General features: G+C 42.2%; 1 protein-coding gene across 1 annotated transcript; it reads left to right on the top strand.

Annotated features, from left to right (window-relative positions):
- Window positions 1–46475: 46475 nt before the first annotated feature.
- On the top strand, window positions 46476–112079 carry LOC126230343 (dehydrogenase/reductase SDR family member 11-like). The gene is made up of 7 exons (XM_049942401.1): window positions 46476–46607; window positions 51190–51213; window positions 62450–62597; window positions 69530–69537; window positions 77780–77901; window positions 83637–83766; window positions 112062–112079. The coding sequence occupies exons 1-7, from the start codon at window positions 46476–46478 to the stop codon at window positions 112077–112079; spliced, it is 582 nt and encodes a 193-aa protein (XP_049798358.1).
- The last annotated feature ends 32100 nt before the right edge of the window (window positions 112080–144179 follow it).

Below are 144179 nucleotides of genomic sequence, written 5' to 3'. Positions count from 1 at the left end.
CACTGAATGTTACACCAAAGAATGCGGATAACCTAACACACAAAATAACGGTGAACGTTTTATCATGTGATATGACAATAATAATGAACAACGACGAGTTTAAAGGAGAATGGTATGATGAAGTGTGTTGAATGTCAGGAGATTAATAAAGCTACTGCATGTGAAGGTACAAGGACCACTACTATGTTACATAAGTTCAGTCGCCACTGCCACCAGAATATACCATGACAGAATATTTTTCGTGTAAGGATCCGTCTGTTTAGCCTCATCCACTATTTTGCTGTGAATAGCATCAGTACAGCTATAGCCCTTAGTAGGTACGGAACAGCCAACTATTAGAATATCAACCCGAGGCACAACCGTTGCTCTTGTTGTCTCCTGTCCGAAGAATGGCATTATGCAGCTCGCCACAGTAGTCCATCGAGTGAGAGCCTCTTGATTTCTTCATAACTATGGCAAGCGTGATTCATGAGTCCACTTTACATGTTCAATTCTTCATCTATCAGCATAATTTTACAAACATCCCACGTTCCACGACCACACACACTCCCTCAGTCCTTTTTCACCAACCTGACAACCCCTTCAGGCTTTATGATGCATCCTAACAACAGATTCCATCTTTTATTCACTTTCTGTCATAAAAATATATTTCTCCCCAGCTCGATTGATTTGCCACATGTAAGGCACGCCCTAGGTCCACTTCGTCTTCAGAACTCTCATGGAACACTCCCCTTAAAAACCATCTGCTCTTTTCTGCCCTGCACTGCTTACAGTTCACGTATCATTCATGTACAAGGCTAGAATACAGACAAATACCTTCAGAAAAGACCATGTGACATGGGAATTTGTCTTCGATGTTAAAAAATTTTGCTATAAGCGTTCTCAGTTTTACATCTTCTGCACTTCAGCATCCATCTGAAATTTTTCCACCCAAGTAGCGAAACTCATTTGATACTTTCAATGTCATTTCCTAATCCATTTCCCTCCGTAGCTCACAATTTCGATTTTATTCTACTGCATTTTACTACCTTACTTTCACTTTTTTAACGTTCGACTAACAACATATTTTCAATAGGTTAGGTTACCCATTTCGTTCAGCTGATAATTCAAGTAAAGTACCGTCTCTGATATAATTCCACTGCCATCGACTAAATTAAAGTTTTATTTCTTTTCTTCCAGAACTAAAATATTCATTCCAAGTTTCGGTTTCATTTCCGTATTGATTGCTGAATGTCCACACTGAATAACATGTGGAATAGGCTAAAAGCCTGTCTAATTCGTGACTCGCATTTCTTCCTTGTTACCTTCAGAAGTGCAGCAGGTATGAACGTCTGTTTGCTTTGCTTCAGTGTATCTCCCAAGTCGTAGAATTGAGTCAGTAATGGTTCGTGCATCTCTACATCCCTCTTGAACCTAAATTCATATTTTGCCAGTCTAATCATAATTTCGTGTTAGTTCTTTTCCAATCAATCCATTAACATTCACACTCCTTTGGAATTTTCCCACTTTCGAAGTGGGATCATTACATGTGTTTGAAGACTGAGAGTATGTATCCAACCTTGCACGTATTACATGCCTGGTGAACTCTTCTTTTCTTGCTTCTCACTATGATCCCAATAACAGCAAAGAAATTTGGCTACTCGAGGTGTCCTTCTTCGACATATGTCTTTCAGTGGTCTGTGAAATTCGTTTCACAGTATAATGTGTTTCTTCTTGGCCTCGTCTAATTCCTCTTTCCTTTCGATAATAATTACTTCAAGCTGGTGCTCTTTGTTGAACCAGTCCGTGCACTGTATCCCAGTTGCAGTTTTTCCTTTCTTGCTTCATACTGTCTTGCAATTTTGGAGGACTCGTAACAGCTGAAATCAAACGATGCTTATAACTGACACACAGATCTTCATTGAAGAAAAGTAAACCACCGAGTTCGGTTATTTATTTAGCGTATGGCATTTAGACACAATTGTTATTACAATCAATATGCAAAATTGTAATAATTTGGCATTAGATATTCTTACAGTTATTACAATAGTTATACAGAATTATACAAAATTATACAAAATTACACATAATACACATGTTACAGTAGTTATACAAAGTTATAGTAGTTTGGAAGTAATTACAAACAAACATCTAATGAGTTAATATATGCAATTGATTCTGGAGTCGCCATCAGGAAATCTTCTGGAGTCCCATCATAGGCTGTCCTGGGGCAGTCTTCTATTATGTGCTAGATAGTTTGATTTTCTCCACATTGACATAGCGGCGATTCTGTCATGCCCCACTGGTAGAGGGAATAGGCGCATCTGCCATGTTTAGTTCTAATTCTGTTTAAAGTTGCCCAGGTTTTGCGTGATAAGTCAAAACCTGGAGGCTTCTGGGAGATACATGGAAGTTTGCTGATGTTCTTTAAGGACCATTCTTGGTGCCAGGCGCTGGTTATGTTGAATTCTTCCTCTGTTGCAGATGTGGCTATTGCGGTTCTGATGGGTGACCTTCTGGAGCGGAGGCGGCTTTGGGTGGCATCTTCAATATTCTCATGGATGGGTAGATTCCGATTGCTCATTATCTTTTTGTTCTCTCTTATAAGAGCGTTTGTGCGGCGTAGGTTAGGGGGTGGTATGTGGCTTAGTACTGGGAGCCATTCCACGGGTGTAGTCTTTATTACACCAGCGATCATTCTCATTGTGTTATTGAGCTGTGCATCGATCCTATGGGTGTGGGGGCTGTTTAGCCATACCGGCGCACAATATTCGGCAGCTGAGAAGACGAGACTTAAGGCTGATGTCCGTAACGTAGTAGCTGCCGCTCCCCATGTCGTTCCACAGAGCTTCTGTATAATGTTATTCCTTCTTTTTAGTTTCTCTGCTGTTTTCATTAGGTGACCTTTGAAAGAGAGTGTTCTATCGAGGGTCACACCTAGGTACTTTGGGGTTTTATTGTGGGTAAGCCATGTGGTCTCGAATTTTATTCTGAGCTCCCTCTTAGCCGCTTTATTGTTTAGGTGAAAACATGATACTTCTGTTTTGTTGGCGTTAGGTTGCAGGTGCCATTTTCGGAAATATTCTCCCATCTTCTCCAAGTCGGCTGTTAGGGTCTCCTCTGCCCCTTCAAATGACTGACTTCTCGTTGCAAGGACCCAGTCATCGGCGTAGCCAAACTTCTTTGATCTTGTTTCCGGTATGTCTGCAATGTAGAGATTGAAGAGGAGTGGTGCAAGCACCGATCCTTGAGGTAGGCCATTTTTTAATTTCCTCGGTGAACTAGTATCTGAACCCATGGTGACTTGGATCGTTCTGTCATTCAGCATGTTGTTTAGTAGGCGAGCTGTTAGTTTACATGGGATTATGCGGAGGAACTTATAGATCATGCCTTCTCTCCAGACTGTGTCGTAGGCAGCTGACAGGTCTATGAATGCTGCAGAGGTTTTAAGCTTTCTTTGGAACCCAGCTTCAATGTACGTCGTGAGTGAGAGAACTTGATCGACACAGCTGCGGTTTGGTCTGAAACCTGCTTCTTCGATTGGTATAGCATTGAGTATTTTCTGGCAGATTCTATTGTAGATGAGCCTTTCTAACAATTTATATATTACTGACAGTAGTGCTATGGGCCTGTAGCTCTTCGGTGAGTTTGTTGGTTTCCCTGGTTTTAAGATAGCTATTATTTTCGATCTTTTGAGGTCACTAGGCACATTACCGGTTTGGATGATGTCGGTGAAGAATCTCGCCAGCCAGAGTTTTGTGTATTTACCGCAGTGTATCAGGAGTTCTGGGTTAATGCTGTCGAGTCCTGGTGCTTTCCCTGGCTTGACCTCTTTGAGTGCTGTTTCTATTTCTTCGAGTGAGAAAGGGACAGCGTATTCAGTTTCTATCGCCTTATTCCTCAGATTCCTGAGTTCTTGTTTTATCTTGATCGTGTGTGCTCTGTCAGTAGGGGCTCTGGACGTGGCCACTATATGAGATGCCATGGTGTTTGGGGAGACGTTTGCTGTCTGTCTTTGAATAGGTGCTCCACTTCCTAATTTCCTTAACAGGGTCCATGCTTGTCGGCTTGAAGTCTGGAAATTCAGGCTCTCCATTGCTTCTGTCCATTTACGTTGTCTTGCAGTATCAAGACTGTGGAGAAGGTCATCGGCCAGTTCTTTGTCGCCCGTCTTGAGGAAGCGCTGGTAGAGCTCGTCACTGTTTTTGGACCACCCTGGGACATACTCTCGTCGGTATCCCCTAGGGATGTGCTTCTTGGCAGTGCTTATTACTGCTCCGATGAATCTTCTATAGTTTTTATGGGTAGGTGGTATCCAACCTAGACATTTATCAAGGTCTCGAGAGTACTTTTCCCAATTCCGAGTTCGGTAATTCCCAGTTACAAGACTGCTCGCAAGCAGTTGAACTATCCGTTTTATATTAACATCAACAAATTCAGAACAGATAATTCGATAACAGTAACAACACCCACATCAGACTGACTTACAAGCAAGGAATTACATTGAAAGGACAACGTAATTAATAACCTGTCAGAAATCGTATCAGTGTGTATCTAGTTAAAGTCCCGTTGCTAATAGAGAGATCTTCAGCGGTATCCCATTGAACATTGTGCGATAGACGAAGACTCTTGTTTGTAAACAATTTACTTCTCTTTTATATTTTTTAACGGTTAGCAGCTGTACGGTATTCTCTGAAGGCTGGACTTCTTAGTGTGATTTTAGTGCTTCTCTGACGTTAACAGGACGTTGTGCTCCTTTCCTGGATTTGATTATACTCTGCTGCTACAACTCGAAAGCTTCTATCATTGCTCGTGGAACTCGTACATGAGGCCATCTTTGGCGATTGAATGTGCTCGTATATTATAAATGTTGTGAGGTTGGTCTAAGATTTTCAATTTTCTCAAGCAGTTTAATGCTGTTTTGTTCAACCAACTAGCCTATCATGAATGACTTCATTAAGTTCATTATGTAAGTCTCTGGCTCTAGACCATCGGAGTTCTTTGAAAATGAGTCTCAAGCATCTCTTTCATATGATTTTTAAAAAAATTTATATTTGTCTGGTGTACTGTCCCTCAAAACGAACTTCTATATGTCATGCCCTTAATCGTAAGTGCCTTATAACGTCTAATTTTCATATTGACGATCACGTTTTCGCTGTCTAGTAAGTCATGTAGGGCATCAATTAGTCTGATCGTCTTCCCTTTCTTAACTTGTAGGTGTAAGTTGAATATAAATTTATTGTCTAATAATACACCTGGGTATTTGACGTGGTTGGTCCCCTGTATCTTTCTGTTATTGATTTTCAGTCGGACCCTCAGGTCTGGTCTTCTTGTGGAGAACAGGACTAAGCGTTTCTTATCGGCACTTAGACGCTCCATGTTATATTTTGTCCGCTGCTCTGTGACAGTCAGATGCCTCTAAAGGCGGCCTATGGCTGCATTCACTCTGCCTCAACATCGTTTGCTAAATACCCCAATTACAAGTTTATAAATTGTAACAGACCGGAGACGACATGTAAAAGTGTCTTATTTATTAGCTATCAGCTGTTATGAATATCGTTAAAGCTTCTTTTTATTTCTTCTCTTCTTTGCAATACACGCGTAATAACAAGAATGGTATTCCATATTAACTGTTTGTTCGTCACAGTGTCTGGTTATACTTTGCAACTATTATTTTATTACGTAAGTCCTAGGTGAAGACTGATTTTGTCATAACTATAGCTATGCTGTTTACCTAGGTGGACGCTGCTGATAATGAAAAACCTCGTAAGGAAGTGGAGGAAGGGGCAGCCGAGGATCTCAGCAGCCATGCTTCGGTTGCTGCTTCCAACAAATGAAGAAAAGATTTATTTGTTCCAATAGTTCTTGTTTGTTTCGAGTTTTTTGTTCTCTTCGAGTTATTTGTTCAGTTTTGTTCTTTGTTCTTGTGTTCGAGTTTTATTTTTGTTGAATTTTGAATTTTCATTACCAATCTTTTTCTCATTTATATACAAAAAATAAATCTTTTGTTTTTCGTCAACTGTTGTCTAGTTCTTTAAGTGTATTGCTGTAAAATGAGAGTTCACGAACATAGTTTCTAAGAAGTTCATTTTCCTGTACTTAATAGCAAGCAATAGTAGACGCTTTACATCCTGGAAACTAATCAAAGATAGCTATTTAAAATAAAACAACACAGCCTGCAGGCAACCGAATGCCAAACACATGAGCCCCTCGTCCACAGCACCAAATACATTGTCACCTAACGGCTGGGCCATTTTATGTAGTCTTATAGACGTGGGTATAGTGCACTTCTCATTTCGTAGACAGCCAAACGCCATTCAGAGAAATAATATATATATAGATAAATATATCCTTGTTGCCACAGGATACATTACTTGTAATTGATCACCATATGCAGCTGTATTACCACCAACCACTACGATGTGCGTTCAAGACAGTCTAAGACACTTGAAAACCTGAGTACAGTGCCATAAATAGGGTAAACATGTACCTCCGAGAGTGGCGCATATTTTAGCTTAGTTTACTATACCACATTCACTTCACAATGACACACTTCATAAGATGCTGAGAAGCTCAATTTAATTTTATAATTTTTAGAATTGGTTCGATAAGTGTGTGTAATGAGATGTAGTACCATATCTCCAATGACTGTGGGTAAAATCATGGCCTGGAAATTTGTCCACACTTGTGAACAACTTATATGGGGGTATATACCAGCCATAAGATGTTTAGGACTCCCTTGGATAAAACATTGATTTAACTTTGCGAAGAACTCTCATAATCTACTTTCTCCTACGAAGCTTACTTCCATGTAGCAGATGCGTACATATCTGAAGATTGCGCGTTCGTACCGATATAAATCGGCGCCCTCAATCTGATGTTTAAGAGATTTGTAATATATTTTCTGTAATTCTCCTTACGCCTTCCAAGTGTACCGTACCTTTCTACTCGTAGTTTGTTTAGGAATATTGTATACATATTCTATACGAATTTCTCACTTCCATCTTCCGTTGATACACGGGGTAGCTACTTCAGGAAAGACATTTAGAACAAAAACTGTTAATAAATGGCAAGCTCTCAGGGAAGAGGTTTGTCTCCCATTATTTTCAGGTGTGGATAGCTGTATGGTTCAGTGTGCATAATACATACGCGTTAGTGTAAGAGTACAATTTTTATTCCCTATAGACATGGAAAGTGTTGGCTCTTTAAGGTCAGTTAATTAATTGTACTGCATCTTGCCAAGATCATACAAAAATTGCGATTTTATCCTGTTTATGCAGCCATGAATATCCCCTAGTGCAGAACTGGGTGATAGGTCGGCACAAAATGATTTTAGCTCTGTTAGTCCTGGCTCTGCTTGATCTTTGTTATTCGTTGTGTACGCCAGCTGCACTGATCTCACCTTATTCATAACTTTGAGCGAGGTCATTTTCGTAAACCTGTTCTGCTATCCTCGCCCTACAGATACAGCATCAATTGAATGCGATCAGAACCTTCGGAGGAGAGGTAATGTCGCTCGGCATATATGACATCCGAAAACTGGCAACCTAATAGAGAGATGAAAAGGCCAACGCCTCTTGAGCCGATATGTTTCGTCCGCACTGCGGTGGAACGTATGAATGGACCATAGCAGAGCGCAAAGTTCACAAAAGTATCTCTGTCGCTGAAATAAAAATAGAAAATAAAATTTGGAGGAAGACTACGATGAACGTTCTTTGAACTATTGGTTTGTTGATAGACACGTCTCACTTTTGCTGCTCGAAATACACGGAATGCATACAGTGAATGTAAAAAGTATTTCGGTAACAACATATTCCTGATGCGAAACTAATCCAGCAGATAAACTACTAAGCTATCAAAACACAGACTACATAGCTATGTGCTGTAAGAATAATTTTCCTGGTGGAATAGAAGACAGAAATAAATACGCTACATAAGATAAATTTGTAAGAAGTCGTCCGTTTCGTCGGTCCGCAAGTGTTTGAAAGCACAAGAAAAAGTACGGTAGTTAAATGCTTTCTTAAATTATTCGTCGATTGAATTTGAATGCCATTCTCGAGTAACTCAACGAATAACAAGCGCTTCTGACACTTCGCAATGTATAAATAACCGCAGTAAATAAATAAAAGAACAAATATCACAAGAAATCAGTCTCTATCTCACAGTAAATATTAATGCCCTACTTCAGAGAAAAAACCAACAGCTCCAATTATGTCATGAGGCTGACTATTTGTCTTACAGTGAAATGTGCTTCAGTAACCAACTAAAGAAAAAGTGCCTGCAATTAGCCAATATATTGGAACCGAAATAAAGCCTTCTGTTACGAATCATATAAAACACCCTATGTTCAGACAACCACGCAAAGAGAATGACAAACATTACAAGCAAATCATGGTTGTCGTATGCGCGAAATTTTAATGAAACGCAATGCATCAAAAAATCAATAGATTCCAATACTTGGTGATGCGTATGATGTTTACAGGAACAAACTGAAACAGACATTTGAAACTCTGGCAGTGAATGTGAGTATAGTGAGGTAGCAAACAGTTATCGTGTCAGACATCCCTTACAGAAATCATCAAATAGATTCTTCTTGTGTAAAAGACATTCAAGAAGCAAGGCAGTGCGTAAAGAAATATTTGCCAGTCAGTTGGGTATGTATGTATTTTCTGTTTGCTTTATATCTCCTCTGTTAACTACAAATTCCCGCTGATTGCTTCTTTCCTTATTCCATGGTGATACTGTAATGGACATTTTCTCCGCCAAATAACGAAGTGCATTTTCAGTGATTCATTAAATATGTAACGATAATGTGATATAAGTTATACCACTAGTTTTTTTGTTATTTTGTATTTAAGTGTAAATTAAATTGAAGTATTTTAGATATTCTAATGTTACAAGCACTTTGGACTGTATGCAGTTTACAAGTATAGACATCGCTTTCGTCTAGCAGGAAAACTTTTATCTGTGCAAAATTTTGATAAGGAGGAATCGAAAAATGGTAGGGGTCAGTCGCTGATGGGGCTCGGTGACCTAATGACGAACAGACAGGACAAGAAATTCAACCAGTGAGAAAGAGTGATAGTTTCGAGGAAAGTCAGGGAGTTTCTTTGTGACGAAAGTCACTAGATTTTATTTAGAGCTTAGAATTATCGTAACGAGTAGAAGAATGCTGTTTGACCATGCAGAGACGAACAGAGTTTTAAGAATAGACACCGATGTTAACGGTATAAACGAAGAAGAGGATATGCAACACAAGAATATTTCAAGCAAAAAGATAGAAAGAAAAAATATCAAAAAAGGCGATTCAAGACTGTAAACTTTGACAGTGAATAAATGCATGAGAAAAGAAAAATCAAGCCATCAGAAGTATGAGAAGAACTAGCAGTCATCACAGAACGCTAGCGTACAGTGAATTTGCCGAGGCTGAGTACACTGAATAGTTATCAGCTTTATTTTCATTGAGGGAAAACTATGAACGTCAATACTAATGTGGATGGTGTTGTGAAAAGTGACTGTTTAGCGGCCTACCATGTTTATAGAATTTGGTCTGAGAATTTACTGTCTATTAAAAAATTACCTGTAATGATGACCAAAGCAAACATTATTTGAAGAGTGTTCCTCAACACATATTTTGTGCAGACGTTAATTATAGTTAGAGACATTTAATAGACTTTGAAGGTTAGGGAATGTTATCCAAAAGAACAATTGTTGAGCTGATATATTTTTATATTCACTGAAACAAAGATGTGTCATGCAATTAAATGTTGTTCTCATGTTATTAGAGACTGTATGATTTCTGTATAGTCAATATTTTTCTTGTACTTTAAATTGCAACAGTTGGTGTTGGTTAAGTCCTGCATAAAGTTTGCCCTCCTGCGAAAATGAATAATTCTCAATTATTATAATGAGGTCGGGCTACTCTCAGTGACGATTCTCAGACCCCGACACTAAAAACGAGCAGTGTACTTTATATTTGATGTTTAAAATAGTCAGTTTGTCAGAAATGCTTCAGGACAGGGTTTTTAAAGAATAGAAAACTGCGCTTGGCAAGTCATGATCCTAGCTCCGAACTAAGTAGTCCCCTTGGCTACCTACTAACGGTTACTAACGTTGCTGGAGGTCTTGGAAGCAAGCAGGGAAATTTTCAGTTGTGGTGCTTCTAAGTTCATTTCTCAAAGCTTATAGGATGTCTGCGATATCTTGATGCAACTTTCCATTCAGTCACCTCTTCATTCGCGGAAACAAGGAAAAAATTTGAAGGCGAGAGATCGGGAGAATATGGTGGATGTGGGATGTCAATAATAGAATGACTGAACAGATACTCGATAACAGATGAAGCAGTGAGGTGTCTTGCGTTGTCATGCCGTAAGAAGCAGTCTTGTGAATGCCGCAAATTAGGGCAGCGATGTCGAATTGCTTGTCGCAAACCTTTCAAGACTTCGATGTAAGCAGTTTTGTTCACTGATTGACCTGGAGGAACATACTACAGGCGAACTTATGCTTTAGTATCAAAGAATGTGTTCAACATTGTCTTTGTTCTCGAAGATTGTCGTTTGCTACCGGTAGCACCAAACTTAATCACTAACAATAATTTTTGACCGAAATGTGGAATGACTCTATCCAGTACTTTAGCAGAATCTCTTCGTCTTCCCTCTTTCTGTTCGTCTGTTAGTGTTTGAGGGACGAGTTTGCAGTATTTTTCCGTTTGCCTAAATCTTCGCATAAAATCTCAAGACACATCAAGATTCAAATAGAGTTCTCCTGATGTCCCACGCAAGGCTGGAAGTCGCTTGGAATAAAATCCTTACACGCTCCTCGTTTGCATTGCTATGTGCTGTAGACCGCCGACCAGATCTTGATTCGAATCTCTGTCTTCACGAAACCCTTTGCGTTCTTGAAAGTGCCTCGCCTTCATTTATTGCCCAGTTTCACTAGAGGTTTTCCATAGCTTGATGCAGAACTTTACACTCACTCTTTGCTCATGATCAGTATCCATTTTGTTAGCGTAAATAATGTGCCAAAAACCCAAACAGTGTGTTGCTAAGCACACCACTGTCACATCGTTAGTTTGTACGGTAACATGGCAGAGGTCATTTAAGGAATGGACACATAAAAACAACATTTGTCCTTTTTAGTATTGCAAACTCAGAAACAAAAAACCTTGTCCTAGAATTTTTCTGACAAAGAGAGAGATTTAAAATATTTACTGCTGGTTAACTTTTCCTTTTACTGAAACAGATTTACCAACTATTGCCGATTCACACACACACACACACACACACACACACACAGTCACACACACACACACACACACACACACACACACACACACACATATATATATATATATATATATATATATATATATATATATATATATGTGTGTGTGTGTGTGTGTGTGTGTGTGTGTGTGTGTGTGCGCGCGCGCGCGCGCGCGCGTGTTTGTGTGTGTGTGTGTGAATGAGCAATATACACTCTTGGAAATGGAAAAAAGAACACATTGACACCGGTGTGTCAGACTCACCATACTTGCTCCGGACACTCCGAGAGGGCTGTACAAGCAATGATCACACGCACGGCACAGCGGACACACCAGGAACCGCGGTGTTGGCCATCGAATGGCGCTAGCTGCGCAGCATTTCTGCACACTGACAGAACCACAGGCACATAGACACAGGCAACAGAGCATGCACAATGTCGGCACTAGTACAGTGTATATCCACCTTTCGCAGCAATGCAGGCTGCTATTCTCCCATGGAGACGATCGTAGAGATGCTGGATGTAGTCCTGTGGAACGGCTAGCCATGCCATTTCCGCCTGGCGCCTCAGTTGGACCAGCGTTCGTGCTGGACGTGCAGACCGCGTGAGACGACGCTTCATCCAGTTCCAAAGATGCTCAATGGGGGACAGATCCGGAGATCTGGCTGGCCAGGGTAGTTGACTTACACCTTCTAGAGCACGTTGGGTGGCACGGGATACATGCGGACGTGCATTGTCCTGTTGGAACAGCAAGTTCCCTTGACGGTCTAGGAATGGTAGAACGATGGGTTCGATGACGGTTTGGATGTACCGTGCACTATTCAGTGTCCCCTCGACGATCACCAGTGGTGTACGGCCAGTGTAGGAGATCGCTCCCCACACCATGATGCCGGGTGTTGGCCCTGTGTGCCTCGGTCGTATGCAGTCCTGACTGTGGCGCTCACCTGCACGGCGCCAAACACGCATACGACCATCATTGGCACCAAGGCAGAAGCGACTCTCATCGCTGAAGACGACACGTCTCCATTCGTCCCTCCATTCACGCCTGTCGCGACACCACTGGAGGCGGGCCGCACGATGTTGGGGCGTGAGCGGAAGACGGACTAACGGTGTGCGGGACCGTAGCCCAGCTTCATGGAGACGGTTGCGAATGGTCCTCGCCGATACCCCAGGAGCAACAGTGTCCCTAATTTGCTGGGAAGTGGCGGTGCGGTCCCCTACGGCACTGCGTAGGATCCTACGGTCTTGGCGTGCATCCGTGCGTCGCTGCGGTCCGGTCCCAGGTCGACGGGCACGTGCACCTTCCGCCGACCACTGGCGACAACATCGATGTACTGTGGAGACGTCACGCCCCACGTGTTGAGCAATTTGGCGGTACGTCCACCCGGCCTCCCGCATGCCCACTATACGCCCTCGCTCAAAGTCCGTCAACTGCACATACGGTTCACGTCCACGCTGTCGCGGCATGCTACCAGTGTTAAAGACTGCGATGGAGCTCCGTATGCCACGGCAAACTGGCTGACACTGACGGCGGCGGTGCACAAATGCTGCGCAGCTAGCGCCATTCGACGGCCAACACCGCGGTTCCTGGTGTGTCCGCTGTGCCGTGCGTGTGATCATTGCTTGTACAGCCCTCTCGCAGTGTCCGGAGCAAGTATGGTGGGTCTGACACACCGGTGTCAATGTGTCCTTTTTTCCATTTCCAGGAGTGTATATATATATATATATATATATATATATATATATATATATATATATATATATGTGTGTGTGTGTGTGTGTGTGTGTGTGTGTGTGTTTGTGTGTGTGTGTGTGTGTTTTTATGTGTGTGTGTGTGTGTGTGTGTGTGTAAAGACACAAACCTTTTCCTGTGTGTATGTGAAAGCAGCAATAATTTCCATGTGTCGTATATATTCCTCAGCATATGTAAATGCAGGCACTTGCAACAACACATTATTTCACGCTGTATGATAGAACATCATATCCATACCATAGTCATGGGCAGATGAGTAAGAAGCCTTCATTATTGTTCTGCTTTTATATGGCCAATGACTTTGAAGTTGATTACCTGGTTGGCGGGGGCACTCCTGCGCTTGTTAACCTTATCATGTACACTATCACAGCAGATCACATAAGAAAAGTCAATCTGTGGGTTGAAAGGCGAAAGAAAAAATCCCTTGCAGATAACTGAGATGAAACAAACCGAATCTATAGGATTTGGCAAATATCAAAATATAATGAACAACTTTCATCAGACGCTCTTAAAACTGGAGAGCATGTTCAAACTTTTTTATCAAGGTAAAAGGAAGAACATATTCCAACCTGATCGCTTTCCACAACCTCTACCGCTAGGAAATCGTACTTATTTGCAAGTACAATCAGAATTAAAATATTTCATTATCCACTATATAGTAGTTAATTTGTTTGATAAATAGTCTTGACAAATTTCTACGTGTTCATCCTGTAATTCTCATCAATGTCTGTGAGAGCAGTTGTATTCTATGCTCTTGAGTAACAACATTAGTAATAATTTTATACATGTAACACTGATTTAGTACAATATAAGAAGTTTCTAGGAATGATACTTGAAGGAGGATACCCATATCGAAGGCATGACTGCAATATGAGTTACATTACTTACAATTAATAATAAAAGCTGTGCAAAACACTTAGATTGAAAAAGCTCTGGCATAAGAGGCAAATGTAAATCCCCACAAAAATGAAAATGTACACGACTTAGTCAAAGCTATGGCCTCATTGTTGTCGTGATGTAAGCTAACATCAACAGCTCATATGTGAAAGTAATACAAACTACAATTTATCTCTACGAATCGGACTTCTATCAATACCAGCACATACACATGGTTTCAAAACACCCGATCACTGATAGTCAAACAGTACCTTTTGGTGTAGAAACTCCTAATGCTAGTGTCATGAGGTCTCTCACTGCAGAGTGTCGCTTCATAATGCAGCCTAATTTTAAAATACTCAGTGAGTACAACTTTGTTTAACTGGCGAAGGGAGTACAGTTTGAGATATGTTAATTCAACTAAGGAAAACATCATTGCTTAAGTTCTGTAAAGCTGCTGTGAACAATTTTTTCAAGGGGTTTTTAACATTTAAAATGGATGTTTGCTTTAATACTCTCTCACCCATTTTGCAGATATAAACAACGTTATTCGATGGAATAATGTTCAAGACCGCTGCCAGTGGGATACTGGACATAGTACCAATTGGAAAATACTGCACTTAACTTTTTGACGAATTTCCTGGCCACAAATCCAGCAATGTATCCGACAACATTATTCAGATATCAAGTGAGATAGCTAGATGGTCACTATTTATTAATGCTATCCCTGGAACAGATGGCAACTGATTGCATTCAACTTCTTCATTTACAGATTAGTTTATGTTACGCTGAGAACGGCATCGTTCCTAGAACAATTTGCAGTTGTAGGTTTTCCAGTTTGGAAGTGGACCAGAAGTCTCTTTAAAGTAGCTTCAAATTGCTGAGCTGTGGGTGTATAATTCTGACCCCCCCACCTCCCCCACCACTAAATACCGGGTGATCAAAAAGTCAGTATAAATTTGAAAACTTAATAAACCACGAAATAATGTAGATAGAGAGGTAAAAACTGACACACATGCTTGGAATGACATAGGTTTTATTAGCACCACCCCATATTTCTAGACGCGTGAAAGACCTGTTGCGCGCGGCGTTTGTTGATGACCGTGTGCTCAGCCGCCACTCTCGTCATGCTTGGCCTCCCAGGTCCCCAGACCTCAGTCCGTGCGATTATTGGCTTTGGGGTTACCTGAAGTCGCAAGTGTATCATGATCGACCGTCGTCTCTAGGGTTGCTGACAGACAACATCCGACGCCAATTCCTTACCATAACTCTGAGCATGCTTTACAGTGCTGTTCACAACGTTATTCCTTGACTACAGCTGTTGTTGAGGAAGGATGGTGGACATATTGAACATTTCCTGTAAAGAACATCATCTTTGCTTTGTCTTACATTGTTATGCTAATTATTGCTATTCTGATCAGATGAAGCGCCATCTGTCGGACATTTTTTGAACTTTTGTATTTTTTGATTCTAAGAAAACCCCATGTCATTCCAAGAATGTGTGTCAATTTGTACCTCTCTATCTACATTATTCCGTGATTTATTCAGTTTTCAAATTTATACTGGCTTTTTGATCACCCGGTACTTCCAAGTGATCTTGACTAAGTTTCTGTGCCAATAAAAATGTAATTCCTTGTGCAAATCTACTTGCAATATTGTCATACACAACTAGCGATGAACACAAATGATCATGCATATAAACCCAATTCATCTTGTGGAATGCACCAGTAATGTTCCCCCAACAAATTCTTTTAATGTAAACAGCCAATATTTCGCATCCTTTACTTATGTGCGTACATCACTGTATGTAGTTGGGGCTAGAGATCTTTTGTATCCCCTGCAATATAGGTTCCTACTGCTTAATATGTGGAACAAATTGAGTGCTGTTGCCTCACAGCCCTGAAACTGGGACATTCACAATTTTTTGTCACAGTATTCATTAGCATTGGCTGCACTTCCACTAAATGTCTTTTCAGCAAGTTTAACCTTCATGGGTTCTTTGTGCCAATTAATACGGCTTCTTTTTAGTTCTGTCCCCAAATGCAATCCCTCTTGCCTCTGTAAGTTCCATAATTCCACAAAATAACTGCATTATATTCAGTCAATTTTATGAAAATTATCCCCTTTGTGGCAAGACAGTCTCTCAACAGTTGTGTGATGTGGCAAGCATCCAACGAAATACGTTCTTTTATATCTGTTGATAGATTTATGAATCTTGGTTTCACATCGTCTGCACTAAGTTCATCCCCCAAATAATGAGCCATCACCAAGTTAACAGCGGTACATCAAATCTTAGGAAGAGCACGTTAATATCTATGTGTTTCAGGAAATCAAGACAAGCCAGAACTAAATTGTTACTTTCACTACCCCTCAAACCACATGAAAGGAAATACTCCACTGGAATTTGGCAGTAGTCTTTCAGTGCAACAGCCACAAAGACCAAGCCATCTTTTACCTCGGATAAGTCATCACACCTAGCTTCAGCATCACAATCTGCATTTCCAACAAGCCACTGACCATCAAATTCTGTGTGCTTCCTGATGGGCATTTATTTCATCATGAGAGACACCACAACTTTGTTTGCCCTTAGTTTTAATATGGCGTGATTTCAAGGTAAGTGCAGTTTTTTCTTCTGCACAGAACTATAATTTACCTTTTACTCCTTGGTGCCATTTTCGTTAGGATATGGTAACGTATTTTCAAAAATTTCTCTAAAGTTGTCATAGGCTAGGCTTGAAAAAAGTTAAAAGTGAGTGCAAATTTACATAGCTCTTTAGCGTAGTCCTTTCCATATTCTCCATTAAAGCTACTCAATAGATGGACAACAACTGGTGGGAGAATATTCTTCAAACTGAAAAGGAACAACTTGTGATAACAACTGAACAACAAATATGCCTAAAATTAGACAAGTGGACAACTTATTAGTAGTAAAATGTGCATTTAGAGTAATTTTAGTAAGAGTATGGCAGGTGTATACTACTGCCCTTAAGCTCCAACACTTGTGTTTGAAAGATTAAATGTACAACATACAAAACAGTAAACATATCTTTGTAGCGATATACAGGTAATAAGACAAAGCTTGCAAGTATTGGTTTACCTCCGCCATGTCAGCTGTTTTAATTATGAGGGTAGTTACTGGAGCATTATCGAATTTGTTTGTTAAATGACGGCGTTTCTGTCTCTCTAAACGTTATTTTTTCTTCGTCACTTCAAGTCTACATGTCGCAAATTCCACAAAATTAGTCGGTTTATTTGGAGATAAAGTTACTGGTTCCTTTGTGTAATCCCCTATATACGATTTTATGAAAGTTGTTGGCCATTTTAGTTGATGTAGATCTGTGACAGGACTAAAAAGAAGCAATATGATGACAAAATTTCCTGCACTGATTTTGAACACAAATTTAACATTTTACTGCTAGCAACTACAGTTATACAACGTATTAGACAATCAGCTAATTATGTTAACATGAAACAGTTTGCACATTATGCTAACCGACTATTTCTGTGTACAGTATATCTTGCTCCTTTTGAACCACACTTACAGTAGAGAATTTCTGCGTGGGAAACTCCAGCTGCAATAATACAAAAATAATTTATTCATTGCAGAAAAAGGAAACTAAGACCATCTTCAATAAAAAACTGAGTCATGCAGAACTGCCTACCATAATCTAAAAGTTTTAACGTTACCATCCATTTACATGTACAGAACAATTTCGTAAATCGTTGCCAGTGTATTGCCAGGAAAAAAACCATGTGTTCATTCACATGACAACAAATAAAGGCCGACGTAGAAGTATGCCACACAAACTGTGAACTACTGAGAAAGCTCCTTGGTACTCAGTTGTAAAACTTAACTTCCTAAGAGTATACAGGGCAGGATGGTTAAAAAGGTATTCCGGAAAGAGCTAAAGGATTATTTAATGGAAACAAATTTTATCCATCACATAGTGTAGGATGTATGATCTGTCGTTAAGGAATATACGAATAGCTTTAAGACCTAAATATTAATCGAGAGAAAAATCTATGCAGCCTACTATCATTATAACCAAATTTATGTTCTATATTTTAATACACTCCTGGAAATTGAAATAAGAACACCGTGAATTCATTGTCCCAGGAAGGGGAAACTTTATTGACACATTCCTGGGGTCAGATACATCACATGATCACACTGACAGAACCACAGGCACATAGACACAGGCAACAGAGCATGCACAATGTCGGCACTAGTACAGTGTATATCCATCTTTCGCAGCAATGCAGGCTGCTATTCTCCCATGGAGACGATCGTAGAGATGCTGGATGTAGTCCTGTGGAACGGCTTGCCATGCCATTTCCACCTGGCGCCTCAGTTGGACCAGCGTTCGTGCTGGACGTGCAGACCGCGTGAGACGACGCTTCATCCAGTCCCAAACATGCTCAATGGGGGACAGATCCTGAGATCTTGCTGGCCAGGGTAGTTGACTTACACCTTCTAGAGCACGTTCGGTGGCACGGGATACATGCGGACGTGCATTGTCCTGTTGGAACAGCAAGTTCCCTTGCCGGTCTAGGAATGGTAGAACGATGGGTTCGATGACGGTTTGGATGTACCGTGCACTATTCAGTGTCCCCTCGACGATCACCGGTGGTGTACGGCCAGTGTAGGAGATCGCTCCCCATACCATGATGCCGGGTGTTGGCCCTGTGTGCCTCGGTCGTATGCAGTCCTGATTGTGGCGCTCACCTGCACGGCGCCAAACACGCGTACGACCATCATTGGCACCAAGGCAGAAGCGACTCTCATCGCTGAAGACGACACGTCTCCATTCGTCCCTCCATTCACGCCTGTCGCGACACCACTGGAGGCGGGCCGCACGATGTTGGGGCGTGAGCGGAAGACGGACTAACGGTGTGCGGGACCGTAGCCCAGCTTCATGGAGACGGTTGCGAATGGTCCTCGCCGATACCCCAGGAGCAACAGTGTCCCTAATTTGCTGGGAAGTGGCGGTGCGGTCCCCTACGGCACTGCGTAGGATCCTACGGTCTTGGCGTGCATCCGTGCGTCGCTGCGGTCCGGTCCCAGGTCGACGGGCACGTGCACCTTCCGCCGACCACTGGCGACAACATCGATGTACTGTGGAGACCTCACGCCCCACGTGTTGAGCAATTCGGCGGTACGTCCACCAGGCCTCCCGCATGCCCACTATACGCCCTCGCTCAAAGTCCGTCAACTGCACATACGGTTCACGTCCACGCTGTCGCGGCATGCTACCAGTGTTAAAGACTGCGATGGAGCTCCGTATGCCACGGCAAACTGGCTGACACTGACGGCGGCGGTGCACAAATGCTGCGCAGCTAGCGCCATTCGACGGCCAACACCGCGGTTCCTGGTGTGTCCGCTGTGCCGTGCGTGTGATCATTGCTTGTACAGCCCTCTCGCAGTGTCCGGAGCAAGTATGGTGGGTCTGACACACCGGTGTCAATGTGTTCTTGTTTCCATTTCCAGGAGTGTATGTAGACTATGTATTTTAAGTATTAGATTAACCTGACTTGTCCTATATTGCAAGTACACACACTGTAGATAATGTAATGATATGGAAACAAAGGTAAATAAATAAATGAATCATTTTGATCTGAGTAACCTTCCAATTGTCTGTTAACAAAAAATTTTCCTCAACGATACTATTCAGTTTTTTATTCAAACTAAACCAATCTTGAGGTAAATGTAGTTTCAGATGGAATCAAATTACACTTGTAAGTCAGTCAGACTTGTGCACAACAAGTTTCGTTGCAATCGTTTCGATGAAAGTACAAACAAAATGCAACTTATATAACATTTTCCGAATTAGACGACGCTTCTTGTACATTTCTCCGAGTTGGTGATTTCCTCTTTTTTCGCTGAGGTGCTAAGTGCCTAGGAAGATAAAAAATTATATATATGAACATAGTAACTGTTCTCGAAAGAACAGCTACCATTAATGACCGTGTATTTTCTCTGGAATAAATGATAATTAATTGAAACCCCCAGCTGCCGACAGGTGTTGTTGATATACCTCGATGGTGACAGCTGAAAATGTGTGCCACGACCAGGATTCGAACCCGGCATCTCCTGCTTACATGGCAGACGCTCTATCTATCTGAGCCACCGAGGACAAAGACGAACAGCGCGACTGCAGGACTTCGTCCTTGCACGCTCTCTGTGTGAAATTTAAGAGGATGCTTTCTTCTTCAAATGCGCCGCTATTTCGGCCTGCTCCTAACTATCATATGAACAGTGGTCACAATCTCATAAACAATTTTTCAACAAAATCCCCAAACAGAGTAATTAATATCTCTCATATATCTGTACCCGGTTTGTCTCCCCGTACATAATTTTAATGACGTAATCGGTAGACTGACTACATACCGACGCTTCAAACTCGTTAATTTATCTGAAATTCAACTGAGACGCTATAAATAGTTTAGAGGACGTCTTCTGTTCCCTTCTCGGACATAAACGAAAACTTCATCGATTTACTAACAAAGCTATTCAACTCTACAACAAATATACTCCCCTAAAGATAGGAAATGTAAGCAGGAAGTCTGTACCCTGGCTAACTGAGGAACTAGAGACGCTGCATATCGGGCATACAAACAGTGCCCCACAGGTGAAAATCAGTCCGCTTACAAGCCGAAGCAGAAAAGAGTCGGCCAAGAGGCGACAGATGTAAAACGCAGGCATGGCCAGAAATTAACGTACAACAGAAATAGACCAGCTACCTTGGTGTAGGCAAAGTAAAAGCTGCAGTTGTTCTAACTGCCCCACCCGAAAAAATGAATCGATATTTCACATTACCTCGGAACACAATTGAACTACAAACAAAACAGAGACTCACTGATTATCTCAAGGGAGTAAACGACTCTAGCCACGAAAAGTTGTATCTATAGCATGTTACTTGCAGTGTGGTAAAAAATGCAATCAAGAGTATCGGATCAGTGTCTACCGGACACGATGGCATCGCAGTCCAATGGTGAAGCTTATTATTGAGCCACTACTGCCCACTATAACAGACGTATTGGACCACTCTTTAACTACAAATACTTTCCCTGTGCCCCCAGCTGCCGACAGGTGTTGTTACTAAAATAATTTATTACTTGGGCTATTATTGTGCCTCATATACACAAAATTCCCCATTATGACATCGCCTAAAGTAACATGAATCACAAGTTGTCCTTAGCACACCCTTACAAAAATCAGTTTTTCAACGGATATTAGAAGATCATGTCAGGTACAGCTTACTCGGTGAATGAACTACCGACAGCAAGATAAAGAGATTTCACAAACATAACGCAAGCTATTTCAAAGAATCGTATTCTTTGAGAGTCAGTCTGCCCTGAGGTAGACAGATTTGCACTAGCCAACGTGGCTCGCCCACTGCCAGCATTTCGTAGTGCATAACGGTTAGATTTGCCCAGGGGTTTTTTTGTTGTTAATAAAGTGTCTGACACCTAAAAACTATGGCTGATTCACACACACACACACATATATATATACATATATATATTCATTTCATTCATTTCATTGTTGCCCTTATGGACAGTGTTTGAACTCGAAAATCACATGATGACACAATTTTCACTTCTTTCCTTTCTTCCTCTTCTCTTCCCAATATCTCTTCATCCTTTGGCTGTGCTCCTGTTTCCTTTGCTCTGTCCATAATGTTCCTGTCTTCTTTCTCTCCTTTACAATAAATTTTGCACTCCTAACTTTGTTTCTGAAGTATTTCCTGTCTCCTATCATTTGCCTGTTGATCCCTATCTGCCTTAAGTCTTCGTCTATTTCATGATACCAATTTGTTTTCTTGTTTGAGCTGTTTACTACATCAAAAATTTTCTTTGTAAGTCGGTTGTTGTCCATTCTCTGTATGTGCCCATAGAAAGTTAATCTGCGTTTTCTGATCGCGTCTGTTAGTCTGTCAGTGTGCTGGTACAGCTCTTTGGTAGGTCGCTTCATCCATATGCCATCTCTGTGAATTGGTCCAAATATTTTTCTGAGAATTTTGCGTTCTATTTTTTCTGTGTCTATGATGCCTGATGCTCCAATTGTGGTTGTTTCTGACGCGTACAATGCTTCTGGTAATACAACTGTTTTGTAGTGCCTAAGTTTGGCCTGCCTCGATATGCTTTTCTTATTATAATGTGACCATGTGAGTTTGTATGCCTTCTGGAGTTTCTTCGTTCGTTCCATGTTAGCCGCCTTGTTTGATCCTCCCATTTTTATGTACTCCCCTAAATACTTAAATTTTTTGACTCTTTCTACGGATCCATATACAGTATGCATGGTGTGTACATTGTTGGTCTGTCGTTCCATATATTGTGTCTTCTCGTAAGATACCTGCAGACCTGTTTTGGCAGCTATTTCATGCAAGCATTCCAGTGCTTCCTTTGCCTCCTGTGTATTATTGCTGAGTATGGCTATATCATCTGCAAATGCCAGACATTATATGATTGTTTTGGTTTCACGTGTTCTTCCCAGCTGTATTCCTTTAACTTGTTCCTCCCACTGCTTGATAATTTTGTCTAACACCATGTTGAACAGGATTGGTGAGAACCCGTCTCCTTGTCGGACACCTGTGTGTATGTGGAAGGGTTCCGAAATTTCTCCCATTAACTTAATCTTGGAGGTAGTGTCTGTAAGCGTCTGTTGTATAAGTGCCCTGGTTTTTCTGTCGATACCATATTCTTCCAGTACGTCAAAGAGTGTCTGTCTGTCTATGGAATCATATGCTTTTTTAAAGTCCACAAAGGTAACTACAGTGTTTCTTGCCTGTCTGACTTTCAAAAGTGTTCTCAAGTTCCAGATCTGTTCGATGCATGATCTCCCTTTTCTGAAGCCTGCCTGGTATTCCCCAATTTGCAGATCTGCTTGTGGTTCTAGTCTGTTTAATAGCACCTTAGAGAAAATTTTGTATGTAACTGGTACTAGCGAAATGCCTCTGTAATTGTTTGGATCTGACTTATCACCCTTTTTATGTAACGGAAGGATCAATGCACATTTCCATTCCTCTGGCACTTTCTCTGTGATCCAAATTTCGGAGATAATCTTATGGATTTTTTTGGTGATGTTTTCATCTTGGAGTTTCCAGATCTCGGCGATAATACCATCTTCTCCGGCAGCTCTGTTATTTTCCATTTGTTTTATGATTTCCTCTATCTCTTCTATTGTGGGTGGATCAGAATCGGCATTAGATGTGGTCTTTTGGAATGTTAATTTTCTTGTAGGTTTTTTGCAATTAAGAAGTTTATCAAAGTAATGTTTGAGAATTTTACAGTTTTCTTTTGTGTTTGTTTCCAGGGATCCATCTGTTCTTCGGAAGCAGAGGCTAGGGGGTTGATAGCCCTTAATATTTTCTTTGAAAGTTCTGTAAAAATTTCTTGTGTTATTTCTTTTGAAATCTTCCTAAATTTCTTTTAGTCTGTTATTGTCATATGCTCGTTTTTCCCTTCTGATTTCCTTCGATGCTAGTTTCTGAACTTCGTGAAATTCTTTCCATGTTTCTGAATTTCTGTAGCTACTGAACTTGTCCTATGCTTGCTTTCTTCTCTCAATGGCTTCATCACAATTTGCGTTCCACCACCTATGTTTGCGTTTTCTAGGTGGTTGTCCCCAGCACATAGTCTTCTGAACTGCCTTCGCCAGATCTGTCCATGTGTCTATTGAATGCCTATTAATTTCTTCAACGATTTTATCCCTGTTTATCTTCAAGTATTCCGGATCAGGTTTGACTATTTTGTTTTGCGCTGTCTGTTTCAGTCTTGGGATTGGCCTAATCTTAACTTGTAGCAAATAATGATCAGACTCGAAGACTCCTTTACGTGTTCTGACATTTAGAATTTCCCGCGAATTTTTCTTGGATATGGCCACATGATCAAACTGAAATTCTCCCCACACTGTGTTGGGTGCTTTCCATGTTGTAAGTTTTCGTCTTGGTTTTTGAAATTGTGTTGACATGATTTTGAGGTTAAAGTTTTGACAATATTTTATGAGGTGTTCCCCATTTCTGTTCGTGCGAATATGTGCTGAGTATGGGCCTGTTATTTCTCTGAATTTTCTCTCCTTACCAAGCTGCGCATTGAAATCACCCATTAAAATTTTCACATGTCTTTCTGGTACGTTGTTAGTTACTTCCTCCATGTCTTCCCAGAAGTCTTCAATTTCTTGTGGCTTCTTTCTGTTATGGTCATTTGTAGGTGCATGTGCGTTGATAATTGTGTATGCTTTATTACCTGATTTGAAGGACAGTGTCGAGATACGTTCTGATATTGAATTGAAGTCTATGATGTTATCCATGACTGATTTGTGTACTGCAAACCCTGTACCAAACAATAATGGTGTTCCTCTTCTGACAGCAGGTTTACCTTTGTAAATCCTGTAATGTTGTGTGTCGAAATGGTTTTCATCTACGAAGCGCGTCTCTTGAATGGCAAGAATTTTGATGTGAAATTTATCTAGCATGTCTGTCAGTTGTTTTAGTTTTCCAAGTTTGAACAGAGTGTTTGCATTGAGAGTGCCAAGGTAGTGCTTGCGAAGAGGTTTTGAGAAGCTCCGACTCTTCTCCTCATGATGTTCCTGGTCCCCCAGAATCCGATGACCAGGAAAGTCCAGTCCGTTGACTGGGGCCTGGGGTAGCGGATTTCTTTCCATTTGTTCCATCATGATTACTTCAAGTTGAGGTTAGTTGTGGTGACCTTTAACAAGATCACGGTAATTGCAGACTTGATTGTTGAGATCAAGCCATATTTCACTGCCGCACCAACTAGGTAAACAGACGCAGACCACTAGTCGCTGGATACCAGAACAGACACTAATGGATTTCTTGATGTTGTGTGTTTGGTCCGCGAGAGCTATTTTATTTCGCTCAAGTCCGCCGGCAAGCCGGTGAGGACCCCCCTATCCGCCACCTGGGACGCGCCACGTCGGAGTATCACCTCTCCGCCTGCTACGACACCGTAGTAGGTTCGTGGACACACACACACACACACACACACACACACACACAGATATATATATATATATATATATATATATATATACACACAGGGTGCTACAAAAAGTTACGGCCAAACTTTCAGGAAACATTCCTCAAACACAAATAAAGAAAATATGTTCTGTGGACATGTGTCCGGAAACGCTTAATTTCCATGTTAGAGCTCATTTTAGTTTCGTCAGTATGTACTGTACTTCCTCGATTCACCGCCATGATTTCATACGGGATACTCTACCTGTGCTGCTAGAACATGGGCCTTTACAAGTACAACACAACATGTGGTTCATGCAAGATGGATCTCCTGCACATTTCAGTCGAAGTGTTCGTATGCTTCTCAACAACATATTCGGTGACCGATGCATTGGTAGAGGCGGACCAATTTCATGGCCTCCACGCTCTCCTGACCTCAACCCTCTTGACTTTCATTTATGGGGGCATTTGAAAGCTCTTGTCTACGCAACCCCGGTACCAAATGTAGAGACTCTTCGTGCTCGTATTGTGGACGGCTGTGATACAATACGCCATTTTCCAGGGCTGCATCAGCGCATCAGGGATTCCATGCGACGGAGGGTGGATGCATGTATCCTCGCTAACGGAGGACATTTTGAACATTTCCTGTAACAAAGTGTTTGAAGTCACGCTGGTGCGTTCTGTTGCTGTGTGTTTCTATTCCATGATTAATGTGATTTGAAGAGAAGTAATAAAATGAGCTCTAACATGGAAAGTAAGCGTTTCCGGACACATGTCCACATAATATATTTTCTCTCTTTGTGTGTGAGGAATGTTTCCTGAAAGTTTGGCCGTACATTTTTCTAACGCCCTATATATATATATATATATATATATATATATATATATATATATATATATATATATATATATTACTGATCATTAAAATGATGATGTGCTACAGACGCGAAATTTAATCGACAAGAAGAAGATGCTGTGATATGCAAGTGAATAGCTTTTCAGAGCATTCACACAAGGTTGGCGCCGGTGGCGACACCTACAACGTGCTGAAACGAGGAAAGTTTCCAACCGATTTCTCATACACAAACAGCAGTTGACAGTCGTTGCTTGGTGAAACGTTGTTGTGATGCCTCGTGTAGGGAGGAGAAATGCGTACCATCATGTTTCCGACTTTGATAAAGGTCGGATTGTAGCCTATCGGGATTGCGGTTTATCGTATCGCGACATTGCTGCTCGCGTTGGTCGAGATCCAATGACTGTTAGCAGAATATGGAATCGGTAGGTTCAGGAGGGTAATACGGAACGCCGTGCTGGTTCCCAATGGCCTCGTATCACTAGCAGTCGAGATGACAAGCATCTTATCCACATGGCTGAAACGGATCGGGCAGCCACGTCTCGATCCCTGAGTAAACAGATGTGGACGTTTGCAAGACAACAACCATCTGCACGAAATATTCGACGACGTTTATAGCAGCATGGACTATCTGCTCGGAGACCATGGCTGCCGTTACCCTTGACGCTACATCACAGACAGGAGCGCCTGCGATGGTGTACTTAACGACGAACATGGGTGCACGAATGGCAAAACGTCATTTTCTTGGATGAATCCAGATTCTGTTTACAGCATCATGATGGTCGCATCCGTGTTTGGGGACATCGCGGTGAACGTACATTGGAAGCGTGTATTCGTCATCGCCATACTGGCGGATCACCCGGCGTGGTTCTATGGGGTACCATTGGTTACACGTCTCGGTCACCTCTTGTTCGCATTGACGGCACTTTGAACAGTGGACGTTACATTTCAGATGCGTTACGATCCGTGGCTCTACCCTTCATTCGATCCCTGCGAAACCCTACATTTCAACAGGATAATACACGACCGCATGTTGCAGGTCCTGTACGGGCCTTTCTGGATACAGAGAATGTTCGACTGCTGTCCTGGCCAGCACATTTTCCCGATCTCTCACCAACTGAAAACGTCTGATCAATGGTGGCCGAGCAACTGGCTCGTCACAATACGCCAGTCACTACTCTTGATGACCTGTGGTATCGAGTTGAACCTGCATGGTCAGCTGTACCTGTACACGCCATCCAAGCTCTGTTTGACTCAATGCCCAGGCGTATCAAGGCCGTTATTACTGCCAGAGGTGGCTGTTCTGGGTACTGATTTCTCAGGATCTATGCATCCAAATTGCGTGAAAATATGTCAGTTCTCGTGTAATATATTTGTCCAGTGAATATCCGTTTATCATCAGCATTTCTTCTTGGTGTAGCAATATTAACGGCCAATAGTACATTTATATATATGTACTATCCCGTAATATATATATATATATATATATATATATATATATATATATATATGTGTGTGTGTGTGTGTGTGTGTGTGTGTGTGTGTGTGTGTGTGTGTGTGTGTGTGTATAGAGACACACACCTGTTTGTGTGTATGTGAAAGCAGCAATAGTTTCAATGTGTTATGTATATTCTCAGCATGTGTAAATGCAGGCACTTTCAACACCACATTATTTCACGCTATAAGACAGAACCATAGTCATGGGCAGATGAATAAGAAGCCTTCATTATTGTTCTGCTTTTATATGGCCAATGACTTTGGCCCTGATTACCTCGTTGGCTGGGGCCCTCTTGCTCTTATTAACCTTATTATGTACACTATCACAGCAGATCACATAACGAAAGGCAATCAGTAGGTTCAAAGGTGAGAGAATAAATCAATTGCAGATAACTGAGTAGAAACATACCGAATCTATAGAATTTTGCAAATATCCAAATATAATGGACAACTTTCATCAGAGTCTCTTAAAACGGGAGAACAGGCTATATATATATATATATATATATATATATATATATATATATATATATATATATATATAGGGCGTTAGAAAAATGTACGGCCAAACTTTCAGGAAACATTCCTCACACACAAAGAGAGAAAATATATTATGTGGACATGTGTCCGGAAACGCTTACTTTCCATGTTAGAGCTCATTTTATTACTTCTCTTCAAATCACATTAATCATGGAATAGCAAAGTATATATATATAGCCTGTTCTCCCGTTTTAAGAGACTCTGATGAAAGTTGTCCATTATATTTGGATATTTGCAAAATTCTATAGATTCGGTATGTTTCTACTCAGTTATCTGCAATTGATTTATTCTCTCACCTTTGAACCTACTGATTGCCTTTCGTTATGTGATCTGCTGTGATAGTGTACATAATAAGGTTAATAAGAGCAAGAGGGCCCCAGCCAACGAGGTAATCAGGGCCAAAGTCATTGGCCATATAAAAAGAAGAACACATTCCAAGCTGACCGCTTTTCATAACTTCTACTGCTAGGAAGTCGTAATTATTTGCAAGTACAATCAGAAATAAAATATTTCAATAAGGACTAAATAGCAGAAAATTTATTTGATGAATAGTCTTGATAAATTTCAACATGTTCCTCCCACAATTATCATCAATGTCTGTGAGGGTAATTTTATTATATGATATTGATTAACAACATTAGTAATAATTTTATACGTGCAACACTGATTTAGTAAAATGTGAGAAGTTCCCAGGAATGATACCTGAAAGATGTTTCCCATATCGAAGACATGTTTGTAATATGATTTAAATTATGTTCAATTAACAGTAGAAGTTGTGCAAAATACTTAGATTGAAAAAGCTCTTGCATAAGAGACAAATGTAAATCGTCACAAAAATGAAATGACTTAGTCAAAGCTATGGGCTCACTGTTGTCGTGATGTAAGTGAACATCAACAGCTAATATGTGAAAGTAATACAAAATACAAAAATATGATATTAAATAGTGTAAAATGTTAACTCAAGACCTCGCTGTGGATGTGATGGAAATGAAACATACGTAGCTAGCATATCAATAGAATTACTGTAAGAAGCTTAAGCTTAAGGTTGCTCTCAATAGCTAACTTACAGGTATGTAATTTACGTGTACTATCTTAACTATTTTATAAATCTGAGCACCCATCTCATTCATGCTCTTCTTTGGGGTAGAATTGTATATACCAAAAAACGGAAGATTATTGATTTGGCAACTTCATCATGGTCACATGAAGGACACATTAAATGTGTAAAATCACTAAGTCGATGGAGATAATCTATACAGAAAAGATCAAACAACTCTTAATGCTCGAGACCCGATTATTTATCACACCAACGATATTACTGCAAAGCATTATGAAGTGGCTTCCAGTATAGCTTAGCGATACACAAAATTTGCCTCAGTTGGCATGTGCAGTTACTTAGCTAATGTTGTAATTACCAAGGCTCAGTACGTGAGAGCATTAATGAATGAAGATGGTCCACAGTGCTAGAGAATTGGTCCTTGTCCTGTTAAATTAATGTAGATGAAGTTACAAGTGTCATGCAACACATAACAGTTCGCCATCTGTGAAACATAGAAGGATAAGTGTTGTGTACATAGTTCCGCGTAGTCAGTGTGTACACAACTTTCCCAATAAAGCGCGCCCCACTAAGCACAACAGCGAAGGCGCAGCGTTCGTCCGTCTCCGCACTACGAGATGGCGCTGTCTTAGAGACGGACCAAATTCTGCTTCCGCCGACTCGTATATTATTATGTCTCGCAGCCAATGAGATTGCTGCTAACGTAGAACCTTTTCTCCTCGTGGATCACACTCGTGCAGTGATATCTGAATGCTCGAGGTATTATAACGAGTGTACAGACCTCCGATTAGTCAGTCTGCATTTGTCTGCAGTAGTCTGCATTTGTCTGTACCAGTCTATAGTCAAGTTTCAGTCTGCGCCTAATAAGATTACCATATCCCTGTACGTAGCCATGAAGATAAATGAGTAGACACTTTGTCAAGTATCAGAGATATGTGAGAATAAGATTAACGTCCCAAGACCAAAGGAACTTCAGATTGTCAGTTGTAAACTGCATCAAGAATGAAGTTACGTTATGTCTATGCTTTTTATTATTTTAATAAATGTGTGTGAATATTAATCCAGTTCTGTTTAAAGTTGGTCACCGTCAATCTGCTACTCTAAGTGTGCAAGTGGCATTTCTATCGTCTGACCTAACGGCAGAAGATAAACACGCCACGATAAGACCACGAGACATATTGCTGACACTCGCCTACTTCCTTAGAGCGACAAATCAAATAATCTGATGGTGTGCGTACCAAAGGTCTTACAGTATGCACACCACAATAAGAAATGAGCTTGTATTTATAAACTTGAAGTAGCAGACATACACATTATTCGTTGGTGTAACAACGAATGGCTGATCTTTTAGTGGCTCCAGAATTACCTTCCATGCCGTTTGGTGGCTTTAAGAGTATGCTGTAGATGTATGGCGCGTGCTCAAAGACATAACGCTAATCGTTGTCTTTGGCGCATCAAGTATGCGGAAAGTATTTAAGTATATACTACAATGACAATATTTCGTTTCATTACTATCAGGGTTGTGTACTTCTGCTTAACTACATAATTTGTACTGAATTTAATTGATGAAAGGTGCGAATCAGAAATAAAGATTTTAGATTTCCGTTACCTTTATAATATTATGGATGTATCTCGGGCAGACAAATGTTTTACGTTGGAAGGGCGCAGTAACTTTGTTATGTTCTGCAGACTGTCTCTTATCTGCTTGCGTTTTTTTAGATTTTTTATCATACCAGGGGAAAAGTTCACACTCCGAACGGATTTGACGCCGGCCGTGGTGACCGAGCGGTTCTAGACGCTACAGTCTGGAACCGCGCGACCGCTACGGTCGCAGGTTCGAATCCTGCCTCGGACATGGATGTCTGTGATGTCCTTAGTTATCTAGGTTTAAGTAGGGAACTGATGCCTGCAGAAGTTAAGTCCCATAGTGTTCAGAGTCATTTGAACCATTTTTTGAATGGATTTGACTTATTCGCATTTTATTACGCTCGATATTCATCATATTACGTACCTTTACCCACCTTTCCTAAACGTGGATGATTGCTTGGTTGTGTGAATGTCTGTGTAAATACGAAGGCACGCACATCGATAAATTTATATGGTCCTCTTCGGTCCCGTCTTTGGGCCTTGGAATGGCCGTAAGATCTTTTCCCAGAGGCTACGTTGTGTCGGCAGTCTAGCGGATGCGAGCAGATGGGGGAAGCTCGGTCCGCTTGTTCATTCTTAACGAGTGGCTTCACGATTGATTCCTTGAAGATCGCTGCGCAAGAAAAACGATTGCTTCAATTTTTTATGCTTAGGAAATACTGAAATGAGAAACCAGCTGCTGTGTCTGCTGTCTCCTGACTGGAGGAGCCTCTCGGAAAACTGAAAAATCACTTTGTCGACTGGTCAGTTCGCCACTTCCAAGTTTTTATCTGTCTCTTTCCTCGGAGTTGCTACAGACTGAAAGTTGTTCAGATGCAGCAAACGTTGTTCTGGATCTGTTTAGTGTGACTGCCACTGCTGTGCTCATTGGAAATGTGATTTTAGTTGTCAGATAGTAAGTATTACCATGTTAGGAAGTATCTACGTTTTTTATTAATTTGTCAGAAGCACTTTTTGGACACTTCGTGAGTGATAAATATCTGGTCGTTTAACTAGATTCAGTTAGGGAAGGTCTTGTTCCTCATCCAGTCATGATTTACTTCTTGCATCGCTATTCTTATTAAGTTTCTTGATGTCTTTCCATTGTCGGCTTCAAGCCAGTTTTCACAGCTCGTCTGCCCTAGAGATGGTGACCTAGTCGTTTGCTCTCTTTAAGTGTCTCGATTTTTGTTTCACTTATGTGTCCACTTCGAATTTTTCACTTAACCTAATCATTACGGAATACTGTTGACTAAAATTGTTAAAGTAGACACCCCTCAAGGATCGATAATGAAAGCACTTTTTAAATTATAAGTGTTTACAGGAGTTGAGTATTTCATTCTGTTTCGTGAATATATGTAGCTTGGAATGAACTACTGACCCAAACTTCTCCCTAACGTGCATTCCAGCACACCATCCAATATTCCTGTGCTCATTAACCCCAACTGCCCTGTAATTAAAATCTATGGGAAGACATATATTTAAATTTTATTCCTCATCGCCCGTTCTCAAGTTTGAGTTCCAATTCCCATTGCAAACTTTAGTAAAAACAAAAAAAGCAATTACGACCAAATTCAATTAAGATATCGTATGACTTCAACCACTTCAGCGCAGTGGGTTTCCGAGAATGATAGACATTTGTGGGGTCCTGCCCATTCGTCTTGTATAGAATGCCTAAAGGATGCTGCGTTCTCGGAATGCTGTACAACAATTCAAGCAAAATCACATTAATAGTTTTTATTACAAATAAGAAGAATGACAAAACTTAACTTCTATGTACAACAAGTGGTCGCAAGCGATGGGCGACATGCAAATAAGTATCCCTTGCTATATACAGTGTTATTATAAGCAATTGATATGGATGACACGTCACTGCTACCGTAGCACTCTCTGCTGGGCCGTGTTGATGCTGTCCGAATACTGAACGGCCGAGGCAGGCAGCAGCGGCGCTTATGTTCTCCTCTTGTAGAGGCCGCTGCTGTCGTGGTGCGGTCCCAATCAGCGCACCACTGGCCGACGTCGTCTCACCGCCTTCTCTTCTCTTGGGCTCTTCAGCTTCGTTCTGGCACTTTTGGTTTCGCCAGAACAACATTGTGCAAAAGGAAACATGAAACTTCGACAACGTCCACGTTACATGCCGAAAGCCCGTCCCACAATTTAGACGACATCAGTATTTTTTAAACCAATAGGCATGTCTTAACCTAGACGAATCTAATTAAGGTTAGTTGAAACAGTTCCTGGTCTCAGCGGAGCATATAAAGCCCAGTACTTTCATAAAGGTTTCGAAAGAATACATCAAAACGTATGTGGCGAATGAAATACCGAATTGCTTAACCACAGGGAGAATTAAACGCAGTTTATAAACGGAAACTGCAAAACTGAACTGTAATCGCAGGAAGGCACTCTCCCATGGCATTCTGTGTCTGACACAGATATACTTCGACAACCCAACATTTCTCACCAAATACTTAGTAAAGAAAAAAATGGTTATCTCTGATGCAGAATAGTCGTACAAGAGGATTATTAATTTCACACAAGTACTTCACACATACAAACGTACTAATGCTTTCATATATTGCTGACTCTGTGGCATACTGTATTGTGGTTTGATTGTGTGTTGTACAATTTCAGCAAGATTACAATAAAACTAGTTACTTGTTATTAATGTAGGAAGTGGTATTATTTAGTCACTGCTTTTCCGGCTAATGATCATTATTTTGTTAAAGAAATCTCCACATGGAAAGGGTTAGCAATGTTGTCTGTCAAGCAGTGTAAATGGAACTAAGTTAACTAAAAACAGGAATCATATATATGCCAGCAAACAAGCTAAATGTATGATACGTAATATGAACTAAACAAGAGTAATGATTTTATTAATTTTCAGTGCTATTGCATAGGTCTCTTTACTAGTTGCAGATCATTTATCGAATTTAACGCTACGGTTATTCGAGGTGGCAACACTTTTCTTTCAGCAAAATGAACAGTTTTGTCACACAATACCACACTCACACAACACTAATGTATTTTTTCGCGTCAAAATATTTCATAAAAGTCTTTACAAAATAACCAGGCTTCATACATCAGCATATAAGAATTTGTATCACATAAGATTCTGTTTCCATCTATAGAAGGTCACAATATTTAGGGATTACTCACCGTCTAACTGGAATTTATTACCTAAGATTGGGTTCTCGGCCACCGATACACAATTATTATCACTATTATGAGCAACAACATTTATGTCTGTATAGAAAGTTAATTTTAAACTACCGCTGCAGTATATCACTAAGATGGCGGCTTACGTAAGACAGTGACTTATCGATTCTGCTCCTACCCCTGTTTTACTATTAACAAATAATATATATTAAATCTTTTTGTATCTTTACTATATGTATTAACATTTGAAAATATTTCTTAGTGTTAATCGCTTATTATTCAGCATTTCCCAATAAACCGCACTGTAGATCAATAGTTCCAATTGCTGCGCTTCTTTGTAGCTGCTCAGAAAACTTAACATTTACATATGACGAGGGTCAAAATGAAATAAAACTCCAATCAAAGAAGATTTATTTCAGTGACACATAAACTATATATATCACCTATTAAATTAACAACATAATACACTTTCTTACGGACATCTGTGTTACCAGACATAAATCACATCCTATCAGTACAACAGTTCGAAAAATAAGAAGGATTATTCTAGAAGAATCATAAGAAAACAAAAAATTGAGATTGCCATTACCTTTCTCCATAGGTATTGTGTGAGATATAGTTTCTTACAAAATATTAAATTATGTCATTTACAATAAATATTTGTTTTTTACTAACGAAGAAGTCGTTTTTATTAATATCGCAAGAACGTTCATTCACTTTCCACACACAATGCTGTCGTGAATATTATTGTGAATAAAATGTAGCCGTGGGTATTACAACTCTCACAGACTTCTCATCATGTACGAGGGGCGGTCAATACGTAATGAAAGGCATTTATTTTCTCCACCATTTTGGTTAAAAAAATAAATATTTTGTTTTGAGACATCGTGGCATATTCCTGCTTCACACCCTCCAGTTTCATGGAATTCCGATAGGTGGTGGCGCTATACGTGGCCTTCAAAATGGCGCCTGTAGCGGAGGTGCGTTACAAGCAGAGAGCCGTCACTGAGTTTCTTTTGGCGGACAACTGGAGTGTCGCAGATATTCAAGCTGCTTGCAGAATATCTACGGATATATGGCGATGAACAAAATCACGGTGAGTAACTGGGCGATGTGTCTGTCATCATCACAACGAGGTCGCGTAAGTCTGCGTGACAGCCAGCCTGCCGACCGGCCGTACACAGTTGTCACTCCTGCAGTGTTGAAATGTGTGGAGTCTGTCTTTCGAAGTGATCGATGAGTCACAATCAAACGCAGTGCTGCACAGCTGTGTGTCTCCGTTGGTAGTGCTGACTCACTCAAAGTCATCTGCTAACATTTTGCACCTTCAGACTTCCATCTGCTTGTCCAACGAATGATGCACTCTGCGGAAAGCAGTACGTGGGTGATGGTGAGCTTACTGATATAGCAAGACGATGGCTGAGACGTTGGCCAGTAGAATGGTACCATGCGAGACTACAGGCCCTCCCAGTAGGCTGGCATAAGGCTGTCACACTGAACGGAGGTGATGCTGAAAAGTAGGATTTTGTAGGCAAAGCCTGTGGGGAATAGTATGGAGTATTTGAATCCATAATACGCTCTCAGGGTCAAAAATGGTTGAGTTACTTACTGAACGCCCCTCACGTATATACAGTCGGTCTAAAATGTTCAAATGTGTGTGAAATCTTATGGGACTTAACTGCTAAGGTCATCAGTTCTTAAGCTCACACACTACTTAACGTAAATTATCCTAAGGACAAACACACACACTCATGCCCGAGGGAGGACTCGAACCTCGGCCGGGACCAACCGCATAGTTGTCGGTCTCAACGGTACACCATTTTACACCGTAAGAAAGGACACCTTTCTCTGTCACAGCCTCGAACTGAAAAGAAAGAAGACGCAGGCTCTGTTTTCCTTCGGAATTTGTAAAAGCGTGCCTAACATCTCAGCTCTCTTTCCATTAGTTGGCTTAGGTTATTCACGTCCTAAAGAACTCAAGCAGAGAAACTACCTTAACAGACGTTGCAGTGAAAGTTTATCAGTGGGTTCTGTGATAACAACAGAAGTTCGTCGCGAATAAGCGACACGTAAGTAACTGAAGGTTAGCAATGTGCAAATATAACAAGCAAATTTCATTTTGATAAGACACGCGAAAAGGAATCGAGGAATGCCAGTTTCGAAATGGAGGAAGAGTGGAGAGTTAAAAGTACAGTAGAAGACCAGGGCTAGAGTACAGTAATCAGGTTCAAATTGATGTAAATTGTGGTTAAAAGTTATGTAAATTTCGGTAGTTACTCAGAGCTGAAGAGCTTTACACAGAACAGACTAGTGCAGAGGACTGCACGAAGCAGTCTTCGACTGGTCTCCACAACGACACACAAATGTGTAACGCTAAATTATTTACAGATGGTATTCAGCTAGGAAAGCCGATAATTGAGAAAAGCATTCTTCGCAAAATCTAGCAAAATAAAGGCTGAATTCTTTGTTTTCTCTGTTGTCCTCAGTGCTTGAAACAAATTTTTGGATAACCGTCACACCCAATTTGATATTTTGGCTTACTTCCTGTTGCACTGAATTTCAATGCAAGACCATCCACGGATGTGGATCTGAACCTCATCTGATCGGTACGACCTAAAATTTCTTGGCATATCTTTCGATATGTTCTCTCATTGAAAGACGTTCTATTATTTTCGTCGCCGATACATGAAATGTGATAGTTTTCATCTTTCTCCCGAGATTGTGTTATGTTGTGAGGATGTAACTTCGCAGGTCTTTCTTGAGACAGGATGACAATGACTGTTTTCTATTTTGGACAAATACAAATACTCTCGATGATTTTTAATGAGTTTCTGTCTTTTTGATCAGTTTGTGGATGTGGCTTCCATAGCCGAAAGTATCACACATTTTAAAATATTCTGGGTTATTACTAGGGTTGTTAGCTGAATTTTTGTGAAGAAACCCAACTTTAAAGTGGAGAAACACGCATACATCAGATGTTCCGAAATATGTTCTGCGATCAGGGGAGCACCATATTCTGTTTGGTAAAACTCTTGGCCTGGAAGTCACGCGCCTGCATTATCATACGATATGCAGGGACACGATAGAGATTATTAAACATACCTATAGTTTAATGGGATGAAGCTGATTGTGAGACTGAAGGGTATCTATTCCGCTGCTATAGAAGATGAGTACTGTTCTTCTATCATGGAGCGATATCATAGCGAATGTAGTAATCGATAATGGCCAATTTCGCTTGAACTTTGAAAACATGTTGCAGCACATCTCTGCAGGAGAGCACGCAGAAACGAACTTTTATTGCAGTCAGTAATGAGCCAGCAGCTTGCATATTGGAACGCAAGTCGATTTCTTCGAACTGTACATAGAAGAGATAATTAATATAGAAGTATCTTGAAGGACATCTGGAGCGACTGGATACAATGTTGTGGATTTAATCGGTCCGCGTAACTGCTACAATCACCAGTGAGTATACGACGAGTATAACCAAAAGAAATGTGAACAACTGACACACACAGTCTGTTAGATACACTATTATGCGCGACCGCCGCAGAATATACTTCACTCGGACATAATGCTCACACGACCACACAGAACAGTGTTTTGACCACGACTGGCATTTTCAACGTACTGTGAACGTTGCACAGATGGCGTTCGTGGCCAAAGAGAATGGCGCAACTTGCCGCCTTGGCTAGGAGCTGAATTTATGTCCAACCAAGCGTTTTTCGCGGTGTTTCCTTATTGTTACTCAACTTCCGTACAACAACACACACGCACACTAATATGCCTTCCGTACTGAGAATAGTGTCAAAGGCTTGCAGTTAAGGCAAATGCAATTTGCAGCTGAAGATGACAGTCTGCATTTTATTGAAGTGTGTAAAACATAAAAAAAAGGTAAAACAAAAGGGAAAAAGGAAGATTGGGTTTAACAACCAGTAGATATCGAGGTCATTAGAGATGGAGCACAAGCTCGCATTATGTTAAGGGTGGGGTAGGAAATCGGCTGTGCCCTTTCAAAGGAACCATCCCGACATTTCTCTGGAGCGATTTCGGGAAATCACAGAAACCTACATCTTGATTTCTTACCTCTCACTCCATTAAGTTCTAACTTCTCTGATTCATCGAATCAGTAAATTAGTTATCGCCAAAGGTATCTTTCACGATAATATATGTTTATGCTTATTACCTTGTTCTTTCATTTTATTATCGTAAAGCCTAACTCTGAATGACACTGTTTTCATACTCTTTATATTCATGACTGTAGACGGTCCAGTCCCATTTATGTGACCACCTGTCAAAACGCTCAGCAACCACCTTTTGTAACGCACACTTGCAGGTAGAGAGTCAGTGAGGCTGTGGAAGGTACCGACAAGGACGTGGCGTGGCCAGCTGCTCCATGGATTTTGAACCTCAAGATCAATGGCGTGAACAGCCGGATCGAGGTGGTCCCATATAATGAGCCAGATCTCATATAGGGGCAGTTTGGTGATTAGGGGAGTCCAGGAAACTCATCCAGGTACTCTTCGAACCTCACGTCTACACTGCGAGCTGTGGGATGCTTTGCATTGTCCTGCTGGTAGATGCACGAGAATAATGTCACCCAGGGAATGTACTCCAGACCATGGTGCAGTCCGCAGCTCGTGGTCGTGCGGTAGCGTTCTCGCAACTCGCGCCCGGATTCCAGGGTTCGATTCCCGGCGGGGTCACGGATTTTCTCTGCCTCGTGATGACTGGGTGTTGTGTGATGTCCTTAGGTTAGTTAGGTTTACGTAGTTCTAAGTTCTAGGGGTCTGATGACCACAGATGTTAAGTCCCATAGTGCTCAGAGCCATTTGAACCATTTTGAACCATGGTGCAAGCGTGGAAGCTTGCGACGAATGTCGCAGGGCCGTACGCGCCAACGGAAATCTGTACGATGCAGCATAAAACATTATCCACCTATCGCCGCTCAGAGCACGTTCAGTTGCGGTTCTGGCATGCGAATTGAAGCCTCCGTCGGCGATGAACAGCAGTCAGCAAGGGTGCAGGAAGCATCGCCTACTGCGGAGGCGCATACGCAGCAACATTCGCTGAACGGGCATTGAGGAGACACTCATTTATTAAGGAAAAAAAAAAAAAGGTTTGAAAATGCCTTCCTGACATAATGTTTCTAGTGTAAGAATTATAATATTTACTATTTAAAACAACTGTCACGAGCATGCGACAGGAATGACGAACAAAAAGCAACGTTGCCTAAACCTGCAATATACAGAAATAGGAAACGACAAGGACGAAGAAGATGTAGAAGACGAAGCTGAAAATGAAGGAAACTATGCTGAGATTAGTTTTAAAGGAACCAGATTTTAGTGACCCATAAGGAATCGTAAAGATTCAGGCATATTGGGAATTTTCTTTGTTCATGGCGTCAGGTGAAGTGTACAAACGGAGGGTGAATACGAGAAATGAGATGCTTGTTCGCCTGACTGAAGGTGCTGCTCTCATTATGGAACGTACAGAAGCACTCGGACAACCAACAGTACATGTCCTCCCAAGAGTGCGCATATGCAATGAAGCTGACGGTGGGATATTCTAGAATTTATTGTCAACTATAAAACACTTGTAATGTGATATGTACAATAAGCCTTAAGGGGATTCCTTCATAAAATATATTTTGGAATTTTCACTCCGTAAAAAATGTTGTAACGTTTACAAACTGTTGTATGTGCATGCACGAGTAAACGTGATATTTTATTGATCAGTACTGCAGCTGAATATCACTGTACATTAAACCCTACTATCTCGGAAACTATTCCGAATATGGCGTATGTCCATATGATGATTTTGCCCTCAAATGATCGTTCTTTTTATATGCCTGAAAAATGACCACACCTGCCGAGAAACCCTGTACATTAAGGGTTTGCAGTTTAATTGTTTTCGTGTTTACACATTTAATACTTCGTTGTGTGAACCAGTGCCTGAAGCTATTTGAAGTGAAATAATAGTGTAAGGGACGCTCAGTGTGTAATGCAACAAATATTTCTGAAGGCAGGTTGGTTTGATTTACCATTCCAGTGCAGGATATTGTTTCTGAAGTGTTGGCAGAAGAGCCAACACCGTGTTGCTAGAGGAGGCCGAAATGCACGCTTTCAAGCTCACGCAGATTGGCGTGAGGTCTGGAACAGTTAAGGGAATTAATAGTAGCAAATAAAGTACGTAGTTGATGTAATACTTAACTTTAATCCATAATTGGTGAACATTGGTCTGACGGTACAGGCATCACAATATATATATAACAATCTCAATATAAACTGTTAATGGCGCCTTGCTAGGTCGTAGCAAATGACGTAGCTGATGGCTATTCTAACTATCGTCTCGGCTAATGAAAGCGTATTTGTCAGTGATCCGTCTCTGGCAAAGTAGGCTGAACAACTGGGGCGAGTGCCAGGACGCCTCTCTAGACCTGCTGTGTGGTGGCGCTCGGTCTGCTATCACTGACAGTGGTGACAAGCGGGTCCGACGTATACTACCGGACCACGACCGATTTAAATGCTACCACCTAGCAAGTGTGGTGTCTGGCGGTGACACCACATTCCTCCCCCGCAAATCGGCGAACGGTTGTGTGATAAGGCTTCCGCCCACCGTGGGGAGGACCCCATGTTGACGTATGCGACGAGGTGGGGAGCCTAACAACAGGCGAGGCTGAGCCACCCGCACCCTGCCATTCGGTCCGAGGGGAGCTAGGAAACGCCTGAAAGCCTAGTCCTGGGTGCACGCCAACATGCGGTGTATGCGCCCGTAGAGAGACAGGAGGGGCCAAAGGGTCGACCTCCATCGCGTCGGGGTACCCGACAGGCGAAGACGACAACTGGTCCGGAGCGGGCAAGAGTTCCATGCCGGAGGACAGCTGGTCACGGGAAGCGATCGGCGGCGCGTGACCTAGGGAGGCGCTTGGCGTCTGCAACGAAGCGTCCACTGCGGGCGTCGCCGGCGGGAGAACAGGCGGCGGCGGCTGCGCGACGCCATGGGGCAAAATGGAAGGCATCGTCGGTAACACCTGGGGATGAGGCGAGCCTGTAGATGGGTCCCCAGGGCCCTGACCGGACGGCACCGTCGCTGAAAGCAGACGGGGAGCGGCAGAACCCGTGCAACGACAGAGGCACAGCTGATTGAGATGCCGACGCACCTCACCAGAGGCCCCCAAAACCAGATACATAGCGCGGCCGAGGCAGCGAAGAATGCGCCCTGCGAGCCAACGCCTTGAACCTCGATAGTTGCGATAGTGTACAACGTCGCCTGGAGCAAAAGCAGGTGGCTGCCGCTGCACAGGAACCTGATGCGGCGGATGTAGCAAAGACATCAAGGTTCGATGAGGACAACCGTGGAGCAACTCAGCCGGCGAGCGACCATCTCGGGGCTGAGAGCTATACGAGGACAAAAAGAGCAACAACGCGTCCTCCCGCGAATGCGACTCTTTTAACTTCAACATCTGTGACTTGAAAGTCAGGACCAATCGTTCAGCGGCACCGTTTGACTGAGGCGAAAACGACGCGGATGTCAGATGTTGAATACCATTGGCCTTGCAGAATGACTGAAATTCTGCGGACATGAATTGTGGGCCATTGTCGGAAACAATAGTCTGTGGAAGACCTTCAATACAAAAGATTGCGGATAACGCTTGGATGGTGGCAGATGACGTCGTGGAAGACATCCGGATAACAAAAGGAAAATTACTGAAGGAATCAACCAGAACCAACCATCGAGCATTCCAGAATGGACCAGTAAAATCGATGTGTAAGCGTTGCCAAGGGGAAGTGGCTCTTGGCCATGCAAAGAATTTCTGCAGTGGTGCGGATTGTTGTTCGGCACACGCCATGCAAGAAGAGCACACATTCGTAATCGCAGCATCGATTCCGAACCAAGTACAGTGCTGACGAGCAAGTTGTTTCGTTCGCACTATACCCCAATGTCCTTGGTGGAGAAGCCGTAAGACAGAGGACTGTAACGAACGTGGGACCACGACCCTGGAATGATCATTATCGGAACGCAACAGCAAAACATCACGTCGTACAAAAAGTCTCTCCTTGTGAGCAAAAACTCGGCGATCCAACGGATCTTCGATTCGTGACTTTGACAAGGGCCATTGCGGAGCAACAAAACGCAAAACGGTAGCAAGGACAGGGTCAGCAGCTGTGGCTGTAGCTACACGACGAAAATCAATCGGAAACGATTCGACCACGTCATCGGTTTCCGCATCAATGAACATGCAAGCAAGTTCGGAGGAATCGAATGCTCTATCCCCAGCAACAGGCAAATGGGACAACGCATCGGCGTTTCCGTGCTTAGCAGTGGACCGATACAAGATATCGTAGCGGTACTGCGAGAGGAAAATTGACCAGCGAATGAATTTCTGCGCTGTACGTGGAGGTACAGGCTTGTTCGGATGAAAAAGCGATGTCAAAGGTTTGTGGTCTGTGATGATGGTAAAGTGACGACCATACAAGAAATCATGAAACTTTGTAACACCAAATACGAGAGCCAAAGCTTCTTTCTCAATCTGTGAATAATTTCTTTGCGCAGACGAGAGCAATTTGGACGCAAAGGCAATAGGGCGATCATGCGATCCATCTTTGTGTGCAAGCACAGCACCGATCCCGAAATCCGATGCATCTACCATCAACAAAAGGGGTTTCTGGGGATCGAATGGCGTAAGGCAAGTATTGTAAAGCAACGCCGATTTCAACTGGCGAAAGGCGCGTTCGCATTCCGTCGTCCAGACGAACGGAACTCCTTTACGGCGTAAGCGATGAAGCGGAGCTGAAATGGAAGAAGCGTGCGGCACAAATTTGTGGTAATAATTAATTTTTCCCAATGCACTCTGTATCTGCTTCAAATTCTGCGGCGATGGCAAGTCTTGTATGGCACGGAGGTGCTCGGGACTGGGATGTATGCCTTGGGCATCGATTACATGTCCCAGATAGGGTAAGCCACGAGCAAAAACCACACATTTGTCCTTCCGCAAGCGAAGACCATTTTGTCGCAAGACCTGAAATAATGTTCTGAGATTGGCTAAATGTTCTTCTTCCGTCTTTCCGAAGATCACAATATCGTCCAGATAGTTTGCTGCAGTAGGGACCGAGGCACAAACGGTTTGCAGATATCGCTGAAACAATGCAGGGGCGGATGCTCACCCGAATGGCAGTCTTTTGAATCGATACAAACCAAGATGCGTGTTAACCACCAAAACCCGCTGGGATTCATCGTCCACCGGTATTTGCAAGTACGCATCTGCTAGGTCCAACTTCGAAAAATTTACCCGGGCACAGTTTGTCAAAAAGATCTTCCGGGCGAGGTAAAGGAAAAGTTGGAATCACTAGTTGTGGATCACTGTAGCTTTGAAGTGCACACAAAGTCTCAATTTTCCTGCAGGTTTTGGCAAAATTACTAAAGGTGATGCCCAGAGAGAAGCCTGCACACGTTCAATTACACCTTGTGATTCCAAATCGTGTAATGTTCGTGCGACCTCATCACGCAATGCGTGGGGAACATTGCGCACTCTGAAAAATTTCGGTTGCGTGTTTACCTTCAGTTCCAAATGTGCTTTATAGTTCTTAGCACAACCAAGGCCCGGTGCAAAAATGTCAGCAAATTCTTCACATAGATGAGAAACACTGGCTGAAGGCACAGTCTGGTTCACTGATAGGACCTGATTGACTATAGACAAGTTAAACAACTGAAATAAATCTAAACCAAACTAGTTCACTGTAGAAGAAGAACGAAGGATATAAAATGACACAAGTTTTATTTGTCCCTTGTATGTTGCAAGAAGGCTGCACTGTCCTAACACAGGGATATTCTGTCCTGAATAACTATGTAACTTAATATTTGCGGCACGCAACGAAGGTGTGCCCAGTTGTTTGTACGTGTCTTTATTGATCAATGAAACTGCAGCTCCAGTATCGAGCTGGAATGGTATCACGTTGCCATTTATGACCAAATCTACAAAAAGTTTATTGTCCTGCTGACGACAAGAGTGACCATCTCGTGCAACGTGAACTGACATTGGTACAGAATCACTTGCGACTTGACGTGATTTCCGTCTATGTCGACGCACACTAGTTGTGGGACGAACACAGTCACTGTTAGAGAAAGTGGCACTGGGCGGAGTGGAGTTAACTACATGAATGTCCATGGGTGAAGGTTCACAAGCCTGATTATTCGTGGTTCGATTCCGATTCCGGCGCGAAGCAAAGGGCCTGGAATGGTTGTTAGTGTCCGATCTGAGCTTTTTCTGGCAAACACTCTGAACATGTCCTTTTTTATTACAGAAAAAGCAAATAGCTTGGCGGGACAGGCAATTCTCACGCGAATGTCTAGTAGCACACCGCGGGCATGATTTTAGCACTGCGTTTGCGTGCTTGCGCGGCACACTTAGAGGAGAGCTTGGCGATAGCTGCGTGGACGGGCGCGAGGGCTGTTTACTGTTCCATGCAGCTCGCCCGGCGGGCCGGTTAATGTGACACACAGCTGGCGAAGTTTCAAATGATTCCTGAGCAAAGTCAAGTGTGTCCTGCCTATCCAATATGTCTATCACTTGTTGAAGGGAGGGATTGACTAGTTTCAAAATCTGTTCCCGTATACGAACATCAGAAATATTCTGTGCAATGGCATCATGCACCATAATATCTGAATGAGGGAGTCCACATTCACACTCAAACGCACAATCCCTAGTAAGGCCTTGCAAAGTTGCAACCCACTCCCTATTAGTCTGACCGGCCGTACGTTTTGTACGAAAGAAAGTATACCTTTTTGCAACTACATTGACTGGTTCTTTGAAATATGCATCTAATGCAGACAAAATTTCTTCGTAGGACAGAGTTGCTACGTCGCGTCGGGGAAATAATTTCACTATCACACGGTATGTGTGCACCCCGACGGATGCTAACAGAAAAGGCTGCCGCTCCTTACCTTGAATTCTGTAGGCGGCGAGATGGAATCCAAATTGGTGTGACCACTCCGTCCAGCTTTCCAGTGCCGCATCAAAAGGACGAAAAGGTGGTGCAACTGCGTGTTGTGGCTGCGCGAGCGGTGGAGCGGCGGCTGCCGCATCGTTTTGCATTGCACGTAGACCCTGGACGAGCTGTCCAAGGGCATCCAATAAGGCCTGCGTCTGCTGATTCTGCAAGCGATAAAATTCGGACAGTACATCTGGAGATGGTGGCGAAGCCATGACACAATGAAATCAATCTAACAATACGAACAGTGTGGCAGAAGAGCCAACACCGTGTTGCTAGAGGAGGCCGAAATGCACGCTTTTAAGCTCACACAGATTGGCGTGAGGTCTGGAACAGTTAAGGGAATTAATAGTAGCAAATAAAGTACGTAGTTGATGTAATACTTAACTTTAATCCATAACTGGTGAACATTGGTCTGACGGTACAGGCATCACAATATATATAACAATCTCAATATGCACTGTTAATGGCGCCTTGCTAGGTCGTAGCAAATGACGTAGCTGAAGGCTATGCTAATTATCGTCTCGGCTAATGAGAGTGTATTTGTCAGTGATCCGTCTCTGGCAAAGTAGGCTGTACAACTGCGGCGAGTGCCAGGACGTCTCTGTAGACCTGCCGTGTGGTGGCGCTCGGTATGCTATCACTGACAGTAGCGACACGTGGGTCCGACGTATACTACCGGACCGCGACCGATTTAAATGCTACCACCTAGCAAGTGTGGTGTCTGGCGGTGACACCACTGTTTCCCTCTCATTTGGATGCGAAACTCTACTTTTTAGCATAATCCTCGTACAATGAGAGGGCCTTACCCCTCCCTACCACGCTGGCCTCTATGCCTGCATGGTACCACCTACTGGTCGACGTCGGAGCTAACGTCAATAACCTTCCCATCATCCACGCACTGGTTCTTGCGGAGTGCATTATTCATTGGACTGGAGAGATGGACCTCGGAAAGTGCGAGATCCAGCCTAAAGGGTGAATGAGGAGTGGAGTTTTGTAAGCTCCTCTTGGATACGCAGACATGTGTGAGGTGTTGTGTTGTTATGGAGAGGGAGGCAGTCATTTACATTTTTGTGGCAACGAACATACTGAAGTCGTTCCTTCAGTTTCATGAGTGCACCAGAGTAAACTTCAGAGTTGGTCATTACATTATGAGGGGTACATCAAAGTGTCCACACTACGAACAGAGATGTCCAGCACTGCAGCGACGTGTCTGTCTGTGATCCGTCACTCACCTCGAATGAAAACGTACACACGTCCCAAAAGTGCAAGAGTCACAAACGTGTGCAGCGAACCGGCACGTGGGACATCGGTCAGGTTTCCACCAAAAGGAACATAATGACAGCACTCCGCTCTTTGAACGCACCTGCATTACTGATGCCATTTTTAAGGCTATGTATAGAGCCGCCACATATCGAAGCTTCATAAAACTACAGAAGCTGACGCATCGTATTCCACGATGCCCGCCAACAAATCTTCATGTTTCCAACAGAAAGGGACAGAGAAAAAATGTGTTACATTACTTATTGAACTCTCGTAGAACAATACCTTCATTTCAAATGTGGAGTTTACTCCGTCGACGTTATGTAGCTTAACAAAAGGGTCGTCTGCAAACAAATTGTTTGGAACAAATGCTGCTACGTTTTTATTTATTTACATACAGCTGCGGTCAAACCGAATGTCGTTTTGAATAAGGCAAAAACTGCTCTTGTACCTGTTCCAGGTTCTAGAAGCTACTCGTTAAGGCGTTCCACTGAAGTCGTCCATCGGACAGACAGATCTGTTTGCCCGCCGGCGGAGAGGAGTATGGACTGCGGTCGGGCGATAACGAGCTGCCCTTGCCGGAGCTACGCGGGCCGCCTGTCCTCTGGAGGCGAACAGCCGCTGAGGCGCGCCACTTGCTGTCAGGATGGAGCGGTACGCAGGTCGCGTCGCCCTGGTGACGGGCGCCAACTCCGGCATCGGCGCCGCCACCGCACGGGCGCTGCTCAGGAGGGGGCTCGAGGTCGTCGGCCTCGACAAGAGGATCGACAGGGTCCAGGTAGTTAACTAACCACCAGCCTCGGTACAGCATCTGAAAACTGGACAGGTTCAAAAAATTGTGCCAGTACTTCAGTTCGAAGTGTTATCTAGCTAACTGCAACAGAAACAGCATGGGTTTCAGAGCAATAGAGAAATGAATGTGATGTATTAAGAGTAAGATATTACTTTTTTCTATTTTTAGCTCAGTCAGTTTTTATTACACAATCGTAACTGGTTTTTAAAGCCCATCCTCAGATGCTACTTTTTTGAGTCATCAGTCTTCTGACTGGTTTGATGCGCCCGCCACGAATTCCTCTCCTGTGCCAAACTCTTCATCTCAGAGTAGCACTTGCAACTGACGTCTTCAATCATTTGCTGAACGTGTTTCCAAATCTGTCCTCCTCTACAGTTTGTCCCCTTTACATCTGCCTGTAATACCATGGACGTCATTCCCTGATGTCTTAAACAGATGTCCTATCTTGCTGTCCCTTCTCCATGTGAATATTTCCCTTTCCTCTCCGATTCTTTCCAGAAACCCCTCTTTATTACCTTACCATTCAATCTAATTTTCAACATTCTTCTGTAGCACCAGATCTCAAATACTTCGATTCTCTTCGGTTCCAGGTTTCTCACAGCCCATTCTTTACTACCACACAATGTTGTGCTCCAAATGTACTTTCTCAGAAATTCCTTCCTCAAATTAAGGCCCTTTTTACCGGTGCTAGTCTGCTTTTGATGTCCACCTTGCCCCGTCCGACACAAGTTATGTTCTTGCCTAGGAAGCAGAATCCACCTACTTCATCTACTTCGTAATCGGTCCTGACGTTAACTTTCTCACTGTTCTCATTTCTGCTACATCTCATTACTTTCGTCTTTCTTAGATTTGTACTCATTAGACTGTTCATTCAGTTCAGCGGATCATGTAGTTATTCTTCGCTTTCACTCAGGATAGCAATGTCATCAGTGAATGGTATCATTGATATCCTACCACCATGAATTTTAATCCCTCTCCTGAACATTTCTTTTTTTTTCCCTCATTGCTTCTTCGATGGTACAGTAGGGTCGAAAGACTGCATTCCTGTCTTACACCCTTCTTAATCTGAGCACTTCGTTCCTGGTCGTCCACTCTTTTTATTCCCTCCTGGCTCTTGTACATACAGTATATGACCCGTCTCTCCCTACAGCTTACACCTATTTTTCTCAGAATTTCGAACTTGCGTATCCCACTTTTTTGCGTATTGATTCTTCCTGACTAATCTCTTACACTTCAGCCTGCTCTTCATCACTACTGCATTCTGATCTGCTCCTGGGTACGCCTTACAATCGAGTATCTGATTTCGGAATCTCTGCATGTGTATGACGTAATCTAAGTGAAACATTGCCGTATCACCCAGACTTTCCTCGTCCTCTTGCGATTCTTGTACAGAATATTCACTGTTACTAGCTGAAATTTATTACAGAACTGAATCAGTGATTCTCCTCTCTCATTCCTTGTCTCACGCCAATATTCTCCTTCCCTTACAACTGTACTCCAGTCCCCGATTACTATTAGATGTTTATCTCCCTATTCGTGCTGTATTACCCGCTCATTATCCTCATATACTTTCTTTGTCTCTTAATATTCAATTTGCGGTGTCGGCATTTACACATGAAATATCGTTGGTGTTGGTTTGCTGTCGATTCTGATAGAAACAACACTATCAGAGAACTGTTCACAGTAACACACTCTCTGCCCTTCCTCCTATTTTTAAAGAATCCTACTCCCGCTACACCATTTATTGCTGCTGTCGATATTACCCTACACTCATCTGACCATAAATCCCTGTCTTCTTTCCATTCCACTTCACTGACCTCTACTATGCCTATAATGAGCCTTTGAATTTCTCTTTTCAGATTTTCTAGCTTCCCGACCACGTTCAAGCTCCTGAAAAATCCACGTCCCGACTCGTAGAACGCTATCCTTTCGATGGTTATTTAACCTTTTGTCATGGTCACCTCCCCTTTCGCAGTCCCTTCCCAGAGATCCGAATGGGGGACTATTCCGGAATCTTTTACCAATGGAGAGATCATCATGAAACTTTTTCAGTTACAGGCTACATATCTTGGGGGTACAGGTTATGTTTCTTTTATGCAGTGATTTCCATTGCCTTCTGTATTCTTGATCGCGTTTACTTAAACTTATGGGCTGACTTTTTTCTGGTTCATAAATATTTTATCTTTATCTGTTATTACTTTTATGTTGTAATTTCATGTACTGACACGTTCCATGACCTTGGACATTTGATATTGTTGATTCTTCCGCCCTTAGGGGCAGTTTCCTAAACCGAGGACAAGAGAGTGGCCTTAACCTCCGTCCGCTGCATCGCCCTCTTTGACAAGGCCGTTGGCAGGAAGAGGGTGATTCTTATGTCGGAAGTCTTCGCCCGCCAATGCTGGTTATTAATCAGTATTTAAGTAGTTTCGTGTTTCGAACTTGGGACCGAAGACGTCAATCAAATGAATAATCAAAGACGATACCCCTCGACCACTTGTGCATCACCAATGCTGCTGTGGACAATACGAAAGGTTACAGTAAGACCTGAAACAAGTGCTATTTTTTTCACTTGGTTTACTTGTGAGCTTATTAATGTGCTATAACAATGTATGTGGTTTCATACATATGAGCGGCATTTGATGGACAAGTGCTCATCACCGTCTCCACAAACGGGATGTTGTTTCTTCCAAAATGTATTAACAGTTCTTGCTGCTAACAAGTGAGTCCGACTGTAGGACTGTAACACTATAAACACTATTCCCTGAATTTGTCATATTCACAGAGATTCAAAACTCGCTATCTAATGTCGGTAAACAAGCAAACCAAGACTTACCATACTGTTGCGCTTGGCCTCTTTATTCACATTAGTGAAATCCATCAATAGAGTCCAGATTTTCTCAATACTGTAAACCGTAATGAAAGCGTAGTCCCTCCGTGGATTCCCATTTATTTTCACGAAGCATCTTGGTGATACCCGCCTGTTGCTCGAGCGTGTAGTAACAAATCAGGCAGACCGTCTCTGAATTTCTTCGACATCTTCCTTTAATCCGTACTTATGGAGATCAAAAATACTGCAGCTCAGCTAAATTTTAATCAGAATTCTTCCAACAAATTTAAATAGATAAATTCGCCTTCCCTGCTGCCGACACTGCTTGCCCGTTTCATTTCACATAGCTTTGCAATGTTACACGTAGACATACAGAGCGTAACGGGTGCAATTTATTTTAATTTTATACACACGTCAAGTTCCGCAGGACCAAACTGAGGAGCAAATGTCCGAGGTCATGGAATGGGTCAGTACATCAAATTATAACATAAAGGTAATAGCAGATGAAAATCAAATGTTTGTTAACCAGAAAAATGCCAGTCCGTAAACAATCGCGATCAAATAAGCTAATATTGTTAAGACGAAATGACAGTAAGGAATATATATATCTATATATATATATTAAGAGGCCAATGTCAAAATACCCTGACTCGCGAACAGTCGTCGACAAGAGGTTCGTGAACTTTCATCACTTATTGCCCGAACCGCCCGTTTCTCAGCCAAAATTATCCTTTTGGAATGGGAAAAGTTACCCTAAAATGTAATGCCATACGGCATAAGCGAATGAACATAAGAAAAGTAGACAAATTTTCGTGTCGAACGATCACTCACTTCAGTTGAACTGCTCAGTTTCACTAATCATATGCCCATTTTTTGAAATTAAAACGTCGGGTTTTGTTGAATTGCATGTTACAAACATTAAAAATTGAATCTTACTGTGATTTAGCGTTAGTTCTTTTACTACAAGCCATGAAATTATGTCATTAACTTCCCTAATTCACTTTGGCAAACACGGATGGCATAGAAACAGGTCTAAAATAGTCTACATTATCCCTTTCCCCTTTTTATAAAGCGGCTTTACTACTGAGTACTTAATCGTTCAGGAAACTGACCATTCCTAAAGGGAAAGTTACAAATATGGCTAAATACAGGGCTAACATGTGCAACACAATACTTGAATTTTCTGCCAGGCACTCCATCATATCCATAGAGTCCATAGTCTTCAGTGATTTAATTATTAACTCAATCTCTCCCTTTTCTGTATCACAGACGAGTATTTCAGACATCATTCTCGGAAAGGCATTTGTCAAGAAAGTTATATGATTCCCTGTAGCAATTTCATTTTTATTTAATTCACCAACAATGCTCAGAAAATGATTGTTAAATACTGTACATGCATCTGATTTATCAGTAACAGAAATATTTTTTCCAGGAACTGACTTTATATCGTCGACCTCATGCTGCTGACGAGACACTTACCTCACAACTGACCATATGGCTTTAATTTTATCCTGTGAGTTAGCTATTCTGTTTGCATAACACATACTTTTTGCCTTCCCAATAACATTTTTAAGCAACTTACAGTACTGTTTGTAATTGGCTACTGCAGCTTGATTGTGACTACTTCTAGCATTTTGATATAATTCCAACTTTGTTCTACATGATATCCTTATTCCACTTGTCAGCCACGCGGGCTGCCTTTTACTGCTAGTACCCAGTTTAAAAAGTTCTAATGGAAAGCAAATCTCAAAGAGCATGAGAAATGTGTTAAGGAAAGCATCATATTTGTCATCTATGTTATCAGGACTGTAAATATCCTGCAACTCTTGTTCCTTAACGACGTTTAAGAAACTGACTATTGCTGTTCGATTAACGTTCCTACATAGTTTGTAATTATATGTGACGTTTGTTTGAGTACAAAAGCCTTTTAGTGTTAAAATCTGTGCATCATGGTCTAAAAAGCCATTCACCCTTTTACTAACAGAATGCCCATCTAGTAATGAAGAATGAATAAAAATATTGCCTATGGCTGTGCTACTGTTTCCCTACACCCTAGTTGTAAAGAACACCGCCTGTATCAGATCATATGAATTTAGAAGATCTACCAACATCCTTTTTCTGGTACCATCATTTAGAAAATTTATATCGAAGTCACCACATACAATTAATTTCTACTACTTCCTACAAAGTGAATCAGGAACCCTCTCTAGCTTGAGCAGAAATGATCTGAAGTCAGAGTTGGGGGACCTCAAACAACATTAATTAGCAGTTTAGTGTCACTAAGTTCAACTGCCCCTCCTCAACATTCAAATATGTGTTCAGTGCAGTGCTGCGATACGTGTATACACTCACACGGAATTCTGTTTTTTACGTACATAGCCGCTCCCCCATCCCGCAAAGGATGAAAAACAGCCAGCTAATCTGTATCCTGGTAAAGGAAGCCTCTGAAGTGTGAAATTATTTGAGTGGTGCTCCGATATACCAATAATCTATAAGCAGTTCACTAACTTTGCCTCTAATACCTCTTATATTTTGATAAAATATGCTAATTCCCTCTCTACTTGGAAACATGACGTCCTCTGAAGGTGAGCCCATAGTTAGAGGGACTTGCTTTAAGTACGTGCTGATATTTCTACTGGTGGCTGAGGACAGCGTACTGAACAATATTATATCTTTATTCATGTAACTGCAGACTAAAAGTCATAGTCAGTACAAGTCATCTATTTTCAGGTGTAAAGTGTGGACGTGTAGACGCGAAACGCTTAGTGTATACTGACAAGCATAACACTCTTAATGGTGCAGTATGATCATGCAGTAAGCCTCAGGTCGTAAAGTTTCTGATGTGATTGTGGGAAGTCTGTTCCAAGCACAGAAACAACAACCAGCACGCTGATGTGTGTACACATCAAGGTCCTTTGTATGAGAATATCCGCAACTACACCTGTTACAGCCTGTATAATCGCCGTGTCTGTGTCCTTCAGCACAACATTAATAGTGTACCGACCAATACAGGAGTGTTATCCCTACTCATCTGCATTAACTGACACTTTTCTACACTCCTGGAAATGGAAAAAAGAACACATTGACACCGGTGTGTCAGACCCATCATACTTGCTCCGGACACTGCGAGAGGGCTGTACAAGCAATGATCACACGCACGGCACAGCGGACACACCAGAAACCGCGGTGTTGGCCGTCGAATGGCGCTAGCTGCGCAGCATTTGTGCACCGCCGCCGTCAGTGTCAGCCAGTTTGCCCTGGCATACGGAGCTCCATCGCAGTCTTTAACACTGGTAGCATGCCGTGACAGCGTGGACGTGAACCGTATGTGCAGTTGACGGACTTTGAGCGAGGGCGTATAGTGGGCATGCGGGAGGCCGGGTGGACGTACCGCCGAATTGCTCAACACGTGGGGCGTGAGGTCTCCACAGTACATCGATGTTGTCGCCAGTGGTCGGCGGAAGGTGCACGTGCCCGTCGACCTGGGACCGGACCGCAGCGACGCACGGATGCACGCCAAGACCGTAGGATCCTACGTAGTGCCGTAGGGGACCGCACCGCCACTTCCCAGCAAATTAGGGACACTGTTGCTCCTGGGGTATCGGCGAGGACCATTCGCAACCGTCTCCATGAAGCTGGGCTACGGTCCCGCACACCGTTAGGCCGTCTTCCGCTCACGCCCCAACATCGTGCAGCCCGCCTCCAGTGGTGTCGCGACAGGCGTGAATGGAGGGACGAATGGAGACGTGTCGTCTTCAGCGATGAGAGTCGCTTCTGCCTTGGTGCCACTGATGGTCGTAAGCGTGTTTGACGCCGTGCAGGTGAGCGCCACAATCAGGACTGCATACGACCGAGGCACACAGGGCCAACACCCGGCATCATGGTGTGGGGAGCGATCTCCTACACTGGCCGTACACCACTGGTGATCGTCGAGGGGACACTGAATAGTGCACGGTACATCCAAACCGTCATCGAACCCATCGTTGTACCATTCCTAGACCGGCAAGGGAACTTGCTGTTCCAACAGGACAATGCACGTCCGCATGTATCCCGTGCCACCCAACGTGCTCTAGAAGGTGTAAGTCAACTACCCTGGCCAGCAAGATCTCCGGATCTGTCCCCCATTGAGCATGTTTGGGGCTGGATGAAGCGTCGTCTCACGCGGTCTGCACGTCCAGCACGAACGCTGGTCCAACTGAGGCGCCAGGTGGAAATGGCATGGCAAGCCGTTCCACAGGACTACATCCAGCATCTCTACGATCGTCTCCATGGGAGAATAGCAGCCTGCATTGCTGCGAAAGGTGGATATACACTGTACTAGTGCCGACATTGTGCATGCTCTGTTGCCTGTGTCTATGTGCCTGTGGTTCTGTCAGTGTGATCATGTGATGTATCTGACCCCAGGAATGTGTCTATAAAGTTTCCCCTTCCTGGGACAATGGATTCACGGTGTTCTTATTTCAATTTCCAGGAGTGTACATTTCTAGCAAGCTGTCATTCATCATACCTAATTGATATTATCTCCGACTCATCCTGTAGCATCTAACACACACTACGAAAACACTGTCCCTTACACTGCAGTGTAGTCAGCAAACAGTTGCCTTATCCATCACATCGTTTATCCATATATAGAGAATAAGACAGGTTCCATCACTCGTCCCTGACATACTCATTTGCCCTCTGGAGCAACGTACAAGGTAGTGTTGTATATTGTCGGACCTTCATTAAAACACAATAGAGCACTGTGTGGAATGCATTCTGGAAATTTAAAATAGTTGAATTTGCCTGTTGCCTTTCATGAATGGTTTGCAGGTTTTCATACAAGAAAAGGACAAGTTGAATTTTTCACGAGCGGTGCATTCTCAATCTGTGCTGATTTCCGGACAGAAACTTTTCTGTCCAAAGGAGATTTATTATTTTGCTCGATAGCGTTACGGATCCATTCATTTACTCTTCTTACAAGCACGACTCACCTGCGCTTTTTTTACATTCAGTTGAGACTTCGCTGTGGGTGGGAGATTATGCGAGCTAGGTAACAGACCAGTGTCAAAGAGTACTCCCCGTAACACCGAATACCGCATTCCGTACGGACCCGGCGACTGATTTGTTTTCAGCTTTTTCAGAAGCTTATCTATACCAGAGATGACTATGACTATGTTTCCTGAACTGGGGTTTGTGTGACGGTCAACCGATGATGTCTGTACTATATTCCGCCGTGAATGATTTTTTAAACGCAAAATTAAAATTACTGTTTCCAGTACTGTCTTCTGTTGTCACACCAGACTGGACTGTTCGATGAGTGACTGGATAGAAGCCTTCGACTCAGTTGCTGATTTTATGCACGGCCAGGAATTTCTCCAGGCCTCGTCAAGATCTGCTAAGGTATGGAAGTGGAATTTGTGTGCTTCTTGCTTCTTCTTACAGATGCAACAATTTCTACTAACTTTTGCCTGTCGTCAGTTCCGTTTCTGTTTTGAATGTAGTGCAACATTCCGAATTTTCTTATTAAACCACGGTGGGTGTTGGCAGTCCTTAACCCACTTAATACGTGGCTAGTTGGGTTGTGGTGACAGACGGATCTGTAGCGCGCCCCAAGGTCTTGGTTAAGGTTGTAAGGTGAGAGATGTGCTGTCTAGTGAACAGCGGGCGCCAACAATAAATAACTTTTAAGTGTGATGCAGCGTGTTGCATAATTGATGTTTCAGATGATTTTGTTTCTAAGTCTCAGTTGTAGATGTCGTTCATGTATTTTGTTGACAAAGTGTCTTTTCGTTCTTGTCGATGTGGCTTAGATCGTGTTGTTACAACGACGATCTTATTAAAATGGCGAAATTTTCAGTAGCAAGAAATAACGAACGAACGTCGACATTAACACGAACACGAAAAATATTTTAAAATACTAAAACTGAAAATTGTAAGCTTGACGTTAATCGGTGGCCTCTTTTGTTAACTGTTTCTTGTCGTTTCCTAGTAGTGCAATGTAATGCATGAAAAACACAATGTTGTGTATGTTCTACAGGATTAATTTATTTAGTTGGCCGGTGTAGAAGGCCATCATTAGACTTTAAAACACTATCATCATCTAACGAGTTACAATATTTGTAAATAATATTCGAAAAGATGTTACTCATCTAGACTGAGGCAAAAACACATAATAAATATCATCTTTGACAGTGCGGTAGCAACGCAATTAAAAAGGTAAAAATTTTAACAGTGAACAGATACAAAATGAGCAAACAAGGAAAAGCATTAACAATAAACTCACGAACACTGCCTATGTAACAATTTATATCAATCAAATGAAACTTCATCGTTCCAAAACAATTTTTTCAAGTCTGAAACATCTATTGTGTGTGTATGGAGACAGACATAACGGACGAAAATTTGTACCAAGGCCGGGATTCAAACGCGAGTGTCCTGCTAGTTAGGCAGACGTGCTAACCACTACACCGCCCGGGCGGAGTGGCTTTGCACAACTGCAGGGCCTACCCCAGCAAGCCTCCATCCTCAACCAACCTCCCATTCACTTCTCAGCCCACTTGGCACAGCCTCTAAACTCGAACAGTGGAGAGACGCACGTACAAACTTCCATTCGTCGCTTCAGACTGCGTATATACAATTTACATCAAATTAACAACCCCAATAAAATTGGTATTTGTCAAGACTAACAAAAAGTAGCTTGAGGAGGTATTACATACGAAAAGTGAGACAGAAACAGAGTAAAAGATAAATTAGACAAATATACTAACAGAATTTATGAAGTACTAACATGATTACAATAAAATAAAAGTAAATACAGGAAACTGGAAGAATGTTAATGAACTAGGCAGCGTTAGATGGAATGGAAAGCTGAAAGGATTAAGAGAAGTTTAGAGGAGGAGAAGTATCGAGCGGTCTTTTATCATTTGATATTAAATTATAATTGTGGGCCAGATGTATGTTGATTTCCAGGGCTTCCAATACACTGAGTTTCTGGTCTTAGTCTGCTAAGTGAAATGGGACAATAATTGGTAGCTGGGGTCTTCTCAGTACATGTTCAGCGAATGTGGGGTAATCATTCTGCGACCACCTGTTGATTTCATGTTCTGCCAGCAAAATTGCTATCCCTCTGCCTGATTGGCCAATATAAAACTGATCATAATAAGGACAAGTAATTTTTTATATCCCACTTTACCTGTCCTAGCTATGGTATTGTACACTGTTCCTGCAATCAATGCAAAGAGCAGCAGAGCAAGCATAGAAGAGGAGTTGAATTTTCGGTTCTTGATTCCGATGAAAGTTTCGATCTGTCAGCACAGGATTGTAGCTACTGACTGTGACAAGAAATTTGTGCCTCAGCCTAGATGAGTAACTTCCTTTCCAGTTTTACGACATTGCTCTGCGTGTGTTGTTAAGAAGAACGGATGCAATGTGCTTTCGCACATGCATGCATGCCAGGCATTGTGGCGACTACAGCCGTTATGAAATACATAAAATTTATTCACATTTGCGAATACGAAGAACCATCAGCTTAAGTGAATGACGACAGTGAGAATTTGTGCCCACCCGAGATTCAAACCTGGACTTCCAGCTTTATATGAGCATTCACGTTTACTGCTTTCGCTATCCGTGAACAACTCATGGCCTCGCCTAAACTTCCATATGTCGTCTTTCCTGCAACACAACCTGTACTCGTACACACATTATGTAATTCCCGTACAGGGAAGGAAAGTTTAATTGAAAGTCACTGTCCAGCGTTGGCAGATAAATTCGATAGTGCAGTCCCTGTCGTGATAAGAAGGACGATACACTGTCCTTTCAGACACGCATGCATGCACTTCTGAACCTCATGGATAGGAAATAGCAGCCGTCCATATCCCCTCCCTCCCCCCACCCCCAAGCAGTTTCAGCGTTCAATTTCAGGGCAGCTAACGACTTTTGCAGTGTCTTCCTGACGTCCAGAAAGAATTTTAGTCTGCAACAGAATGCGTGATGATCTGAAACGCCCTTTGTACCAGACTCGGACTCGAACCTAGAACCTTTCCCCTAACTGGTAAATACTCTACTCACTGAAATATCCAGTCGCAGGTCGCGACTCACGACCCACCTACAAATTTATGGTTCTATCACAGTTTCTACACTTCATAGATCGGCATACCTTATAGGTTCAGAACTCCTGGAAAAAAGGATATTATACACAATTGATTTTCCCACAGCCTGATTCATTGATCTTGGAATCAATTTAACACTTCAGGAGAGTATTTGCTTGAACATTCCGTCATATAATAACCGTGTGCTGCACACTGGAGTGGACTTGTAACTAGGGAGGGAACAAATGTGTCAACATTCAACGTAAAATTTGGAGTGTTCATAGAAAAGACCCACGTGAAACACCAGAAGGAAGTATACTGCGCGTGAACAGGTGATGTTACTGGTTACAGCAGTAATACGGCAGCCTTGGTTCTGGTTCACTTTCGATACCAAATTGATATGCAACTTAATTAAATTGTGGCAGTTGATTGATTTATGACATTAACATATTATACTGCTAAGAGATTTTTCATGTAACGCCACCCCCTCCACCTCGCCTTAACATATTGTTCTTTAAATTGATTTATGACATCCTTGGGGTTCATTTATGATCCCCTGAGGATACTCTGCCCTCCTGAGAAAAACCCCTCAACATCATCCTCATCTGCCTCTTCCTCCACCCGTCTACGAATTCTCTTCGCCCATAGAAACTCACATTTCATGTCAAATTAATTGACTAATTAAATTTATTAACTGGTTAAATCCATGCCATCTGGGGAATGTTCTAGCCACACCTCCCTCACTCTCCCTCCCTTCCCCATACTAGAAATTAGTAGGAAAGAACTCAGTTGATTAGCTAATTGGCGAGATATCGATTGCTCCATATCAAATATTCTTTAAAAAATTTCTACTGGACAAGGCAATGTGTGGAATATTGTTTATTCAATATTTGTGGTTGACGATGCAGTATGGAAATTTTAAATTATTGTGGTGCTTCTTTATTCCAATCATGCAAGGAATGCTGTCATCGAACACTCACCACACGTAATTACTCTGTCACAGATCGCCCTAAACATATCTGGCGAAACTAAACTGTTGATCATGTCGCTGACTGCCAGACTGACCACACTGCACAGCGCCCGCCACTGGCCAGGGACTGCCCCAGCTACGAGATCGCGATAATGCTCCACAGACAAAGGGTCAGGTAGTGGCATCCGTCCCAGATTGATACCAGGCTCACTTCCTGTCCTTCTCTCTCTCTCAAGAGAATACTTCCTGTTTGTGTGTACCAACGTATGCAAATACACACACCAAGATATCCTCCCCACACTTCCTCCCTTCCAAACGCACCTGTCCCCCTCAACACTCACGCAGATGAAACTCTGTTAGTGGCTATGTACCTTTGTTCTCACACTTCCGCTGCTATGGAAGCCTGTAGCAGATGGAACAAAGACATTAATACATTCAGGAAGAAGTAGGCAGAGTGTGTTGTGTACCCCACTGTTCCCTTGTTTGATATGAACGAAGTACTGGATACCTGATAAACCCGCAACTGTGGATGTCTTGGAAATACTCCCTCACTCCATAGTATCGATTGAATAATTATTTAAATCGATACTCTTCGTGGCTCTTCCCTTCATTCGATCCCTGCGAAACCCTACATTTGAGCGGGATAATGCACGACCGCATGTTGCAGGTTCTGTACGGGCCTCTCTGGATACTGAAAATGTTCGACTGCTGCCCAGGCCAGCACATTCTCCAGATCTCTCACCAATTGAAAACGTCTGGTCAAAGGTGGTCGAGCAACTGGCTCGTCACAATACGCCAGTCACTACTCTTGATGAACTGTGATATAGTGTTGTAGCTGCAGAGGCAGCTGTACCTGTACACGCCATCCAAGTTCTGTTTGACTCAATGTCCAGGCGTATCACGGCCGTTATTACGGCCAGAGGTGGTTGTTCTGGGTACTGATTTCTCAGGATCTACGCATCCAAATTGCGTGAAAATGTAATGACATGCCAGTTCTAGTATAATATATTTGTCCAATGAATACCCGTTTATCATCTGCATTTCTTCTTGGTGTAGCAATTTTAATGGCCAGTAGTATATTCAGCAATTACGTCGAGAGCCCGTGCATGATGTGAAAACAAGAGTGACCTGTGCAATTACTACAACTTGAATTACTGAGTCGATCATTTCCTCCAAACCGAAACATCTTAATCGGTAAAGTTTACGTGATCAGTATACTGTAACCTTTGTCGAGAACTCTCTACTATTGAGAAGACCTACGGCTGTATCATGCAAAACAGTGCGAGAGCATGGAGAGCAATTGAGTCAGAGACAGTAGTAAGAGATACGGTATTTGTTCCTTAGCAAGAGTGTAACAAAATTTAATTTGCACCGATTTCAAAATGTAGTCTTACTATTTAACCAAAACAGGGCATCGTTGTCTTTTTATTACCTACACAGAGATCTATAGTAAGTCTGAACATCAGCCACAACTCGTCTATGATTTTGGAATTTGGAGTAAGGGCTCTATTGCGTCTTTTAGGTAGAACTGTCTATCAGTTCCAATATTTGCGAATGATCCCCTTGATTTGTTTATAAATGTTTTCTCTTGGTGACCAACATCGCTAACCATGTTCGCCAATCACTGTCTCTTTGTCGGCGGATTCAAGATCTTCTACTTTTCTTGTTGTCAGCAGGGCTAAAGTGTTTCTCTCACGTGATTGTTTTGAAACTCGTTTTTCGGAGCAGTTATCTGATGACGGATTTAATATTACTTTACAAGATTGTTTGTTCTTACTGTCGATAATGTAAGTGAAAATTTCATGGTTTGTACTAGCTACATGAAAGTAGCCCCTTTCTGCTAATGTATAGTTGAGCTACATCCGTGTAATTCAATTTATGCTATGTTGAATGGCTTTACGACATGCGCTTCTAATTCTGACATCATGTACAAGCATGCAGTTATCAGGCTAACTGGACCACCGTTAATTACTTTCGTCTGTGTGTACTAGCAGTTACGTTTTATTTGAATTTCGCCTAACCTAATAATTTTGCTCGCCCAACCACGAGAAGAGTTTCTGCCCCAACTTTGCGATGCATATTCCCTTTACTGGTGAACGGCGTGTCTAGTGTTATGTGATAGTTATTTGAAGCTCTCGCTCCGGCAGATGACAACTAACACTTCAAGAACCTCACGTCCCCTATTTGATATTACATCGGCTTCAGTTACTGGGTTTTCAGATTACGAATTTTTATCTGGAGATCTTGGGGAATTTCGAGTCACACTCAACAAAATGTGTTCAAATGGCTCTGAGCACTATGGGACTTAACATCTATGGTCATCAGTCCCCCAGAACTTAGAACCACTTAAACCTAACCAACCTAAGGACATCACACAACACCCAGTCATCACGAGGCAGAGAAAATCCCTGACCCCGCCGGGAATCGAACCCGGGAACGCGGGCGTGGGAAGCGAGAATGCTACCGCACGACCACGAGCTGCGGACAAAAATGTGTTTCACATGCCCTCTCTTCCCGCTTGGCCGCTTCTGGTCTTTGGTGGACACTGGGGTAACTGTACGAGTCTCCGTAGCTCGTGGATTCTTCAGGTAAGCCCTGCACCGAACTGACGAAGTTTCTGCTTTGGACAGTCCACTTGGCTCCAGTTCATAGCAACATGCTCGGGCTGTACATAGTCTTGTACTGTACGTTCGTGGTATACATATAGCCAATATGAACATACCTGAACTGGGGTAATTTGATGTCAAGCAATAGATATTCCAGTTCGCGTTCGTTATTCAGTACAAGATAATGAAGTCAGCAAAGCGGCGATATATACAAGCGACTTGAGACTCAACCATGTCCAAATGATACTGCTTTTGGAAAGACTGGCAAATAGTTGTTCACAGGTGGCTCGATGACATGAGGCACCCTTGCAGAAGCTGTGTACTTCGCAAAGATAAATATGAGCCGCTTCTGTCTGGGACCCACAGAAAAATCCGGGCTAACACCTATGTTACCTCCTTTCTGACAGATCATACAATATGAAACAAGTCGGCGGACTCTTGATATGTACCGATTCCATGAATACTTTCTTGCCCGTTGCGAGGGCTGCTTGGAGAAAAAACTGCTAATTATATAGTGCAGGTCGTCCTACGATGACTTGCCACATCGCAAGAACTCCATAAATCCAAGTTTCGTTGAATAACGCGCTGCTCAGATTGCCCGACAGGAGCAACAATTGTTACACACTTTAATATTCCTTCTTCACCATGACAATTATCAACTACATTTAGCTGAGGCAACGGCAGAATGGTCAACATTATGTTACGACGTCAGCTTCAAAGAAACTGGGTACCGAACTATCTAACAGCGCAAATCACATCAGCCCTACTTCCCGACAATTCTAGTCTAATGCGGAAGATTTTCACAACAGGTTAATAGCAGGCCATGGGGCTTCCAATAGAACGGCACACCTGACGTCGACGGTATCCTATCTGAATTGTGGTTACTGACAGTTGAAGAGGTGGTTTTTTAGATTTTGGTGCACTAAGTAAATTACAACAACGAGCCGAACACCAACTAAAGTCCTAAAAATTGTTTATTTCTCATACTGATTTGCTATAAGTTCTTAGAGGAATTCTGAAAATGTAAGTTTTTGGTTGTTACCTGCTTGGTGCTTCAAGTCGATTAGTTAGTGGCAAAAGCTTAACACTGAATGACTATGTTAAGTTTCTTTACATACATGATCAAGTTAAGTGAGGCTACCTGTGTTCACGAATTCCGAGGTTCTGGGGAAACAAGAATATTATCATCCTTAGTGGCAACAGCTTCTTTTTTCATGTAATTACGGCACTCACTTGTGTAGAATTCAAGTTTGTTAAATGGCAAACTTGATCTATCTCCTAATGATTTTTTTTCTTCTGTCCCGTGCAGATTCGACAAATCTGTCGTTTATTTCTTGCAGGCTCGAGAACTGAAGGACGCTCCCGGTACGTTCTATCCATTGCAATGTGACGTCAGCTGCGAGGAGAATGTTCTACGCGCCTTCAAATGGATCAAAGAGAATTTAGGAGGGGTCGATGTTCTTATCAACAGCGCAGGCATTTGCAGAGAAAACCTTCCAACAAGTAAGTGAGCCACAGTTCGTCTCCATTCAAGTAAGAACCTTGAGTCGTCATGATGCTGCAAAGGATCTGGAAAGAGATTTATAGTTTATACGAACAGGTGGTAAATTACGCACAGAGCCGGTGCTGAAAAGGCTTCTTGTACGCTTACTGTTTCTCTCTGACCACGGCTGGATGTCTTGTTTATCTCGTGTCATATGTTTGAGACCCAGAGCAAGGATCAGGTGGGCCAACTTCGTGAGTCATTTATCATTCCCTTCAAAAAACATTTTTATTTAATAGTCATTCTATCATAAGCCAACTAACAGTTACCAAGAATCTTGCTAAATTAATACAGATAACTGAGGTTTTTAAAGTAATATCGCAATGCATAATGACATTTGCACTATACTTAAAATTACAAGTGGTAGTATAAGAACATGTCAACGGTGCAACACAGAGATGGCCCGATTACAAAGGCTCGTGGAGTGGCCGCGCGGTTTGAGGCGTCATGTCACGGATTGCGCGGCCCCTCCCGCCGGAGATCGAGTCCTCCCTTGGGCATGGGTGAGTGTGTTGTTCTTAGCGTAAGTTAGTTTAAGTAGAGTTTAAGTCTAGAGGCCGATGACCTAAGCAGTTTGGTTCCTTAGAGATTCACACACACCGATTACAAATAATTGATGAAATAAACGGGCGGCAGGGCTGAGTCCGCGCATCTATTAGCACAACTGTGGGCTAACCCCACAACAGGACTTGAATTTAAGTTGAACAAACGACAAGTAAAGGACGATAAAATGCGTATATTTCCAGTGCATCAGTAAGCTCCAAACCTGCTCCGAGGCAAACAATGGACACAAGTACATATAATGTTAGTGTCTAAAGTCTATTAGCCACCTCACGCTAGGTGGTACACAATCATATTAAATTTTCCTTTTACTAACAATAATGGGGAGCGTAAGGCAAACGACAACACTTTGGTGTCATAAGACATTGTTATTCTCGTCCCATATAGACAAGAAAAGGACAAGCTGGCCAAACGCAATCGTCGTGTAAAAACCGTGCAAACTGTAATACTTGACTGATTGGCTACAACGCTGTTACACAGAAATCAAGTACTTAATAAGCTACTGGGCCCCTAAAACAAAATAAACTACCGGGCCCCTACTAAAATGGTAATGACAATTAAACCCATAATATCTTTAAAGAAATCAAAAACCTCTGCTCAGTTTGCCCAAAGGCTTTCATCACATTCCCACAAGAATCTTGCAATAACAGAAACACTGACAAAATTACTTTCTCAAAATGACCAAAGCCATGATACCAAAAGAATGACAATAAACTGCTCAGCTTGAGGTTGAAATGGGAGATCCGCAGAAGCGTGTGTGACCTGCCAACACCTAGACCTCGTGCGATGACGGGAAAGCCGCCGAAGCAGAAGGAAGACGCGTCCCTGCATCGGACCAGAAGAACAGCAACGCGTCAACCGCTGCCGATACATAGCTGTCAACATATACCAAAGGACAAACAGCAGACAAGTTTGACAGAAATTAACATACACAGTAGTATTTAAGCTGAGATTTAAAATTATTTCCAAGGAAACCAACTATTAAAACTTCAGTATAGGAGCACCCCGTTCATAAACATTGGAAGTTAACCTTCCTACAAATAACAAGGAACAATGTAAAAAGTCATTTAAAAGAATAATTACATAATAATTGAAACAAGACAAAAAAGTCAAACTTATACCTTTACTGGGGCGTCTTGGTGACTGAATGACACAGTAATTCGCTACGCAATAAATGGCAGATGGTCGGCCATAAGGTCTACAACAAACAAAAATCACACTCAGTGGTATCAAATAATCAATGATAACAGTGACTTCAGGTAGCAGATTACCATTGCACAATACAAGCTTGGCGCTTAAAGAAACCTCCAGGCTGGCACACACAGGCCAAATGGGTGTCACTGAAAGGCATAAAAGAACTGGATTCGTGGCCAGCTAGCATCGTAGGACAATTAACAGTCTTTAAGTACAGTAGTTACTGAATAGTCTTCGTACATGATTTCACGTTAATGCGAAGGAGGCCAATAGCTTCAGGACTCCAAGTAGGGACTGGATAATACTGCCCTCCTGCTCGTAGCTGCTAACAAGAGGTTCAGTACATCTCGGCGTATTTAGCCCACCACAATTAACTGATGCATTTCGTAACGAGAGCCGCTCTTTGCCCCCTCAGCTCACCGGCACCAACGGTAAACGCTACATGAAAAGGCGGGACCTACGAACCAATGGTGAACGGTTTCAACTCTCTGCATTCGTCAGTACGCCAGCTACTCAGACACACCTGTCCAGATGCGACTTCCATACACCACTCCTTACTTCACAGCTCCAGAGGTAACACTCAACCAAGCAAAGATGATACGACGAGGGCCAGAATCGATGGAACGCGCGCAGAAATGGCGCCAGTACGATCGCACTAGCGCACCTTCACAGAAGCAACCACTACTCATTTTTGTTGTACAAATTGCGTGTAGCATAAGAAGTAAAACTGTCACACAATATTGACACAATTTTCGATAAAGCATTGTTCAGTTCACTAAGTTTGATACGCCCAGTCAATGAAAGAGGAAAAGAGGCAGCAGGTACAACAAAGAAAAGAATCATACGCTACTCTGGGAAAATGCTGAAAGCAAACCAGCCGTCTACGACGTTCCAAGATGGCAGATGAGGCAGTTCCATGATGAAATAGCAAAGAGAGTGTGTGGCGGTAAGCCCTATCATGAGCCCAGCTATAGACTACGTAGCCAAAGAAAACTAATAGTATTAGGCGTTCACAGGCGGGTAGATAAGGCAATGCCATGTTGAAACGGCAAACACACTGCGAGATAAACCAGTTGTTGAGACTAGCGATAGGACACGTAGCTGTTGTTCACAGCTCACGGAATTTGAACGAAAAATAAACAGGAGGAATCTCTTAGCACGCACACACACACACACACACACACACACACACACACACACACACACACACACGAGGGAGGCCTAATTTCGTCCTATATACGTATACGCAGGAACTACCTCGAACTGGGACACAGGCTGACAATTACAGTAACTGTGGTGCTGCGGTATGAGGGAGATATCAGCGTATTACAGTATTCGAATCTGTGGAATTAGCTTCAGATAACGCCCATCTGCTACTCTGTATCGTTCTGATCTGTAGTAATATCCGTACAACGACAGTTACAATCTTTCCATTATACAGCTGATGGTTGCCCATAATCGCAACTGCGAATACATTTCATGTCACTGAAGGCTGTCGTCCGTTGATGAACAGCGGCAGTAGCGGCGCAACATTGGGCTGACCTGTCTGGGGTTTGAATGAGTCTCCAAGGCGTGTGCTGTACAGGCCTAGACAGTTATCCTGGTAGACGACACAGATTAATATAGCGTTACTATAGCTATAATAAACTGCCATTCGGTTTTATTATCTCTGATCTCAGATAGCTATTGCTTTCCTCGAAGCCTTCCCAACAATTGGTAAAATCTTATTATTTTATACACACTGATGAGCCAAAACATAATGATCAATTACTTAAAAGTCTGTTGGTCCACATTTGGAAAGCAAATGAGCGGCGACTCTGCATGCAATGGATTCTAGAAGCTCGTGATAAGTTTTCAGATGTTTTCCCCGGTCAAATATTATTTTTAAGCGTACGTGAGGAAAACTGTTATGGTTACTTTGTGATTGGAAATCTTCGTAAGTGAAGAAAAATCCTTTTTATTAATAATTTGTGGAAAAATTCGTTTCATGCTCTAGGGGTAGCGTCTTTGATTCATAATCAAAACGTCTTCGGTCCCGGGTTCGATCCCCGAAACTGCCTACATTTTGATAAATAATCAGCATTGGCGGCCGAAGACTTCCGGCATAAGAAGTCAGCCTCATTCTGCCAACGGCCTTGTCAAAGAGTGCGAAGGAGCGGATAGAGGTTCAGGGCACTTTCTTGTCCTAGGGGTGGGAAATTGCCCCTAAAGGCGGAAGAATCAGCAATGATCAACGACATGAGGATCCAGAAGGCAATGGAAACCACTGCATTAAAGACACGTAACGTGTATCCACAGGACATGTGGCCTGTAATTCAAGAAGTGTCATGATGATCTCTCCATTGGCAAAAGATTCCGGAATAGTCCCCCATTCGGATCTCCGGGAGGGGACTGTCAAGGGGGAGGTTACCATGAGGAAAAGATTGAATAATCAACGAAAGGATAACGTTCTACGAGTCGGGGCGTGGAATGTCAGAAGCTTGAACGTGGTAGGGAAACTAGAAAATCTGAAAAGGGAAATGTAAATGCTCAATCTAGATATAGCAGGGGTCAGTGAAGTGAAGTGGAAGGAAGACAAGGATTTCTGGTCAGATGAGCATCGGGTAATACCAACAGCAGCAGAAAATGGTATAACAGGTGTAGGATTCGTTATGAATAGGAAGGTAGGGCAGAGGGTGTGTTACTGTGAACAGTTCAGTGACCGGGTTGTTCTAATCAGAATCGACAGCAGACCAACACCGACAACGATAGTTCAGGTATACATGCCGAAGTCGCAAGCTGAAGATGAACAGATAGAGAAAGTGTATGAGGATATTGAAAGGGTAATGCAGTATGTAAAAGGGGACGAAAATCTAACAGTCATGGGCGACTGGAATGTAGTTGTAGGAGAAGGAGTAGAAGAAAAGGTTACAGGAGAATATGGACTTGGGACAAGGAATGAAAGAGGAGAAAGACTAATTGAGTTCTGTAACAAGTTTCAGCTAGTAATAGCGAATACCCTGTTCAAGAATCACAAGAGGAGGAGGTATACTTGAAAAGGCCGGGAGATACGAGAAGATTTCAATTAGATTACATCATGGTCAGACAGAGATTCCGAAATCACATACTGGATTGTAAGGCGTACCCAGGAGCAGATATAGACTCAGATCACAATATAGTAGTGATGAAGAGTAGGCTGAAGTTCAAGACATTAGTCAGGAAGAATCAATACGCAAAGAAGTGGGATACGGAAGTACTAAGGAATGACGAGATACGTTTGAAGTTGTCTAACGCTATAGATACAGCAATAAGGAATAGCGCAGTAGGCAGTACAGTTGAAGAGGAATGGACATCTCTAAAAAGGGCCATCACAGAAGTTGGGAAAGAAAACATAGGTACAAAGAAGGTAGCTGCGAAGAAACCATGGGTAACAGAAGAAATACTTCAGTTGATTGATGAAAGGAGGAAGTACAAACATGTTCCGGGAAAATCAGGAATACAGAAATACAAATCGCTGAGGAATGAAATAAATAGGAAGTGCAGGGAAGCTAAGAAGAAATGGCTGCAGGAAAAATGTGAAGACATCGAAAGAGATATGATTGTCGGAAGGGCAGACTCAGCATACAGGAAAGTCAAAACAACCTTTGGTGACATTAAAAGCAACGGTGGTAGCATTAAGGGTGCAACGGGAATTCCACTGTTAAATGCAGAGGAGAGAGCAGATAGGTGGAAAGAATACATTGAAAGCCTCTATGAAAGTGAAGATTTGTCTGATGTGATAGAAGAAGAAACAGGAGTCGATTTAGAAGAGATAGGGGATGCAGTATTAGAATCGGAATTTAAAAGAGCTTTGGAGGACTTACGGTCATATGAGGCAGAAAGGATAGATAACATTCCATCAGAATTTCTAAAATCATTGGGGGAAGTGGCTACAAAACGACTATTCACGTTGGTGTGTAGAATATATGAGTCTGGCGACATACCATCTGACTTTCGGAAAAGCATCATCCACACAATTCCGAAGACGGCAAGTGCTGACAAGTGCGAGAATTATCGCACAATCAGCGTAACAGCTCATGCATCGAAGCTGCTTACAAGAATAATATACAGAAGAATGGAAAAGAAAATTGAGAATGCGCTAGGTGACGATCAGTTTGGCTTTAGGAAAAGTAAAGGGACGAGAGATCAATTCTGACGTTACGTCTAATAATGGAAGCAAGGCTAAAGAAAAATCAAGACACTTTCATAGAATTTGTCGACCTGGAAAAAGCGTTCGACAATATAAAATGGTGCAAGCTGTTCGAGATTCTGAAAAAAGTAGGGGTAAGCTATAGGGAGAGACGGATCATGTACAATATGTACAACAACCAAGAGGGAATAATAAGAGTGGACGATCAAGAACGAAGTGCTCGTATTAAGAAAGGTGTAAGACAAGGCTATAGCCTTTCGCCCCTACTCTTCAATCTGTACATCGAGGAAGCAATGATGGAAATAAAAGAAAGGTTCAGGAGAGGAATTAAAATACAAGGTGAAAGGATATCAATGATACGATTCGCTGACGACATTGCTATCCTGAGTGAAAGTGAAGAAGAATTAAATGATCTGCTGAACGGAATGAACAGTCTAATGAGTACACAGTATGGTTTGAGAGTAAATCGGAGAAAGACGAAGGTAATGAGAAGTAGTAGAAATGAGAACAGCGAGAAACTTAACATCAGGATTGATGGTCACGAAGTCAATGAAGTTAAGGAATTCTGCTACCTAGGCAGTAAAATAACCAATGACGGACGGAGCAAGGAGGACTTTAAAAGCAGACTCGCTATGGCAAAAAAGGCATTTCTGGCCAAGAGAAGTCTACTAATATCAAATACCGGCCTTAATTTGAGGAAGAAATTTCTGAGTATGTACGTCTGGAGTACACCATTGTATGGTAGTGAAACATGGACTGTGGGAAAACCGGAACAGAAGAGAATCGAAGCATTTGAGATGTGGTGCTATAGATGAATGTTGAAAATTAGGTGGACTGATAAGGTAAGGAATGAGGAGGTTCTACGCAGAATCGGAGAGGAAAGGAATATGTGGAAAATACTGATAAGGAGAAGGGACAGGATGATAGGACATCTGCTAAGACATGAGGGAATGACTTCCATGGTACTAGAGGGAGCTGTAGAGGGCAAAAACTGTAGAGGAAGACAGAGATTGGAAGACGTCAAGCAAATAATTGAGGACGTAGGTTGCAAGTGCTACTCTGAGATGAAGAGGTTAGCACAGGAAAGGAATTCGTGGCGGGCCGGATCAAACCAGTCAGTAGACTGATAACCCAAAAAAAAAAAAAAAAAAACAAAGAAAAGAAAGCTGAGCCGTCGTTCAGCTTAGAATTTTGAAGCATGGATTACTCGGAAGACCAATGATTGATCAGAAAGTCCCATTCCCCCTATGGCATGTCCGTATATTCTTATGTGGCGTGTTTATATGGAAATATGACAGAGGACAACTCTGAGGTTGTGTGACTGTTCTTAATTATTTATTCCAGGGTGTCTGTGTACGCCATGGTTTTCACAACAGAATATGATGTCTTACATGTAAGATGTGAAATTCTCCAAATTGCTGGCGTGATGGCGGTAAACGTACGTCGAACAGAATTCATCTGTCTCGCAACGTGTGACAGAAACCTTCGGGTTAATGAACCCCATAAAACGCATTGCACACAGGATGACAGATCAGGACTTCGAAGCGGCCACTTCAAAGGTACACGCGAATGGACAGAACGACATCCAGTCCGTTTGTAATGAAATGTCTCATTGAAGCTTTCTCTAATGGCGATAACAGAATTGACTGGTGCCCTATCCTGCTGAAACCACATACGACCGAGCAGTTCCCGATCTTGCAGATACGGAATAAACAAATCGCGTAACATGGTGAGATACGCAGTGTGATTCACAGAACCGTTGAAGAAATATGGAGCTACCAAGTAGATTACAGACATTCCAGCCAATGTCATGACATATGGTGGGTTGTGTTCAAGTTCTTCATAAAAATATTGGTCTTCTTTACTCCAGAAACGTTTCTGGCTCTTGCACTGCGATATATTACACACTTGTCCGAGAAAAACAATTTGTGACTTGAAGGAATAGTTGCTAAGTCATCAAGCATTCAACCCCACACAAGCCTAATGACTTTTAGGGTGTCGTTACCATTCATTTCCTTGGCAAACGAAGGTTTGAATGCCTTTAGCTTGTCATCATTCCTCATATGATTTTGTAATGTAGAGTATCGAACTCCCAATTCCGATGACCGCTTACGAATGGACTTCTTTTAGCGAACGTTCGACAGACACTGCATCCTCCAGATAATTTTGCATTAGTATTTATAGTCTTCCTGATCGCATGTCATGTTTTATACATTGAGATGAAATTGGTTTTTGTCACACCGTAAAATTGTTAGGTTTGGTAGGAAATATTTATGAAACATTGCATTGAAATCTAGACGAATATTTCTTATTGATTTTGCTGTATGAGGTCGTTCGTGAACACACATGCTCATCACGATCCGTTCCTAGATGGTGCAAGTGCGCTCATCACCCATGATTTAGATATATGTGACTGCCTACAGGAAAAAGAGAACAACGTAGCTTCCCTGCAATACATAGGGGTTAATGGGACTTTGTGATAAACCTGTAGAAGTAGTGATGAAGAAACAAGCAGGAAAGCGCCCCATCTTCTATTTACAGGCGGTCATTAGTCCTTGACGTCTTATTTTCACATACCACACATAATTATAGCTCTTTTTGATGTAAATACGTATTTGAGACAGAGCCAGATATGGGAAACAAGTGAGTACAACAGAAGTGAAAGATTTACAGTCTAAATTATTTTGAACTATAACTCCAAAATTAAATTCGTCAACCAGAATTAAGTGATGTCACTTGCAGAGTGTACAACTAAAATGTGTTCCCTCTTTCTCGTTCCGTGAGCAGAGGCGAGCGTGCAGTGCGGAGGGAGGAGCACAAAGACCGCCGCGGGGGCGGGAGGGGGGGAGGGTGTGACAGGCAGGGAGCAGAGGCGAATAGAGATCTCGCATTACGTCTAATGTGCACGCTTTGCGCTTCGTACCGATTGCTTGCTGTAATTCACATGATAGGCGGGAGAGAAAAGTTTTGTGTCAGTGCGTATGTACGTAGACTGTTATCTTCACATGTGGTATATATTGACAGCACACCACAAAGATAAAGAAATACCCGCTCACCTGTTAGTCGCGCACTGACCGACTGTTCGCTGCAACGCTGAACAGTGGTAGATCGCCGACTATGGCAGAAGTTGCAAAAGGCACGAAACGTATAGAATTAAGTCAAAAAATTCCTAACAGAACTGTGGCTCTCAAGAAACAAGATGAAGTGGACAGACGATAGCATGTGAAATAGGACCCGCAATAATACTGGTTTGCATTTGGCTAGCTATTTCGCCGTGAGACAGAACAAATATTGGCCTTCTTACAACAAAGGAAAGCACTGCTAAAGTCAGCCAAATTGCCATCCTCACGTGCACCCATTATGTTCGTATTTTCGTCTTCGCTTACTTCAACCAGTGCATCGCTAGTCTCTTATATTTTGTACTAAAGATGGACGACTCCATCAAATCTACTTTCCCACCTTGCTGCACTCAGTGGCTTCAACTTTAGGATACATGAAAGGGGCGTTCAACAAGTAATGCAACACTTCGTTATCTCATCCAATTCCGGCTAGCAAATTGCGGAATTTGCTGTGGGACATGGTGGAATATTTCCGCTTCACCCCTCTAGTTTTATGAAGTTTCAACATCTCACGGCGCCATACGTAGAATTCAAAATTGTGTCTGTAACAAGTGGTGCGTTGCAAGCAGAGAGTTGTTGTTGAGTTTCCTTCGGCGGAAAACCAGAGACTCACAGGTATTCGTAATAGGTTGCAAAATGTCTTCGGAGACCTGGCGCTGAACGAAAGTAGGATTAGTCGTAGGGTGAGGTGTTTGTCATCATCGCCAATAAGGTCGCGAAACCTTCCGATCTCCCGCGGTCTGGGCGGCCGCACACAGCTGTCACGCATCATCTGTTGCAACGAGTGGCCACTCTCATTCGAGCTGATCGACGGATCGCAATCAAATACGCAGTCGTTCTCCAATTGGAGTACTGAAAGATGTGGGTTCCTTGCCGACTTACAGAAGACCAAAAAATAACAACGAAGAACCATCTGCGTGGAATTGCTTGCCCGTTAAGAGGTTGATTGAGGCAATTATTTGTAAGAACAACCACACAGGCGATGAAACATGGGTTCATTACTTCGAACCGGAAATAAAGCAGCAGTCCATGGAGTCACGCCACACCACATCTCCTGTGAAGAAGAAGTTCAAAGCCGCATCCTCAGACGATAAAGTCATGGCGACGGCCATTTGGGATTCTCAAGGGGTTATTCTGTTTGCTGCCCTACTTCACGGGGCAACGATCAACTTTGAACTGTGTTCTGTTACCTTCAGAAAACTGAACGAATTCAGTGTGCCCGTCGCCACAAAAATGCAAACAAACTGCTCCTTCTCCAAGACAATCTAAGCCCTCACACAAGTATGCGCACCCGAGAGTACAGAACTTCGTTGGGCTGTTACTCCTCACCCACCCTACGGCCAGTATCTCGCGCCTCCCGACATTTGTTGGGTCCAATGCCTCCGATGTCGTCCAGTAGATTCGTACCATGGTAGCATACTGCCTCTCCCAGCGTGCCCAGCGAGGTGGTGCGAGGCCGTCACATTGAACGGAAATAATCTTGAAAAATAGGGATTTGTGCCAAAAGAGTGGGGAATAATAAGGTTTGATAGAATCCTGAATAGAACCAACCTGCTTTCAGAAAAGAAACGCTGCGTTACCTATTGAACGCCCCTCGTCTATGACCATCAAATCTGCCCAACGTCGCACGGATACAGAAAAGAAACCAAAAATTGTTTTCACCAAACAAAAGAAGGAAACTGCGTAGCACGATGCCTTTGCAGCTAGAATTTGCGACTAGAATTAGGGAATAACTACTGCAGGGAACTAGAAATGCTTGAGGATTTATCTAAAATTCGCTTTTGCATTCCTATGTTCTTGCCTTTCATATTAGTACAGTCATTGCTAAACAATTGAATATCACATAGTAAAGAATAAGGCAGATGAAATAATTAAAATGTGACGTAAGATTTTAGTTATTGTTGTCAATTGCTTACGTACGTGAATGGTGCTTATTGATACTGCCGGCCTTTAACGTTAACATGTTAAGACGCACCTTCTTAAGGAGTGGTTGGTATGAATCTCGGTCCCAGGTATCGGGCATAACTATCAGCCCATATCAAACGTCAGTCACCCTATTTGCGCTAGTAACCCCCCCCCCCCCAGAATGATTCTCCATCGGTCCCCGCTCCGCCTTTACACCCCCCCCCCCCCCCCGCCCCCACCACCACCACCCACAATGACACATGCCTGTAACTCTACCAAGGTGAGTTCAACCTTGCGACGGGAAAGGATCAAAGTCAGTTGGCTCAACAGTGGACACTATGAGGAATGCTGGGATAGATGAAGAATAAACTGGAATTCAAATAGCTGAGATAGATATCTTACAAATGCAGATGACACCATACTGGTTGCAGAAGGCTTGGCTCTGAGCACTATGGGACTGAACTGCTGTGGTCATAAGTCCCCTTGAACTTAGAACTACTTAAACCTAACTAACCTAAGCACATCACACACATCCATGCCCGAGGCAGGATTCGAACCTGCGATCGTAGCGGCTCCAGACTGTAGCGCATAGAACCGCACGGCCACTTCAGCCGGCCGGTTGCAGAAGGTGGAAGAGAGTTAAACATCCTCTTACTTAAAGTGAAAGGAGGAAGTGCAGAGGCTGATCTGAGTTAGAACGTCAAGAAAACAAAAATTATGCAACTGCACGTATCACTTCATGGCATACGGGAGGAGCAAAAATGGAGGTAATTTCTGTGATGTTGAATGCAGCTACGAAATCAAGAGGGGTTGGGTTGTTTTGGGGAAGGATACCAGACAGCGAGGTCATCGGTCTCATCGGATTAGAGAAGGACGGGGAAGGCTGTCGGACGTGCCCTTTGAAAGGAACCATCCCGGCATTTGCCTGGAGCGATTTAGGGAAATCACGGAAAACCTAAATCAGGATGGCCGGACGCGGGATTGAACCGTCGTCCTCCCGAGTGCGAGGCCAGTGTTTAACCACTGCGCCACCTCGCTCGGTACGAAATCAAGAGACCGTTACCGCTTTGAGGAGAGGGGAATTACAACTCTGGCAGTGTTTTAAGGAGTAGAGACGTAACTTTACAACAAAAATCTGTATAGTCACTTGTGATATACGGATGTAAGTCCTAAATCGCAAGAAAGGCTGAACGGCGTGGAATTGTGGTATTGGAAGAAAATTCTTAAGAGTTCCATGGAGTGAAAAGAGTATGAATACAGTAAATAAAAACCAGACTGCTGCTTAAACGGTATAATAATGAAGCAAAAAAACAGACCTGCTTTGGGGACATTACGAGAAGACACCATTCGATGGAAAAGACGGTAATGCTGGGCAAGATCGGAGGCAGAAGAAGAGGGCGGGCAAGGATGAGATGAATCGATGGCGTCACATCAGTAATGGATTTGGAGCTGGAAAGTCTGCAGGAGAAAATGCTGGACTGAAGAAATCGACATGCTCTAGTTCATGGGTTCATGGAGAGTGGGAATCGACTAAACAAATAGAGAGATAGAGAGAGACACTACATACCAAATTAATGCAGTTTTACTTGTTGGATTGATCCGAGAGGGCGAGCTAATGCTTGTTCATCTACCCTCTTACTTTTATCCATTTTTAACCAGTGTTATACGATGGAATAATTCCCTGCCGCATTCATTAGTCTAAGTTTGGCACAACCACTTTCATTCTCAAATATCAGAAAGGCTGAACGGCGTGGAATTGTGGTATTGGAAGAAAATTCTTAAGAGTTCCATGGAGTGAAAAGAGTATGAATATAGTAAATAAAAACCAGACTGCTGCTTAAACGGTATAATAATGAAGCAAAAAAACAGACCTACTTTGGGGACATTGCGAGAAGACACCATTCGATGGAAAAGACGGTAATGCTGGGAGATAGGAGGCAGAAGAAGAGGGCGGGCAAGGATGAGATGAATCGATGGCGTCACATCAGTAATGGATTTGGAGCTGGAAAGTCTGCAGGAGAAAATGCTGGACTGAAGAAATCGACATGCTCTAGTTCATGGGTTCATGGAGAGTGGGAATCGACTAAACAAATAGAGAGATAGAGAGAGACACTACATACCAAATTAATGCAGTTTTACTTGTTGGATTGATCCGAGAGGGCGAGCTAATGCTTGTTCATCTACCCTCTTACTTTTATCCATTTTTAACCAGTGTTATACGATGGAATAATTCCCTGCCGCATTCATTAGTCTAAGTTTGGCACAACCACTTTCATTCTCAAACGCAGTTTGTAAATAGCGAGACAAACGAACGTTCATCCACTAGACAGTGGACTAAGGCAGGTAAAAGACCTGGATGTGTCACGTTGTGTACTAACAGAGCACCTCTGTGATGCGACTTGCATTAACTTCCTTCATCAATAGTTTGTATTTGCCATTTTGTAACGAAGCAATTATGTATACCTTTGGTATTATTGGTATTTTTAACCTACAGAACTTGCTTCAATAATTTTTGTTTAAGTTGAATCTTTTTCAATTAGGCAGCAGGTTCCATTCGCACAGTACGATTGAATTATTTTACGATATTCTCACTAGAGGCGACTTGTTTTTAGAAGTGTTCTTTGTAGTTTAAATTCATAAATTTATTGGATGTTAGATTTTAGGCACATTTCTGATAAAATATCAGCTACAAATGATTTATGATGATTCCTTCAAAACATTAACGCAATACTGAAATTGAAAAATAAAATATGAGATTAATGAAATTAATGAAATAAAATTTTTTGATAGTAAAGGAATTACAGTGTTACGTACTGTTTCATAGTGTCAAAAGTGGGACGCTTTAAACTAAAATCATTGACACAAATCCTCACCAAGGCGACGAGTCTATTTACGCAGACAATGGTTTAAGAACATGAGAGCTTTCTAAAAACATGGTCTGCGTTCCAAAAGCATTAAGTAGAGTGGAAAAAAATGTAGTATCGGAAAGTGTGAACATATTGGATTGAGACTGATAAAGAGAAGGTTTCAAGTTTGCATCCCATCTACTGGCCAGTGACGAAACGTGAATATACAGGGTTGTGCTAAACAGTCTGAATAGCACGTAATGCTGTTGCAGGGTAAGATGTACTGATAAATAATTCGATACGTTGCGCCGTGTCCGAGTAAAAGACAATGGAAATCAGGCCGTTGCAACTTGAGCACGCAAATTCAAGAGGCCCGCCAGAGACAGTGTCGCCAAACATGATCGTTTGTTTCCCGAATACCGAGCAAGAGAGCGACACAATAATTGGACACGGGACGGCAGTAAGGATCGGACCAGAGCCGAGGGCTGAGTAGTCTCGAATGTTGGCTTCCATGCTATAACAACTGATACTAGCTGCATCTGGCGGGCCGCTTGAATTTGTGCGCTCAAGGACCTTCAGTGCTTGCTATTTCTGAAACGGCGCAACGTATCGAGTTCTTTTCTTAACAACTATTTCTCAACTCAGCCTACACTGCAACACCCTCAAAAGATTTTCAGACTGCATCCGACCACCCTGTATATAATCCAGAATGAGAAAGGTCCAGGTACATGCGACGCATCACCTTCCGAATACTAAACAAATGTAAGAGGTAGCCATCGGCAAAAAAATTCATAATTACTATTTTGGAATGATAAGGACGCAGTTCTTGATTTTCTGTAATGCCGCTGTTCGTAAATAGCGACTCACACGTTCACCTTTTACAAGCATAAAGTCGTCACTACCACGAAGAGATTACACAAGAACACGGAAGCGGTTCAAATTCACAATGGTAATGCCAAACCGCACGAATCTCTGGCAGCTAATCTGGCACCTTCGCACAGTGCAGATGTGACACCCTCCGACTTCTACAGGTTGGACCCGTGGAAGACAGTCTTCAGCGTCTCAAATTGATAATACTGGTGACATAAAGTGGCTGTGAAGACGTAGATACAACAGTTTGCACTCGACTTCTTGTGACGAGGTTTACAGAATCGGCTTAAACGGCGATGCTCTGTCACTACATTTAAAATAGTGGCTGTTCTGAGTAGCTTCATTGTATACAGGATCACCAACTTTAACAGCATAAGCATTTCGAATGATGTGTCGGTACACAGGGTTTCACTGCAGTCCTCGTCCTTCGCTTTATTGCTGACTGATGATGGCGGCATGCTGTGTTCCCACCTGGACAGACAGCCGAGTGGCGGCACACACTGGACGTCAACGTCCTGGGGCTGTCCGTCTGCACGAGGGAAGCCGTCCAGAGCATGCTGGACAGGGGGGTCGACGACGGCTTCGTCATCCACATATGCAGGTAGACCTCAAAGCGTGGTGTAACTGGGCTTTGAACTGCTTCCTCATTCGCTTTGCACACGAAGCTCAGCTCCAAGTAACTTTTTTCGGTACCCTAACTGGAAAGTTTGGTTTGCTGGGACGTCAACGTCCTGGGGCTGACCGTCTGCACGAGGGAGGCCGTCCAGAGCATGCTGGACAGGGGGGTCGACGACGGCTTCGTCATCCACATATGCAGGTAGACCTCAAAGCGTGGTGTAACTGGGCTGTCTGCACGAGGCAGGCCGTCCAGAGCATGCTGGACAGGGGGGTCGACGACGGCTTCGTCATCCACATATGCAACAATTTATTTTAAGCTGTGTGGTAATACGAAGTTGGTTTACTAAGTGTAGTGAAAAATCATGGAAAAAAGTTGCTCGATAAACAACTCACCTTACTTCTGGACGTTGTCTCCTATGAGGGAAACACACTTGGTCCAGCGATCTGCCAGCTGTTTGCTGGTTTTTCTTTTTTTTTTTAGACCTATCATAATTATTTCTGTTTTTTACGTTCACCAAATTATCAGAGCAGAAAAATGTACATCTTCAAATATACTTTCTTCAGGATTTGTAGATTATCTACCCAGCTATATAACTAGAAACGATTTTTCGTGGTATAAAAATTGAATATTGCTTTGAAAAACCACAAGCAATGTCATCTCGTAAGTACACTCTTGCAAATTTTCGTGCAGGGTTATAAACGTGCGTGATACTTTTCCTGTTAGGCTTAGCTTTACACTTCATTTACTTTTGATTATTAGAAGACTAGCTACTTTCTTTACAATTCGGACAGATGATATCACTGTGTACTGTCGTTGAATAATAATAAAATGATTTCCGTTTTCCGAATACTCTTTTCTCGAAGTATTGGTACATATTTATAGCTGCTAAAAGAACAAACACTACCTCACTTGTTACAAACAGTGTAGTGTTTACCCAGCTTAAGATAACACTTGAACATTTGCAGTTGGTTTTTTATTTTTAGAGTTTATGGTCTTCGTTTTCACTTAACTGTTGACACCACTGTGAATCATTACTGTTAATCTGCTGCTGTTGCTGTTGGTGGTAGTGGTGATGTGACTATAGTGATGGTGGTGGTGGTGGTGATGGTGATGGTGGCGGCTCGGGCGGTGGCAGTATATATATATATATATATATATATATATATATATATATATATATATATATATATATATATATGTATATATATATATGTGTGTGTGTGTGTGTGTGTGTGTGTGTGTGTGTGAGTGAGTGACAGTCGGTAATGTCCTGTCTATGACAGCCGACCTCGTCTGAACTTTAGTTTTATCTGCACTCGATGCAAAATTTAACAATTGCGCAATGTACAAAATATCCATTAAGATTATGTTTTGTTGTTGTTGGGCGTTTTCGTTGCCGAATTTCCAATCAACGTCTCACGTTTCGAGAGTGGCTAGAAGTTATTGTATTTCTGCGTGTTTATTAACGAACATGAAAGCTGACTCTTATCTCCACAGTCTACACTGGTGTCCAAAATTAAAGCAACAAACCACTATTTTCCCGTCCTGTGCCTAATTCACGGTATAATGATACAAAATGTCGACAGATGTCCGTACAATCATGATCTGCATAAAAGATAGCATTCCGGTCAACGGACAAGCACGCCAACGATGACGTCGGAGCACCCACCAAACGAGGTAGTATTTGTCGAGTTGTCCAACATCCACGGTCGTGGTGTACACTGTCACAGACGGTGCAATGTTGCACAGAGAAGTCGCCAATCAGACTCTATGCAGTGGAGAGGCGTACAAAGAATGGAAGCAGGACAGTCGCAAACTAATGTACCCCGATGGCTTAATGTGAATTGTTTTGTTGTTTACAGAGATCGAAACTGTATCCCGATGATCAGGGCGGGGCCGACCACGTGTAATATCAGAAAGAGAGAACCATTATTTGGCTGTAAGAGCACGACGGACCGCCTTAGTAGCGCATGGCAGCTGGCGTCTGACATCGCTGCACCCGCTGGACGTGTCGTAGCGAGGCAAACGCTGTGTAGAAGGCTACAGCACAGAAGCCTTTACTGTCTGACATCTGCTTTATGTGTACCTCTGACGCGTCTTCTCAGAAGTGCCATCAACATGCCACAGTGGGCCAATGTTCTATTCACAGATGAGTCCCGTTTTGGTCTGGAGAGTGATTATCGACGCAGACGCATCTGGTGGGAGCGCAGAACGCATTTTCGGAATCCAAACATTGAGTAAAGAGAGTGTTATCGGGGAGGATTCCTAATGATGTGGGCAGGGATTACGTTGACTACTCGAAAATCTCTTCATTAAATTGTACGAGTGAACAGGCAATGTTCATCTGATGTCAGTTATCGCGACGAGAACTTGGGACCTCATGTGCAGTTCTTGCGAGGTGCTGTGGGCCCATACCTCGCACTGATGGATCACAATGCTCGACCTTTAAAGCACGGATGATTGATATTCTTTTGGAAGCGGATAATACTGCTCGCTCCCCAAATTTGAATCCCATCGAACATGTCTGGCATGCGCTAGGAAGACAGGTCGTATCACGTCAGCATCCCCCAACCACTCTCCAAAGCTTCCGAGCAGCTCTGCAGGAAAAAATGGCGTTATTGCCTCAACATGAGACTGATGACATCACTCACAGCATCACAACTCTTAGTCAGACAAATATTGCTGCCAGAGGTGGTAACACCCCATGCTAAGTACATTGACCAGTTGTCGGAATGTGTGTGAAAATGCATTAAGTTGGAAAAAACGAAGAACATCTTTGTCTACCGTTATAAATGCTGCAGTTGTTTACGTTCTGTATTTTTTACGTTGTTTCTACTTTACTGTCACCTGTTTATATTGTTTTGTTGCAAAATTAATGCAGTCTTGCAGTATTTCCGTTTGTTGCTTGAATTTTGGGCAGCGGTGTAGATAAGACGTTTGATTGTCAGAAGAAAATATTTGCATTATATCCGGTTTTCCCGATTGAAGGAATCGTTGCAACGGATCTATTTTCACTTCCCTTTAAAAGACGGCGTCTGTGAAAGTAATGTAGCATTCTGCTACTATGTAGAATTCTCGTGCATCTAAGGAAACAGGAAAATTCGCATTGCGCGAGATGGTGTGGTGGATAAAAAAGGCGGAGGTGTGGATTTTAAACCCCCGTCCAGCGATCCCCATGAAAATTTCCTGTGGTTTCTTTGTTTATTTTAATGCCCAAACCAGAATAATTCCTTCAAGGTCACCACCATTGATTTCCTAACATGAGCATTGTTAAACTGAACTAGTGTTTGTCGTAGTAACCCAGATATAGACGGAACATTAAAACTTCTTCGCTTAGACCTGACGAAGTGCATGACAGATGGTTTCAAGTCCGCAACATAGAGAAGACTTTAATGCGAGGCACCGTCTATGTCCTGAGTAGGACCATTTAGCAAAAGAGAAAAAAAAACTCATGGTATACTTTTTTGTGTTAACTCTAACTATAGAAACGAAGGCACTCAGTTATTGTAACCTACAGATCTTCATAACCTACTCTCAGTAAAGCTCCATGCATTTTGCTATATCTGTGTACTAACGCATCATGTGCCTAAACCACTGCCCAGTAGTGCTAAATACTGTGACTTGCTCACTGTTACGACCACCAACATGCTGCAGAGTTGAAACTAACATTAGTAATATTCATCAACGAAAAACTCCATGGAGGAACTAAATGTACAGCACATCTGGTGTATCAGTTCCTACACATGTCGAATCTATCAAACATTCTCCTCACACGTAACCCTCTGTTTTGTTCTTATGGATGGTAGGGAGGAATATGGAACTTCTTCAGTATCACACTGAAGTTTATGTGTTTTAAGGATAGAAAGGGTCCTGTCACCTCAGTGCCAATACTACCCCTTCTAACTGCGTGTGATTATGTGTGATGGCAGTAAATGACCTGATGGCAACGGTGTGGTCACACCTAATAAGTGAATTAAATTAGCCTTGCCAATGACAGTCCCCAGCTGCGTTAATTGCGACAATACTCCACTGTAAATTGACCAAGATCGGCGATTGGAGTGTAATTCTAGGAGGAGTAGAACAACCGCGTACTGATAATACTTTTCTTATAAAAACTACTCTCAAAGATACAATGCAAAGTGAACATTCATTGATACAGAACGTTAACTCCAACTCACTAACCTAAATTTGAGACTGGCAAAACGTTCATGACGTGACTCGAAATCGCGTCCTCGCTTATACGACAGAAACACTTAGGCGGCTGATACTGATTAACATGGAAGTTACGAAAGCCTCTACCCTTACTGGCACTGACAATGAACGACACTGCGATCAAAGAAATGGAACATAACACACGTACTTTTTAGAGAGTTCCTATGTGCCGATTCGTGGTGCGTATATCGCCGAATTCAATTCTGTGAAGAACAATTCTGCAGCAATTATCTGAGAACTGGTGCCAGTGGTCGCAGAGACAAAGTGTGTTGCGTAGCTGAAAATTCTGACTTCACAGAGGACGTCAAATGGCGTCTGCAACCTCCTGAGGTCGAGGCCACTTCCGTGTAATGACGAATTAAGAACTCTACTTACTTATAAAACAGGATCGGAGACTTTTTTTAAGTGTGAGCTCGTAAAGAAGCACTTTGTAATGCCTCCGTCTCCACGAAGAAGCACAGGTTCGTATCTCTGTTCATAGAGAGACGAATGATGCAGTTCCTAGTGGCAACATCAGCACATTTTCGAATCTGATGCTGAGACAGTTCTCTGACACCTCGCCAGCCATGTCTCAAAACGCTATCCACCTAAGTTTATCACTCACTGACACTCACCAGAGAGCTCTCAAAATCGCTATCTAGCCAATTATGTCCTACCGACACCACCAAGAGAGCCCCCCCCCCCCCCCCCCCGCCGCCGTGAAGCGTCCAGTTGAGAACAAACCTCGCGTCATTAGCGTGAATTCTCCTTACAGCCAATCACAGCCCCCGTTACAATTGGAATGCCTTCCTCTCTACACGTCATGAGGCTATCAGTCAACCTCTTTCAGCTCATGATCAAGTCAATAGAAGCTTCTAGAACAAATTATGACCCCTCCTCCATCTGCAATTGAACTAACCGTATACGTTTCTGTGTCTTTTGGCAGGAATGCGGCATGGCACTTCGCATAAGAACTTCTTTCGGCCGTTAGCACGCATTTGCGGCAGGCATCCCACGTACATTCCTTATGGTGAAAAACGCTGTTCGTGGCTCTTGTAAGATTCTATGTCTACAATCTCATGCTTTCAGCGTCATCTAGCCTAAGCCTCCGTAGCGACCATAGGTCAATCAAGAGAAGTCCTTTCCACCGGCCTCACGATGAGGCGACTGTCTTGGGCTGTAAACAACCAGCATTCTGCTTTTAGATCCATGAAACGGGCTTCCCAGCAGCTTCCATATCGATCACAGGTATCGTGAAGTCCCACTTTCGCCTTTCTGTCAGAAAATTACACTTTCAGCTTGCATCTCCACAGAAATGTTAGTATGAGGCTACCCAGTATCAACCAAGAAACTATTAAGAATTCCCTAGCTCCTCCCCCCCTAAAAAATGCTATCCCTTACTAAATGAAATACGAATTGTGAAATTTATTCATATTTGGTGGTTAAATATTGCCGACTTACACAGTGTATAATCTGTATCCATATAGTACAGGCAGTACAAGTTTGTTTCTTTTTCTTGTTTCCAGTATAGCTGGCCACATCATGCCATTCGATCCATTGTGCTCGATGTACCACGCCAGCAAACATGCTGTCAGGGCTCTGCTTGAAGGACTGAGGAAGGACCTGGTTGCCAGGAACAGCAAGATACGATGTGGGGTAAGTTTCAAATGCATTATGTTGTTACGTTTCGAAGCCTCCGAGCAGGTCTGGTGTTTCATAATTTTGTGATTACGTAAATACACTTTTCAATCATACAGAATTTTCCAGTCTGGTAAACACAAAGTTCACACAAGTATATATAAATTGCAGGAAAGGGAATGGATTGAACAGAACGTTAAAAAGCAAATTATAAGTATCCAGGCTTCGTGATAGAAATAGGAAGTTAATTAAAGAAACCATTGCTAACACAATCTCACAGACGAATTCTCCACTATGGAGCAGACTGTGCCCCCCTCTTAAACTTGCTGTCTGTCTGATACAGTGCTCCGAGTTTTTGACTCCAACCTGAAACCTTGACTTCGGCAGCAGAGCTCCTACTGGCTGACTTACTCACACAGAACCCGTCTTCTTACTTCCGCAGTCGCTCTGCCTCCCTTCACTCCGTCCCGCGCTCCAACCTTCACAGAAGCTCTCCATGGGCACCTTGGTTCACTGTCCTTCTTGAAAGAATGAATATGGGAAGAAATGCAATGAAGTAATCCCCTGTTGTCGCATTTATCTAGTAAATAAGACTTCCAAATATTAAAGTCGTGTAACAGTAATTGTTTATTCCGTGCTTGGATTCCACAAATAATCCGAATTTTCAGGCCTAGTAAGATAAAGACGCTGCTCAGCAATTATACTTGCAGCGAGGAATTGACCATTTTACCTGCCATCCTGAAATCAGTCGTGCATGAAGGCGAAGGTGTGCCGACATGACTTGTCAGTTTGCAGTTGAGGCTGCGTGGTGCGGCGTGGCTGTTGACAGACATCTGGTGGCTTTTATCTTCGTATTTCTCTGTAGCCGGCCGCGGCTTTACAAGCGACACTGAGAACAATACAATACGCATCATGTGCGATGTTTTCTAAGTAATCGTTCTGCAGGAGAAACGGTCACTCGACATTGGCACAGAGCTGCTGTCCCATCCAAATCGATCCTTTCCTGTCTCCCAGAGTACATATTGTGAATTTTATCTGCAGTAATTTAACTGAATGGGTGATATCCAAGCTATATTTTTGCAGTTGTAGGTCAGTTAACAAGAACACAGTTGGAAAAGTGGACTGAAATAAGAACCATCCGACACTGAAAGGAAGCTGAGAATGTCACAAAATGACAGCAGATCTTTGGATGAATGCAAGACTCAATCAAAACTGAATAGGAGGCAGACTGAAATGTTCCCTGAACGCTAAATCAGAGTGCCCACTCTGAAACACAGTCACCTCTTCACTTTCAATGCCCTCAGATCAAACAATTCCATCCCCTCGAAGGCCCGTGATCAGGAGTTTTCTTCTTCTTCCCCCCAACACTGTTTTTGATGGCACTGAATTTCCCATAGTGTCACCATGTTAATGGTGGGCTCATTTCCACAGTAGCACAATAAAGGGCAGAAATTAAGTAGCTCCACCCTGTCATTCGACGTTACAGGCTGCCAACCACTTCGATCCCACTCCAGAGAATCATTCCACGGCGACCAGTATCGAGACATGGCAGTCCCATGGCAGTCTCAATAAACTCCAGGCACCAATCACAGTCTGCATCAAGTTCCCTACATACACGCCAGCTTTTCGTGAATGCGTCCAGGTTTCTGTTCTGTGCATTGAAGAGTCGCCAACATGGCACCAGCTCAACAGAAGGTCCGTTAGTTTCTACTGGGAAGGCCTTTAAGGTTCCCACAAACGTTTATCAGGTACTTGAAAACTCGGTGTCATCCATTAGTTGTCTCAGCCTTTTAATGGGATACTCATTTCAGAGTGAAGTGAAACACAACTACCATTTTTCAGTGACTGCCGGGGAAGTCCTGAAATTCCTGATAATAAAGCGTGGCTTAACTGGAAGCCTATTGCTCAGAGCGTTGCATAATTTTTAGTACACACAAGAGGTCGTCACTTCATCGCTATTCAGATGTACTTCTCTGTAATTACATTTGTAATATCTTACATAGAATAAAAGAAACCTCAGTGTTGTAAATATTTTATTAACTTATCTTCAAAGCTAAATGCTTCGTGGGATGATAATCATTGAACACCATTTTGTAAATGAAGTCTGGTTTACTGCATTCTTTCTATTTTACATCACGTTATATCTAACTGTAAACGACATGGATTCACGTATTTTACATACCACTTCGCTATGTTCCAAAGCCCTTTCCCTCTCACCTCCAGTCTATTCTCTACAGTTGGTGTTTTTATGCTTTTGTTTCCTAACAGGGAAACTGCTGTGTGTGTGTGTGTGTGTGTGTGTGTATGTGTGTGTGTGTGTGAGAGAGAGAGAGAGAGAGAGAGAGCAAATCTCTTGCTAACTAGCTGAAAGAAGTGTTCTAAAATACTGACATAGAACCGTCTACTGCTATCCTACTTCTGAACACAAACAAATCCTTGCAAACTACTTTTCTTATGTATGACACTCTGATTAATCTAAAACACACCTGACTGTCTGTAAATTAGATTGTATATAAATAATGGTCCACCCGAAAATTGAAGAGATCTTTATCATGAATAATCTATCTTACACAATGGTTAACCGTTACGTAATGTAAATGTGTCCCTATTAGAAAACTGGAGCTGCTGAATTTATATGTTGTTTGTTGTTGTGGTCTTCAGTCCTGAGACTGGTTTGATGCAGCTCTCCATGCTACTCTATCCTGTGCAAGCTTCTTCATCTCCCACTACCTACTGCAACCTACATCCTTCTGAATCTGCTTAGTGTATGCATCTCTTGGTCTCCCCCTACGATTTTTACCCTCCACGCTGCCCTCCAATACTAAATTGGTGATCCCTTGATGCCTCAGAACATGTCCTACCAACCGATCCCTTCTTCTGGTCAAGTTGTGCCACAAACTCTTCTTCTCCCCAATCCTATTCAGTACCTCCTCATTAGTTATGTGATCTACCCATCTAATCTTCAGCATTCTTCTGTAGCACCACATTTCGAAAGCTTCTATTCTCTTCTTGTCCAAACTATTTATCGTCCATGTTTCACTGATCTTAATTCCCTCTCAAAATGTTCGTTTAGGCTCTACAGTTGTTCCTTATTTGGCAACGGGTAACTCGGCATTGCTCTGACTGCACTGCAAAAATGGTGAGTTGAAATTGTTGTATTGGCAGAAGAGCCAACACCGTGTTACGAATGGAGGCCGAAATGCACGCGTATTAGCTCACGCAGGCTGGCGTGAGGAGGGAAGGACTATACTGACGTGAGGTCTGGAACATGACAAGGAATTAGAATTCAGAAAGCGGACGTAATTAGTTTCATACTTAGCTTTAATCCATTAATGATGAACGTCGCTCTTGACAGTACATGAGTCACAATATTATCTGTTCAGAAGACATAGTAACTGAATATGGCGCCTTGCTAGGTCGTAGCAAATGACGTAGCTGAAGGCTATGCTAAACTGTCGTCTCTGCAAATGAGAGCGTATGTAGACAGTGAACCATCGCTAGTAAAGTCGGCTGTACAACTTGGGCGAGTGCTAGGGAGTCTCTAGACTAGACCAGCCGTGTGTCGGCGCTCGGTCTGCAATCACTGATTGTGGCGACGCGCGGGTCCGACGTATACTAACGGACCGCGGCCGATTTAAAAGCTACCACCTAGCAAGTGTGGTGTCTGGCGGTGACACCACAGAAATAAATCACTGCGCACCAGTTTGCCTGTTCATATTACTTGTCAGAATGTTTTTTTGGTAATTAAACTTTTCTTCCTTTTTAAAAAAAAAAAAAATAGGATTCGCTGTCCATGGAACAGTGAAAGGCGTAACGTCGCAGGTCTTGTGTAATTTAACTATCACTTAATAGTAAGAATAAGCTCCATGAAATATTTATAAATGAATAGGGGAGTATTTTGAAATTAAACAGGGTGAGTCACTAACTATTGCCACCTAGAATAATTCCGCAAGTATGATAGTAGCTGAAAAGTTTGTGGCACAAATGTTGCATGGGACAACGGGGGCTACACTACGACGTTGTTGTCTTGCTGCTAGGTGGGGTGGCGTCAGAGATATGAAAGTCAACTTTGTTTTTCGAAATGGGGTGCTAGAGTTTGGTACTTATTTTCTGATAGCGGCTATCGATGCGAATCCAATGATGTTTAACAGTAAGGTCTTCGAAGGTCAACGAAGGTCACAAAGGTGGCATGAACATCCATTTACAGAAGGTGTACGAAGTGATGACCATTGGTATCAATGCAGTGCTACAATTTTCTTATCATGGATTGAGTGGTGTTCCTTATCACTTTGGCACTTACCGAAGCGCATGCTCTGACATTTCTCTGTCGTATATTGCGCAAATATTAAATATACGCCGAACACGGCGTATCAATCTAAAGTACCATTCACATGTAAACACCATTCGGCGGTTTCGCAATACTACACTGATAGGAACGGTAAGACTAGTATCGTCGAATCAAGCGAATGTGAATGATGTATTCCTTCGTAGAACAAGTCTATATGCTTCTCATTTATAGAAAATGCCTACGAAATTCATTGAGAGCTAGAGACTTATACGCTGAAGTATATCGTCCTCATACCCACCCTGCATGTCGTACATTTAAATATGTGTGTGATTAATTGCGAACAACTGAATTTTTAACACATCGGAAACATATCTGTCAAAGGAAAGTTACTAACGAGGAAATGGAAATTGGTATTCTTGCCACTGTAGTTCTAGATCCTTGGGTCAGTTCGTGTCAAATCGAAAGGGAATCTTGCATGAGCCAGAGTAGTGTTGTTCGTGTTCTGCATCGCCATAAATACCATTCTCCTCGAAGAATTACCTGGTACGGATTGTATGCGTCGCATTGAATTCTGCCGATGGGTGAAACGCCCTGATTAAGTCCGCAGGACAGAACAGGTAGTTGGAATTGTGGAAAGGATCCAAAAGAGGGTTGTCAATTACACTCAAACACATATAACATTATCTAGTGGTCCAAACAATACAGCAACAATTTTTTGAACTTAGTTATCGGCTGAATAGGCCGCACTGTTTTATGCCTTAAGGGCACAAGCACTTAAATTTAAAAACGGCTGAAAGCCATTAACTTAAAATTCAGACTCAAAACAGAATATTTAGAAGGCAAAAGGCCTCACGTAAGTAAGTTCTATGACTTGGCTGAAGGCCCAACAAATCTAACACTCTAAAGGCAAACAAGTATAATTTAAAGACGGCTGAAGGCCCATGATTTAAGATATTTTTTTAAGAGAACACAAGGGTGATGGCCTTATCTTGAATTAGGCTGAAGGCCCCACACAGTCTGATCATAGAAAGACAATAACTTTAATTTAAAGACGGCTGAATGCCGATTACTTAAAACAACTAAAATAATTTTTAGTAGGCAGAAGGCCCAAAGCTTTATCTTTAAACAATATTTTACACACGCTGAAAGCCCAAACAATCTAAAATTTAACAGGTAAGGAACTTAAATTTTAAAGCGGCTGAAGGCCCATTATTGGAAAACACAACTGCAATAAATTTTCAAAAGGCAGAAGGCCCAAAGCTTCATCCAAACAAATATTTTAAATGCGGCTGAAGGCCCAAACCATGCAAGACTTGACAAGTAAGGAAGTTTCAATTTCAAAGCGGCTGTGGGCCCATTATTTAAAACCCAACTAAAAGCATACAAATTCAAACCATCGGCTGTAAGCCATTAAAATACACAATCAAACACCAATAAGAAAAGGCAGTACAGCCAGCGGCGCTCAGACGTTTCCGGGGGTCGGTGTGCACTTGGAATATTAACATTCGCAAAGGGGAGACAGGTAGTCGGCCCAAATATATCCGATCCGCCGGCAACCAGACCAAGAGACAGTCAACGGACCCACCGACAAGACGACTTGATTTCCACCCGATCAGTGCACAAGGAACTCCAAAGCCGAACGTAAAAGGCGTAGCCACCCACAAGCCAGTACGCATAAGCTGTCGAAACTACACACACGAGTTGGACAGCGACAACATGGTGAGGAGAGGATACTGCCTGAATTTTACGTCAGCGACCAGGGCAAGTAACCGGAACGCTAACGGCCACAAATCAGGAAATTCCGCTAGTGCACTTGGACTTCAAATGACCAAAATACAGTTAAACTCCACCAGACGGTGGCCAAACTTTCGCCAACTCGAAAACTCGCTGTTGTTCATGGGAATCCCCCCAACAGGCAACGATGAAAACCAACGGCTCAGTGTAAACAGTCCGGCATCGGTAATTAAATCACCACTTAACATTGATGTCCTGGGTCAGTGAGTCACGAACTCCGTAGCAATGGGAACAACTTCCACACACTCCGACACTGCGTAGAGATGGCCAGCGGGCCCGACATGCTGCGCCGCACGGAGATTTCCTGGCTGATCCACACCGACCGACCGACTGCCGCACATCGACTAGTCGGAAACTATAAGCACCAGACCAAAGATAGTACAAGGTGCGAATATCGATACACACCACTGCTCCCACATATAGAAAGAGGAAGAACCACGGCATAACCCACAATAACCACGGGAAACCAAACTAATAGTAATAGTCAAGGTTTAAACCAACGCAAAAGACGGGGCCAGCACAGCTCAATGGGCTCAGCTTCAGATTCAGAGGGATGACATATTTAGTAATTTAATTTTTTTAGTGACGAGGCTACATTCACGGACCATGGAAATGTTTATCTGCGTAACATGCATTATTGGGCAACTGAAAATCCATGTTGGCTGCGGCAAGTTGCACACCAAAAACCGTGGTCGATGAATATGTGGTGTGGGATTACGGAGGACAGAATTATTGGACCCTATTTCATCGAAGGAAATCTTAATGGTAGGAAATACACCACATTCCTACAAGAAACATTAGGTCTTTTATTGGAAGAAATACCTTTAGGAACAAGGAATGGAATGTCGTATCAACACGATTGGTGTCTGGCACATTTTTGCTGATGGCTAGAAATGAGTTTCAGAGACAGTTCCCAAATCCTAGGATAGGATGGGGAGGAGATGTGTCGTGGCCAGCTCTTTCACCAGACTTGAGGCCTCTGGTTCGTAAAAGACATATTTTATAAAGACGTTCCAATTACACCTGCAGATATGCGACAGAGAAATGTCAGAGCATGTGCTTCGATAAGTGCCGATGTGATAAGGAAAATACCGCTCAGTCCATGATAAGAAGATTGCAGCACTGCATTGATACCAATGGTCATCGCTTCGAACACCTTCTGTAAATGGACGTTCATGCCACCTTTATGACCTTCATTGACCTTCAAAGACCTTACTGTTGCACACCATTGGATTCATCTCGATAGCCAGCATCAGAAAATAAGTACCAAACTATAGCACCCCATTTAAAAAAACAAAGTTGACTTTCACATCTCTTAAGCGACCTACTAGCAACAAAAACCTAGCGTCATTTTATAGCCCCCGTTGTCCCATGCAGCTTTTGTCCCACAAGCTTTCCAGTTCCTATCGTACTTTTGGAGTTATTTTTGGTGGCAATAGTTAGTGACTCACCCTGTATGGAATGCTTTTAATCTCACACAAATAATTCGCACTAGCATATATTATGACATCTCTTCTGCATTCTCGCACATCGTACAATTTACCTTTGTAAACGATCTTTAAATTATATTAGTTTACCACTTTTGCTTTTTAATGATATACTTCAACTACGAGCGGAGGAAGCAAACTAATTAAAATACTGGACGCAATATTGTTAATCTAGAATTCCTGGTGAAATCTTATGTTATATCTAAATCCCAAAGGTAATAATCGTCTGCACGTAGCTGCTGCAATATTCTATTCGAATATATATTTCAATGCCAGCTAATTCCACTTCATATGGTATAGCCACAGGATTTTTGTATTCATTCAAAATGGTATCCAGGGCTTCCTTGCCGATCTTATCCAATATTCCTCTTTCGATCACTGTATTTCGTGTAGGGGAAGTGGTAGCTTCGCCTGGACACCATGTCTTGGCGTGACTAACTTGGAGAATTTACTACGTAGATAATACCTAAATGAGCTATACATGTCTTTCCTTAACATTAAGGACTATCCCTTCTCTAATTGATCCTGACAGTCCGCTTTGTCACAGTTGTAGCTACCATAATGTTATCGCAAAACGTTTCTGTAATGGGGCTAATGACATTTAAGTCCTTCTTGCTGACAAGTGTACCACTTTCAGTGTACTTTATGTTGCCAGTGACAGAAACAAGATTGTCCAGGTTCACCATTAATAACCATAAACCAAAGGGTTCGTCAGCTGGTCTTGTCCTCCTTCATAATAATCCCTGCTTGTTAAGCACTTTGGAGGAATCCATGTTGACACTTTCAACTACCACAGAAGACTGATCGGTTGTGGCTGTCAAGTCTCCTCTTATACTATTTATTGTCCACGATGACCTCACTTCTAGTCACGTGATCTTTCGCTATACAATCTAAATTTGATAGTGCTTGCAATACAGCTGTAAACTCATAGCCTAATTGCGCTATTTTGTGTGCAAGGTTTCCGTGGGACGCAGGGAGGGAGGCTGAAACCCCCACGAGTGGACAGAACTGTGTAGGGCTGTATCCTAGCGTGATAGTGGGGTTTGCGGCGAGGGATAGTGTGGTAAGGGCTGTACTCGTGTATTTACAGCAGAAAAACGTCAACACACTGACTGCAACAGCGATTTGTGTGTGTGTTGAAAAAAAAGAAAACCATGGTTTATCTAAAGCAGCTACACCCCTTTAGCCGTCAAGAAAACCAGAAACTGCTTGGGTATCGTGCTATGAAAAATATGATACAGATGGATGCTTGCATCTATATCTCAAATCTTACAAACTACAGATCATATGATCATTAAATCGCCGGCCGGTGTGGCTGTGCGATTCTAGGCGCTTCATTCTTGAACCATGTGACCGCACGGTCGCAGGTTCGAATCCTGCCTGGGGCAAGGATGTGTGTGATGTCCTTAGGTTAGTTAGGTTTAAGTAGTTCTAAGCTCTAGGGGACTGATGACCTTCGGAGTTAAGTTCCATAGTGCTCAGAACCATCATTAAATCAAAATTTCCGAGGTGGCTCTGGATCTCTGGAGTGACATGAATGATTTCCTCCCCCGCCTGATTTACACCTACCTTGCTGCACCATTGGTTATAACGCGTTGTACTTACGAGCGCGAATGACGTGTTATCTTACTGGATATTTTTATGTCGTTCATTCGGGAGTCTGCCGATGGTCAAATGCCGGTATGTTCGTATGCTCCTCCTGTGTGAACGATTTTTTGAATGTGAAATATAAAACTTTGGCTTTCGTTGTGCTGTCTTCAATTGCCACACCAGACTGGTCAATAAGGGACTGAATGGAAGCCTTAGATCCGCTTAGCAGGTTCTATGCCAGATCTTTCGCTAACGTGTGACGTTGGTAGTTGTTGTATGCATAGCGCATAGAACTTTTCACAGACGCCCTTGTCATCATTTGTGTGTCCCCTTCTGAACTTAGGGTACAGTAGCCTCTGCTTACTCAGCATCTGGGCCGGCCGAAGTGGCCGAGCGGTTCTAGGCGCTACAGTCCGGAACCGCGTGACCGCTACGGTCGCAGGTTCGAATCCCGCCTCGAGCATGGATGTGTGTGATGTCCTTAGGTTAGTTAGGTTTAAGTAGTTCTGAGTTCTAGGGGACTGATGACCTCAGAAGTTAAGTCCCATAGTGCTCAGAGCCATCTGAACCATCAGCATCCGGCAAATTCCGTTGTTAAACCATGGTGGGTCTTTTCCATTCTTTATCCACCTACTAGGCACGCACCAGTCCAGATCACAATTTGCAGTCTGCTTAAACTTTTCCCACAATTCATCCACATCCATCTTACTGGAACTAAGTGATGCCAATTCACTGCCTAAGTGAGATTTTACTATCTGCTTACCTGCTCTATCCAGCAGAAACACTCTTCTAGCCTTCTTGACATTTGTTAACTTTCGTTATCATAGTTGCTACAATGACATAATAACCGCTTCTCCTCGTTTGTATGCTGACATTGTCGATAAGGGGCGGCCTATTTGCAGCTACAAGGCCCAAGGATTTCCATCGCTTGTGGGCTGCCTAGCTAGCAGCTCAAGACAATTTTCAGAAAATCTCTTCAAAAGTATATCACATGACTGACCTTTTGTTACCCCCACAATGAATGCATAGACATCCCAACCTATATTTGGCAGGTTAAAGTTGCCTCCAACTAGTATTGCTTGATCTGGGTATTTACGCGGTAAAGACCGTAGATTTTCTTTGAGTCATTCTAGAACTGTCAAAGCGGAATCGAGCGGTCGTTAAAAAGTCCAACAATGAACTTAGATTCACCTAAACCTGTTATATGCGACCAGGTGACTTCACTGTTACAGTCAGCTTCGACCTCAAAAGAGACAATATTTTTGTCAACTGAAATGAACACTCCCACTCATATGGCCCATAATCTATCTTTACGATATACGTTCCACGAGTCGCTAAATATCTCAGAGCTTTCCACTTCGGGTTTCAGCCAGCTCTCGGTCCAGAGAATAATTTGAGGGCGACAACTTTCTTAGAGGGCAGTAAATTTGGGAACTTTATTACGAATACGTCGACAGTTTACTGATTAAATTGTGACAGTCGAAATGGCTCTACTCTGAAGTCAGTTTGACTCCCCACTCTGTGGATCTACTGACGAGTGTTCATCAGAGACCTCAGCCTACCACCTAGCTAAAAAACCCTCATGCGAACTCCACATGTACTCTGCTGAGCAGCTGCTTCCTTTGTGTTGTGCACCCCTGACCCGTTAAGGAGTGTCCTACAAATCCCCACACAAAAACGCAGGTCTAGAAATCTGCAGCCAAGGTCGTCACAGAGTGGACGAAGAATTTGGTTGAGATCCCCCACACGTCTCCAAACCAAAGAACACCGACCAGCTCTGGGAACGATGTTGCAAATTGCGAGCTCTGCCTGCACCCCACACACGAGTCCAGCAGTTTCCACCATCCCCGCCAGATGGCTGTACGAACTGAGGATCGCTTCAGGATCCATGCGACAGGCATCGCTGGTGCTGACGTGAGCCACAACTTGCAGACGATTGCAACATGCACGCTCTGTAGCCACAGGCAAGGCCGCCTCCAGATCTCGGATGAGGACGCCCCAGCAGACATACAGAGGGCACATTGGCTTTATTTCCAGCCCTGAACGCTATCTGTCGAATGGGCTCCATAACGCGACTAACATTACAGCTCCCAATAACCAATAAACAGCTCCCCCTGCTCGGGCACTGCTGAAGGAGCGTCCACCTGTCCACTCACAGGGTGAATGGGCGAGGCCAGGCTGCCAGTCTCCACATAGGACCTTCACCTCATGCGACGTGACAGCGTTACTACCCGCCACTCACCCTCTGTGACGGCGAAACAGAGCCCATGGGCTGAACAAGTGACACCTGAGGTGTCCCATGTGACGTGCAAGACTCGTGATGTATCATCAGTGGTCGCTGCTGCGTTCAGGAGCTACGTTACTGGCTGTTCAGTGAGCAACTATTGCGCTGATGACTGGATGAAATAACATTTACAAAAACGCGAGATTAACCCTCTTAAACATAGAAACGCACGAAATTTACTAAATATACTACGTTGACGCACTCGTAATACGTACGTCACGTCATAGGAAAAACAATTTTGGATACTTCGTCAGTACGACGATTAAAGTACTAGTGGTCGATTGCTAGTTGCATCAATGGTCCCTTGAAAGCCTCTCTGTGTACCTAAAATCCCAATCGTCCAAAACATAAATTAATGTGTACACAGGGTCCAGGGTCCGCAATGTAAACTCACGTCCTAGCATTGATGTTCAAAATGTTCAAATGTGTGTGAAATCTTATGGGACTTAACTGCTAAGGTCATCAGTCCCTAAGCTTAGACACTACTTAATCTAAATTATCCTAAGGACAAACACACACACCCATACCCGAGGGAGGACTCGAAGCTCCGCCGGGACCAGCTGCACAGCCCATGACTGCAGCGCCCAAGACCTCTCGGCTAATCCCGCCCGGTCGGCATTGATGCCTCCAGCAGGCAAGGCACAGCTATTGCTGCAAACTGGAAGATCGGCCTGATCTCTAGTTGCAGCAGGCAGGTCAGAACACCCACGGTGCAAGTCGGCTGTTCTCTGTTTCTGGACCTTTCGTGATACCGAGAAGAGTATTTAGGACCTGACCTGTGTCTCAGGTTGCATCAGAATGTCGTATCGTGCATGATACTGCTGCTTATGAGTCATCAGTTTTCCAATTCGACTGCAGCTGCACGTGATGCAGCAGTATGCGTTGTGGTTCCAGCTCACGGCAGCTGCGGAGCTGTAAAGGTCATTTAACCTTCCCGGCTATATTTATACAGTAGGTGTAGGAGGTAAACTGTGCAGAGAGAAAATGCGTCCAAATTCCTGTCCAGAATAAAGGCCTCAATACAGTTCTGCCGAAATTGTGCCGGGAAAAGTTTGGTCTTAATACAGCACGCGGGAGGTTGGATTAACAACATTCAGTGAGTGGTCCCTCCCTGCTAAGCATCACGTGGATGAGCTAAGTTAAGAGGAGTACTTTTACACCGGCAGTGGCGATGGAACAGTGTGTTTTCATTGTGATGGTGTTTTAAAGCGTGAAAAACGATGATCAGAGGACAGCACAGACTCTGTGGTTCTCCAAATGTGTGTTTCGGATTCGTGTGAGGGACACTGACTCTGCGGATGCTATCTGTCGACCGAAACAGGCGATAATTACTGCAAACTATGTGTGAAATATTAAACCAGAGGCAGATATTCTGAATAAAGCAACGAGGATATCCGTCTGTGCAAAATTTGCTTCCAAAACGAGGGCAGCGCAATGTTCATTGACGTCGACATGCTATCACCTGTGTTAAATGTGCATTGTGCACTCTTCATTTCCTCCAATGTTGCATGTTTCTTTTTTGCAAGATGTTAAACTTCACAGTTCACCTAACTGATATCTAACTGTTGTAATGCGCAATAAATGTATTTTTTTGTAAGCAAGTTCACTTAATTCATAACCCTGCCCACAAACTAAATTACGTGTTTATACATACCCACTGAAAACTGCTGTACGGAGTGTCTGAATTATATACAGCAACGCTCAGACTTTGAGGTAGGGACCTGATTTGGAAATCCATATAAGCAAGCAGTATTAACATCGCCACCGGTGTATGGTGCTATTGTTACACATGCCGGTAGGCTTGCTGTAGTGCTATATACCCGAACTTTATGACGTATTACAGGTAGAGTGACATAGTTTGAGAGCACTATGTCAGCAGTATCGGCTTGTTGTTGATCGTTAACACCGCTGCGGCTTCACCTTCCTGCTGCAGTCAAATCGTTTACAGCACATGAGAACTGGGTAACACATGACAATTTACCATCACCCACTTACAGCAGGTTCCGCTCACTGTATTCGAGCACGCAGTCTGGTAATGTGTCTCCTGCTCTTGTACGCTGTGTCTCCAATGCTGCTAGCGTTGGGTCGGAAGCCCCTCCGCAATTTGTGTACTGGATTAAAGGTAGACCGTTAACTACTATATTCTGCCCGCATGCTAATATAATAAGATTTTCGGACTCCAAAATAAGCGGAAGCGTTATTCTCCGCAGTACCGTCGGTGGTACGGTCTGTACGTCGCTATTTGGTACTCTGTCACACAAATCGCGGAATTTACCATTAAATTACGCCGTTACGTTATTATTGGCCAGTATTTCTATTTTTCCGGAATATTAGACGAAGCTGTTAGTTTACACACAGCGCGCGTATCCTGCCTCACGAAACTGCACTATAAATCTACATTAACGGAATCAGCTTGCTTCGGTAGTTCTATAAAGTTGTTGCAGTGCAGAGCGTTGGATGTTCTAGGGGACATGTTGCATATAAGCGACACGTAGGGTTCTGCTATACGATAAGAGCGCTTAATATGGGTGACCTCCAAATGTAGAGTAAAAGTTATGTTTCATGTATGTGTCAAATCAGAAGTCCAGAAGCAGGCAACGTTTTTAGAGGCGAGATTATAGGTTTTACGAAGTGACCACACACGTGGCTGAACATAGTCGTGTGTTTGATATCCATGCAACACAGTGTAGGTAATAACTTGATGTCTCTTCAACTACTCTGTTATGGAATATAATTACGTTATATCGGCAGATATTGGAAATTCCGCACTACTATTGCTGCTGTACTCACATTATTTTCCGTGTAGTGTGGCTCTGTTGTCTTCAGAGTGGCACCGTCATACTGCACTCTATGTTGAGGTACGTGCCTTATAATATTTGCAGCTGTTTTGTGTAAGCTTTTCTTATTGGAACTCCTGGTATGGATGATGTGGAAGAGGGCTTCAATTAAGCGTATATTCTAGCTGAGGCAGCATCATGGGCTGGTAGGACCTATGGTTACGATCCACTAATTCCTTTTTAGAGCATGACGACTTCCACATCTACATATCTGTACGTTATAGATAATAGCATCTCATTAATACGTGTTGTGGCATTTGTTTAGTCTTTATAGCAATGGAGTGTATTCATACAAAGCGTACCAATTCGAATACTCGTGGCGATTTTGTTTGTATTTCGATAATCATGTGTTATAATGAATTATACAGAACATTTAGATGCGGCAGTATTTAATCTGTACTTGCGAATTGCGAGGCACCTCGCAGTATATTGTGGTGCACGTTTTTTTTCCCGAGGTTCAACTCTGACATTATCTTTGGAATCGTCACATATCCCAGTGCTACCTTCTTTCGTTGTATGTTTATAAGCTGTACATTTTCTTCTGTCACCAAAGTAATATTTTTGGTAATAAAAAAAATTGTTCTTTGCTTCCTTTCCTAATAAGACAATTATGTTATAAATATGTTTGTGGTAGTGTAGATAGTTACTGATTTCTATTTTCGCAAGGCGTATTTTGCGGAAATGCAACTGTACGGATCGAATACTCACAGTAAGTATTTAACAACGTGAACAGGTGGTCATTAACTCTGGCAATACCAAGCCATTTTCAGTAACGTGTATTACCAAGGGGGACGGGCGTACTTTGTGCCAATCACAAAAAAATTAAAAATAAATAAAATTCATTAATTGTACTTCAATTACATTAGTGACATACTCCTGAAAGATCTATTGATGGATAATTAGGATCCAGAACATGAACATTTCTTTTAAAACTGTTTTTAGAAATGCGTTTTACATCTTTCAGTTGGGTTTAGGAAGTCTAATTACCTGGAGAAAAATTAGTAGTAAAAGTCGTTATAGTACTATTGAAGTACACTACACTACAATTTAAAAAATATTATAAAATATAAAATAATATAAAAATATATAATATAATATAATATTAAAAAATATAAACTTAAGGTAATGTACAAATAGTTTAGGTACATAATCTAGTTTTCTGACAAGAATTGTTCACCACTTTTTTCGGAATCTACTCACACTTGGAACATACAACAGTTTTTTTGCTCTGTTTGTCACAAGAGTATCTGTTACAATTGTTTCAGATTATTGTTGTTTTGTTAACTTTGTTGTACTTTTCTGCTTTTGAATGGCTTACACTAACACACAAACGACATCTACCTTTACCTCCATGAGCTTTCTTTGCACCGAAGTTCTGCTTGATTTTCCGTGCGAGAATACCCTCCATATTTCAAATTACAGGCTTTGGCAGTCCTGCAATATTTGTAACCCTTTCTTCAACGTATGGTTTCATGAGCTGTAGTCCTATCCTAGTTCTTGAAGAAAGAGTCGTCGCTTATTACGTTTTTTCTTATTCCTGCCTGGGTAGTTCAACAAAAATAGTGTATAATTTACCGTTGCTATGTCCACATGAGTACAGAAAACACCTCTCAGTTGAATATTTCCCAATTATTTGATCTATCGTGTCAACGCCATCTTTAGTCTCATTATAATGTAAATTTATAATTGTTTTCTACTTAGTGTCAGTAGGTGAACCAACTGCGGCGTCATTACGTTGAGATGATAGAAATAGCAGATTCAGTGTCTATTTGAATGCCAACGTAGCACATATTTTTCTGCAGCTATAGGCCTGGATAGGTTAGTTTTACGACATCGAATTTTAAGGCCTAATTTCTAAAATGACGACTTTTGATCTTTACCTTGGGGTGCATACTTCAGACTTTGGTCATTAATTTAACGACTGTATTTATGTGGAAATTAACTCACACTTTCTTTTACACTGCAGTATTGCAATATTGCCACATCAGACAGAATTTTAACCTCTAATAGAAATGTAAATTTTGCATTTTTCGTGCTGCTGCTGTTTTTTAATTGACACTGGAGCCATCTATTGGAGTGGTACAAAGATCGAACTAAGGTCTCGATTTTACAGTGCAGTATTCTGCTGGTGATTGGAGGAATTGGGATTTGCAATTATTTCGCGTTTTCTCCGTTTGTGGAGTCGCATTTAAGCTACAGATCGCTTTCAACAAATACGAATTTTTAATTTGTTATTTATATTTTAGAAGCAAATGTTGATTTTTAATTATTTACAGAAGAAACATCGATTTTTCATGCAGCCATCTGGTAAGTAACAGGACCAAGTAGGATTTGAAAATTGAATTGCTGTTACTTATGTTTCCAGACCTTGTGGGATAGTATTTAAAGTAAAAATCTCATTTTCAGTGAATAAGAATTCGTAATTCATTACTTATATTTTAGAGCAAATGTTGATTTTTATTTTTGAATTAAGAAGTATGCAATTTACTTGTTCCAGTATTCCACGGCAAATGATACTTAGCTACCAACGTGAGGACTGGCATAGGCAGTCCTTAAACCAATATTTGGAAGTTAGTAATGCAAAAATAGCTGCAGAGTGGAAGCCAAGGTTTGCGGAATATTGGAGAGTGGTTTAGCGGGGTGTTTCATGCAAACAGTAGTGTAATGGGGGGGGGGGGGGGGCGGCGGCGCTGTTGAAAGTGTGATATGGCATGCATGTGAACTGAATCTCGCTCCGACGAATGCAAGGAGTGCTGAGTGTGTGTGTGGCGGGGGGGGGGGGGCCTTAATGCAAAATATGGAAAGCTTAAAGTTCAATTGCATGAGATTCCCCACAATCGCCTCTAGGTTGGGCTCAAGGATGTCTCTTTCTCTACCTGCTCTTTCTAGAATGGAGCACCTCTCTGTGGTAGGATATTTGCACTTAAATTTTAGTAATTCAAATGGAAATCATTTTGAAATGAGGGAAGCAGTAGTGTTAAGTGGCTATGATCCTGTAAGTTTTGAAAAGTAAATAATAAAATGATTTAACGAAGATGAAAATACAGCTAGATAGAAGCAGTGGTCAATAATACAATTATGCTGTATCTATGAATGGCAAATATTCAGGTATGCAGTCAGGAATTAAAGCATTTTACCTAGGTACTGAGTTTACATGTTGTTCATTACACAACAAAATTTTCTACTAAATGATTCCGTAATAAATATGTAGGAACTGCAACAGTTTTATGACAAAGGTCCATGAATATATGTGTTCTTCAGTGATTATGTGTTTCAGAGATGAAAAATAAAAGAAACTGATGACTAACAGACGTGTTAGGCCCTGAGGAAACTGTTCCCAACCAGATGGACTTCCAGATTTGATTCATTGCTGCCAAACAGAGTTTCATACAAATTTTGCAATGCCTATCCAGTACAATTTCGGGGAGCAACGAAAGAAGGGAGAGAAGTTTAATTCTTTAATGGATGGAAGCATTTGAGTTCGTCCTGCCTCTTGTATTCCACATTAGGATTTTGGAAACTACTGACTTCGTTTCTAAACTACTGCATTCTTGTACTACTGCTGTTTCTAAGCGCGGGTTCCTATTCTAGATTTGTTCCTCGAGACACATTCAACAATCCCTTTTCCAAACCCCCACCCCCTTCCACCGAAGTTTTTTGTAGTATTCCTGGGATACTGTGTGTTTGCGTGTGTGTGTATGTGTGTGTGTGTGTGTGTGTGTGTGTGTGTGCGTGCGCGCGCGCGCATGAGTGTATAAAGCTCTGGCCCTATATTTCCGTTTCACTCTCTTGCCAGATCAGCTACCCCAAAGACGCACGTAGAAATTTTACCTATGTTTCAGGAAGAGTTAAAACAAATCCATGCCTTCAAAACGTAAAGGAAAACTGACAATGGAAGTTCAACAGTCTAAAAGTAGCGAAACGAGTCTTTATGTAATTTTACCTTCGTAACATAACTAACAGCTATGGATTTCTGAAGACTTTTGGGCGAATGATGCATGTATAAGTTCTTCATTAGCCAAGAGCACACACCATTCTGTGGATACACTACATACCTACTCGAAAGCATCTGTCTCACAGTACTTATATACGATTGGAAAAATAGTAACTCATTAATCTGACTGAGTACGACCAGGCTTGAACTTTAGTGTACATATGACAAACATAGGCAACTCTCAGAATTGTCAAAGAAGAATTCACACAATATTCTAATCAAATTGACCCACTGAATTGTCAAGAGAGACGCCATCAGCAAATAAAGACGCTTACTAAACTGAACTTCATACTTTCCATGGGATCTAAAATACGATCTTTAGGGAACACTAATTAAATTATGTAATAGAAATTATTCACTATTTATGAGTTTAACACTTTTTGAAAAGTGCATCTGACCTAACAACTCTACTTTATGTTTTCTAGACTGGACTAGTCTTTATTTTAAAATGTATGAGGGCTAATTTGGAAAGTAAGGAATGATTGGTCGCGAAATGGAAACCATCCGATCAAACTTTGCGCAAATGTGTTGGACAGTGTCTCTAGTATGTCAGAAGATAGTGTCAGGTCGCTCTTTTCAGTTCTGAGTGCACAATGAGCGTGAAAATATGCCCAGAGAATGATGACTTCCACAAAATATGATGCGTGCCGGGAGTTTTTGGCCTGGTTTCACGCAACTCCACGTAATGTAACTGTCATGCATTATCTTCTTAATGACAGTTTACGGCTGCACACTTCAGGGACACTGAGGACACTCCTGCAGCGTTTTCCATGGGAAGTGTTTGATCACCCACCACACAGCCCGCAATTTGCTCCCTAAGATTTTCGTCCCTGCTTTAATGTACCGCCGGCTATGAAGGCAACATTTCGGCACAGACAACAAGCTGCAGACCAGCGTAGAAAATTGTCGGAAAACACAGCAGGCTGTCTTCTTGATGAGGGTATTGTAAAGTTGGTACAATGCTAGTACAGACGTCTAAGTCGGAGCGGCGACTATGTAGAGAGGGAGGTGGAAGATGTAACTAACTGTAGCAAGTAAAACATTTTTGATTTTCACTGTGGTTCCACTCTGTGACCGATTGTTTCTTACTTACCGAATAGCTCTCGTGCGTGTAATATACTTGAACTAGGATAATAAGTTTGAGAAATATATAAATGATCCTTCGATAAATATTAAATTTGAAGGGCAAATAAAACAGTTTTGAAAGTTAAACATTATCTTTTTTTTGTTAAAGTTTGATTTTTGTTTTAGGAAATATCGCCAGGAATTGTCAAAAGAGATATATACTATAACTTAAAAAAGTATTCGCTTGAAGCACTGGAAAATATGCATACGCCTATGATGGAACCTGAAGACATAGCGAATGCAGTTATCTATATGTTGTCGCAACCTCCACGTGTTCAAGTACGTACTGATAATGATCGCAAAAGATGCAGATAACCTTTTCTGTGTATAAAATATTTATTTAAGTAGGAATTTCTTCCTCCTAAGAAAATTACAGACTATCATAGTTAATCCAACATCTTTCACAGATTTATTAAACTGGAAAGACAGGTGTTCAAAGTTTGATAAAAATTCCATTAAGTTTTATAGTGTTAATAAATAAAACATTGGTTGTTACAAACGCACACAACCTATTTCAGATAAATATTAAATTTATATTAAGGGCCAATAATAATAATAATAGTAATAATAATAATAATAATTGAGGAACCACCTTGTTATACTATAACAGGATGTAGAATATTGACAGTGTAGTAGTGCTCAGGAGGATTTTATGTGACACAGTTGAAATTGACAAAGTGGAAACAAGTTATTGGGTAAGAATCGAAAGTGGCATATTTACTTCAGCTGATTCAAGACGAAATAAAGGAGGGTATAAAAAGGGTGAGAACAATAGGAGAGAATTTTCTTCTGTTTACCTGTGAAAAAGAAAGAAGCTTTGGTCGGCAACATTACCACGATCACATAGGAAAAACTACTACTTGTTGTTAAATGCAGCATGTATATACCAGAAGTAAAATACCACTATTTGAGCGCAAAGAAGGCAAATGCAATCCTCTATAAAAGACTTTAACTGAAAAGTGGGTAACCAATTGCGTCAGTCCTCATTCCAACGACCTCACCAAGATATTGGCATGTGAACTATTCGCACTCTTTTAATACAGAACATTCTATTTCCTTTTACCCAAAACCCTCTTTGTAGCGATGCCATTATATTCATCATCTCCCTCTCACTGCTACTCTTTACATACATACGTCTCCTTCCCATGTCCACTTCTTCTCCCATTGGACTTTCTCCTGTCTGTCTGTCTCCCATTGTCATTGTCTTCATGCCTTTCTCTCGCTCTTCCTTACGACTGTCTTCTTCTTTTACTTTCATTGTCTCTCTCTGTCACACTACCATTGCTATCTTTCTTTTCAGCCACCATTGTCTCCTCTCCATTTGTGTCCTTGGGGGTGGTTTCCTTGAGGCTTTGGCCTTAGACTAGGAAACTTTAAAGCGTGGGTGAGGTGGGAGAAAGTGGGTAGGCTTTTCTTGTCAACTTTTGCTGGTTGGGAGGGAGAATGGGAAGGTTGCAGACCCCCAAGCCTATGTGTGGTTCCAGTCATCACTCTTTCTGGTTTCCATTGTCACCTCTGTCTTTAGTTTCCACTATTATTACATTCATCCATTTCTTACTCCCCCAACCCATCTCCCTCCCTCTCTTTTCTATTGTCAGTATCTCTCTGCTATTGTCTTCCAGCACAAGAAAGCACGAATATGTTCACATGCCAAAAACTTTTGGTGGGGAAGGCGGAAAGGGGACTGAGCCAGCTGGTTCCCCACTTCTCTCTGAATCTTTTACTGGGTAAGCGTATTTGTCTTTTCTGTGCTCCGACAGAAGAATTGTTCAGCTAGTTACCTTCTTTTGCATGTTACAGCGGGGTGTGCTGCTTGTATAAGATGAAGTCTGTATGTCAGCAAAGTTTTGACATTTTACTTGTATACTTTGACATATTTACATACTTCCACACATGTAAACGAAAAATAAATACGCATATCGTAAGGTTAAAACAGAATCGTTTTCCGTTCAATATACTAAGTTCACTTTACAGTACTTTATACAGAAGAGCGCAATATTTTTAGGCTACGCCTATAGTATACGAAATCATGCAGTGTTTGATTTACAAGTACCAAAAATATAGTATGACAATTTTTGTAAGGTGCCTACGATGTGAAGTAGCACCAACGAATAGTTTCCACGTCAAGATAGTGGCGTCAGAACCCTTGCAATGAACCCAGAACCCTTACCATGCTGTCTGTACGGCAGTTAAAACTGCATTTACTCCTCATTCAGATGTTTTACATGAGTATGTACACTGAATTTGGACATCTGGGTCCCTGTAACACATGTTAAAATCGAAAAATATTTAGAAGTTACCAGAGATCATCATGTTAAGGACATATGGTAAAAATTTCAACGATTTACCATTACAGAAGCGACCAGCACAACAAGTAGTACTTTTGGTGCCTAAAAACATGATGTTTAGGTGTTTTTTCAAGTACAGCCATTGGACAAAGAGTAATGTAATAAAGTGCACACTGGACTGCACCTGATGCTAAAGAACCATACACTTAATAATGTGAACAGTTTAATTACTATCAACAAAGTAGCCTGTGCCACAGCTAGGTTTAACTGCAACACATAGACTGCCATAGCTCATAAAGCAAATAAAATCATAAAAGAAAATCTTAAGGAAAACAAATTTTCAATATCAGTTCAAATTAAAGAGATAATACAGACATCAACAGGAACTTTTCTAGGTATTGCGCCATTTTTAAAAGTCGGATAACAGCAACACAGCAGTTACTGTGTGACTACAATTCCTAACCACTTGAATTTTTAGAATCTAATAGTATCACTATACTAAAAACAGACCACCCCCCTAAATTATAAGAATCAGCTGAAAAAAAATTCTTAAAATTTAAATTTTCTACTAACCATTAATGAAGGCCAGTACCGTGTTGTAATGAATGAACAGTCCACGAGGCTGAGGTCTCAACTTAAGATTCACAAAAGTGGTTGTCCTATGCGTCCAATTGTAGTCCTCATAAACAACTCAGGACAGAAAATTACCACAAATCTTAATAATATACTGAAGAAATATTAAACTATTGAAGTTACCGAAGGCACCTCCACAACTGTGAACTACGTGAACGTTTGTGTGGACCTCCTGCATCCCTTCCTGATTAATGGCCGCCTCGACGGCAGTGTCATATTGCAGTAGGATAACTGTTCGTGTCACAAGTCCAGAATTGTGCTTAAGTTGTCTGAGGGGTGTTACAGTGCATTCAAATGACTGTCCTGCCTTGATCACCAGTTTCAACTGATCTGAAACATATAGGACACGTCTGGAATACTATTGAGCCCAGCTCCGTTCCCAGAGACAGTAGGGTCGTAATTTGTGGCAGTTGCCTGACCTGTACGTTTCAGTTTAGTCCCACATACCTGCATAAACCTATCAAGAAGTTCAACATCCGTGCCACGCTGAATGGCTGCTGCACTGCGCTTCAAAGGTGGACGAACACGCAGCTAAGCAGCTGGTCCTAATAATATGTCTCACGAGTGTAGATGTTTCTGTGAACGCTGTTGGGGTTTTACGGGAATTACATAAACGATTTGGCCGCTCTCAGTCCACGCTCGGTTATCCCCGTTCTCTTTTCATCTCACCTCCCAAGATGTAGTGTGTGAAGAAAACAGATGGAGATACAGTTCTGTTTCAGTCTCAATAACGGAAAGTGCTGTGACATTGAAATGCATTACTTGCCCCGGCTTTACTGCGATTGCTATATTTGTTAAAAATAAAGTTGTTGTGATTTGGATTCTGGACATCGAGTTGACTGTGAGCAAGGCAGGGTGGTAGTTGCGACCGATCCGTACTTCTTTCACAGCAAAGACGTCGCACATATTCTCAGCAGCTGCCAGGCGGGAGGCCAGAATGTGGGAGCGAATGGGCGTTTGTGAGCAGCAGGGTCACCGAGCTTTGCTCTCTCGATGACTATCCGCGAGTGTGCGCGAAGTGCTGCCGCAGCAAATCAGCACGGATAGTTATTCATACAGCAACAGTTTTAATTAAAATGAGACATCGTAGCTTGAGTGCGAGGCTCACTGAAAAAGGAAAACAGGAATTTAACACTGGCTAATACTGAAAAATAATATCAAAGGTACGCAGCCTAAAGAATGGCTGTATAAAATATATTTTGATAGACACGCTGGTGAACACTTATTGCTAAATAAACAATCTTGAAGGAACGTGATAGTAACAACGTTAAATGATATTCCCTCTTGTGGACCGTCAGGTGACGTTACTGTTGTTGTTTCAGTTAAAATGCTTGCTATCTCATGCCGATTCTGTTGAATGAACGGTAAAAAAATTGCATTTGGTTGTACTACGGAAAAGAAAAGTCTTGTAGAACGAATATCTTTCACACGTCGATGTTACAACAGTCTTTATTCTTTGATAATAGTTTATCCTGTGAAGTGTTCTCACTTCGAGTAGAGAGGAGGTAAAGCTAACTTTGCACGCGACCAGGGCTGGAGTAATGAAAGGAAGCCCCTCTGCTGCTGGTATTATTTTTCAGTCTGTTCCCTACTCGGCTCTCAATACAGCTTCGATAGGCCTCATAAAAGTTTGTTAACGGCCGCAACCTATTTCACCTACCTGAAGCTTCAGTAAGATCTGTTCCTTACTCCGTGGCATTGTCGTTTCCAGAAATGCTGGAATGTCTCATAACAATGCAAACATTGGACACAGAGAGATTGGTTACTACTACGTCAGTTACAGTGACAGTTCTGGTAACATCAGATCTATTCTGAAAGCTGTTTCTTCACAGGCCTGCACTGTTCACATCCTATTGGGGCGCATAAACAGGAATCACTTTCACGACCAAACCACTCAACTCTATCGATCGCTATTTCGCGAGAATTTTTAGTTTCTTCCTTTTTTTATAATCATTTGTACTTCCTGAGAAAACATGTGAAGCACCCAGAACACATGACCGTATATCACTGTAACTTCGTACCATCGGTGGATATGTCAATGGTCAGACTTCCAAATTTGTGACTGGTAGAACGGGCACCGCGGTGCGTCAGTGTCGTTCATGTCCAGCGCTGTTACCAGTCCTCATAGGATTTATGAGGTGCATGAACAACGCCAAGTGTTGAGCGATCACTGTGAAAGCCACATAGATACCACATACTCGAGTGACACAGCGTTATCAACACGTGACAAAAGTACGAAATGTCTCCATTTGGCCACTAGGTCGAATAGTGCACTGTCCAGATTTGCGATGTTGCTTTGCATTGGACGGCGTGGGAATATGGGGGAGGGCGTACTTTTTATCAAGATTCCGGGCCTCTACAACAGACCACGGAAAGGGAGGACCACCGAATCGTGCACACATCCGCACCTGCCATCCGAGAGAAGGTACTGAACATTCTGTCTAATCTCGCACCCGTGGTCAAAAACCAACAGCAGGCAGACTAGGGAATTAGTGTCCCCTGCGTAGGATAAAGTTATCAATACGACACAGATGGGTGCGTCTGGAGTGGTGCCGTGACTAGAAAGCGTGGAGTGCTGGCGAATGGCGTCAAACAATGTTCAGGGATGAACCGTAGTTCTGCACGACCCCGGACGACCATCGCTGGCGAATATGGTGGCGAACTGGGGAGAGGTCCCGTTCCTCCGGTGTTTCGGAGAGGCAAAGTGGTTTTACTGCTAACTCTTCGTCTGAGGAGCCATCGAGTTCAGGTCAAGGCTGGTCTTCGTTGAGTAAACTCTGACTGCAGAGTTTCCACTCATGCAACAAAATCTTCTTGTCACTTTTAAACGGGACACTGTACTTCCACACATGGTGAAGTGCCTGGGCTATACTGAGTTACTCTTCTGGCCAGCAATACCTCTAGATCTCTCCTGGACAAAGTATGCGTGTGGCCACCTCGGTCGTACACCCCGTTCACTGCGAGTTTCCAGGGTATCAAGGAGCCGCTACTGAGGGCCAGCATGCCTCAGCAGAGGACACAACGTCCTTACGGCACACTTCCTAACCGAATCTGTGCATGCATCCATGTCAAGGAAAGTAAGGCTGTTATCAAGGCCGTAGGAAGCGTTACTCGGTATAAACTTCACCATGTCTTCTGGGAGCGTCCAATTATTTTCTTGTCCAATGCGTTTTAACTGCCGCTGGAAGGCAAAACTTATGTTTCAGCCGAGGTTGCTGCGACCTTCCCCTGCGAATGCATCGGGTTTAGTCATCTAGTAACAATTAACAACAATGAGTGCTCTGTACCCTGAAAACTTGCATGTCAGATGACACAACAGATAGCACCTTAAAGCATAAATGTTGTTCACAAAATTGGAAATGCTTTAGGGAATCTGTTTTCATATCCTGTAATTACATATTTGCTACTAATGCAGCATTTTAAATCCCTGTTTCTTGGTTTCTTACTGCCTGTGACAGACATACACTCCTGGAAATTGAAATAAGAACACCGTGAATTCATTGTCCCAGGAAGGGGAAACTTTATTGACACATTCCTGGGGTCAGATACATCACATGATCACACTGATAGAACCACAGGCACATAGACACAGGCAACAGAGCATGCACAATGTCGGCACTAGTACAGTGTATATCCACCTTTCGCAGCAATGCAGGCTGCTATTCTCCCATGGAGACGATCGTAGAGATGCTGGATGTAGTCCTGTGGAACGGCTTGCCATGCCATTTCCACCTGGCGCCTCAGTTGGACCAGCGTTCGTGCTGGACGTGCAGACCGCGTGAGACGACGCTTCATCCAGTCCCAAACATGCTCAATGGGGGACAGATCCGGAGATCTTGCTGGCCAGGGTAGTTGACTTACACCTTCTAGAGCACGTTGGGTGGCACGGGATACATGAGGACGTGCATTGTCCTGTTGGAACAGCAAGTTCCCTTGCCGGTCTAGGAATGGTAGAACGATGGGTTCGATGACGATTTGGATGTACCGTGCACTATTCAGTGTCCCCTCGACGATCACCAGTGGTGTACGGCCAGTGTAGGAGATCGCTCCCCACACCATGATGCCGGGTGTTGGCCCTGTGTGCCTCGGTCGTATGCAGTCCTGATTGTGGCGCTCACCTGCACGGCGCCAAACACGCATACGACCATCATTGGCACCAAGGCAGAAGCGACTCTCATCGCTGAAGACGACACGTCTCCATTCGTCCCTCCATTCACGCCTGTCGCGACACCACTGGAGGCGGGCTGCACGATGTTGGGGCGTGAGCGGAAGACGGCCTAACGGTGTGCGGGACCGTAGCCCAGCTTCATGGAGACGGTTGCGAATGGTCCTCGCCGATACCCCAGGAGCAACAGTGTCCCCAATTTGCTGGGAAGTGGCGGTGCGGTCCCCTACGGCACTGCGTAGGATCCTACGGTCTTGGCGTGCATCCGTGCGTCGCCGCGGTCCGGTCCCAGGTCGACGGGCACGTGCACCTTCCGCCGACCACTGGCGACAACATCGATGTACTGTGGAGACCTCCCGCCCCACGTGTTGAGCAATTCGGCGGTACGTCCACCCGGCCTCCCGCATGCCCACTATACACCCTCGCTCAAAGTCCGTCAACTGCACATACGGTTCACGTCCACGCTGTCGCGGCATGCTACCAGCGTTAAAGACTGCGATGGAGCTCCGTATGCCACGGCAAACTGGCTGACACTGACGGCGGCGGTGCACAAATGCTGCGCAGCTAGCGCCATTCGACGGCCAACACCGCGGTTCCTGGTGTGTCCGCTGTGCCGTGCGTGTGATCATTGCTTGTACAGCCCTCTCGCAGTGTCCGGAGCAAGTATGGTGGGTCTGACACACCGGTGTCAATGTGTTCTTTTTTCCATTTCCAGGAGTGTATTTGATAGTTACGGTATATACTATGTTTATGTATTTACTAACTTGCTTAAGATGTGTATACTCCACAGGCATAAACATAATTAAAATTTATAAATAACAGTAAACATTCTAATACTGTCTGCAGATTTTTCGTTCTGTGTACAGTTGTAGCAACCAACGCTAGAAACGCATTTTATTACTGTCATGTATTATACAAATTATTAGATAATTGTTGTAACAACAACGATATTAACGTCTCGGCATCGGGCGTGATATGAGCCGACAACAACAACAACATGACATGACCTGTCATGTTATAACTGACTCAGGCCATTGCCTAATTAGGAGTAATCTTATTCTAAGATTTTAACTTTCCCAAACACAAAATATACAAAACCAGTAACAGACAACAGGGTAGAGTGACGAAATACTGAACTATGGGCTAAAGATGAAGTAATACAGTGCTACTAGACTTGGTGAATATCATACCGTAAAATGGTTTAAGAAAATGTCGTGTTATGTCTTTGCTTTAATGCATTTCTATTTCTCACTTGTTTACGTGGATGTCTTCTCTTCTGTCTGCTTGTATAACTGCGAATAATTATCCTCTTTCTGTTGCAGGTCTACGATATTATCATTTGTCCAACAGGAGATTTATATTGCTGACGAAACATTGAAGTGCTTCATAAAATTCACCGAAGACGCAGCAAATCCTCTTACAGGAGCCGTACTCGCGTATACGACGCAAAATGCAATACAAAATTCAAATGCATAATATAAGTGTGAACAGACAAGAAAATAGTTTCTCGGTATAGTATTTGGTAACGAAATTCTTCAGATTATAGCTTGTTGTTAAACCTTCAGCTTTCATGTTCACACTGGAAATAGCTCACAGAGCCTCTGAGCTGGAGACTACATCTGTGGCATCATCAGCAATATAGTAAAGATATACACAGTGGAAAATAAACGTGACACACTACAACAGAGACAAACTGAATCAATCTATGCATGTGAAGCAGCCCTGTCAATTTTCTGAAGATCATGGGTTAATAACTCGTATATTAACAAACTTCATTAACATCAGTCTTTTGTTATGTGTCTATGATTGTAAGGTTCTTCTGTTGCAGTGGAAGGTTAAAAATTAAAATATGTATGAAACGTCGGTGCCATCCAATGTGAGTGACTGATTAATTACGAAACAAGTCACATAAATGGATGTGATTCGCAATTTCTGAGGTATTCTAGACCAGAGAAATCACGACAAGAAATATATGAAGGGTGGAAAATGTCAACGTTCTAAACATATTTTGTTTTCAAAATGCGTTTTCAGAGCTCTTGTGATTTTAGTACTTGGTTTCATGACATTGGACTTGTTCCAAATGTCAAATCACGGAAGAAATCTTTGCAACATCATTACCAGAAGCTACATGGTCTTTGTGAGAAGCAGTGCATACCTCAGCAGTTCCATCCGCTGAAATTACGTACTCGTTCCATGCGACTCAGATGAATACAACTGACTACTTTGAACTTAAAGACGCTGCTGAAGCATTGTCAGTGCAGGCGGTAAGATCTCCAAATGCCCTTTCTTCAAGGTGTCTGATCCTCACCCATATCACACAGGTATTAAAAATGTTTACTCTGACACAGAAGAATGGAAAACTGTCATTGTTTTCAAAAGAGGAAACACCATGGCAGGTCCATGCCATGTCGTACTTCATCTGAAAACCACCCATGGTTTACCTTTTGACAATGCTGCCATTTCTTCCTCAACAGCACAAGCAGTTTACGTGTAAAACTTCGCAACAGATGAAGCAACAGAATTCGATACCGAGGGACTTTTTCGTGAATTAAATTTTGCCACTCCCTTGTAAAGAAAGAAGAAAAACCTTTCATGTGATGGTAAATGTTGAAACTAAATGTAACTTACCAGTATGGAAGCAATAAGTAATATCTAACAAACGTGTAGTTGCATCCGTTATCCTGCGTATTCGAAAGAAATATTTTATCACTGTAGGTAACATTAATATTAGTGTATTTACAAATACGTGGTGGAAGCTGATTAAGAGATCAGATGGGGAATACAAAATTTATACACGCTTAACTTTTATTTAAAGTTTTTATCCCTCACAACAAGAGTAGTGTGGCCGAAAATATTGTTCTTCAGGTTGCCGGAGCTATCGAGAAATACCTCCGTTTTTCATTGTCCCACTCCACAAACATGTAACTGCCCTTCCTAAATCAAAATCGGCAGCGAGTTGCCTCAATGCAGCTCTTCTTCGCCTGGACCTAGTTACAAATACCGTAACACACCTGTTTAGTGCTCCACTTACAGCAGTATCACAAGCTCATAAACTTACTATCGCAACTACTACGAGCAATACAGGTAGAGTTACTGAGCTATTACTACCCTGAGAAATACAGAAAAATTCTCAAGATTGTTTCTTTGTGTTTCTTTCACAGGACTGTTGCTATCACTCACGATCCAATTCAGAGTTGGATGCTTATCAATGCAGTTCGCATAATTATCCGTAATGCTTGAACAACGACTTTTATGCACTGCGAAAGGAACATAAAACCCAAACATATACATAAATGTAACAACTAAAAACTTAATTGGCATGAATTTATCGTAACTGCGCACATCAAGTTAGTCTAGTCCGACCTGAAGGTGTTTTAGATGCAGTCCTATCATAAAATGTAACTCCTTACAAATGAGCAGAGCTAGTTTTGGACTGGAAACAGGAAATGCGTTGTGTGAAGTTAAATGAGGTTGGGATTACACAAGACAACAGTGACACATGTTTTGTAAATTGCGGTGGTGTGCAGTGTTCTCAGGCATTGACAGTGGACGTCGTCAGCGACACGTGAGTTGGGTTATAGAACGTGTCAAAGTGGTAAGCCTACCTTGTCACTCATCGTTTTTGCATTAAACAATGTTTTACTTAGCCGGCCGCGGTGGCGGAGCGGTTCTAGACGCTTCAGTACGGAACCGCGCGACTGCTACGGTCGGAGGTTCGAACCCTCCCTCAGGCATAGATATGTGTGATGTTCTTAGGTTAGTTAGGTTTAAGTAGTTCTAAGATCTAGGGGACTGATGACCTCAGATATTAAGTCCCATAGTGCTCAGAGCCATTTTAATCATTTTTTAATGTTTTACTTAGGAGAAACAAGGAAACACACGCTGCCACAATCATGCTTCGTTTCAGCCTGAAACCATCAACGTCAGTATTCGGGCAGTGCTGGCTCTTGACCAAAGTACCTCACACGTGGCGTCACCGATGGCACCGTCAGATATCCTCACTCCCCTCCCTCCACCCATGTGACAAAGTCTAGCTGCCTTATGTATAAAATGGCTGTATATTCAACACTGTAAGGTCTTCGTATGATTACTGCCATTGAAAATAATTCACCTTTTCTGTACTGTGAAAAAGCTGAATGAGCGCACTGCACGAGCAGTGAGTAATATCCTTGACTGTGTTTATCTGTGGTTCGCTTGCTCGCCTGTGAGTTGTGCAGCGCTAGGGCTTCTTACTTGAAGTATAATAGTGAGCAGTTGAGTTTTGTAGAGAAAGAAATTCGGTAATTGTGAATCTGAATGCAAATATCTGGAATATTTTATTATGGAGATGACAACTTGTTTGTAAACATATGTCATTGATCCTACTCATAGAGAAGATTTTTGGTGGAACATTTCAAGATAGCCAGTGCACGGTAGGAATGAAATGCTTGTTTGGAAGAACTGTTAACTGAGGAAAGTTTTGTCCCTTAAATGATGAACAAGATTCATGATTAGCGTTAATTTGATCTCTTTGTTTTTATTACGTCACAAGTAACGCAGTTGACTACATGTCCGTAATTTTTGTAATTAGAGGATTTCGTAATTTTCAGTCATCTTATGTTATATAGTCCCTTTTTGTCAGTAATCAATGGTTAATTTTTCAAGAACGATTTTCGTTAAAGTATAAGTCACGTCAACTATTCTTAGTGAAGTTTTGAATGTTGTGTCCAGTGTGCATTGCACCTTACTCCACATGAAGCCACAGATTGTTTTTGACGAGCAGAAACAAATTTTGTAGTAATTAGTTTATTTTCGCCTTAGCTGTCGCCTCCGAAGATTTCAGTTTGCTTTCCAGAACGCCAGTATATCAGTCATAAAATAGAATCGTGAGCAAGAGGTAAGTTACTTTTTTTCAGGGCAGATCTCACTTCGCACAGTTCATAGTCAGATTTCTCAGGTGTTGAGCCAAGCAAGCAGATTATTTTACAGAATTTTTCTTCTGAGTAGAACGACGTCTTATGTTTGTGAACATTTCAAGTCAGAAATTGGACGTCATGTGATGCAACTATCATAATGTAGTTCAGTACTGAGTTTCAGTTAAATAGTATGCGCTGAATGCAGAGTATGTTACGTTTGGCATTTAATTAGATCCGTGTTAATTATTTCAGACTCAGTATTCCAGTGATTTTAAAAGTTTTGTTACATAACAATGTCCAAATGCGTGACGCAGTAGTTGAATAGAATATGTAATTTGCACATCCCCCAAGGAGAGGTACTTTGAAGAAAGAATATTCTGTATTTTTATTTACACATATATTTTTATATAAAACTAAAAATTAGGAGGATGATAATAAAAAAATAGATGTTTTGCTCCACTCCTCAGACATCACGGTAGAAGCAGATAAATTATCCAAGCATAAATTAGCAGGAAATTAAAAAATGTTCGATGCCACATTCTCATAGTGACAGAAATAGGCCAGTTTAACAAAATACAGAATTCAAGATGGCAACTGTGTTTTTCTCTCGTATCACTGAGGAAGAGGGGATTTAGTCCTAAGTATAGAATCCTCTAGAAGACTGGTGCGATCGAGACCTGCGAGAAAGACAGGCCGCTGTGGATAAGCCACGAAGATAGGTCTAGCACGCTTGCTAGCTCACTCAGCTCAGGAACAAACTGCGTTTCTACACCTGATAACTCGTAACTGGGTGTGCATTTACAAACGAGAATTGCATCTTCTACTTGAATCCACTATTATGTAGTTTTATTGTTAGTAGTCTCATAACAATATGAAGTCCATGGGCCTACTAATAATTAGTTACCGCTGTACTGGGGTACAATGAAATAAAAATCATGCCAAATGACTACCAGTTGCATAAGGTACCACATCTTGTATGAAATGAGGACTGTTATGCAGAAAAGACTAACTGCTATAAAAAAGGCGTTATACCATTTATGTCAAGCATTGATCGTAAATTTTATTTCAGGGCTAGTAATCAGTCAGTCTTCATAACAGCAGATTCCAGTAGAAGGTGAAATTCTCGCTACTACATACACCCCTAGTTATGAATTAACGGATTTGGAAACGCATTTTGTCTGCTGAGTTGAGCGAGCGATCGAGTTCAGACCTACCTTCGTGACGTACGTGCCACGGCCTGTCTTTTTTTGTCGGCAATCTCTATGGCGTCAGAAACCAAGACGCTAGGACAGAGGGAGCTAACGCGGCTGGCGACATGTTCTAAGGGTGGAATTCCACATCACCCGCGAAAATTCAGCCACAGCCCGACAGTAAGCCCTGCTAGCCTCGACACTTCTTACAGCAGCTTGTCAGGTTATGAAGTTCAATCTGTTGCGGCGAAGCGCTGACAGCCGATTGTTTCGAACTGCTACTGAGTGGAGAGCCTGGTGTTAAACAAGCAGCATCTTCTGATTCAGCGGACTTGAAAACCTTCTGTTTTTCCCTTGCCTCTGCAGCATAGCAAGCTACATGCTTAAGCACAACTGGGGATAAATATTCATACATAATAGCACTTACCAGTCTTGAATGGTTTTCGCCACTGTTACAACAAAAATGGGCCGGATTTCTGTTTCTGACACTATATACATTTCCAACTCTCACACCAAAGGCTTACAAGTACGAAAGATAACTTCCCATAAAGTCCGACACTGCATTTAGGAAATTCACGAATGACACTGATGGATAGTACCTGCTGCCTCCAGTAATGTTACGGGAGAACGTCAAGTCCATTAATGAATATTTATGCGCATTATTGAAATGATGGCTTGACAAGCTGAAAGGGGTATGTCGCTTAGAACTTTCATTGGTCAATGATGAGAGATTGGCAGCAATGAGATGTGTATAAGGAAAAATGTGCAAAACTGTTTATGAGCATACCTACTTGACAGTTTTAAAATTACGAGTTTGCTGTCAATATTATAATTATTATTAGCGAATGTCCAAATTGGTGAGCGATAATCAGGTGATTTTCGATCTTTCATAGGGTTCTTCTTATTTTCCCAATATTTATTCATTTTCACCCTGAAGACTTTCTTTCGTTCTTCAGCCCACTTTGGTCGGCATCGTCTTGGTTCCGTTTCTGGAATGAACTTCTACTTGTCAGTTTTGCTTCTGAATGTATCCCTGGTTTATGTGTTTGTTATGTCAATTTTTGCTTTTGTCAAATTCTACTTAAGATCAGTTACCCAAGGTATTGATGCTTTAAGGGATGTCACATAGTTCAATAGACTTGTAATTAACCTGTTTCCAGGTAAACTGTCTAGGTGTCCATAGAACTTTATTCGTCTCTTTCTGAAGTCACTTTCCGTGTTTCATACTTTTTCTGTTATCTCGATGGTTTGCAGTCTGTATCCATCTTGTGTGTATCGTGGTCTCAAAATTTTTCTAATAATCTTTCTCTCTATTTTCTTAATTTCTTGTAAATCTAGTTTTAGTATCAATGAGTGTGTTTCACTTGCATATGTGACTATCGGTTTAATTACTGTGTTGTTGTACCTGATTTTAGTGTCTTTTGGAAGGCATTTTTGTTACATTAATTTAAAACAAGTCTGGTCACTTACTTGATTTTCTGCAATCTGTTTTTTGTGCTATTTTTTAAACCCCTATTGTTTCAATAATTTCACCGAGGTAGTTAAAGTGTTTGTTGATTTCTCCATAATCTGTTTTAAGTTTCGGTACATTTAACTTGGAACACATGAATGCTGTCTTCTCAAAGCAGATTTCCAGGCCAACCTTCTCTGCACATTCTTTGAGGGTCTCGATTTGTTTTATTGCTGTTTTGTTGGTTACAATCGCCAAGTCATCTGCAATCGTGAAAAGTTCGGTTTTCCTTGCCCTCTTCCTAGTTCGATTGGATTCCAGAAGTTTTGTTTTCTTAGTTCCATTTCCCATTCTTTCATTAGTTTGTCTAAAACTATGTTGAATAATAATCCCATCTCCTTGTCTTACCCCTGTTTTAACTAAGAATGGTTACGAAATTTCATATATCAATTTCATTTTTGATTTGGTTTCTCACAGTGTTTGTTCGAACAGTTTTCGAGTTTTCGTATCTAGTCCGCGTTCTTCCAGAATATTGGATAGAGATGGTCTGTCTATAGAATCGTATGCTTCTTTAACAAATCAGCAAATGTGCAGAGCAATGGTTTCGTATTTATTGATTTAATTTTTAAAATAGTTTTAAGATTAAAGATCTGTTCTGGGCACGACCTATTAGGTCTAAGGCCTAATTAAATTGAAACTGTATGTTCTAGCTGTTTTTTGCTCATTTTAGAAGACAGGAGGAAAAAATTTTGTGAGTGACCGCAAAAGTAAAATGTCTCTTTGCTTGTTTGCATCTGATCAATCACCCTTTTTGTGCAATAGATGAATTAAAGCACATTTCCAATCCTCTGGAATTTTTTCTGTCTGCCAAATTTCTTGGATGACTTGATTAATCTCTTTTCAGGAATTTGGACCACTGTTCTTCAGTAGTTCATCTACAGTTCCACCTTCTCTCAATGACTTATTATTATTGAGCTTTTTATTGTGACTATAAATTTCTTTTTCAGTTGGCGGTACTGAAGTTTCTTTCGTATGTGCTGGTTGTAATCTGGGGAATCTCGTAGATCGTTGTGAGCAGTTTTGAAGTCGTGAGAAATATTTGGCTAATTATTGACAATTTTCTTTGTTAGCTAGAGCCAATTTTCCGTTTTGTTTCTTGAAACAGAGGTTTCGTGGAGTGTATCTTTTGATTTGATTTGCATGCGTTTTGTAAAAGTCGTTTGTTTTGTGGTTCCTAAAGTCTTCTTCCGTTGAGTTTAGTTGTTCATTAAATGTTTTCTTTTAGTTCGTCTAAGTATTTTAGCTGTTTGTTTTCTCACTTCAAAAAAATTTTCTTGTGTGATTTCCTATTTACCACAGTTATACTTTAGGAGGTTCGTTATCTCCCTTCCATTGCATTATCAAAATCTGAATTCCACCATGGGTGCTTGGACTTTTTCTTTAATGGGATCAGTTCTCTTGCTTCCTCTATAATTTTTGTTTGGAAATATTTTCAGTTGTTTGTAGGTTGTTTTTCCATTCCTCTGTAACTTTTGATTCTCGGTTTTTTTTTTCAAACCAAATTTAGGAATTTGTGGTGTTCTCCTTTGGCATTTCCTTTTTGATTTGAATTTAATTTTGATTCTGGTAAGGTAGTGGTTAGAATCTGTATTTGCTTCTCTCCGGATTTCAACGTCGTGTATTTCTTTTCGGAAACCCTAGTAGACCACAACATGGTCTACTTGAAATTCACCTACCTGAAAGATCAGGGATCGCCAAGATTTTTTGCTTCTTAGGGTACTTTCGAAGTGATGTTGAAATTATTTTTAGATTGTTTTGTTGGCACAACTCTATGAGCCTGACGCCATTCTTGTTCGTGAATTTGTGTGCTGGGTAATAGCCACTATTTTTTTATACTTCCTCTCTTTACCATTTGGTGCGTTGAAATCACGGAGAAGAATTATTATGTACTCCTTTCCAAGTTTGGTCATCTGAGTTTCAACTTCGTCCCAAAATTTTTCTGTCTTGTGTGGTTATTCTTTGCTGTCAATGTTAGTAGGCGCGAAGAACATTAATAATTGTATATGTCTTGTTTGTGCGCTCAATTCGCATGATCATTAGTCTGTTGCTGATTGGATTTATTTCTGTAACAGGTTCAAGGTTGTCCTTATTCACAATAAAGGCCATAACCAATTATGTCTGTTTTACTTTTAAAGATACGGTAGTTGTTTTAGTCTGGTTTCGAATCAGTAAGTTCGAGGACTTGCATTTTCTGTCTGTTGAGCTCTGTAGTAAGATTCTGTAGTTTGCTCGTCTGAATAAATGTTCCAAAGTGATAAGTACAAATACATGCGTAAGATGTTCGTGGAAGTTTACCAGAGAACTCCGACTTTCTTCCGCGTACGAGCCCAAGCTCCCCACAATCCGATAGCTTGATTGTCGCCACACGAGTCACTTCAGTGTTACTTGTACGAATTATTGTGCTTATAGTCGGCATCCAGCTAATGCTGGTCGGACAGAACCATGGACTGTTAGTTCCTGAGGCTCAGTGTTGAGCTGCACCTCACATGGTGAACAGACGCTGGCCAGGGTATCGGTGTTTGCCACACAGACGTGGCCGGACTTTTAGATATGCTTTATCTTCTTTACAAAACTGGCCTCTTCTGCTATTTCCACTATTCCGATGATCTGCTTCTCTGCTTACACTGTTGTTGTTGTGTTCGCCGTTATCCTAGCAAGGAACCCTTATAAGGTACTATCACCCAGGTCAGGTGAACCAAGGTTTTTTAACGAGGCGTTACTCCTCTCATTCCTCTTTTTTCAACGGGACTTGGGACGGCTTAGGTAGAGTTGTTTGTTCTCAGTTGTTATTAAAAGTGAATAATTTAGAGAAAATGTAAAGTCTACTTTTATGAGACAGTAGTGTGGAATTATTATAATACTGGTAGGAGCATCAGTCAATATTTATTATGTTGCATTTCGCGCATGGCAGGTAGGATGTTGACAATATGAGCAGATAGCCGTATTGGTCGACCACAATATTATTGCACTTTGTGTTCAGGACGCTACGGTCGTCTTATCGTGAATCAGCGCGTAATCGTGGTTGATAGTATATGAAAAACCGACCTGACATCACTGACAGTGTGATGCATTTTCCTCAGTCGACACTGTACTTGTTTACTCTAACATCACCACGTGTTTTCGGTAACACCCAAGTGCAATAATATCGTGGTTGAATAGCAGTTTCCTATTGTTTTCCACGTCGTTGTGAAGTGGTGATGGTTACATAAACGAAGTTTTCTGTACTGAAACTGCTGTTTTGCCCGTATCTGTATTGATACCTGAAGGGACCGATAATTAATCAGTTATTATATTTCTCTTCATTATGCAGCTTTCTTGCTTAGGGCACGCACTTGTCATATATTTGAAACACAACAGATTCTGCTGCTGCTGGTTTTTGTGGAGAAGATAATTTAGCTGGGAGTAATACCTGTTCTCACATTATAGTCTGACTCGGTAAAATATTAACTACAAATTACTAATGAATTAGTTAGCGTATTTGTCGCGACATTTTGTAGAAAAATCGCTCGTAACCGCCTATTTATTACATCATCATCAACCAAAAATCAGTGGAATTTATTACATTCGGTTTTCCGCTTTCTTCCTTACAGAACGTTCACAGCAGTAAGGCATTTGTAACGAATAATGAGTGTATTTCAGACATTTATCCATCGCAAATATTCAACAATATCAACACTACTTCACTGTCGTACGAATGAAAACACTACGACAGTATTTTCAGATATATGCTTTCTCTATTGCTTACCTTCGATTAAAGGTGGCTGCAGTTTCAGGAAAGACTTCAAACATGGTAAGTCCAGCATAGCATATACGGTGAAACGTCGATAGAACAATATTCATGGGACCAAGAAAATGATATTTTTACAGGTGGGTCATTTTTACAATGAGGTTTTCTTAATAATGACTACTACAGTACTGTATCATAAGAGACGGTACATACAGTAATTGTAACACGTTTCCGATGAGAAATAACATTAAAAACAAATAATAAAGTTCGATTTGTTCACTCCACTTGTCAGTAGAGTACCTTACCCTCATGTAGAGAAGAATTCGCTCATTTTCCTTAGCTCCTTTTTCCTTAAAGATTTTCTTGTAAATATTGTCTCTATCTCCTCTAACGCAATCAATTGTTCCGCTGAAACACTGGTGAATGAATATGCTACTTGCTGAACATTTTCCAGTTGACCTATTAGTTCCATCAGAGGTAAAGGATTCGCGCTTATCACATCACTGTCATCATCAGAATATTCAGCAGGTAAAATTACCCTTTAACTCTTCGATGACAGATTCTAGAATCATGTCACAAGCCTGCTTCGCGTTTGCTACACTAGGGATTGTCCACCTTTCTTTCAATATTTGCGATCACGTCTTGAATTAGAGCTGAACGGTATTTTGTCATGAAGCTCTTAATTATCCCCATGTCAAGTGACTGAAAGATCGGAGTACATTTCGGGGAGCAGTAGCATGATTCTACATTCACCAACTGCGACATGGTCGCGTATACAAACAGTGATCCAATACTGTCAAATGTTTTTTATTTCAATCTTTGATCACAATATGAATTCTTTAGACGATGACCGGTTTCGGTCTGTAATGACCATCCTCAGATCTTTTTTACACCATGGCTTTATCAGTTTAGGACATGGTGTAAAAAAGATCTGAGGATGGTCATTACGGACTGAAACCGGTCATCGTCTAAAGAATTCATATTGTGATCAAAAACTGAAATAAAAAACATTTGATTCTACATTCTTCAACGCTGGCAATTTGTTATGCGCACTACAATTACCTACCAGAAATGCAGTATACTTATTCCTCCTTTTATCTCGTTATCAAGCAAAAGCAGCCACCCACTAAAGAAAACAGACGTCATCCATGCTTTTCAATATGCCTTGTAATTGAATGCAATAAAATAAATCACATTTCTAGTAAGGGAAATACATAAAACTATTCTGTTGTAGTACTGTACTGTATGTAGCCTTGATGCACATGCATAACATTACAACTGAATGTCCTGAATCAAGTTAAAAATTAAAGGAAGATAAGATGAAATGTATGCACTCTTACCCGCTAGGTTTCTCATATTTTTTTAAGCATCAGGTATTTGTTGATCGTCCGATCGCGAGAGGTGTTAACTTCCGTCTCAGTGACTCATTGTTTCCAGAGAAGAACCCTGAGGAGGGCTTTAAATTGCTTCCCTCTTTTGCACTTTTCTCCTCTAAAGGCCATCGATTTCTCTGGCATCAGCTGGTAAAACAGCGCTGTCTCATATGCACTGTTCATGTTTTTGGGACTGTATTTTTCCGCCAGTTTACACGTGCCAACATTCTGCATCACCTAAAGGTGCTGATTTTTCTTCACCTGATATCGCTTTAAAAATGATCTCATGTCTTTCTCTAAATCTCTGCAATCAACCGTTAATAGCCTTAAGATTTGAATCGTCATGCAACTTATCGCAATCTAAGGCTTTTTGACATTTCAATTGGTTTTGTGCTCGCAAATCATTAAAAAATACAGTGAAGCACTGTCCACATCGCCACCTGATCCGCTTTCATTCGTTTTCTGGAAAGGTTAAACTTGCCACTTAGTGAACTTTCTTCAATTTCTTTATGTTTATCGAGGAATGCAGATAACGTTGATACTTCCTCGCGACGTCTAGCTGTTTGGTTCCGTTATCGATCTCTTTGAATATCTCCTTTTTAGTCTCTAACCTTATCTGTTTTCGATTTCCAGCCATCGTCCAAATCTTATTAGTCAAGTCCATGTCGTACTTGCAACAAGATAGAAACATCCAAAAATCGCGAAAGTCGCGAAATAAACTTCGTTTGAAACCTCCCCCCCCCCCCCCCCCCAACACTGAAGACTACAACTCAAGTTCGACAATGTAGCTATTTAAACATATCACAATGGTTCAAACGCAGGAGGTCTATGACTCTGTAACTGACGCTGAGAAGGGGTCGCCCGCGGCTGTAAGGAGTTCGCTACTTGCTTACCGCCAGCTCTGTACGTAGCGAAGCTTCCGAAAATATGACGCTGAATGTCCTGAGGTTTTAGGAGCAATACGTACCCTTATGGCAAATTCTTAGAAGCTGAAAATAGTTATATTCCCGAAAGTTTGTCTTCGTTATTACAGGGTGTTGCTAAAATTACTCCGTCGTTATAATGAGCTGTATACAGAACAGTACATATAGGAAACCTGCCGGGACTCTATAAAATTATCGCTGCATCCGGGTTTATGATTGTATCGGTAATCGTTGCACGGAGGTTTGAATGTAATACATATTCACTATTCAGAGAAGACAGAAGCAAATCTGATATTGATACTAGCAATTCGACAACCCAGGAAAGCCTAGCAAACCGACGCAGTGTGGTGCCATGTGCAGGAAAAATTGTAAACTCCACCGGCACATTCACCCTCATTCGACTACGTGAAGTTCCAAGGTTATTAGAGTGTACCAGTGTCCTGTGGTTAGAAAATAACCCTCTGACATTAAATTTCAAAGAACGCAGCCATCTGGCTCACCTCGATGACATTACTGGTTAAACAATTCAACGCTCCGCTCACCAGCAACCTTAAGTTTCAAAATTCACAAATCCGAGTTTTAAATCAGACAATAAATTCAAAATCAAAGTTCAAAGAGATGCGAAGCACAATGATTGTTATAGAGCAGTACTTGAGGGAACCCCACTGGTTGTCGAAGCCGTGTATAACTCACTCATGGGGTCTGTATGGTTGTCAAACACACGTCACTGTAGTGTGTAGTGGAGGGAAAGCAACAGGAGAGGCACTCACTTGGGTCTTTATTTAACCACTGCAGCTGCAGTGCCGCGCAGCACCGTGCCGGGTGACGGCAGCCACTGGCCGCGCCAACACCGCTGCCACAGCCGCCTCTTGCAGTAAGCCTCGGTCAGCTACACAGCACACGCCGTATTCTATACTTATGTGCTGGACGCTCCAGCGGGCGGTTTGGTCTCGTGTAACCAGCTGCTGTCACCTGCCCAATATAAGTGTGAAAAGACCTGCGCAACGTCATTTTGGATTGCAGGCAAATGTTCGCCAGTGTCCTACTGACATACGTGCTGAATACCTCAACACAGTCTTCTTCATTATTTCTCACATACGAACTGTACCGCGTCTTATGTTTCTTCACGAATATTAACAGCCACACGCTACGACTATGACTGCTTTTAGAGCTTTGTGTTCCCGTCTCCTTCCGTATTTACAAACAATAGTACCGTCAAAATGTATTTCTTACGTGTTGGGAAATGCAGTTCATTCCAATGGAGTACATCACTTAGTAGGTACTTAAACAGAAGCTTTCGTGATATTTCAAACACTTTTCAGTTTCGAAATTTCACAGTAGCTGACTATTTCGAAGAACTTGCAGAACACTGAGACAGGAGGCAACGGAAGCATAAATTTTCACTCCATGTGTATTCTTACGCTTTTTATCTCGAAAACAGCGAATATGGTTCCGAAGTCAACGGAATTTTATAGGTACTATTAATGACAACATGCTGCTTGCTGTGAACTCTTCTCTGGAATCATAAATCCCCCGTGATATTCCTTATTCTGCTAATGTGGTGACATCTCGGAGCTGTACTGAACACCAACCAGAAGTTGGGAGCACTTTATGTTCCAACACACACGTGACAATCATCGAAAAGTTTTTCAGAGGCACCTGCCATGGGTTAGTGATCAATTTTGGAGCGCAGGTTACACGCAATTGGATACTTTAAATTTACTCGAAAGAGAACACCTAATGCACAAGGGCACTTAGACGTTTCCTTTCGTATTCCACTCACAATTAGAGCGATGGGAGAACGATTAACACTGATGTAAGATACACTCCACGATGTGTAGTTTGATGGCTTCCACTGCATGCATGATCGTTTTTTAAGGTTTGTAGCCATGCAGATATGCTCCTAATACAGCATCTCTGATTTCGTTCGATATCTGTAATGTAATCTACAATTGACTCTACTACATTCCTCTACACCACTTTTCCTTTACATTATTTCGGATATTCATAAAATTTACGTCTCCGATACTTTACACAGTCAGACAACGATTCAAGTCAGCGACAATAAAGGAAATGAACTATCCTTAAATGTTATTACTCCATCAAATACAAAACCAATCAAATGAAAGCGAATGCCTTGACAGAATTAAACGTGCGGAGGACAGCAACTTTTGACAGAACTGAAACAGTCGCCTGCACTAAAGTCACAACAAGAACAAAACAAAACAGAACAGAACACTAGATCACCACAGTCTCTTTTTCACCCAATAACTGTCAATGAATCTGCTAAACGAAGAAATTGATGCCAAATTTAAACGAACGCAAAATCTCCAAGGTTGGTGATCTCCGAAAAAAGCTTGAAATTTAGTTCGGACTTCACTGGGAGATGCTTATAACATTTTGCGCAACGAAACTCTGCCTCGAATCCTTGCAGAAAATTCTCTGCGCGATATCAATGGAAATATTTTCAACGAAAGTTCTGCCAAAGCAGAGTTACTAACCAAAGCCTTCAGAAATTTCTTCACCAAAGAAGACGAAGTAAATATTCTAGAATTCTAATTAAGATCAGCTGTCATTATGACTAACTTAGAAGGAGCTGTCTTCGGAGTAGAGAAGCAATTTAATTCACTTAATAGAAGTAAGTCTTGCGGTCCAGACTGTACGGGGTGTTCAAGAAGTCTCTCCCCAGTGCCGTATGATGGTTAGCCGCGCCTACCGCATGCCGCAGTGAATATACCGAAATGAAACTCAGTGAAATAAAAGTTATTAATTTATTGAATATTCATTCTTAGTTACAGATTTTCGCATTAAATGTTGAAAGTGTCCTCCCTGTTGTTGAATACACAATTCAATTCTTATAATCATGTTTCCAAACACGAGCTGCAACATTTCTTCTGTAACAGAAGCAGTGAAAGTGGATATTGCAGTTTTCAATTCATCGATGGATTTTGGACGCTTGCTATACACAGTTGTTTTCGCTGCACCCCAGAAGAAAAAGTCCCTGTGAAATTATGCGATCACCAAAAACATCAGCAAGCAGTGACATTGAAACGCGAGCTGTATGAGCGGTTGCACCATCTTGTTGAAAATAAGCCTTCAGTATTTCACTTAACACATGTTCTCCTATGAATGGGTAAAGAATATCACTGCAATGTCGTTGTGCGTTTATTGTTTCGTTGAAAAATATGGGACCCACAATCATACAGCATGCGTGGCTAACAAACATACGGCACCTTTTGAACACTCCGTATATCAATTAGGATCCTTTCAGAGTATGCTGATGCAGTAGCTCCACACTTACCAATCGCATACGACTACACGCTCGACCAAAGATCCGTATCCAAAGACTGGCTTGTTGCACTGGTCACACCAATATTCAAGAAGGGAAGTAGGCGTAATCCTCTAAATTACAGACCCATGTCATTACAGTCGATATGCAGCAGGAATATGTATTGTGTCGGAACATTGTGAATTACGTCGAAGAGAACGGTCTATTGTCAGACAGTCAACAAGGATTTAGATAACTTGGTTCTTGTGAAATTCAAGTACCTCTTTACACACATGAAGCGTTGAGTGCTTTTGGCAAGGAATTTCCAATTGATTCCGTATTTCTAGATTTCCGAAAGGCTTTTGACACTGTACCATACAAGAAGCTTGTAGTGAAATTGCCGGCGTTTGGAATATCACCTCAGTCATACGACTGGATTCGTGATTTGCCGTCAGAGAGGTCACAAATCGTAGTAACTAACGGAATATTCTCTATGTAACTATATAACTCCGACAATACAACGTCGTCCACGACGAAGCATGAATTAGGTAACATTGGAGCGTAACACTTCCGAGAGGAACGGTTGCAGAGTCTTCCTGCATAAAGCGAGACCTTATTAAGTCGATGGTACCAGGAAGAAACGTTCTGCGACAAATGTGCCGTAGCTTGTGCTGTGTTTGCCATCATGAGGGGGACAATTAAAAATGCGTTCTGACAACGTATGCAGTGTTACATTGCGGTCGGTGTACCTCAAGACAAATTCACAGACTGTTCCCTACGAAGAACAAAAAAGAGCTATGATCAGCCAATGAGTTTTGTCACTGTAACGCATTCCTCATTAAGCGGATGACTTGACCTATGTCTAATATTTTTTACAGAATTATACATATGTAAGCACTGGAGTGTAAGTAAAAAATATTCTGTGGAAATACCTCTTGCAATAATGGTAACCTAAAGCCATTAAACCAAGCTGGTTAAGGGTCCCAGACTATTGATGAAATTTCGTATTTTGTCGTAACACACCACAGCAATCCTAAACATGTTATGTACGCGATAAATAGTCATTGATTCGAAGACCAATCGTAGCTACCACCACATTCACATCAGCAATGTCTGGTGGAACCATGATACATCTCGAAAGACGATGTTTCTATCAGTCATTCCTGTGAGAGCACAAGGAAGCTATACTCGTTATCGTGTCTCTCCAGGAAGTAAGGGATCAGACGAAACAATTTCCGAATTTCTTTGAGTGGCTGTCCTCCGAAGCAAGAACAGATTGTTTCTAAACAAAAACGCCTTTTATTGGTGAAATATATTTTATTTTCCCAGACGCGTCTAGCCTTCTCAGCCATCCGGCAGAGTAACTCTGAGTTCCTCCTTTAGTTCAGGTACCAGTATCGGTGTTTTGTGTAATCGATTCCCACACAAAACTAAGATTTTACCACTTTCTTATAAACCATTACTGGGTCTGATGCTCATTTTGTAAGTGGAGTACCAAGATATTGCATCCTCTCATTACCGAATAATCCATTAAAACTATATTCGTATAAACATCCAGCTAAAATCGACGTCTGTGTGTAGTTATTGCACACAGCAGTTGGTCACATATTGTGAGTGGATTATGTGTTAACCACTCCCTGGAAATGAATGAAAGTGCTGGAGCACGTAACCAGGGGTCTTCCAGCCGTGCGTAAAAAGCAGGGCGTCGTCAGCAGCTCCAAATGAGTGTGACTCCAGGCCATGAGGCAGTGGAAGGAACGGGAAAAGACAATGTGTGTCCTTCAGCGAGCGTTTACGGTACACACTGGTTGTGTTCCCATTACATGACCTACGACAACATTTGGAATATTTCACAGGGGGAGAATCATACAGAAACTGGAAGGAGGAACAAGTGTAGCAAGTGTAGGTCAGAAGTTTGCTACTGGTCACAGCGTTGTTTTAATGTACATGTACAGCGTTCCAAACCGCAGGTACTGCTGTCTGACGGAGTTGAGGTGATCTAACACGGTCAAATACAAAAGCAGACGAACTCTACCATGTGCAGTAGACAAGAAGAGATCTACCTCAAACAGTGGGAACGACTGGCGGGCCTGGAAGGGGCGCAGTCTTACGCTGCACCGTGGTATGGTGACTGGACAGTGAGGGTGGTCACTTTGCCCTATCACTGGTATTTTGTATTCCGTTGACACCCGTCCATCGGAGGTATCGCTTGCGATGTGTCAAGAGGACAGGCACTGGACCAATGAGGAGAGGGGTCGCGTGCTCGACTCAGATAAGAGACGATTCAGTGTGAATAGTGTTCTGGACATATCCTCATCTGGCGAGAAGTGGTAACACTCAATTCACCCAGCAATATTGCTGAACATGATCGTTTTGGTGGTGGACGTGATACGCTGCGGCGTAGCCTAACATTGTACAGGCACACTCACTGGTGAACATTATTGTGATGCAGTACCCATTTCCCGTGCATATCTTTTCAGGGTTTCATTCCCTCCTTACTTCGGTTTTATAGATTACAATGCGCGACAGCATAGTACATAGCAGATGGAGAAGCTCTGGGAACGAAATGCTATTCGGGGATTGGACTGCCCGTTGTCCCTCGACTTAAATGCAACCGGGCACGTGTAGGACAAGTTGGAGAGACATACCGCAGCTCGCCCACATGTCCGAGCGACCTTTTATCAGATCTCACCCGCGCTGGTCGTGGAATGAGAATTCCCTACCACAAGAATTTCTTACCAAACTTGTGGCCAGCAAGGGAGCATCTTGCAGAGCATACACTGCCCTTCCAGTCTGCGTTAGTGTCCGTAAAAGTGTACGACAAACACCGGTGGCGCCATTTTTTTTTTTTTTTGAGCCATCAATCGTCTGCCTGGTTTGATTTGGTCCGTCACGAATTCTTCTCCTGTGCCAGCCCCTTCATCTGCGAGTAGCACTTCCAAGCTATGTCCTCAATTATTTGCTGGATGTATTCCAGGTTTTGCCCTCTACAGCTCCCTCTTGTACTATACACGTCACTGCCTGATGTCTTAAGAGATGTCCTATCATCCTGCTCTTCTTCTTGTAAGTGTTTTTTACATATTACTTTCCTCTCCGATTCTGCTCAGAACCTCCTCATTCGTTACCATACCTGTCCACCTTTGGTTCCCTTCTATTCCGGTTTCCCCACAGTCCACGTTTCACTACCATACAATGCTACGTGGAGTCTCAAAAATTCCTTTCTCAAATTAAGGCCTACGTTTGATGCTAGCAAACTTCTCTTGGCCATAACTGGCCTTTTTGCCAGCGCTAGTCCACTTTTTATGTCCTCCTTGCTCCGTCCGTCATTGGTTATTTTGGTGCGTACGTTATCTATTTCGCGACCATCAATCCTGACGTTAAGTTTCTCGCTTTACTCATTTCTGGTACTTCTCATTACTTTCGTCTTACTTCGACTCACTCTCAAACCATATACTCTGCTTGTTGGACTGTTGATTCCATTCAGCAAATCATGTAAAGCTTATCAATTTCATTCAGGATAACAATGCTATCAACGAATCGTATCATTGATATCCTTTCACCTTTAATTATAATTTCAATACTAAACCTTTCTTGTATTTGCCTCATTGCCTCTTCGATACACAGATTGAACAGTAAAGGCGAAAGAGAACATCCTTGTCTTACACCCTTTTTTATCCGAGCACTTCGTTGTTGGCCGTCCATTGTTTTTATTCCCTCTTAGTTATTGTACATACTGTGTATTACCCGTCTCTCCCTATAGCTTACCACTATTTTTCTCATACGTTTCGTATGAACGTGTCTTGATTTTTGTTTAGTCTTGCTTCCATTATCAATTGCAACGTCAGAATTGCCTCTCTGGTACCTTTACCTTTCCTAAAGCCAAACTGATCGTCATAAAACACAACCTCAATTTTATTTTACATTCTCCTGTATACTATTCTTGTCAGCAACTTGGATGCATGACCTGTTGAGCTGATTGAGACAAAATTCTCGTACCTATCAGCTCTTTTAGGCTTCGGAATTGTGTGGATGATATTTTTCCGAAAGTCAGATGATATGTTGCCAAACTTAAATATTTTACACACCAAGGCGAATAGTCCCTCAAGTACTTTAGAAATTCTGATGGTATGTTATCTATCCCTTCTGCCTTATTTGTTCTTAAGTTCTCCAAAACTCTCTTAAATTCTGATTCTAATGTTGGATTCCCTATCTCCTATAATTCGATGTCTGTTTCATCTTGTATCACATCAGACAAGTCTTCCCTCTCATAGAGGCCTTCAATTTACTCTTTCCGCGTATCCGCTCTCTCCTCTGCATTTAACAGTGGAAGTCGCGCTGCAGTCTTAATGGACCACACTTGCTTTTAATTTCTCCGAGGGTAGTTTTGACTTGACTATATGTTGTTCCGACAATCACTTCTTTTTCGATTTCTTCACATTTTTCATGCAGCCCTTTTGTCTTAGCTTCCCTGCACTCCGTATTTATGTCATTCCTCAGCGACTTGCACTTTTGTATTCCTGAATTTCTCTGAACATTTTTGTACTTCCTTCCGTCATCGATCAACTGAAATGGTTACTTCGCAGGTACCTTCGTTCTCCATATGTTTTTCTTTGCAACTCCCGTGATTGCCCTCTGTACAGAAGACCATTCCTCTTCAACTGTACTGCCTACTGAGCTATTCCTTATTGCTGTATCTATAGCCTTTGAGAACTTCAAGTCTATGTCATCATTCCTCAGTATTTCCGATCCCACTTCTTTGCGAACTGTTTCTTCCTGACTAATCTCTTAATCTTCACCATACACTTCATCACTAATACATTATGATCTGTATATCTGCTCCAGCGTATCCCTTACCATCCAGTATCTGATTTCGGAATCTCTGATGACCATGATGTAACATAACTGAAATCTAACCGTATCATCCCGCTTTATCCAAGTATATCTCCTATTCTTGTGATTCTTGAAAAGACTAGTCGCTACTGCTTGCAGAAATTTATTAGAGTACTCAATTAGTCTTTCTGCCCTCTCATTCCTTGTCCCAAGCCCATATTCGCCTGCAATCTTTTCTTCTACTCCTTCTCCTACAATCGCATTCTAGTCCCTCATGAATATTCGATTTCCGCCTCCCTTTACGTACTGTATTACACTTTCAATATGTTCATATAATTTATTAATCTCTTCATCTTCAGCTTGCGACGTCGGAATGTATACCAGAACTATCGTCGTCGGTGTTAGTTTGCTGTCCTTTCTGGTAACAACCCTATCACTGAACTACTCACAGTAACACACTCTCTGCCCTACCCTACTATTCATAAAGAATCCTGCTCCCAGTATACGATTTTCTGATGCTGTTGATATTACGCTACACTCATTTGACCAGAAAAACCTTCTTTCTTTCCTCCTCCACCTTTCCACCTCACTGACCCCTACTATATCTAGATTGTGTCTTTGCATTTCCATTTTCAGATTTTCTAGCTTTCCTCCCACGTTCAAATTTCTAACATTCCACGCCCCAAGACGTAGAACGTTATCCTTCCCTTGGTTATTCAATCTTTCTCTTGTGGTCCTCTCCCCCATGGCAGGCCCCTCCTGGAGACCCAAATGGTGGACTATTCCGGAATCTTCTGCCAGTGGAGAGATCAGCAACACACTTTTACAATTAGAGGCCACGCGTCCTGTGGCTACACGGTATGTGTCTTTAATGCGGTAGTTTCCATTGCCTTCTGTATCTTAATGCCTGTGATATTGTAGATTCTTTCGCCTTTGGTGGCAGTTCCCCACCCCTAGGACAAGAGAGTGTTCTTAACCTCTTCCCGCTCCTCCTACCTCTTTGACAAGTCCGTTGGCAGAATGAGGGTGACTTCTTAGGCCGGGAGTCTTCGGTCACCAATGCTGATTATTAACCAAAATTTTTGCGATGGCGGGTTTCGAACCCGAGATCGAGGTTGTTTCGATTAGTAACCGATGACGCTAACCCGAGATCACGGCAATATAATCATCAAGAACAAATGCTTTTTAATAACGATGTTGTAGCAAAAAACCGTCAGGTATATGTCATGATGGCGTCACTCCCAGTCATATGATTCTTCTTGTGAATCTCAGTCTGATGTTTGCTTTTCCAACTATATTTTTATATGGTCATTTCACTTGAGGTCACTGTGGATAGTTACCTCTAAATTTTATCGTGATTCCAGCAGTTTGTCATCAATAGTGTAACTGTAGAGAAGCGGTTTTCTTTTCCTACTGACGCGCAATAAGTTTTATTTATTTACGTTCAGGGTCAACTGCCAGAGCCTAACCCATTTACCAACTGTGTGCAGGTCCTTCTGGAAATCTATAATATCTCTGGCATTGTACTTTCTTGTAGACACGGTATTATCTGCAAAAAGTCTTAAAGAGCCTCCTACGCTTACTACTATGTATTTTACAATGATTATAAACAGTAACGGTTCTATGACATTACCTTGATGTACTCTGGGGATTACCTTTACATCTTCCATTTTGTTCCATTAAGAGTGACGTGTTGAGCTCTATCTGTAGGTAAGTATTGAATCAAGTCGCAAATATGATCCGATGCTTGATAATCTCGTGGTTTATTCACTAAAAGGCAGTACGGGACGGTTTCAAGATCTCTGTTGGCGGAATCCATATTGATTTTCGTAGTGGAGATATTCGTTCCACAAAATCATCATAATCCTTGAGCGTAAAACATGTTTCGTAATTCTACAACAGATTGATACCAATGGTAAGGAGCTATAGTGTGTTCAATTGTTTCGCGTGCCTTGTTGAAAGCTAGAACGACCTGCGCTTTTTTCCAGTTGCTTTTTTTCCAATCCCTTCGTAGTTCCAACGATCTACGATGAATTGCTGCTAGAAGGCGGGCCACTTCTTTCGCATAGTCTCTATAGAATAATATAGATATATCATCTGCTTCTAATGCCTTTCCACTACCAAATGATTGTAGCTTCTTTTCTGTTCGGCGATCGGTTATCTCAGTATCTGCCGTTTCGACGTTCTTACGATGATTAAAAGGAAGAATTGTGTTACGATCTTCTACAGTGAAACAATTTCGGAAGACCGAATTCAGCACTTCGCCTTTCTCTCTGTTATCTTCCGTTTCGGAGCCACCATCATAGCTGAGTGAATGAATTAGAGGATCGCTTACTGATTTTACGAGTATGTAAGACCAAAACCTTTTGACAAAATTTTACTTTCAAAGTCACTGAACGCTTCTGTCATTGCTCTCCTTACGCTCATTTTCGCTTCAGTCCTTTCGTTTGTCAGCTAGGTTTTGAATTCTCTTGAATTTGTGTTTACATAACACGATGTTAAACTGGTGTTAAGCTACGTTGGGTCTTTCGCGTCCATTAAGGCCTTGCTCGGAACACACTTGAACAATGCTTTTGAATTTTCCTCATTTGTTCTCCACGTCATTGTCCCAACACTGAATATTTGATGCTGACTATTCACATACTGTGCAGTTGCTTGTAAAACCAGCGCTCATAGTTGCCAGCACGGCTTTATTGTGACTGATACCTTCCGCTACGTTAACTGATTCGATAAGTTCCAGGTCTGCTTGTTTGTAGGAGGTCTAAGACGTTACCTTCTGGAGTCTGTTCTCTAACTGTCTGCTCGAAGTAGTTTGCGGACAAAACATTCACAATAATATCGCGCCATTGTTCATAGCATGACTCTGCTAATCTGTAACTGGTAAATTGAAGTCACCCCCTATTACAACGGCACGATCAGAAAAAGTGTTGTCGATATTCTGGAAGTTTTCTCTGAAGGATTTACCACCACAGCACCTAACTAAGGCGATATATAAAAGCATATAGAAGCATCCGATTACCATTTTAGCGAGTTTTCAAGCTTAACTTCACCCAGGGTAATTCATGTTCGGAATCCGTGATATCCTCGGTACATATTATCTATTTCCTTACCTCAATAACTTACCCTTTCGTATTTTCCTAGAAGCAATAGACAATATTTGGAAACAAGTAACTGAACTAAGCTCTTATATCTACCGGCAATGGGTCAGCTCTTGAAGAAACAGTTATAGATGAAGGGAGGTTACCTCTTACTCTCACAGTATTTCTGTTCGGAGAAAGAACATCTTCACACGACTTTTTCTGTACTGCTTATTGAGGGCGACGTAAAAATACTTTCATACTCTCCCATTGTTTTGAAATTTTTTCGTTTTTTTTCCCTCGTCTTTTATGACGGTATGTGCCACATAATGTCTTTTTTCACACGTAATTTCGTGATACAGTTAGTCTTTGTGCAGGCAATAAATCGAATAGCCTCACAAAAAAGTGTGGGGCGAATGTACTCAGAACAATACACTACCATGGAACAAGAGCACTCGGCCGGCCGAAGTGGCCGAGCGATTCTAGGCGCTTCAGTCTGCAACCACGCGACCGCTACTGTCGCAGGCTCGAATCCTGCGTCGGGCATGGATGTGTGTGATGTCCTTAGGTTAGTTAGGTTTAAGTAGTTCTAAGTTCTAGGGGACTGATGACCTGAGATGTTAGGTCCCATAGTGCTCAGAGCCATTTGAACCATTTTTTTTGGCTCCAAATTACAGAATGACAATACGTAAACTGAAATAGCAACAATGAAATACAATTAAAGAGTGACAATCGATAAATAAACGCATGACATCCGGAATATCATCATGCAAAACAAGAACGCTACGATGATACGCACTGAACCAACACACTGCAACAGTTGCGAAGGGGCAGGGGGTGGTTGCGACCGCTCGTGCACATGACCCACATCGCAATATTGTCTAGATTTTCGATATGTTCCATCTTTACTGCAGTCGTAGACATCGATGTGCATTTCAAATATATTTAACAACTCAGACGCTTCCAAAAATGTAGTCGCTCATCAATATCGTTTACTGCAAATGTTTCAGCACTTCAATTGTTGTGCGGGTAGCGTTATAGAATCGATACTACTATGCGTCTACTGGACTCGTATTCGGGAGGACGACGGTTCAAACCCGCATCCGCCCTCCCTGGTTTAGGTTTCCCGTAATTTTCCTAAATCACTATAGGCAAAAGCCGGGATGCTTCCTTTGAAAGGGCACGACGGACTTCCTTCACCATCTTTCCCTAATCCGATGGGACGGACGACCTCACTGTTTGGTCCCCTCCCTTGAATCAACGAACGAACCAACTATACGTCCATGTCCGAAGCCAGATATCAACAGCAGTTGCTGCCTATCCTAGGCTTCCGGGGGAAGAAAAATTTGATTTTCAATATTTCACGTAATTATTGACCGAATTTTAAAATTTAAAATGCTATCACAATGTACTTATTAAGAAGTATAATCTTAGTTAAAGGTTTAACACAATAACAAAAGTATACAGACAGAAATCGCATGTTTGTCTGGAAGCAGAATAATTGATGGTGTCTACATACCTGGGTATTATTGATGAAGTATTTGAGAATGATATCACTTAGCGACTTCCAGCAGACTTTGCACATAATATCAAACCTTTATGAAAATCTTTCTACCTGACACCCACTGTAAAATGACGAATAGGATAAATCTTTTTGGAATATTAAATTTTGACAGACTTCTGCATCAAACATGACGATTTAATTTATTAGTTCCTCACTCTAGACTCTACTCTGAACACAGTTTCCAGACTGTATCCACATACCAGTGAACGTGCCAGTAAAGTTATATGATTCTGCGACACGAAGTTTAGGAGGTATGACGTCGCAGACATGCAGATAAGTGAAAAACTAGCTTCTGCTAAAACTGGCGTGCAGTAGATGTTCAGTGACGTTCCAGTTTATTTTCTTTACTACCAGCTCTCTTCCCAACACACTTTACAGACAGAACCTACATACATCATTGAATATTCCTGCAAAATTATATCATTGTACAACACATACTTCAGGAGATATGACGTCATAAACATTAAGATACCTGAGAAACTTGTTTGAAATGGTTCAAATGGCTCTAAGCACTGTGGGACTTAACATCTAAGGTCATCAGCCTCCTAGACTTGAAAATACTACTTAAACCTAACTAACCTAAGGACATCACACACATCCATGCCCGAGGCATGATTCGAACCTGCGACGATAGCAGCAGGGCGGTTCTGGACTGAAGCGCCTAGAACCGCTCGACCACAGACAATATTCGTGCAGTGTTCCGTAATGAGAGCGCTTAGCGACTTTCAACAAATTTTAAACATAATTTCAATTATTTTGTACAGTTTTTGTCGCTAATACGTTTAACGCCAAACATTTGATACGTTAACTCATTTCTGAAACAATCAGTACTTTTAAGCTCCTTCATATATGGGAGTTTCACTGTCTAAGGGATTTGGAGTTTACCGGTATTGTACTGAACCTCCTGGATCCTAACTTCGATCCTAGTCGCCGCTTGAAATTTGAATAAAAATTGTCAGTAATGGAGCCCAAACACTGTGAGACTGCAAACGTTTTCTGCGAACGCTTTGTTTCACAGGGATTGAGCGAGTAGATGTCTAGGGCGCCTTCACTTCTCCTCTGTAACTTTACTCCATAAACCACCTTACAATGCATGGCGTACGTTACTCTGTGTACCATTGTCGCTCATCCCCTTTCTTGTTGCAGTTGCAAATGAAGTGAGTGAAGAAGATCAGTTGTTGGTGAGTCTCCGTGTGAGCTCATATCTCTCTAACTGTACCTTCCCGGTCTTTACATGAGATATAAGTTTCGAAGCAGTATACTGAGTCTTCCAGGAAAGTATACTCAGAGAATAATTTTAAACATTTCTCCAGTTTCTCTCGGCGTCTTTGTTGATCGAAGAGGCCACGGGTGCACTGTCGTTTCGTAGTGTCGAGCGGACACAAAATTTCGGTGACCAGACGTGGCCGGCCGCTGTGGCCTAGCGGTTCCAGGCGCTTCAGTCCGGAACCATGCTGCTGCTAAGGTCGCACGTTCGAATCCTGCCTCTGGCATGGATGTGTGTGATGTCCTTCGGTTAGGTAGGTTTAAGTAGTTCTAAGTCTAGGAGACTCATGACCTTAGATGTTAAGTCCCACAGTGCTCAGAGCCATTTGAACCATTTGATCAGACGTGTCGCCATCGTCAGGTGCGCTGACAAACTGAGCTCCTGAGGGCGCGCGGCCCACTGACACCCGCTGCCCCCACCAGCCACCACGTCGGCGGTCGCGGAGACGCTGGCGTCGGCGTCTGTGACAGCGCTGATGTACGTCCTCTGTCCATCGCGGTCGCCACATCGTTTTGTGTGCTGAGGGTCTTCTTAATCAAACTCAGTGCTCGTTCCCAAGCCTTGCTGAGACTATAGCCGCAGTCTCGGTTGATGAGACCGTCCCTGGTGCTAATCTCTGTGGTCTCTCTAACGACGCTGTCCCAGTATTTTGAAGTCTGTGCCCAGATCCTGGTACGTTCGTAGTCCGTCGCGTGACTGTAGGATAAACAGTGCTCTGCGACCGCTGACTTATTGGCGTACATCAGTCGAGTGTGTCTCTGGTGTTCTCGGCAACGACGCCCGACGCTGCGCCCTGTTTGTCTTCTCACACTGGCATTGAATCTGGTATACGCCGGCCTTCCGCGGCTTGCGAAGGTCTTCCTCTTCAATAAACATACAAGTTTTCTGAAATTGTAATCAATCGTTTGTTTTCACTTGTACATTACATATACCGATTTCCGTCCCTTTCGGATAGTTTCCGTGTGGTGCGTCGTATTCTCTTTTTCCTTAGAGTGTATTTCATCAAAAGTTATTCCTAGATGCTGTGTTAGGATTTCGTGACATGACACAAGTGAAATGTTACATTCTTCTGCAGCATCTCGGACAATCAGTCTTCGACTGGCACGCACAGTTTCATTGGCGTTCCTGACACGAGCGTCGTCAGTAGACGTCGAAGGGCGTCCTGAACGAGGGCCGTCTTTAACTTCCGTCTGGCCATTTTTAAACCGTGTGAACCATTCGTAATACCACTCATCACCGTAGGCTCCCTGCATCATTTGATGTGCCTCTGTAAACGTTTATTGTGAGTTTCATGCAAAATTTAAAGCAGATACGCTGCTTCTCTAACTCTTCCATCTCGAAATTCGCAAACTGTGAGGCATAAGGCTCTACTCACTACAGCACAGAACAATAACTAACAGACATACAACAGTGAATCTTCCAGCAGTTACACATAAGCACAAGCGTGTACAGGGATGCCAACCGCATTTCGCTGCAACACACCACTGGCGCAAAATTACAAATGTTTCGGAATTTTTTGAGCAGATCTCGTATGTATACTTATTACTTTACATTTGTTGATGATCCACGTTAAACATTCTACGGCAGCCGTCTTATCGCTGTGTACGAAAAAGGCTGTTTCCCTGGTTCCCGTTGATTCCATGTCACATTTTTGTCGTATACTTATTGTTGTCACATAGATTTTTCCCAGGTACAAGAAATTTCCTGTACCAAACAAGCATGTAAGTACTCCTTCATTGCCCTACAGTATCCCTGAATTTGGCGTATTTTCCCTCAATTTAGATGTATTTTTCGTCAAATTCGATAATTTTACAGATTTTATGTCACTTCTGCTCGTGTAATCATGACATCACGTCCCACCACGTATTCTAAATCTGCTTGTACATGTAGTACAACTGTCACCACCTAGCACCACTACGCTCTTTTTCTACGTGTTTGTGCCTGTATCGGTTTCACGTTCAGGGACCTTCGTGGCACAAGGTTGCTTGGGAATATGATCAGGATAGGGACTGCATTATATCAGCGATAGTGTTTGTGGGTGCATTCCCAACTCATTATGGTCCGGATAGGGTTCGAATATGAACCAATCATGCATTACGGGTGGGTTAGTGTTCGAAACTGGATCCACCATGCGCTATGGCCAGGAATTCGTTAGGAAGTGCTTCAGAAGTTAATCCACTTGCTATATGTGTGGGGGCGTGGATTTATTGGTGGTAGGTTAGGAGCGTGGTCTAGAGGCCTCCCATGTGAAACTGGGGAAACTGAAGGACAATGAGGGAGTGCTTACATGTCTGATTCACACAGGAAAGTTCTTGTACATCAGAACGAGTATGCGGCAGCAAGAGAAATACGAGTAAAAGGTGACATGGGAGCACTCGGAACAAGGGGAACAATCATTTTCCGAGCACAGAAATAAGACAGCTGTAACAGAATGTTTAACGTGGATGACACCAAACGCAGAGTAATAAATTTCTACATGTCAGATTACAAGCACAGGTGTGACCCCAATGTCATGAGCAACCACCTTGTAGACTTTTATAAAGTGTCCTCAGCTAAGCAGCATTGTATTATCATTTTGGGGACTGCAATATACAGCTACAGAATGTCTCACATGATTCACCCTGTGCAAAAGTGTTTATGTCTTCTAAACTCTAATAAACAGCTGTTCCAATGTGTTTCTACGTATTCTCTACCAATCACAACCACACGGTATCAGCTAGCAAGTACCTTACAGAGCAGTTGTTGCAAGGTTTTTTAGCAACATTCTGCTGTATGTCTATTGAGGTAATAGTGATGGCGCTCGATCTTCCACCATAACCAAGTCCATCAATATGAGGTAGCAAATATGAGGTAGCCAAGAAGGTGGAAAGGTGGGCTCTACTATGCCAAGACTGCTCGGTAGCTACAATTAATGTAGGTGCTTAAAATATACTCCCTGCATTGGGGTATTAACAGTGTTGCATTCCCCACAACTAATATATCTGAAACTACATTGCTTTAACATTATAGCATGTCTAAGTGTAGAACTGTATCGTATTAGGAGCTTGTGTTCGTGTTCTAGAATCATTTTTCCCTTTTCCAGTACCACCTTGGTACAGAATCCAAACACTAGAAGAGTACTACAGAACTGATAGCACAAGTGATTTACATAAAATGTTTGAAACCTCTTCCATCTGGAAGTCCATCACTCATAAACCATACATTTTTTCCTTCTTCTTAATCGTCTGTTATGTTACCATAACGCCCTCAAATGTATCGGGCTTGTATCTACTATACGGGATGAAGAAAACGTGTGTCACGATATTTTAACTGTGGATAGCTAATGCCAGTAGGAACCAAAATTACTAATGTCTTGTAGGTCGATAATGCACCGTTTTTAAATTACGGAAACTTGGCGCCACGCGCTCCGATTGGGCGTAGGATTGCTGTTCGTCGTCTGACGGATAGCGCTGTGGTTGTCGGTTCATATTCACACATTCAAACGTCAATCGCCCCGCCACTGCCCCAACGTGATACGCACACGCGTCGAACAGGTCTCCACCTCACGTCAAAGGCATTCACACCTAAGACGCCACCCACATCCGTAGACGTTTACAGCAAGTCACCGGCGACTTGGCGAAAACATATTCGTCGGCTGCATATCGTAGTGGTGCTGGAAGACATCGAACACGACGGGACGCTGCATTTGAAGAGACTGTTCTCGAGCGTTTCGAGGAAGCACATATGACAAGTTGGACACGACTTGGCTCACTCATCGGTTAGTCTGGGAGATTTTGAGGGATGACGGTCAGCATCCATTTAGTTTCCGCCCTGTCCAAGACCTAAATCCTGTGGCGGACTATGAACACGGGCTAGGGTTTTGTCAGTGGTTTCTGCGACGTGTTGCACGAGATCCCGACTTCCCCGCCATTCTGTTGTTTACCGACAAGTTCACCTTCCATCGGGATGGCCTTTACAACACGCGAACCATTCATTACTGGGCAATGGGAAATCCTCACCTCAAGTACGTCCACGAACAGCAGGAACGATTTTCCCCTCAACATTTGGGTAGCCATTGTGGGTGACCATCTGACTGGGCCGTTTCAGCTACCTCCTCGACTTACCGGAGCAAATTACCTTTTCGCAAGAAACTCTACCCGAGCTGCTGGAAGATATTCCCCTGGACATACGGCTACGTATGTGCTTGCAGCATGTTGGGGCGCCCGCATATAACGGTCGTACTATGCGAGGATATTTCAATGAACTCTTCGACGGCCGGGCAATTGGCAGAGGTGCTCACAGGAAATGGCTCCCGCGATCACCAGACCTCACGCCACCAGCCTTTCTCCATGGCGACTCTTCAGGGCTCTAGTTCACCCACCTGGACGCGAACCACCTAGAAACGAAGAAGAATTAATGGTTCGCGGTCAACATGCCGCCAATCGCATCAGAGCAATGCCAGCAGTCTTTGAAAGAGTTCGGTAAAACACTGTTCGATATTACCAAGCTTGTGTCGCGTCAGATGATTGTCAATTCCAACACCTGCTTTAAGTAAACAATGTCATAGCAACATAAAAGGCCCTTCTCAGAGTCGACACAATTTGTAAAGGACTTACTGTACACGAATTAACAGCTGTTGGCGGGAGTGTTCCCGGTACGTCTTATCATGAAACTACAATGGATGTGTCGGGACCCCGGCGGATTCGTCCCCAGGACCTTAGATACATAGAGATCTCCGTTTGGCAAAGCATTCGCGGTCATGTGTTGTCCAGGGCACCCTGCAAAAGGGCAATCCCGTGGCCAATCGGAGCGTGTGGGGCCAAGTTTCCATAGTGTAAAAACTGTGCGTTGTCGACCTACGCATCATTAGTAATTTTGGTTCTTACAGTCTTCAGCTATCCAAGGCTAAAATTTCGTGACACAGTTTTCCTCCACCCTGTATACGTTTGATTGAGAAGAGAAGTGATTTTTTATGTTTTACATTCTTACTTTGACATTTGGCGTATCAGTTTCTGTATTGCCGATGTTAGAGGCAATGACCTTTTTTCTCTGCACACAATAGCCTACACCTGACAGTTTTCGCCCAGATAAACGTACTAAATTTTGCTTCCCTTTCGTCTCCCCTTTTTACGTTATTTTTAGTTACGTGGAGAGATCCCCAGCTGTGGGATAAAACTTTTTGAAACATTCTATACGATGATGTATTTTCAGGTCTAAGGAATTGTGGTCTGCAGCCGTTCACTATGGTATGCCTTCGTCTGCGAGTAACAGACGAAAAAATATATCGGAGTTCCCCTTGACGCTGCGTAGCTTTAAAAATAGTAGTGCAGTACAGACTGGCTTAATAGCGTTACTGTTAAAGTCTGACCTCATATGGAGAAGGTTGTGGGTTTCAATCTTGTGAGGTGCCTTGAACTTTTTTTTTATTTCTAAGTCTTTATCGAGATGACTTTGATCATTACTTGTATTCGTTAACTGGTTTAAATGTAACTTGTTTCTATACCTGTGACACGTCGTATTGGTAATCGTATGAAATACATTATTTGATTTCATGTCTCTTCCTATCAGCCTTTTTCCATAGTAAACGTAAACATGGTCCGTAATAACGTTTCTTTAATCATGCGATTAGCCAGTTTCAACCAAGCGTCATTTTCAAGCACGCTTGTAACATCGGTATTGCACGTCATTTTCAAATCACTCTAAATTAAAAGTAAATACTAGCCATAACAGTGATTTCAAAATGACATGACATACAGATGTTTCAAACGTGCTTGACAATGACACTTAATCGAAATTAGCTAATCGCACGATTAAATAAACTTCGCGTTAGAGCCTAATACTGACCATGTTTATATTTATTAAGGATCTGGAGGCTGTGGCTCGCCACAAATACAAAATTTTAGGTGTTTTTCCAGTTTGAGTCCTTGTTCGTTTGATTTTGATTATTGTTATGCGTTAACTTCGATTTAATTTCTATCATTTCTTCATCTTCCATGTTCTTCCATGTTACTGCATTGGTTACTTCTATTTCTCATTTTGTGAATTTCGTTTTACTTATAATCGTCGCTTTCGTTTATATCATCTTAGTGCAATAATAATTAATGTTTTAAACATTTTTATGACGTCTGACATTCAAAAATTGTACATCTTGTAACGAAAATCACGTTCTCGACACCAATGCACAATCAGTATAAATTGATTATTTCGTCTTCTGTTTTTTAACCGACACATCGGTATTTTAAAATGTTTAAACACTATTTTGGGTAAATAAAAATAATTAAATTTACGGGCTCAGATATTCCAATTGGAATAAAAATGAACTATTGATGATGTTAATACGTTG

Source organism: Schistocerca nitens, unplaced genomic scaffold (genome assembly GCF_023898315.1).
Source record: "Schistocerca nitens isolate TAMUIC-IGC-003100 unplaced genomic scaffold, iqSchNite1.1 HiC_scaffold_380, whole genome shotgun sequence".
In the NCBI taxonomy this organism is placed as follows: domain Eukaryota; kingdom Metazoa; phylum Arthropoda; class Insecta; order Orthoptera; family Acrididae; genus Schistocerca; species Schistocerca nitens.
Note: the sequence above shows the minus strand (reverse complement) of the source record. Positions and strands in the feature narration are given on the sequence as shown.

Coding starts and splice junctions, on each gene's coding strand:
- LOC126230343 (XM_049942401.1), top strand. CDS start 46,476: ATGGAGCGGTACGCAGGTCGCGTCGCCCTGGTGACGGGCGCCAACTCC. Junction 46,608..51,189: donor AGAGGATCGACAGGGTCCAG/GTAGTTAACTAA, acceptor TCTAATGGAAAG/CAAATCTCAAAGAGCATGAG. Junction 51,214..62,449: donor TCTCAAAGAGCATGAGAAAT/GTGTTAAGGAAA, acceptor CGAGAACTGAAG/GACGCTCCCGGTACGTTCTA.